The sequence below is a fragment of the Sarcophilus harrisii genome, chromosome 2 (genome assembly GCF_902635505.1).
Source record: "Sarcophilus harrisii chromosome 2, mSarHar1.11, whole genome shotgun sequence".
NCBI classification, from domain to species: domain Eukaryota; kingdom Metazoa; phylum Chordata; class Mammalia; order Dasyuromorphia; family Dasyuridae; genus Sarcophilus; species Sarcophilus harrisii.
Window position 1 is genome coordinate 417,548,099 of NC_045427.1, and position 142,422 is coordinate 417,690,520.

At 41.3% G+C, this 142,422-nt stretch overlaps 6 protein-coding genes across 9 annotated transcripts; 4 read left to right on the plus strand and 2 right to left on the minus strand.

The window, feature by feature from the left end:
• Positions 1-38,247: 38,247 nt before the first annotated feature.
• Positions 38,248-63,232, minus strand: RGS14 (regulator of G protein signaling 14). Its single transcript, XM_031953772.1, has 16 exons — positions 63,126-63,232; positions 62,826-63,038; positions 51,060-51,081; positions 50,563-50,741; positions 50,364-50,456; positions 50,087-50,230; positions 49,291-49,437; positions 48,809-48,920; positions 47,454-47,566; positions 47,032-47,241; positions 46,152-46,228; positions 45,628-45,754; positions 44,625-44,706; positions 39,760-39,806; positions 39,567-39,678; positions 38,248-39,340 (listed from the first exon to the last, which is right to left on the minus strand). Exons 2-16 carry the CDS (start codon positions 62,868-62,870, stop codon positions 39,108-39,110), a joined length of 1,743 nt encoding a protein of 580 aa, XP_031809632.1. The 5' UTR covers positions 62,871-63,038; positions 63,126-63,232; the 3' UTR covers positions 38,248-39,107.
• Positions 63,233-69,171: 5,939 nt separating this feature from the next.
• Positions 69,172-75,664, plus strand: LMAN2 (lectin, mannose binding 2). The gene is made up of 8 exons (XM_003756878.4): positions 69,172-69,636; positions 69,913-70,031; positions 72,740-72,857; positions 73,226-73,305; positions 73,731-73,892; positions 74,039-74,153; positions 74,559-74,678; positions 75,314-75,664. The coding sequence occupies exons 1-8, from the start codon at positions 69,417-69,419 to the stop codon at positions 75,472-75,474; spliced, it is 1,095 nt and encodes a 364-aa protein (XP_003756926.1). The 5' UTR covers positions 69,172-69,416; the 3' UTR covers positions 75,475-75,664.
• Positions 75,665-78,488: 2,824 nt separating this feature from the next.
• TMED9 (transmembrane p24 trafficking protein 9) lies at positions 78,489-81,692 on the plus strand. Its single transcript, XM_003756879.3, has 5 exons — positions 78,489-78,748; positions 78,941-79,041; positions 79,580-79,705; positions 80,230-80,376; positions 80,590-81,692. The coding sequence occupies exons 1-5, from the start codon at positions 78,544-78,546 to the stop codon at positions 80,737-80,739; spliced, it is 729 nt and encodes a 242-aa protein (XP_003756927.1). The 5' UTR covers positions 78,489-78,543; the 3' UTR covers positions 80,740-81,692.
• A 5,880-nt stretch (positions 81,693-87,572) lies between these two features.
• Positions 87,573-101,794, plus strand: B4GALT7 (beta-1,4-galactosyltransferase 7). Of its 2 annotated transcripts, none has more exons than XM_023506709.2 (6): positions 87,573-87,652; positions 97,204-97,542; positions 98,148-98,373; positions 98,615-98,698; positions 99,836-99,940; positions 100,444-101,794. In XM_023506709.2, the coding sequence occupies exons 1-6, from the start codon at positions 87,627-87,629 to the stop codon at positions 100,597-100,599; spliced, it is 936 nt and encodes a 311-aa protein (XP_023362477.1). In that variant the 5' UTR covers positions 87,573-87,626; the 3' UTR covers positions 100,600-101,794. The 2 variants fall into 2 exon arrangements, with proteins under 2 accessions (XP_023362477.1, XP_031809633.1); XM_031953773.1 differs by lacking the exon at positions 87,573-87,652 and adding an exon at positions 88,133-88,309.
• A 6,598-nt stretch (positions 101,795-108,392) lies between these two features.
• LOC100923211 (homeobox protein EMX1) lies at positions 108,393-114,716 on the plus strand. Its single transcript, XM_023506717.2, has 3 exons — positions 108,393-108,805; positions 110,832-111,016; positions 111,506-114,716. The coding sequence occupies exons 1-3, from the start codon at positions 108,547-108,549 to the stop codon at positions 111,668-111,670; spliced, it is 609 nt and encodes a 202-aa protein (XP_023362485.1). The 5' UTR covers positions 108,393-108,546; the 3' UTR covers positions 111,671-114,716.
• An 836-nt stretch (positions 114,717-115,552) lies between these two features.
• LOC100915642 (rab11 family-interacting protein 2-like) lies at positions 115,553-127,110 on the minus strand. Of its 3 annotated transcripts, none has more exons than XM_031953776.1 (5): positions 126,917-127,110; positions 125,565-125,903; positions 123,943-124,015; positions 123,528-123,618; positions 115,553-121,124 (listed from the first exon to the last, which is right to left on the minus strand). In XM_031953776.1, exons 1-5 carry the CDS (start codon positions 126,949-126,951, stop codon positions 120,646-120,648), a joined length of 1,017 nt encoding a protein of 338 aa, XP_031809636.1. In that variant the 5' UTR covers positions 126,952-127,110; the 3' UTR covers positions 115,553-120,645. The 3 variants fall into 3 exon arrangements, with proteins under 3 accessions (XP_031809636.1, XP_031809635.1, XP_031809637.1); XM_031953775.1 differs by lacking the exon at positions 123,943-124,015 and adding an exon at positions 124,062-124,266 and having other exon boundaries at positions 126,917-127,103; XM_031953777.1 differs by lacking the exons at positions 123,943-124,015; positions 126,917-127,110 and adding exons at positions 124,062-124,266; positions 126,008-126,880.
• Positions 127,111-142,422: the final 15,312 nt, after the last annotated feature.

Here is a 142,422-nt window from a genome sequence, read left to right on the forward strand (position 1 = left end):
ACAATTTATATAAACAACAGTATTGTAAAGGCAAACAGCTTTTCCTTTTTCTTTTTTTGGTGAGGCAATAGAGGTTAAGAGACTTGCCCAAGATAATACAACTAGGGAATGTTAAGTATTTGAAGTTAGATTTGAAACCCTTCATGGCTGGTGTACCATCTAGCCACCCTGACAATCCTTTAAAGATTTAAGAGCTCTGTTCAATACCATGACTAATCACCATGATGAAGCATGCTGGTCACCTCATGACAAAATGATGATGGCCTTAGAACATTTCCCCACTGTGACCTAATCTATAAAATGTAGAAAGGAATATTCATGTTCTGAATTCATGGGATTTAGAAGGAAACTTTTTTGTAAACTTAGAACTTAAAGAAAACTATGTAAATAAGAATTCTTTATTATCATTATTGGGTTTTTTCCCCCTGAGGCAACTGGTGTTAAGTGACTTGCCCAGGGTCCCACAGCCGGGAAGTATTAAGTGTCTGAGACTAAATTTGAACTCAGGTCCTCCTGACTTCAAGGCTGGGGCTCTATCCACCGTGCCACCTAGCTGCCCCTGTTTATTATTATTATTATTATGGAATGAGGAACTGAATAAGATAAAAATGGGAAAGGAAATCCAGAGTCAAACCGTGAGAAGGGTCTTGAGTCCTGAGAATGGACTTTATCCCAGAGATGATGAGGAATTGTGAAAAGTTTTTGAGGAGGAGAGTCACATGATCAGAGTTGAATTTTAAGAAGATTACTCATGGGTTCATTGAATCATAGGATTCAGAGCTAGAAAGAACCCTGGAGATTTTCTCTTGTAACCATCTCTCCTGTCCTCTTCTCTTCTCTTCCTGCCTTTCCCTCTCCTACTTCCTTTCCTTTTCCCTCTTCCTTTCCCTTACCCTCTCGCTCTCCCTCTCTCTCTCTCTCCTCTCCTCTCCTCTTCCTGCCTCTTTTCTCCCCTTTCTTTTCAGCTGTGTTTCTCTCTATCTGGATTTTGCCATAGACCCTCTCACCCAGGGACTTCCTCAGCTCCTGGAACCTTCTAACCCTGAAACCTGCCTCTGCCAGGCCAACCACCTTTTGCCACTGATAAGTTCCTTCTGGGGGCTCCATTTTGGGGAGAGTCCCAGGCCATCCATGCAGTATTCCTCTCTTTGTTGTGCTTCTCGCCCTCAAGCCTTTGCTACCATCCCACCCTGATAGGTGCCTTTCTGCCCTATCCCCTTTTTTCTCCCTTTTGTATGTTGTCTTCCCTTGTTAGAATGGAAGCCTCTTGTGGGCATAAAATGTCTTTCTCTTTGCTTGTATTTGCATCCCCTGTGCTTAGCAGTATCTGACACATAGTAAGCAAATAAACTTTTGTCTCTTTTTTTCCTTTTTCAGTTAAAAAGCATTTATTTTTTCTTCCTCTAACTTCTTCCTCCACTGGAAAAAAATTAAAACAAAATCATTGTAGCAAATATACACTTTAGTAAAACAAATTCCCACAATAGCCATGTTCAAAAATGAGTGTTTCAGTCTGCAAGTTCAGTTTATCACCTCTCTGGTGTTAACAAGGTACTGTTATCCTTTTACTGGGATTTAGTGGGATTATCCCCGGGTCAGAGAATTTCACACTCAAGAGGGAGCTCAGTAATTATCTTGCCCAACTCTTTCGCAATTCATGAATCTACCCTACCTACCCCAAACAAGGGCTTATGTCTCTGGGACCACCCTCAGACCCTTAAACAACAGCTTTTTCGTTCATTGGATGTCCCCAGGAATGGGATGGGGGCAAATCTAAATAAATTCCATGTTCTGGGAGGTGAAGGCCTGCTGACCTCTTGGTGATCATTGCTCTGGCTCCACGGAGGTTTGCCAGGCTTCAGTGGCTCTCCCAGCCTTGGCAGGAGGCCAGCAACTTGTGTTCTCCCAATGGAGGGCAGAGTTCACAAATCAACCCCCTGTTCACTATATTAGGCCTAAAATAGCCCCACCACCACTATTACCTTTTACCACCACAGGCAGCCAGGAGGCATCCCTTGCTTTTTTCCATATTGTGCTATGGTCCCAAGGAAAACTCTCACAGTAGCCTGTAAAGACCCGTTCTAGTCTTCAGTAATTGCCTGCCTAACCATCTCAGAATGACAAGATACTCCAGTTCATGAAATAGGGAACAAAAAATCCTGGATGAATGTTGTGTGTTTGGGGTACCTACAAAGGCCATATATTTGCATGGACAAGTCAGAATTAAGTCAGAGATTAAGGCTATGAAAAAATGTAATGATCCCTCTGTTTTGTTTTTTGTTTGTTTTTGTTTTTGCCAGATTTTTATTCCCTGAGACTCAAAACCTATTTTCTAATGAGCTATGGCATCTGTCTGGAAGAATGAACCTCTGAGCTATAAGAAAAAAATTTTTTTAAAGATATAGACAACACCATGAAGAAAGTCTCAATAAATACAATGCTAAAAGGCCCCAACGTGTAGATCTGGGAGTGGAAGGGACAGATAACAGTGTACCTCCTCACTATTTACTGCCCTAAAAACCATGGGAAATAATGACAACTACCAAAATGTCCCTGGCCGTAGGTAAAAAGCTAGGTGCTAGCTTTGGTGCCCCCATTCTTACTATTGTGGGTTGTTGCAATCTCTGTGAGCCATCTGTATTGCTTCCACGTTTCATAAACTAATGTGACATTAAAGATGGTTGCAGTGCAAGTAAAGTTCTACTCAGCAACATCCCAAAATGTTAGATCTCAATTTTCTTCATACCTCAATCTCCAGCCTTTCTGGGAACTCGCCTGGCTATGAGTAACAGCCTTCAATAAACTCTTGTTTTCTTCTCTTGTGTGGTCAATAAATTAATACCTTCATACTCACACATATGTGAGCAGGTGTGTACACATATAGAATCACATAGGGAGACTTCATTGCTAAATGATAATGAAAATAACCAGGAGAGATTCATCAGCTCCCTGTTCCGATTGCCCTCTTGAAACCTAGAATAGAATAAATTCAGGGCCTGGTGAGAATGACTGTTCCCCTCATATGGACTCTTGACCCTTTCCCCTTTTCTCTCTTCATATACGGTCCACACCTTGGAGGCACTTTTGATCCCAATTAGCTGCTAACTGTCCATACATATAGCCACAATGTCTCACACTTTTCTCTTCTTGTCCATGTATACTGGCACCCTCCCAATTCAGACCATCATGCCCTTTGCCCCTAGAAGTTAAGCTGTTTAACCTCTCAGTTGCTCAAAAAACTCTCCAAGACCCTAAATTGCAGAGCAGGCATCAACCAATACCAGTGGAAGGCATGTCCACACTGAGAATTCCCTGCCCCCTCAAATAAAAGGTCTGCCTCTGCCATTTCCAGTGGCACCAGCTGTTCCCTTCCTGGTCTGTAACAGCTGTCCTCAGCTATCCAGAACACTTGGGTTAGGGAAGCCTTCCCGGGCCCTCAAAGCCAAAAGCTACGGTAAGGCATTCTCTCACCAGCATCAACTTCGAGTCTTGCATCCCAGCCTCATACAAACAGACTGCTGGCTCAGCATCCCTGCGGAATCTTTAGTGGGTTTCCTCAGCAATTGTGTGTGTGTGTGTGTGTGTGTGTGTGTGTGTGTGTGTATGTGTGTGTGTGAGAGAGAGAGAGACAGAGAGACAGAGAGAGAGACAGACAGACAGACACAGACACAGAGAGACATAGAGACAGACAGAGAGAGGGGAGGGGGAGAGAGAGAGAGACAGAGACAGAGATAGAGAGACAGAGAGACACACATACAGAGACACACACACAGAGACAAAGAGACAGAGAGAGAGAGACAGACAGAGAGAAAGAGACAGAGACAGAGAGAGAGAGACAGGAGGAGGAGAGAGAGATAGAGATAGAAAGAGAAATAGAAAAACAGAGACAGACAAAGAGATACACAGACTGATAGACAGATAAGCAGAGACAGACAGAGAAAGAGACAAAGACAGGGAGAGAGACAGAAAGAGAAAATAAAAGGGGAAAAAAAAGCTTTTTAGCAAAACTAATCAATACATCAATCTAGTCTTAGCACTGGGTACAGTGTCAGGTAGGCACTTTACACTAAATATCTCCAAAACTGAACTCCTTATGTCCTCCATCCCCAAGGTCTCCCCTCTTCTGAACTTTCTTATTACTGTTGATGGCTCCTCCATCCTCCAAGTCACTCATGCTTGAAATCTTTTCATGTCATCCATCACTTTTTGCTCTGACACATCATGTGCTGGTAAACGTTTAACAACCTGTTCTTGGAAAAGTACATAGGACACACTTTTAAGTTTAATCTGCATAATTTGTATTTTCTCATCACTTTTCTAAGTCTAGACAATCAACAAAACAAATCAAGCCCTGGTTTGTACAGATTGCTGATTCCTGAGATGTAAGTGCTCATCCTAAAAATTAAATAACCGGCTCTGGCCACTTGGCTCTCACTCACCCACATACCCAATTTGCTCAATGCAGTGGTTTCTATCCTCAAGTTTCTCTTGCATCTGTCTCTTGATCTGCCTTCACAAGAACACCTCCCTTATACAGGCTCTCACTACCTCTTGCTCAGATTATTACAGTAGCTTTGTAGTAGGGCTCCCTAATCCAGCCCATCCTCTACTCATCTGCCAACTTGATGTTTCTCCTGGCTTTGGCCATGGAGATACATATGCTGAGGGCAAGGGGCCATAGTAAGAATTTAACTAGTGGTAGAAAGGAAAAAGACAAGGCTGTAAAATAGACATGCTTCAGTCACATAGATCTTGTTTTGACCTCACCTTCGGCAGGGTGCCTTCAGACCTGGACAGGGGAATTTCCCTGAGGGAAAACAGAGAAAAAGAAGGAGGGATCTGTCCACTGATAGCAACCCTAAGCAAGACCCTTGCATCACATAGCTTTGTCTTGCCTTGGATATTACATGTTAATAGACTGAGTAAAGCCTTTAAACTATCCTCTTTGCTTGTTTTGGATTAATCATTTTTATTATCTCAGTGCCTGAGGAGTTAGGATGGCTGCCTCAGTCTCCTATAATACTAGATCTGCCCTTGTCACTTGACCTCCAAGATCAAATTTGAACTCCTCTGTTTCTCATTCAAAGGTCTTCACAATTTGTCCCCTTCATATTTTTTTTCCAGTCTTCCCTAAAGTGTTTTGCCTTTCCTTGAATATATAGCACTTGGGTTGACTATCTACTTCTTCATTTTTGATATCTGTTATATGGATTTTTCTGATCTCCTAATTCCATGATTATGTCTTTTGTGCCATTTCTTGTGTGAAGGGAATAATTGGTAATGTGCTATACAGCCCTATTATGCCCATTGTGAGTCACCTACAATTAGGTCACCTATAATTTTGATTCTTTGGAGATTGTGGTATTCCATGATTCATAGGTGTAAAGCATCGGCACAGTAGTGTTAAACATATCATTGAAGGATCTATGTAGTGTCTCAAAACCAACTGAATTCACTCTTCAATTACAAGTCCTATTCATTACCTACCAATGGGCTGACTCAGTGACATTATCTATCCAACTATATGTCTGTCTTGCACCAGGAATTCTTTATCCAGTCAGCTTCTTTTGTGTGGATTTTTAGTCCAATCTCCTTTGATTGTCCTCATAGAAGAAACCCTGGGTCTTAATGTAATTAGCATGGTATCCTAACCATGTCACATCTACCAAATTGGCTAATATGACCAAAAAAAGGAAAATAATAAATGTTGTAAGGAAATGTGGGAAAACTGGCACATGAATGAATTGTTGGTGGAGCTGTGAACTGACTCATCCCATTCTAGAAAGCAATTTGGAACTATGTGCAAAGGACTATCAAACTATGTATATCCTTTGATCTAACAATATCATTGTTGGGTCTTTATCTCCAAGAGATTTAAAAAGGGGGCAGGGAGAGAAAGTATTCATACAAAAATATTTATAGCAGCTCTTTTTGTGGTGGCTAAAAATTAAAAATTGAAGGAATGTTCATCAGTTGGGGAATGACTGAACAATTGTGGTGTATGATTGCATTGAGATATTATAATAAGAAATAAAGAGAGGATGATTTCAGAAAAAATCTGGAAAGACTTAATGTGAACTGATGCAAAGTGAAATGAGCAGAACCAACAGAACATTCTATATAACAGCAATATTACATGAACAACTGTGAATAACTTAGCTATTCTTAATAATACTGTAATCTAAGACAATCCCAAAAGACTCATGATGAAAAATGCTGTCTCCAGAGAATTGTGATTGTCTGAATACAGATTGAAGAATACTATTTTTCACTTCCTTCACTTTGTTCCTCCCTCCCTCCTTACTTCCCTCTCTTCCTCCCTCTCTCTTTCTTTCTTTCTTTTTCTTCCTTCCTTCCTTCCTGTTTTTCTTTCTTTCTTTCTTTCTTTCTTTCTTTCTTTCTTTCTTTCTTTCTTTCTTTCTTTCTTTCTTTCTTTCTTTCTTTCTTCCTTCCTTCCTTCCTTCCTTCCTTCCCTCCCTTCTTCCCTCCCTTCAGTTTTTTCTTGTTTCTTGCAAAATTTTCTCTTTGATCTGGGAGTTTTAAAATTTGGCAGTAATATTCTTGTGTGTTTTCTACAAAGGATCTTTTTGAGGTGGTGATTGATGGATTTTTTCTATTTCTACTTTCCCCTCATATTCTATCATCCCAGGATAATTTTCTTGGATTATTTCCTGCATTATTGTGTCAAAGTTCTCTTTTTAGTCACAACTTTCTGGCAGTACAATTATTCTTATATTTTCTTCTATTGATCTGTTCTCCCGATCAGTCATTTTTTAAATAAGATATTTCACATTCTTTTCAATTTTCTCATTCTTTATAATCTGTTTTGTTATTTCTGGTTTCCTCTTGCCCAATTCTAATTTTCAAAGAGTTATTTTCATTTTTGAGACTCTATCTTCTTTTCTAATTGATTATTTTTTTCATAATCTTCTTGGGTTTTTATTTTGATGGTTATTATTATTATTAGTTTTTCCTCAATGTCTCTCATTTGAGTTTTTTTCGGTTGTTTTTGCTGAGGCAACTGGGTTAAATGACTTGCCCAGGGTCACACAGCTAGGAAGTGTTAAGTATCTGGAGTCAAATTTGAACTCAGGTCCTCCTGACTTCAGGGCTGGTGCTCTATCCACTGCACCACCTACCTGCCCCTCTCATTTGATTTTTAAATTCTTTTTTGAGTTCTTCCATAAATTCTCTCTGGGTGGAGAGCCATTTCATGTTATTCTTTGGGGTAGAAGCTTTTTTTTTTTTTTTTAAATAAAGTGTCCTCTGAAAAAATGCTACAAGTCATTATTAATCAGAGAAATGCAGATTAAGACAACTCTGAGATATCACTACACACCTGTCAGACTGGCTAGAATGACAGGGAAAAATAATGCGGAATGTTGGAGGGGACGTTGGAAAACAGGGACACTGATACATTGTTGGTGGAATTGTGAATACATCCAGCCATTCTGGAGAGTAATTTGGAACTATGCTCAAAAAGTTATCAAACTGTGCATACCCTTTGATCCAGCAGTGTTACTACTGGGCTTATATCCCAAAGAGATTATAAAGAAGGGAAAGGGACCTGTATGTGCACGAATGTTTGTGGCAGCCCTCTTTGTAGTGGCTAGAAACTGGAAACTGAGTGGATGCCCATCAATTGGAGAATGGTGGGTAAATTGTGGTATATGAATGTTATGGAATATTATTGTTCTGTAAGAAATGACCAGCAGGAGGATTTCAGAAAGGCCTGGAGAAACTTATATGAACTAATGCTGAGTGAAACGAGCAGGACCAAGAGATCATTATATACTTCAACAACAACACTATATGATGATCAATTCTGATGGACCTGGCCATCTTCAGCAATGAGATGAACTATATCAGTTCTAAAGGAGCAGTAATGAACTGAACTAGCGACACCCAGTGAAAGAACTCTGGGAGATGACTAAGAACCATTACATTGAATTCCCAATCCCTCTATTTTTGCCCGCCTGCATTTGTGATTTCCTTCACAGGCTAATTGTACACTACTTCAGAGTCCAATTCTTTTTGTACAGCAAAATAATGGTTTGGACATGTATACTTATTGTGTATCTAATTTATATTTTAATATATTTAACATCTACTGATCATCCTGCCATCTGGGGGAGGGGGTGGGGGGAAGGAGGGGAAAAATTGGAACAAAAAGTTTTGCAATTGTTAATGCTGCAAAATTATCCATGCATATAACTTGTAAATAAAAAGCTATTAAAATTTTTAAAAAATTAAAAAAATTAATAAAGTGTCTTCCTCTGAAGATAACACTTCTCTGGTCTTCCCTGTTCCCATAATATGTTTCAGTGGTGGGGCTCTTTCTTATTTACAGGTTCATTTTTTTTTTTTTTATGGTAAGCACCTCTAATCGGGAGGTGGTAGGATGGTTCCTCAATTTTCCCTTCAGCTCTTTACTCTGACCAGGAACCCCAAACCAAGAGTTTCACCCTCCTGCAATTCCCTGCAGCCAGCACCGACCCTGCTTCCTTGCTTCTTCACTCCCAGTGTGCTGGCTCTTTCTCACCCAGGGCTGCAGTTCTGCAGTACCGCTGGATGGCTTTCCCAATTAGCTGAAATTCAGTCTTCCAGCACTCAAACCTGTACCCGCTAGGAGGTGAAAGTCGCTGTGGTTCCTGCTGAGGCTCCAGCTAGCCCTAGCTAGCCCAAGGAGTACCTATTTGACATTTCTGTGGAGCTAGACCAGAGGTGTCTGCACTTCAAACAGGTTAATCTCCAGCCCAAGGTCTTTCTTCAAATCTTAAATCCAGTTATATTAGGTGAACCCCAGTTTTGCCTCAAGTCTTCTTGATTTTTCGCCAATCTATGTTAGCCCTGAGGCACAAATTTGTTCTATTTGTGAAGGAAATCAGGAGAGCTTGAAATTTATCGGCCTACTCCACCATCTTCCCAGAATTCTTCTGGGGGTAGGTATTCCTCCCCTCTCCCATGCATGTGGTCTTTATAGTCTTCAGTCCTGGGGTATACTGACCACTAAGTTAAATGGTAAGATTCTTTTTCTCACACTCTTCAACTTGATAAATTCCCACTCTGACAGAGAAAAAGTATTTAAGACAGATTTTGGCTTTTGCAATGTTCATCTCAAGTCAGATATGGGACAGATATTTCTTTTCTATGTACAAGAGAAATACTAACAGATACAAAAGACTCAACTGCACATGGACAGAAGAAGTCTGATATTCAAACCAAATAAGAAACAATGTGCAGGACAGCTGATCTTTACCTCAATTCTGCACTGGTCTAGCTCAAAGTTTGTCTTCTGGTAAACCCAACAGATTGTGAAGTAGTAGGTATATTTAGCTACTGTTTTAGAAGTTCTTTTGTCAATGGCCAGTTGAGTCTTTTGTATCTGTTAGTATTTCCCTTGTACACAGAAATTAAATATCTGTTCCATCTCTGATTTGAGAGGAACATTGCATAATCCAAAATCTAAGCCTTAAATACTTTTTCTCTAAGATGTCAGGGTGGGAATTTATCAAGTTGGGATCTTTTTAGTATTAATGGTTTTCTTAGAACTCTCCATTACTGTCAGGACCAATAAATAAATTCAAGCTTTCTGAGTCTTTTAAATTTGAAAGTTTACCTCTAAACCCAAACAAATACATCTCCATGATATTTGGTCACTGATTCAGGAAAGAAAACACCAAGTGGAAAAGACAGTCAGTGGCCTAGTCACAAACGCCTAGTTGATTTCATGGTCTATGTGGGAGTGATGGGGAGACTGGGAGAAAGAACACGACATATTTCCCTACCCTCTCACCGGGAATGTAGTGAAAGAACACATTACTTGCCACATGAGAGCCTTGAAGAAAAAAAAACTGAACGGAATGCTATTTCTTCTTTTAAAAGATTTAACTTAATAGCCATTGAGGGAATCTCTTTGTCACTGCAATGTGCCCATGTCCTTTGGTGTTGAGCCAGAAACATCTAGGGAATTAATTTCCAGTGTCCTTAAGTGCTAAATCACTATATGTGGTTGGCTTATAGCAAAAAGAATAATTATGAACATCCTTAATGGGATAGCTCTTCTGACATGATTTTAAGGTTTACAAGATGTTTTGTTGCAGAAGAGTCTCCAAGGCTGTGTTTTGATCTGCTGAGTCAAATTCTGAAAGAAAATGAACAAACAGTAGACACAGAATATATTCTCCTCACATCAAAACAATACCACTTCTGGAAAGGACATTTTTTTTTTTTTTGCTATGACTTTCCAGGCCAAAATCCTCCTTTCTCCCCATGACTCCCCTACATATATTGCTTTCTTGTATTAGAATATAAGCTCCTTGAGGATAGCGACTGTATTACTTTTAGTATTTTTATTCTTAGTACTTAATAAATTCTGTGACACATGATAAGCATTTAATAAATGCATTGTCATTCATTCATTTCAATGTTTGTATGGTCTACTTTAGAAAATTGTCTACAAAACTAAAATTATTTTTCATATTTTCATGAAGCATACTTTTGATGCATGCACAGGTCATTTTCATAAGTACTTTAGGAAGTTGAAAAAGAAAGTATACGAGTTGTTAATCCTTTCTTAGTCACACTTCACAAAATGTTATAGGGCATCGGCCAAGTTTTGGCTCAGCAGCCAAAAAGCTTTCCTCACCACATGATAAGTCAACAGGAAATAGTCACTAAGTACACATGTATGTTCCTAGGTAAAGAGCTGGACTCTCATTATGCATGCCTGGAAGCAGGCTCACCAAACATTCATGTGGGAGATTACATCAGGCAGACAACTCAATGAATGCTCTGAAAAACTGGATTATCATTAGCCTTTCCCTCATTTAATGAGCATTTTTTTTTATAATTTCCTTTCTTTAAGCAATTTCAAAACTTGAGTCCTGAGTACCTTCAAAATTGTGTTACTTCTGGATATATTTCTTCTCCATGTATTCAGTTAAGTATAGCTGTTCTCAATTTAAGTTTTTAAAATATTATTTCCATATTTTCATATAGTGCTTAGGTATTAGAATTCAAACATAATGTGCTTATAACTGATAGCAAAAATAAATTGCTATAAAAATTCTGGCAAATCTCTTTTATTTGATCTCTATCCTCCTTTCTGTTTCCTCCATAAAATTCTTGGTATAACCTGTTTTACTCGGGTCTCATACCAAGGTCTATGCAAGCATGTTTTCTCCTCCACTGCTTTTTTGCTATTTTGAGAGGTGATATTGTAATCTTGTGATTTGTAATCTGCTCTGTCATGTTTTGTAAATGAGTTTTTCTTCTAAAATCAGTGTTGCCCTTAGCCATGTCTCTCTTATTGGCAAGGAGATCACTTTTTGTTGTTGTTGTTGGAAGAGGCAGTTTCTGTCCTCTTTTGACCTCTTAATTATGGCAACTATTGTTTGTTAACTTCTCGTCATAGATTATGACAACCAATCAATACCATTACTTTTCATCCATTTCCCATTTTTATTACTTAACAGTTGGTCTATGTAGGATTGGTGGGAGCTGTTAATTGTACACAGTGTGTTCTCACCTTCATCCTTTTTTCTAATGCAGTGTTGATTTTGAACTTGCTTTAACTGGTCAGTAGTCCAACTATGCACAGACCTCTGATTCAGGAATGATTCCAATGTAAGTAACTAGTCACTTCTTGTCTATTAGGTTATGATTTTATTTTATTTTTTGTGCTAATCTTTGGTACTCACCATGTTTTATAGGTTCCATTTGCATTGAAATAAGAGACTTTGGAGTAGTCTGCAATCATTCCTTAATTCTGAATTATATTTTGTGACATAGTTTTCTATCCTTTTTTGTATCTACCTTCACACTGAAGTCACTGAATGTTAAGGACCATGCTGCAGCCCTCTACAACTGAGCATCAATGTATCTGCTGATTTGGCTCTGTGGCATTTAAAAAGTTTGAGAGATATAATTTCTGGTTAATTTAATCATTTATTAATAATTCCAGCATGTTTATTAATAAAGGATCATCATTTAGCCATCTCTCTTTTAGACCAAAGACAATCATGGTGGTTCATGGTATTTTGAGGGCAGAAATCAACTATGATTAATAATTAATGAGAGAATGAATATTACAAGGAAGGGCTGAACCTATTCAAATGAACTTTGATTATGTCATTTACTTCTAAGTTACCTTCAGCCTTGGTGATACAAGTTGATAGTTCAGCACTTCTGGGCTCAAAGCTTGTTGAATCCTGTCTTCCACACATTTGAAGAGAAAAAACTGCTTCAGCATTTGACACTTATTGGACACTCTTGACGTAGTTGTTGTCTTGGTTGAGCAGTAGAGATGTGAGGTTGGCCAGGCAGACTGCCCACCTCCCACCTATGGCACTGTTACTGTCCTTAGCAGTGGGCAACTCTTCCCCAGGGAAGGCAGTGGTGGGCAGGACTATCAGGTTGGAACCCATGATGCTGAAGTTGTGCCCCTGAAGTTAGCAGGCAGATCATGGGACAATTCCTGCAGGATGATGGGCTGCTCTGTATAGTCTCCCAGCTCCCAAAACAGTAGGAATGGAAGGGTCATGCAGTGGCTATGTGCTCAGAAGAGGGAGAAGCAGCAGGAACAAGAGCAGCAGGAACCATACAGGCCCTTTCACACTCAAGGAAGTTTGACCATTGTAGAGTGGGGAGAGAGGATAAAGGTTCCCCTCAGAAAGTGAGTTGGATCAAGAAGGGAGAAGCCTGGCTGGGCTGGCCTGGCTTGTTTCTCCACAGTTAGAAACCCCACTTGCCCCTTTGGGTAATTGGATGGAGAGGGATAATTAGGCTGCAGGCTGAAGTTGTACCCCTCTTATTTTTGCCCTTGGGAACCAATTAATAAAGAGGACTGAGGTACTACTGTATTTATCCCGACCAAACCTGAGTAGAGCACAATGGCTTCTCCACATGGTTGGGGTCTCAGCAAAACTTAAGAAAGTTAGTCCAATCTCATTATTAGTAATGTTCTTCAGGAGATTTTATTCATTGAAATCAGGACTTGAGAAAAAGGGGGAACTCTGGCTCTTTCCAAATTATTGCTTATTAATAATCATTTCTCTTAGCTCAGAGGATCTGGATGAGTTCTTTATATAAATTCTCTTCTGTAATATTGGTGCCTAGACTGCAATGATCTTTTGGGGATCTTTTTGTACCCATCCTAGCAGTACAAGTCAAGATGACTAATTATCGCATGAAATAACACTTTTATTCCTTTGGAATACCTGACAAAATCAACTCCAAAAAGTTTTTCATTTGTCTCTTTGACTAGAACCTGTGAGCTATACTTCCATTTACCTGCAACTTTTTAACCACCTCCAGGGTCTGGGAAAGGAAGAGAACAAATATTTTTTGTCAGATCCCTATGTAAAAGAATTTGATTAAAAATACATTACAAGATTGATAGATCTATTTGAGATAAACTTGTTTATTGATGAAGATTTAGAATAATTAGCATAGAACATTTACCTTTTCATAAGTATATTGTGATTTTAAACACTGAAATGTAGAGACAAAATTACTGTCTAAATGTTGATTATATTGTAGACCATGTAACACCCACATTACAATTCTACTCATTAGGAGTAAAGAATGAATCCCCCCCACTCATTCCACTAGCTATTCACAATGTGAAAGTTCACTGCAGTCCCTCAACAGGCCACAAATAGCCTCAGCTTCATATTCAGAAAGTATTTTCAATACCAATAGATAGCCAATAACCAGAAATTAGAATACATCCACTACTCTGATTTGATGTTCATTCATTTCACTAAGTCCAACTCCTTGTGACCCCATTTAGAATTTTCTTTGGCAAAGATACTGGAGTGGCTTGCCATTTCCTTTTCCAACTCATTTTACAGATGAGGAAACTAAGGTAATCAGGCTTAAATGACTTGTCACATGCCTAGTAAAAGAGAAACCAGGTTCTTCATGTCACTGATAAGCTAATTTTACAGCTTGGAGATAGAATTGAGGAGCAGTCTGGCTCTGACTTTGTACATAGGTGCAATATCCATAATTCTCTGGGCAGAGCTGGGGGTGGGGGAATCTTGCAGAAGTATGTTTTAAGTCTAAAATATCACTAAGTCAAGTGACAGACATCTACTTTTGTTCTGCGACTGTGTTAACTTTATTTCATTATTGTTGCTCATTAGTCTCAGAAAGCCCATTATCACTGACCAAAGGCTATTATCTGACAGCCAGCAATCTTTTGGACTCAGCATCCTGATGGTAAGGAGTAATCCAAGGCAAGATAGAAATCTATCATTCATAATTACATTATTTCCAAGATCAGGTAGTCTTGGGTTTATTCCTAAGGGCTGCACAATATCAGTAGTACATGCATTTAATTTATAAATAAGCATTTTTACTAATAAGGATTCACCCTAAGTTAGATCACCAAGAATTAAAGTGACTTGCCCACCATCATGCTATTAGAGTGGATTGCAGGGGACAATCTGGTCTAAGTTATGATGCTTTTCAGCAGTTCCTGACATTAAACTGAAACTTTCTCTTTACAAATTATATCCTCTACTTCTAAGTTCCCCACCTCCTCCCACTGGCCTTTCCTTCATCCCTAAAGCAACAGAGAGGGAAAAAACGTATTTGTAAATTAAAATTTACTATTTATAAGGTTTCAAAAACAGTAATTGTCTAATCTAAGTGCTTTAGTGGAGATAGCAGTGGAGTCAGGAAGGCTTGAGTTCAAAGCCTACTCATATGTTTATTGGCTGTGTGAAGTCTTAACGTGCCCAACTTAACCTTTTTATGCCACAGTTTCTTCAACTGTTCAACATAGATAAAAAAAAGCACCTAGTCTTGGGGCCATTATAACAGTCAAATGAGATAATATTTTTAAAGCACACAGTGCAATGTTTGTTGTTCCTTCATTTTTCGAAAGTGATGTCCTGATATGCACATGAATCGCACATAATAGGTGCTTAATTAATGCTTGTTTCTTTTCTCTCTTCTTTTAGTTAGCTTCATCCTAAAGGTGGGGGTGGGAGGGAAAGAAACATGATATTTGTAGGTCATTTCTGCATTTACCGACTTCATTCTGCAGTCGAAGAGAATATCCTCAGTATTTTTGGTTGTCATGTTTCCTCTTTCACACAGAAGATTTTGTGAATCCAAACTGGGAACTTTCCCAAATGGCAGTCTCCTACCACTAGCCTTCATGCTATCTTTCTATACCTTTGCACCATCTTCACACCATGTAACACAGGACAAAAAGTTGGCTTAATTTAGGTGTATTCAGGTGTTCCTATATCCCATGTCATACATGCCATATAAATAATGTAATATTTGTTTGCAAGCCATTCATAGTTAATATGTTTTATTCTATGTATTTCATTTATAGTTTAATAATAATGATAATCTTCTAAAACTCTCCAAAGTCTACAGATAATATTAAACAAATATTTATTAAGTGCCTACTAAATGCCAGGGATTATGCTAGACATAGAATAGAAAAAGAAGGATGAAATATTCCCTGACCTATGGCTGAGTTCTAGAGAATGGAAATTTTGGAGATGGAGAGCAATATAGAGAATGGAGCTTCAGCAGATGGTGTCTATGGAGACCAGCAGCAATGAATACAGCACAGGATAGCTTCAGTGGATGACAGTCATAGATGCTGAGGATGGTAGCAAAACACTGCATTTCTAAGTCTCAAATAGCATCTATATCATGCTTTAAAGCTTGCAAAGCACTTCACAAATATTGAGTGCCTTGTCCTCCATACTCATATCTCCAAATATCTTTAAACTGGATGGCCAGTGCTGATTTTAAATTTCACATGACCCAAACTGAACTCATTATCTTTTGTTATGTTGTTAATAATAGCTTTTTTATTTTCAAAATACATATAATTTTCAACATTTGCCTTTGTAAAACTTTGCGTTTTCATTTTTTCTCCTTCCATTCCCCCATCCCCTTCCCTAGACAATAAATTATCGAATATAGGTTAAACATGTGCAATTTTTCTAAATATATTTCCACATTTATCATACTGCATGAGAAAAAAACAGATCAAAAGAAAAAAACAAGCAAACAACAAAAACCGTGGAAGTACTATATTAGGATGCACATTGAGTCTTTATAGTCCTCTCTCTGGATGGCTTTCTCCAAAACAAGTCTGTTGGAATTGGTCTGAATCACCTCATTGTTGAAAAGAACCAAGTCCATCATGTAATCTTGTTGTTGCTGTGTACCACTGAACTCATCATCTTTACCTTTAAACCTTCCTCCTATCCAAATTTCTTTTTACAATGAAGGGGAGCACCATCCTCCCAGTGCCTCAGGTTCACTACCTAGGAGTCATCCTGGATTCCTCACTGTCTCACTTCCAGCCCTACCCCCATAATAATCTGCTGGTTTTACCTTTGCAACATTTCTTGAATCCACCCCCCCCCTTCTCTCCCCTGACACTGCCTCCATTTGATTACAGACCTTCATCACTTCAGTCTGGACTGTTGCAATAGCTTGCTGATGAATCTGTCTGTCTCAAGCCTTTCCCTACTCTAATCCATCCTCTACTCAGCTGCCAAAGTGATTTTCCTAAAGCACTAGTCTGATCAGGTTCCTACTCAGAAAACTCCAGAATCAAATGCAAAATGCTCTGTTTGGCGTTCAAAGCCCTTTATAACCCCGATCACCTCCTCCAACCTTTTTTAATTTAAACCTCACGGTCCCCCAGACACTCTTCAGCCTAATGACACTGATCTCCTGGCCACTCTGTCTCTTCCCCCATGTTAGAATGCCCTCTCTTCTCACCTCTTGTCACCTAGATTTCCTGGCTTCCTTCCAGCCCTATTTAAAACCCCATGTCCTGAGGAAGTCTTTCCCAGTTCCCCTTAATTCTAGAACATCCCCTCTAAATTATTTCTTGTTTTGTCCATAGATAGCTTGTTTCTGCCCTAATTGTTTGTCGTCTCATCTAGTATACTACAAGGACTCTCTTTTGCCTTTCTTTGTATTCCCAGCACTTAGCAAAGTGCCAGGTGCTTAACTGATTGAAGCAGAAAGAAGTGACTTGCTAAGCAAAGGTGATGCAGCTGGTATGGTCTGAGGCTGGATATGAGCTCAGATTTTACTCATCCCAGATCTTATGCTCCATCCATTGAACCACCCAACTTCCTTGGGATTCAGGACAAAGCACCAAGTGGTTCTTGAACCACGCTAAATAGCTTCAAGAGATGGAGGTTTCTGGGAGATGGAACCTTAAGGACTCAGGTAGGAGAAATCTTATAGCTAAGATGTGAGGTGGTTACCATGGAAACCGCAACACTCTCACACCTTGAATAATGAATTTTCTGGGAATATGCTTGTGGAGGTAGGCCCTAAACATTTTCTAACCAGCATGTTTGTCAGTGGGAGATTTGTACTCATTTGTATAAAGGAGGGGATGGAAATTATTCTACTGCTTTATTCATTTTAGTACTCCATCTCAATTAAATGTGTTGCTATTTGATTTATGGGTGCTGCCCAATCTATTAATAGTCACTGGATGGGGCTTTAGCCATTTATAAGTACCACACTGATTCCAGGAACATGTGAGAATTATGGAGTAAGTGGAACACATGTGTTCTATATTCATTATACCCCAACAGACAATGGAGAAATAATTTTACTGTGATATCTGTATATCAAGAAGAAGATAAGTAGCATTCAGGTTTTTGTGGGGGCCCCCTCTGTTGGAAGTCTTACATTGGCTTTAATGAGGTTTCTTTTTTCACCATATTTGTTTCTGCTCTGTACATAGTTTAGAAGCTCAATATGAGCCAGTTAACACATCAGTCAGTCACCAAGCAAACAGTAGCTAGAATATGACAGGCAACAAATCTCAGGCAACCCTAGACTGCATCAAGAAGGTCCAGAATAAGAACAATGAAAGTCCTGTTGCCAGTTACCATTCTTCTGATCAGACCTCAGAGTACAGAAATATCAAGTTCATTTTTGGCATTGCATTTTAACTACATTGGCAACTTGGAGAACATCCAAAGGAGGACAGTTAACTGATGAGAGGATTAGAGTGTGCTGAACAAGAGTTGGCTAATGAATCTGGGTATGTTTAGCATAGAGAAGGAAGACAGTGGGAATATAATGGCAGCCTTTAAGTATTTGAAAGTTTGTTACTGGGAAGAAAGATGAGGCTTGTTTTTTTTTTTTTTTTGGCCCCAGAGAATAGAGCCGGGGACAGTGGGTAGTATTTAGAGGAAAGAAAATTTCAGTTCAGTAAAAGAAAAATGTTTCTAATGAAGGTGATCAATGGTAGAATGTTCCAGGAAGTGCTAAATTCCTGATATGGAGGGAGGGAGAGTATAGCTGTCCTCTCCTTCCATTTCCATCGATGATGAGTGGCCCATGTACCAGTTAATAGTCAGCAGTCAGAGTGGAGGATCAGGGGAAAAGAGTAAAACCAGAAGGAATGTCATACTCTTCTCTACTGGACTTGTCAGCCAGAGGACGACCTGGTATGTGTCAAAGATCAGAATAGTTGCACTTCCCTTCCCAGTCAGTGTGTTCACGTGTAATAGTGGCCTGAAGATAAACTAGACCCTTCAAAGAAAGGCAGATTCAGGAAGCACAACATTTTGGGGGTGAAAAGAATTACAGTTATAAACTCTACAAAGACACCTCAGAAAGGACAGAAAACTATCCCTTTGTGGGATTTTACAGGGATTCTATTAAAAGAAAAAAGAACTTAGGATAATCAGGAATTTTGAGTTGCTACTTTGCCACATATGCTCCCTAAATCTGAGTATCATTTCCCCTTGAATTCTGTATATATTTGTGGGAGATTATGTCCCAGATTCTTTCGGAGAGGGTGGTTTTGTATTTGTTCTGATTATGATTGCTTAGTAAGTTTTCTAACTAAAAGGTAATTAAGACACCTGGCTAATCAATAACTTGGAAGAACACAACAGGCGGGGGCTCGTGACCAAAAGTACTAGGACTCTATCCTCCCTCCCACTACCACAAATCCCTCAAGGCTATTTCTGGAACTCTGAAGAGAGAGTCAGTTGCTTTCTGGAGATATAACCTGCCTGCATACGTAGAAATTGAGAATTTGCCCCAAAAGGGGCGATACAAAGTGACCAGAGAATATATGAGATAGGAAAAGCTACAAGCATGTCCAGAGCAAAGAATAGAGTAGGAATCAGCATCCAATCCAGGTAGAAGTGAGGAGAAAGATTCTGGCCAAGGTTTGCCAAGTACAATGTCTCTCATTTGACTAGCAATTGATCTTCTGGAAGGTAGGGTTGTGAGTTACCAAAAAAGCCCTGGGGGACATCCATGGAGGATATCAGATATCAATCTGAGGAAGAGGTCTTTTAAAAACTTTAAAAATTTTAAATAGTATATTATTTTTTCCAATTACAAGTAAAGATGGTTTTCAACATTCATTTTTGTAAGATTTTGAGTTCCATTTTTTTTTCTTTTTTTCCTCCTTTACTTCCTCTCTCCTCAAGACAGCATGCAAACTGCTGTAGGTTATACATGTATAATCAATTTTCAACATATTTCTATATAAGTTATGTTTGGAAAGAAAAATCAGAACAAAAGGGGAAAACCATGAGAAAATTACAAGAACAACAAGAACAAAAACAAAAACAATGAACCAACCCCCCCAAAGGTGAAAATAGTATGCTTTAATCCATATGGTTCTTTCTTTGGATGTAGTTGGCATTTTCCATCCAAAGTCTATTGGAATTGTCTTGGAGCACTGTAATTTTTTTTTAAAGCAAGGTATGTGATTATTTTTAGTTTTAAAATTTTAATAATATCTATATAAAGATAGTTTTCAACATTCATTTTTGTGAGATTTTATGTTCAAATTTTTGTCCCTTCTTTCCTCCTCTCCCCTTCCCAAGACAAGTAATCATATATAGGTTAAATATATGCAATTCTTTTAATTATATTTCCATATTTGTCATGTTGTGTAAGAAAAATCAGACCAAACAGGAAAAAACCAAAAGAAACAAACAAAAAACCCCAAAAGTGAAAATACTATGCTTTGTTCCATATTCACTCTCCATAGTTCTCTCTTTGGAGGTGGATGGCATTTTTATTGGATCACTGTATTGTTGAGAAGAGCTAAGTCTATCATAGTTGATCATCACCCAACCTTGCTATTACTGTGCACAATGTTTTCCTGGTTCTTCCCTCTTCATTCAGCATCATCAGTTCATGTAAGTCTTTTCAGGCTTCCCTGAAATCATCCTGCTCATCCTTTCTTATGGAATAATAGTGTTCCATTACACTCATATACCATAACTAATTCAGCCATTCCCCAATGGATGAATATCCCCTCAATTTCCAATTCCTTCTCACCACAAAAAGATCTGCTACAAACATTTTTGGGTGTGTGAGTGAGTCTTTTCCACTCTTTTATGATCTCTTTGAGATGTAGATCCACCAATGGCACCGCTGAATCAAAGGGTATACAAAATTTTATAGCCCTTAGGGCATAATTCCAAAGCACTCTCCAGAATGGCTGTATCAGTTCACAACTCCACCAACAATGCATCGGTGTCCCTGATTTCCCAGTCCTGAGGGAGAGGTCTTAATCTAAGTAGCCCAATGTCCTTGAGATCCTGGATTTGGGCCACGCCTATGCTTGTGTCTGGGAGAAACCGTGAGTAGGCCTCCTAAGTTAGTTAGAGAGCCAAGTTTTTATATATTTGGTTTTTATTATTTTTTGCTCCTTTATGAGAAATGAATTATCTATAGTTAAACCATATTGATGTGAATGATTCCATGGAAATACAGAAAGGATGGGAAGATGATGAAATTTCTTGTTGAATGGAGGTACCACAAGCCATACATGGTCTAATTAGATAAATCAGAAAAATCACATCTCTAGACTAACAAGATGAGCTGTGACATCCACAAAAAGAGTAAACCAAGGGGATAGAGTAGCCCGCTCCCTGAAACTTACAGAGTTTAACATGTTCCCAGACAGTCCTCCAGTTTGGGGGACATGCTGTCAGGATGAGCATGTGACTAACGGTGTTTGGTCTTACTATTGAAAAAATGCAGTAAACTGGCCCCCTCTGGTGGTTAAATATGGGTGCCTGTTAGAATACCATACTGAGAAAATAAATGAGTTCAAAATTTTGGAATTCTCATAAATCACTGGGCTCAATGTAGCAGATGTGTGGCTCAAGGCACTAGCCACTACTCTATTGAGAAATAAAGCAGAAACTGTACACTACTTCAGAGTCCGAGTCTTTTTGTACAGCAAAATAACTGTTTGGACATGTATATTATTTTGTGTTTAATTTATACTTTAACATATTTAACATGTATTGGTCAACCTGCCATCTGGGGGAGGGGATGGAGGGGAAAAATTGGAACAAAAGATTTGGCAATTGTCAATGCTGTAAAATTACTCATGCATATAACTTGTAAATAAAAAGCTAGAAAAAAAAAAAGAAATAAAGCAGAACTTATAAATAAAAAATCGTGAGGAATATAGTTATGCTTCATTTCAACATGCCCCATCCCCACTCCAAGTGTTAAGTCAGCTTTGTCCACAACATGGTGGATAATGTGTACTTTATAACCACTTTATAGCATAGGAGCTAGAAAGACACTTAAAATGCATCCAGCACGCAGATGCTTATAAGGGAGGAAGGAAGAATGGGTGAATTTCTCCATACCTGGTCCTGCCCTTGATCCCAATTTCACTCTTCCATAAATGGTAAGTAGGCAATGAGGAGTGACAAAGGTCCTGTTAAGGAGAACAGATGGACTAGCCATGCTGCTAATAATTAGAGAGAGTACCTGGGGAGAGTAATTAAAAAACCCACTAGAGATGCTTCATAACCCTAGTCCCCTGATTAGATGGTGACTTTCGGGGAACTTTAACCATTACTGAAATAGTTTGGGGGGAGGTGGAGAGGTTGCGATCTTGCTCTCTGTAAACCTTGATAAAAAGGATGCTGAAATCCAGGTATTTGAACCATATTCCTTAAAGTCCTGGGTTTTCTTGGGGCATCACTTACAGACAATAGAGAGGTTTGAATGTAAGTCTTGGTATGTATTCCTTTAAATTCATGGGTCCACTTTCTTGTAGACTAAAAAGTGCTGGTTTGGGGAGGAGTATGTGCCTATGTATGGGGATTTGGGAGTTAGTCTTGGGCAGAATGTATGGCAGTTGTTTTAACATATGTGATTTTTTATATTTCATATGTTTTTATCTTTATATATATATACATATATATATATACACACACACATATATACATACACATATATGGTGCAGCTAGGTGGTGTCATAGTAAACAGAGCACTGGGCCTGAAGTTGAGAAGGCCCATCTTCCTGAGTTCAAATCTAGCCTCAAGATGAGTGTGATCACTAGTGTGATCTTGGCTAAGTCACTCAACCCTTTTTGCCTTAGTTTCCTTACTGGTAAAATGAACTGGAAAAGGAAATGGCAAACTACTCTACTAGTATCTTTACCAAGAAAATCCCAAATGGGGTCACAAAGAGTCAGACATAATGGAAATGACCAAACTTTTATATTTGTATTTTAATATATTTGATTTTAATTCCTTAACTTCTGATTACGAGTAAAGAATTCTGCACATTCCAGCCATTCTTGCTTGAGTGCCTCCATTATATCACACTTTGTATTAGATTTCATGGAAATACAGAAGGGAAGGGAAGACAATGCAATTTTCTGGTGGATGGGGACATTATAAGCCACAAAAGTCTAATTGTATAATGGACACAAACACACACCCTACAATCCTACACTAAGATAGCCAGCATTACCACCAGCACAAGGGCTCCAGACCAGAGATACTGCTTGCTGATTGTCTGAAAGCTGTAAAGCTTTTGGCTTTATGCCCCACATCCTCTGGGGCTCAGTGTACTTCTTTAGCCATCAGGATGACCACAGGACTGTTCAGCATCTAACAAATAGTGGGGAGACACGAGTGGAGAAAGATTCATTTCCACAAATTTCAAGAATTCATTTCTGGCCTTTGCCAGAACAACAACTACATTTGGGATTATAAGTAACTAAATATCCATTTTGGGATTAATGGTCAGTCCATCAAGGATCTGTTTTGTTTTCTTCTTGTGAATAAATCTTTACACTATAACCCTATAAACAATTCTCCTGCCAGTGGGGATTGCACCTTAGTTGACCAAGGTGCAATAATAATAAGAGTGAGAAAAGCCTCCAAAAGGCACCTGGGCTCCCTCCAAGTCATGAAAGAATCTTTGACAATACCCCTGCTTTACAAAAAAGGTAAGTAGCCAATCCTAAGAACAGCCAAGTGGTTTGTTTCAAAGCCCTCCAGTTTTTAAGTGTCAAACCCCAGATGGAGGGTTTCAGTTTTAAGGCTCTCTCTATTTTCCAGTGCCTAAGAAAACCTAATCCATACCCAATCTGGCCTAGAGAGATGTCTAGGGAACTTGAGACTGGTGTCTCCACTCTTGCCAGGCACCTAGTGGGAAATGCCCAGGACTGGCTTCTGAGAGGATGCTCTTTGTTCCCTTAGCAGGTAGGTGGGAGAAGCTTTTTCGACTGGCTGCAGACCTAGAGCAGGCTCTATCTTTGAAGCTATCAGACTGGGACAGCCCTTTTCTCTTTCCAGCTGTGTCAGAGAGTGAAAGCCCCATTCATGCTCAGTGCAGGTGCCATGAACTTCACTGGGTAGGGGGAAGGGCTTCCCTCCTCCCCCCCTTTTTTTCTTTTAGCTCCCATGACCTCAGGAATCATGCCTGGGGTTTTGGTCTGTTTTCTTTGCCTTTCAATTTTAGGCACAGGCAGTTGAGTCCCCAGGTGACAGAGCTTGAGCCAGGGTTACTTGGGAAGCAGAATTCCAGGCTTTATGTGGCTGCCAGTTCAATAGGGAAGCTCTAGGAAACCAGACCACCAGAACACAAGCCAAAGGGGGTCTTTCTTTGGACTTGGAACTTGATGTGATTATGCTGTATAGGAACTGAGTTAAGCTATGAACTTAATCCCTTTCCCCTCCTTAGAGACTGAGGTGGTGTAAGTGGGGATTCTGTTCCCACATGTTGGAAAGGACATTTGTGAATTTGTTCTTCTATACCTTTAAAGGAACTATTCCTTTGTAAAAAAAAAAAAAAAATTACTTTTGGGCCATGGATAGAGCACTTAACCTGAACTCAGAAGTATCTGAATTCAAATCCAGCCTCAAATATACTTCCTAGCTATGTGAGTCTGGGCAAGCCATTTAACCCCAATTGCCTTGCAAAAAAGAAAAGAAAAAAAATGACTTGTTATATAGTTAAACTGGAACTGGAATGTAGGGTTTGAGCCTATGCCAGAGAAACTAGGACCCCCCCCCAAATCTGTGAAGAGTATTAGAGAATCCTGGGATAGCGGTGACTTGACCTTCAGGAAGTAGGGACCATAGTAGTCACTATGACATGTTAACAGAGAAAAAATGGATTTGGGATGGGAAATATACACACATATACATATATATATGTATAACAGAGCAGTGATTAATTTGGCATGGGGAATGAGAGATATACACACATACATACACATACACACATATATACATACATATATTTATATATACATACCTATACATAGATACATACATATATGCATGTATTAGTTATCTTGCTCTATGTCTTGTCACTGGGCCCAGGTGACTCTATAGGAGAGAGTGAGGTTGATGACTTTGCACAGTCCTCCTTTGCTTAAATCCAATTCACTTACAAATCATGACATCACCTTCCTGATGTCATTGGTTCTTTGAGAAAGGACAAACAGCAATGTGTGTGTGTGTGTGTGTGTGTGTGTGTGTATGTGTATTTGTGTGTATTTGTCTTGCTTGGCAATATGTATTTATTACAAGAAATTTGCTTATTTTCCTCCTTTTAATTAATTAATTCATGTCTGTGAGGTAGGAATAGGAAAGATAGGAAATAAATTTCCATTCTTTTTTTTTTTTCAAATAAAGAGATAGGAGTGGGACATGACAGTTATAAAAGACTTTTTTCAGACCAGATCACTATACTAGTTTTGTGACTATATCAACTAAATGATTTAATATATTTATTAACATATTAAATAAATTTTTAGTTTTATTTAACTGTTCTACTTTTTACAAGAGACCTCTCATAAAGTAGGCGTAATTTCTAACTATTTGTAACATTAAACTAAAATAGAAAAGACAAAATAGATTTTTGTTCATTGAAAAATAAGCTTGTTATAAAGACAGACATGGACGGAATGTAAATGGATTTCTCTACAAGAGATTCCCGGTCATCAGTGCTTGCTGTCCAAGAACAGCAGGTGGGGCCATATAATCAAAGGAAGCATCTTTCTGTAAGTGATAGTTATTCTTGTTTTCCTAAGCCCTGAGAACACTGATGATATTACATGTTGAACTACCAGGATATAGTAGAAGGAGTGCTGGGTTTGAAATCAGAACACTTAGATTCAAATCTCAGTTGCTTTGACTTACTAGTTATGTGACATTGGGCCAACCCTTTAACCAATATGAGCTTCAGTTTCCTGAGGACTGATCTCCAAGATCCTTCCAAGTGTATTATTGTTCAGTGTATCTGATTCTTCCTGCTTCCATTTGGGCAAAAAATGTTGGAATGGTTTACCATTTCTTTCTCCAGGTCCTTTTACAGAGGAGGAAACTGAGGCACACAGAAGTATCTGAGGCTATATTTGAACTGAGGTCTTTTTGACTTCAGGCCCTGAGGCCTATCCACTGCACCACCTAGCTGCTGCCCATGTATAAATTCTCTGATTCTAGGGCATTTTGCTTGAGCTTTTATCTCAATCTCTCAGTAGGAGCTGGAGCAGCATGGTGTAGTGAAAGTTGTTGTGTTTGGAGGCCAAGAACCTTGGTCCAAATTTCAGCGGTGCTTCTTATAGCTTCTAGGACTTTGGCCAAATTACTTCCCCTCCTTCAAGTTCAGTTCCTCTTCTGTAAAATAATGGGGGGAGGGTGGATTCAGTGATCTCTAAGGTTTCTTTCAGTTCTAAATCTATGATTGTAGGAGGAAGAAGCAGTTGGTTAATAATTACCTAGGAATGTGGGTGGATTGCCAGAAGTCTGCCAACAATCAGCAGACTTCCTAATTGGCTGATGGGGAGTTTGTCATTCTAAACTAGGAAAGAAGCTTGGCCCAGGTGAACAGAACCCAAGTTATCTTGGGATATTCCAGGGCCAAGGTTGACATTCTGTTTGAAAGACAATAAGAAAAATGAATATGAGACATGGATTCCAAGCTGATCGGGAAATCCTGCTGGATGGGCACTATTCGGCCAGGAGAATTTGAGGGAAATAGGGTGGAGCTATGGAAATAGCTTTAGATTTGGAGCCAGAAAGCTTGGACTAGAATCTCAGTTCTGTCACCTCCTGTGTGTGTGTGACATCAATTAGGTGCAATGGAAAGAGTGCTGAGTTTGAGGTCAAATCTTGATCCTTATTACATGACTGTGGACTTGTCATTTGATTTCTCTGGTCCTTGGTTTCTTGATCTGTAAAATGAAGGGGTTGGATCACTTGATCTTTAAGGTTACATCTAGTCCTCTGGGTCCTCAGTTTCCTCATTTGTAAAATGGAGGTATTAGACTAGGCAACCCTTAAGCTTCCTTCCAGATTTAAATTTAGGCTTGTCTATGAGAACCACCCACTTAGCCTGAGTAAAAAAAATATTTAAACCTGCTTTCAGATTCATGATTCATTGTTAGAGATGGAAGGACCCTTAGTGATCATTTAATCCTCATTTTTACAGGAGGGGAAAACTGGGGCATAAAGAAAGCAATTGATTCACCCATAATCACAGATAGAAAGTGGCAAAACTGTGATTCAAGGTCGTATCTTCTGACTTCTAGTCCGCAGTTCTTTCTACCGCAATATGAAGTATCTTTCCATCATGTTCTATTTCTGAATCAATATTGTTTTTATCATTATAAATAAATATCCTTCCTTTCACCTAAGATAGCTAAGATGTGGCAAGGAAAAGGAACAGAGGTCTGAGCCTGGCATCTGTTTATAGTGGCTGTAGCAGAAGAAGGGGGAGGTCATTCTGCATAGCAAAGGGGGGGCAGATCGAAGAATATCACAAGGTCAAAGAGTGCTTGGGAGGCCTTTTCCCTCCAAGAAGGAGCTGGCTATGAGATACTTTAAACACACAGAGTGTGGGAGGACCTTAATGGGTCATTTAAGGAACCAAGAAATCTTGGGTCTGATGTAGGCCAAAGGCTGGATCCCTCAAGTTGGAGGCTAAAGATTGGTGTAAAGTTTTTAAAAAATAGTAAAAGAAAAAGCCTTGAACAAAATTCCCTAGATTGGTTCTGAGAGGGAAATCCATGCCTTAATAACTGGACATGATGGGTGTAAATACAAAAAGTCACTTTTCCAACTTTAGGGGTATCACTTAGAGATGGGAGCTAAAGAGAACAATAAGAAGTCACTGGAAGAACAAGAAAGGACTGATAGAGGCACCCTCTCTACCTTAGTCCCAACCTCCTGGTTTAGAACAAGAAGCTGGTTCTTCTCCCATGAGCACAAAGAAATTAAATGCATAGGGAAGCAGGGAAAGATGGTCATCCTCACAGGAATCCTGATTCTTCCACTTATATTTGTGTGATCTTAGATAACTCATTTAACCTCCCCTTAGCCTCAGTTTTATTGACTGTAAAATAAGGTCACTGGACTAGATGGCCACTAGGATCATCTTTTCTCAAACTAAAGCTATTATTCTTTGATCAGCATGAGAACTGATCCACACATAACACAGTATACCAAGATAAGGTTGAAATGGGTTCATAATCTAGATATAAAGAATGATATTATAAGCAAATTAGAAAAAAACATAGAATAGTTTGCCTCTTAGATCTATGGAGGAGGAAGGAATTTGTGACCAAAAAAGAAATAATGATCATTATTGATCATATTAAAGTTAAAAAGTTTTTGCAAAAGAAAAACTAATGCATATAAGATTAGAAGGGAAACAACAAACTGGGAAAACATTTTTACATTCAAGAGTTCAGATAAAGGCCTAATTTCTAAAATTAAATCAAATTTATAAGAATTCAAGCCATTCTCCAATTGACAAATGGTCAAAGGATACGAACAGACAATTTTCAGATGAAGAAATTGAAACCATTTCTAGTCAATATGAAAAGGTGCTCTAAATCACTATTGATCAAAGAAATGCAAATTAAGAAAACTCTGAGATTGGCTAAGATGACAGAAAAAGATAATGACAAATGTTGGAGGGGATGTGGGAAAACTGGGACACTGATGCATTGTTGGTGGAATTGTGAATACATCCAGCCATTCTGGAGAGCAGTTTGGAACTATGTCCGAAGAATTATCAAACTGTGCATACCCTTTGGTCCAGAGTGTTTCTACTGGTGTTATATCCCAAAAAGATTTTAAAAGAGGGAAAGGGACCCACATGTGCAAAAATGTTTGTGGCAGCCCTTTTTGTAGTGGCAAGAAACTGGAAACTGAGTAGATGCCCATCAATTGGAGAAAGGATAAATAAATTGTGGCATATGAATATTATGGAACATTATTGTTCTGTAAGAAACAATCAGCAGGATGATTTTAGAGAGGTCTGGAGAGACTTGCATGAACTGATGCTGAGTGAAATGAGCAGAACCAGGAGATCATTATACATGGCAACAACAAGACTATATGATGATCAATTCTGATGGACATGGCTCTCTTCAACAATGAGATGATTGAGTCCAGTTCCAATGATCTTGTGATGAAGAGAGCCATCTACATCCAGAGAGAGCCCTTTGGGAAGTGAGGATGGTTCATAACATAGCATTTTCATTCTTTTTGTTGTTGTTTTCTTGCATTTCATTTTCTTTCTTATTTTTTCCTGTTTGATTTGAATTTTCTTGTGCAGCAAAGTAATTGTATAAATATCTATGCATATATTGAATTTAACATATATTGGATTATTTGCCATCTAGGGGAAGAGGTGGGGGAAAGGGGAAATTGGAACACTGGGTTTTGCAAGGTTGAATGTTGAAAAATTATCCATGTATATGTTTTGAAAATAAAAAGTTTTGATTTAAAAAAAAAAAGGAAATAGAACTAGAGCACGTTAGGCTGACAACTCCATTAAAGCAATGGGCAGGGAAGCAGTCATAAAAATGCTTAGAGTGTGACAGCAGTCCCAAATTGATGAAAGGAAATTGAGGAAAGGTTCTATACTTAGGCTAGGAGAAAACACATAATGGAGAGAGCAGGATTTCTTAAGGCTAAGGCCCAAGGGGAATAATAATTGTAATGCAGGATTCAATCCTGGCACATTTTGTATATTGATGGAGAGAAATACTTGTTGCTACAAGTCTTCAGTGAATAATGAGGGAAAGGAGGCAGTGGATAAAGCACTGGGTCTGGAATCAGGAATAGTTGAATTCTAATCCAGCCTCACACACTAAATAAGTAACTCTGGATAAATTGCTTAATTCTATTTGCCTCAGTTTCCTTATTTGTAAAATTTGTAAATTTTCTGGAGAAGAAAATGGCAAACTACTCCAGTGTCTTTGCCAAGAATACCCCAAATGGCGTCACAAAGACTTGGATGTGACTTAACAATTCTGAAAATAATCTTATTCCAGATGTGATCTCGAGGTTACATTCTAATAGTTGATATTTATTTACATATATTATATATACATAGCCTCATTTGCCCTTCAATAGCTCTATGTGCTATTATTTTTATAATTATTTTCTATTAGATTATAGTTGGAGAAACCAAGACTTAAGAGATGTCACTTGATTTGAATAAAAGAGATTTGTTTTGGTTTCAAATCTTAGCTCTTCCATTTGCATGACCTTGGGCACATACTTAATCTCTATGGGCCTGTTTATTGAACTGATTTATAAGATCTCTTCCAACTCTAAATACATGATTAAAAGTTGCCCATAGTCATACCCCTGGTATCAAGAAGTAAGACTCAAACTCACTGTTTCCTAATTCAAAATTTAATATTCTTTTCACTCAACTAACAATCCTACCTCTAACCTCAAGCAGTGGATAAAGGCAATGATTGACAAATGATTTGCAAACCTTGGCAAGCATTGCTTGGAAGCGTTGGCAAGGTTAAATCACGACTAACTGATTCTATGGTTGCTGTGGGAAGCTGGGGGATAGCTAGGTGGTATAGTGGTGGTATAGAATACTGGGCTTAGAATCAAGAAGATTCACCTTCCTGAGTTCTTCAGCTTCAAACACTTACTAGCCATATGACTCTAAATAAGTCATTTGACTTATTTTCTTTATAAAATGATCTAGAGAAGGAAAGGGCAAACTACTTCTGTATCTTTGCCAAGAAAATCCCAAAATGGGATCATAGAGAATTAGATAAGATTGAAAAATGACAACAAGAAAATGGGAGTTTAGAAAGGTAGCAGCAATTGTGAGAGCTATCCAACTAATGAAAATTGAAAGCAAGTTAGAAGGCAATACCTTGCAATTCTCAGCAATACTTAAATATTTGCATGCTCCACATAACTCAATGCTGATAGAGTTGTGGTGGAACAGATACGTTCATCTGTTAGAGATAAAAGTATGTAGATTCTTTTTGGAGAATAATCTAGAAGAGCAGTGTAAAGTTGGAAAAATAAGCATATGCTTTAGCCCAATAATCCCATTGTTGGAAATGTATCCTGGAAGTATTTTGGGAAAAAAAATAAAAGAGAGTTATTCAGTTTAAGCACTTTAAACTGTCTAAAGGTTTTTGTAACAATATGATATATAATTGAAAAAAGAAAAAAACCTGAAAACAACATAATGTCCAATATGGGACTGGTTAAATAAATTGTGATATATCAATATAGTAAAACACTGTATTTGTCTAGATGACTAATATAAACATATATATGGATATGTGTGTGTGTGTGTGTGTGTGTGTGTGTGTGTGTGTGTGTATAAAATATGTGTGTGTGTTTATACCTTTTCTGTGAAGATAAAATAACAGAACCAGGAAGACTGGAATAAACTATGACCATTTAAGATGAAAAGTAAATGAGAATGAATGTACAAAGACTGATAAGGACAGAAGAAATAACTGAAAATGTGTACTGATTTTATGCATTGAAATTAATTTATTACTATGTAAATGACAATAGGGTGCCAAATATGAACATAATTAGGAATGGAATCATTTTATATGATAAAGACTCCCTATTTTGAGATAAAAAAAAAACTTTGAAGAAAAATGGAAAGTAATCTGGTAAAATTAGATTGAGACCAGTATTTTACACTAAGTACCACAATAAACTGCCATAAAGAAACATAATCCAAATATATAAGAATCCATCATGAATGGAATGGAATAGAATTGTAGGTAGTACCTCTGACCACTATAGTTAGAAATAAATACCTTAACTAAACAAAGGACAAAGGTGGTTAGAAAAGATAAAATGGATAATTTTATTTACCCAAAACTAAAACTGAAAATATTCTGAATGTAACTGGAGACTGGCCAATGAGCCCAGCCCTTATGATCATGTAGAGGGTACCACTGATGCAATTCTTATAGTAGAGGTTGGATAGCTTTCCTCCCTCCCTCATTCCTTCCTTCCTTCCTTCCTTCCTTCCTTCCTTCCTTCCTTCCTTCCTTCCTTCCTTCCTTCCTTCCTTCCTTCCTTCCTTCTTTCCTTCCTTCCTTCCTTCTTCCCTCCTTTTCTTCCTTCCTCCCTTCTTTCCTCCTATCCTTCCTTCCAAAGAGCAACCATTGAAGCAACTCATCCCAGGGGTAGTAGCTGAGACTAGACTCATCTGCATTTGGAATGAACTTGGTGCAATCAATGCTATGTAGAAACTATGTTGCATCTGAGTCCACTTTTCATAGAGACCAAGGTGACATAGAGTAGAAGGTATTGGGGAATAGGAAGCAGTAAGAAAAATATCATTTTGTAAAACCTTATTATTTCAATTTGCTTAAATGGAACTGGTATCCTAGGCACTGCTGGCTAACGGTGGAGAGAAACCAGCTATGGAAGCTTGAGCCAATAGCATTAGAGTCAATGCCCGACAGAGGTACCCTAAGAACTCTGAGGGAGAGACATAGCCTGCTTTATTCTGTGGTGAAGGAACCACAGAGCATTTAATATGTACAAAAATAAAATCAATGAAGTCAGAATTAGAAGAGAAGCAGTTAATTAAGAAAAAAACCTTTGCAGCAAATATATTTTAAACTATAATTGACACATAAATGTATAATAACAAGATCTGTTCTCTAATAGGGTCAAAGGACAGGAACAGTAGTTTTCAAAAGAATAAATGCAAGGTAACAACAATGCTATGAAAAGATTATCCAAAATTACTAATAAGAGTAACAATTAAAGAGAAGAATAAAGAGAAATTAAATAATTTTGGAGTTTCACCTCATACTCAGAAAGTTGATAAAGTTGATAAAATATGAAAAATAATATTAGAGATCTATCGGAATCAGGAAAACTAATTCAAATATGATTTCAAACACAAGCTGTTTGGGTTTGTCAACATCTTTGTCTGCCTCAGTTCCATCATCTGTAAAACGGAGATAATGATAACATCTACTTCCTAGGGTGGTTCTAAGGACTAAGTTAGATAATATTTGTAAAGTATTTAACACATAGTATGCTCTTAATTCTTCCTTCCTCCCTCCTTCCTTTTCCTTTCCTTTCCTTTTCCTACCTTCCTTCCCTTTTTCCTTCCTTCCTTCCTTCCTTCTTCCCTCCTTCCCTCTCTTCTTTCCTTCCTTCCTTCCTTCTTTCCTTCCTTCCTTCCTTCCTTCCACTTTTTCTACAATCTTTCCTTCCAAGAAGTAACTATTGGGACTCATCCCAATGATGACTGAGACCAGGATTTATCTGGAGAACAGGAACAGTAATACCCTGCTGGTGGAACTTTTAATTGGTCCAACCATTCAGAAAAAACAATTTGTAATTATATTTTCAAAGTCACTAAATAGCACTAAAAATCACTAAATAGCTTCTGACTCAGAAATACTATTAGAATTTCTCAAAGAAATCAAAAAGGGAGAGAAAGGATTTTTATAGCAGCAGTTTTATTATGGCTAAGAATGAGAAACAAGTGGGTACTCATCAACTGGGAAATAGTACAATTGGTCATATATTAATATATTATACCATAAGAAAGGACAAATATAAAGAATTCAGTGAAACTTGGGAAAACATATCAACTGATTTGGAGCAAATAAACAGAACCAGAAATATAATTTATGTAATAATTACAATAATGTAAAGAAAAACTTTGAAAGTCTTCAGAATTCTGATCAAAGCAGTATGGTCACCAAAAGACTAATGGTAAAAAGTATGTTCCCTGTTTCTCAGCAGAAGAATAAGGAATAAGGCATACATTTTCAGACATAGCCAATGTACTGGTTTATTTTGTCTGACTATATTCATTACTTTTAAAGGAACAGTATAATGGTGTGAGTTAGAAAGAAGTGGCAGAGATTTAAACAGAAATCAAAACATTTAAAAGCAGAAAAATATTTTCAGCAGGAAGACAGAAATAAACAGAAGACTGTTGCTACTATTGTGTTAAATTTAATATGTACTTTTAAAAAACTGTATGTAGCAGAAATTCATGGGTTCGTATACAATCTTTTTTGCTGGTCTTTGTTGATGATAAGAGTTCATAATAAAACATTTTAAATTTTAAAAAAGATTTTAAATTCAATTTTTTTGGGGAAAAAAACATTTGCTTTCACCTGAATATTAGCTAGTGCAATAAATGGGAATCCTAAGTCAATGCCCTGCTGCTTTCCCCAGGACCCACTCTTTATTCTTGAGCCCTGGATTGTGACTCCTGCCATCCATCCAGGATTTGATTGTTTGGGGCTTTTATTGATTTGCTTCAGTCACCATAACTTTCTTTGTGCCACTTTAGTGCTGGAATCAGCGTCCCTGGCTACACACCTTGACCTGTCTCCTCATGACTATCTGGTTCCATCAGTTATGAGATCAGCATCACCAGCCACCAAACCTCTGCATGTTGCCATTATGTTCTTGCCAATATTCTCATCTCATAGCCTGAGCCAGAATATCTGGGGTGAAACTTTTTCCTTAGTCACCAATGTAGGAAGGCCCAAGAAATCTCTGAAACTGTAACCTAACTAGAGCAACTGTAACCGAATGAGGCATTAGCATGGAAATAAGATTATTTCCTTTCTCTTTCAGTGGCCAAGAACAAGGACAGCCCCTGATACGGAGTTGATTAGTGTGAATGTATTAAGGATCTGAAAAAGAAGGGGAAAATTAAGGGCTGGAGTAGAATAGAGCCTCTTTCAGGGGATCAATGAGGGATAAACAGGAATCAACTTTGCCTGGGACTAAAGAACATCTTACAATGGAAAGGCTCAAGAAGTATTTTTTTACTGCTATGTGATCTATCCTATTGAGTGTACCATGCACATTCATCATACTCCTGTTTGAAAATCCAGAAAACTGGAGTATAAAAGAAAAGGCAGAATTGTAAAGAATACTGGAGTGAGGATTAATGGAGAAAGAAATAGAAGCAATATTATAGTAGATCAATATTACAGACTAACTGGCCAGGAGGAGGTTATGAATAATGCATTCCAGAAGTAGATCACAAAGGTGGTACAGAAGCAGCCCCAATGGTGATAGAGAACTTCAACTATAAACGAATGTTATTATTGTTCAGTTGTTTTATTTGTGTCCATCTCGTCATGACCCTATTTAAAGTTTTCTTGGCAAAGATACTGGAGTAGTTTGCCATTATCTTCTCCAGTTCATTTTACAGATGAGAAAACTGGGGTTTCCTTAAATGGAGTTAAATGACTTCTCCAGGATCACACAGTCAGGAAGTGTCTGAGGCCAGATTTGAACTCATGAAAAAGAATCTTCCTCTTCCTCCTCCTCCTTTTTTCTTTCTTCTTCTTCTCCTTCTCCCTGATCTTGTATCCTCCTCCTTCCAAATTGTAGAAACTTGTTTTTCACGACTTTTCATATATTCATATGTATTGCTTACCTTTTCGATGAATGGGAAAGGGATGGGAGGGAGAAAATTTAGAATTCAAATTTAAAAAACACTTAAAATGGATTATGAATAAAAGAAATAGACTTGAAAGAAAAAATAGCTAAGACTTTTGGGACACCTTGTTCTCATCCTTATACCCTTTACATGGTTGTCTAAAGTGAAGCACCTTTCCTTGTATGAATTAAAACTTGCCAAATTAAAAAAATATATATATTGCTTGAAACATCATTGGCAAAATTTCTCCTTTTTAAAGTCCCCCCACGGTACCTACAACAGATTGGCACAGAGTTATAGAAAATATCATCGATAGGGTATTGAATCATTTAGGTTATCTACAACAGATTGGCACAGAATTATAGAAAATATTATTTGTAGGGTATTGAATCAAGATAAATGAGTGAATGCTTAGAGAGCTAATTGCTCTCAATAGGGTCAATTTTATTAGTCCCAGAAGCACCACATTCCAGGATAATGAAAACTTGTAGTTATGATGTTATATCTTTTCTTGGCCAAATTTTAGGACACATTATTAAGTATGATGAAACTAAATTTGTAAGATTTCTTGCTATCAAAGGATGGTTTTTTAGCTGTGACTTAGATGAAAGAATAAATGCCATGTTTATCAGATTCTCCAGTGATATCAGGCAGGAAAGAATAAGTAGTGAACACATTGGTTGATAAAATTGTGATTTAAAAATATATTGACAGGCTGGAATTATATGTCAATTCAATAAGATTAAATTTCATACACATTATATGAAGTCATATTAGCTCAAAAAAATCAATTATACAAATACAGGATCATGGACACAAATTATAAATAGACAATAGTTATGAAAAAATTTGTGGATTTGAGTAGATTATAAACCCATTGAGTCAAAAAAAGCAGCATTGATAAGAAAATAAAATGAAAGAAGGAAGAAAAGAAGGAAGGAAACAAATATTTATTAAGCACCCACTATGTGCCAGGAAGTGTGCTAAGTGCTATATAGGTATTAGATATAAAATAAATATGAATTGGATTGAATTGAATTGAAAAGAATCAAGGTATATAGATTGCTCAAGATCTTGATTTTCTGTCTTGACCAGATCACACCTGGAGTATTCAATTTTGAATATCACATTCTAGAAAATATATGAACAAAGTAAAGAATTAATTGGACAATATATTACAGAAGGATCAGTCGAAAGAAATGGGGATGCTTAGCCTGAAGGAAAAAAGATTTAACTTAGGGGGATATCATAGGTACTTTCTAATATTTGAAGGACTGACATGTAGATGAAGGATTAAATCTGTTCTGCTAAGGCCCCAGAGGGAAGAAATCAAGAACAGTGGGTGGAAATTGAAAAGATACAGATTTAGATTTAATGTAAGGAAAAAGTGTTAACTACTAGAGCTGTCCAAGATTAGAACGGGTTGTTTCAAAAGGTAATAAGTTCCCTGGCACAAAAGGTCTTCAAGCAAAACTAGGTGATTAGTCAGGGATGATGTAATCATTTTGCTCAGGTTGGACCAGGTGACTTCTGGGTCTCTTTCCAACTCTGAGATCCTCTGATTCTAAGGAAGGGTCCCCATTGTAAGCCACCTCTGTCTGGGCAGTAGAGAAAAACAAGACTCTTCCAAGCTGAATTCTAGAACAGAAAACATGCTTGTTTGGAGATTCTGTAATGAACAAAGCTTGGGATTCGAGTTAAGAAAGGAGGAGGATCTATTTAACCCTGTTTGGAGAGCTGTGTGTCCCTTTCCAGGACTGGAGCCTGACAAGTAATTACCTTTTCTTGCTGTGGAGTACGATATGTGTGGGTTGGGGAGGGGAGGAGAGGTATCTCTGGAAACCCAAGACCTGACTGTCAAATTGGCCAGCTTGGAGACATACCCTGCCAGTACTAGTAGGTCCACAGTTTGAGCCTCCTCGCCATCAACAAGCTGGGAGCCCCCACAAACAGAGCAGAATCTCTCCCACTCTCAGAGCTGAAGGAAAGAACTACAAGATACACGAGTTACAACTCTAAGAGTTACATGAGTAATCATAGGATTTAGGGCTGAAAGGCATTTTAGAGATCACCTAATCTATTTTCCTTATATTACATTTAAGAAAACTGAAACTCAGAGAGAGTCAAAGGCATGCCCCAAGTCATACAGTCAGAATTTGAACCCAGGTCCTGTGGTTCTAGATCCATTTCTCTTTCCAGGATATTACTCTGCCTCCCACTACGTGCTTATGTTTCTGCTGTTCCTTCCACCTGCAATAACCTCCTCCCATCTCCACCTGTCTAAATCCTCTCCATCCATTAAGTCACAGATCTGCTCCCACCTCCAGGAAGTCCTCCCTTGTGTCCCTTTGGTGGAAATGATCTCTTCTGCCAGCAAACTTCCCATGTTTCAGCTATGTGTGTTGATGTCATTTTCCTTTGATTATGTTTCCATAAGAACAGACACAACGTCCTATTCACCTCTGGTTTCCCTTAATACTAAACCTTACTTACAATAAGTTCTTAAGAAAAATTCGATTAATGAATTAAGGAACTAATTATACCCATAAAGGTCATGAAGACACACACACAGGATAGTTAAGTCAGTGTCACAATTGGAGTTATGACCGACATAGAGAAAGGGCCGCATTCTGAGCTATCAGAATCAGACATATTTTGCACAGAAACGTCAGTCACATCTCAGCACTCGGCAGTAATACTTCCTGGTTCAAATGCCAGTGATCTAAGTTCAGGAGTAGATGGGTTGGGGCCAGTCATGGCAGTTTGGAGGTGTGTTCGGCTGCTAAATCATGTTGCTGTGAAGAGGCCTGAGATGTTAGCCTGGAACTCTGTGTAGAAAAAGGGAGTAGGTGAAACACATGGGAACGTACCACGTTGCTCCCATCGCAGCAGTGCGGTGTGGGAAGGCCATGCTAGTGAAGGCGGTTAAGAAAGAAGACAAGTGGTCAGTTGCCAGCCGACAATCAGGCTGACCACAACCTTGTTGTCTTCAGGGGATCATTTTGCTTGTGAAGCAAAGATCAGATGCAGGTAAGCTTCAGCCGCATGGCATGAGCTTCATGGGAAGGCAGGCAGCTGGAACTCTGTGCTTCTTCCCTAGGCATCTTGTGCTCTATGATATTTTTGTAGAACTGTTTCAGTCATGTCCGACTCTTCATAATCCCATTTGAGTTTTCGTGGCAAAGACACTGGACTGGTTTGCCATTTCCTTCTCCAGCTCATTTTACAGATGAGGAAACCGAGCAATCAGAGTGAAGTGACTTGCCCACGGTCACATAGCTAGGAAGGGTCTGAGGCAGGATTGGAAGTCAGGAAGAGGAGTTGTCCTGCCGCCAGTCCCAACCCTCTATACTCTCTATGGCCACCATTATCCTGAAACATTTTTGAGAGCTCTCCCCTGCCCCCATCACATAGGGGTCTACTATCCAACAAGGATGGAGGTTCCCTTGTCATAAACACAACACCACACACCATGGCAGAAGAATAATAATTATTATAATAGCAATATTTTATATCTAGGTCCACACCTACCTGCCAGAAGCAATCACAAACTACATATTTACAGTATATATAAGTAGGGTGGTGGATTTCCACCCCAGCCCCTCAAAATCCCCTGGGTTGAGGGGCAAGTCTGTGCTGACAACCCACTCCTCCAGGCCAGCCTGCTGGGAAGGAGAGAGGTGGTGGGGGCAGAATGGAGGGTGCGCAACTTCCTGTACCTCTCCGACGACCCTTCCTCCCACCCAAATAACTAAATAGGTATTATTGTTCCAGGTATCAGCAAGTGCCTATCCTAAGTCAAAAGGATGACCTGGGAGGGAGGATAAGTGTGCAAATGGGTGAGGAAGTGGGAGACTTTGGTGGCTCCCTGGTTCTAGTTTGTCCTATCTTATCTCTTGGAGGCTGGTGAAGATGGAGCATCATACACATGGGATGCATGCGCACATAGATGCGGGAGCTCATGCTGTGCCCCAGACAGCGTGCCCATGATGGCATGCATGGCCAGCCAGGGGCACAGCCCTGGGCCTGGCCCCATGCAGTAGCAAAGATGGAAAGAAGCAGCCCAGGCCCTGCCTGGGGAAGGGGAGTGAAGGCTGGCTAGGGGTCAGAGGGCAGGGGAGGCTGAGGACTCTGCTGGGTCCCCCTGGGCAGGAGGAGGGGGCTCAGTCTGTGGTGGAGGGCTTTGTGGAGCCTCCCCATGGGGTTGCTCCTCAGGCAGGCTTGGCTGTTGGACTGGCAGCTGCAGGAAGTCTGGGAGCACCAGGTCCTCTTTGCGGAGAAGCCCCCGTTGGTCATCAGCTCTGCTGCTCTGGACCCTATTAAGCAGTTCCACTAAACCTGGTGGGGGCAAAGAAAGAGACTCAACTGAGTCAGCCCAATGCTGCACTCCCTTATCCCCCAGCCTCCTGCTGTTCTTAGCCTTTTCCTCCTGGTCCACAACCCTGGCTCATTCTCCACAGCCGAGCTCAGCTCCATCTGCACTGCTCTCCCGGTGTCCTCCCCTGTATCCCCCAGTCCCAGATCCCTCCCCCTTTATTCCCCAGAAAGAAAGATGGCCCGGCACCTTCGATGTCGCACGTGTGACGCTTCCCAGTGCTCCTGGGCCCCTGGCCCAGCGAGTTGGTGAGCAGGGAGGAAGGCTGGGACGTCTTTCCCTCAGTCTGGAGAGGGCCACCCTGCAAAACACTGTGTTAGTGCCTTCTGGGGAAGGTCAGCTTCCTAGAAAGGGAGAAGAAATGGGCCTGCCCCAGCTTTACCTGGCTTTGACTAGGAGAGGTGGACTCAGTTCTTGTGATCTTCACGCCTGTAAAAGACAAGTGGTTTTGTTTGGATCCACCATACTTTCCCCTGCCCAGTCCCACCTCCCCATGAATCCCAAGAAAAAAAGTCAGGGATGACACTAATATTCTCCCCTATTCTGGTGGCAGTACAAGGGAAAGAGGAAGGATCTATGGAGCTCGGATGTTCCCAGTCTCCGAAGACAGTTTTTTTTTTTTTTCACCTCACCGTTCTCTCCCCCAATTCCAACCCTTCTTGCCCCAACCATGGAGCAGATGACCTTGATTCATATTTTCCACCCCTATCCCCCTTTAAAATTTTTTGAACTGAAGTTATAATTTCATTGATGTAGGGAACTCCCAGTGGGGAAACCACCTACCAGTACAAATTGGTACCTGCTCTGCAATTTATTTTATAGAGAGAGTTTCCAGGGATACGAGTCCTGAAATGATTTATTCAGGAGCACACAGCCAGTATATGATATGGGAACTCAAATTTTCCTAATTCCAAGGTTGGCTCTCTAGCCAATACATTGCTTTTGACTTAACCTACATAGAAGACTTAGAGCTGGGAGAGACCTTCAAAACAACTAGTTCAATGCAAGTATTTTATAGATGGAGAAACTAAGGTTCAGAGAGGTTAGTGATAGAAAAAGTGAGAGAGAGAGAGAGACAGAGAATTACAGCTAGGAGTCAAAACCAGATCTTAAGTCCTGAGTGTCCTCTCTTAAAACTCATTAAATTAAATCCAGTGGGGTGGCACAGTGGATAAAGCAATGGACTTGAAGTCAGGGAGAAATTAATTAAAATCTAGCCTCAGATAACTTAAACTATATGACTTTGGGCAAGTCACTTGTAACTTCTATCTGCCTTACTTTTCTGAGGATGATAATAACACCTATGTCTCAGGATTGTTATGAAGATAAAATCAGATAATGTGCTTGTCAAACCTTATAGTGCTCTCTTAATGGTAGAGTTTATGACTATCTAGCTTCCAACATAGGACCTTGTACAGGGCAGGCACAGGATGAATAATGGGCATTTGGGAATCAAGTTTCATTTAAGGATCACCAAATAAAGGCCCCTGTGCCAGACTTTGTTGTGAGAGATTCAGAAATGAACAAAACTTAAACCTTAACCTCAAGGGGATTAAAGTCTACTAGAAAAGCTAGACTATTATAGATCATATTTTTGTTTGCAGTTGTTCACTCAATTAAAAAAAAAAACAAAACGAGAGTTAAGTAATGTATCATGTAAATTAAGAGTTAAATATCAATTTGAGTTAAATAACAATTCAAGACTTAACAGCTAATAATTTATGACAAAAGATTTAATGATAGTTCAAAATAGCCCTAGAGATGGGAGGCCACATTTGATTAAGAGCCGGATGAGTGGTCCTTTTTTTTCAGTCATGTCTGACTCTTCATGAGACTTTTTATTTGGGGGCATTGCTTTGTAGATACTGGAATAGTTTGGTATTTCCTTCTTCAGCTCATTTTACAGATGAGGAAATTGAAGCAAATAGAGTTAAATGACTTGCACAGGGTCACACAATTACTACGTTTCTGAGGTCAGGTCTTCCTGACTCCAGGCCTGACACTCTAAACACAGCACACCACCTAACTGCGCTAGCAAGTGCCATAGAAGGGCCAAAACAAGGGCTGCTTTGAGATACAGTTTGGCACCATAGAAAGAGGTTGGAGTCAGAAGGCCCCAATAAGAAGAAAGTCTTCATAGAGACCAAAATATTTATGGCAGGATGCATGGTGCTGTGAAGGAACTAAAAATGAAATAGATGCTCATGGATTAGGGCATGGCTGAACAAAGTATGGCACATGGATGTCATGGAATATGATTATGCTGTAAGACATGATGAGTGATAAATATAGAGAAGCTTGGACAGATTGACATGAACTGATGTGTGAAGAGTGAAGTGAGCAGAGCCCAGAAGATTATACACACAATAGCTACAAGAATATAAATGGAAAGAGAAACCACACACCAAAAAAGTAAAAAATGAATGTTGCAAAATTACAAAGATAAGGATGACTCCAAAGAAGAGGACGGGAAAGGAAAAAGGTACTGGGAGACATTTTGAAAAGGTTAAAAACAAAAAAATCAACAAGAATAATTTCATTTTTTAAATGCTTAGTCATGAAGAATAGGCTTGAATCCTGACTGACATTTACTAACTGTCTGACATGGAACAACTTGCTTAATCTCTTTGAGACAGCTTCCTTGGATATAAAATGAGAGTCCTAATAACTTGTACTCTCTAATAGAACTATTGTGAGAAATGTACCTTGTAAATCTTAAAGTTTTTGGGAAATGGGAGCCATTGTTATTTAGGATGTGGTATATTTGTGTGTATATGTGATTGCATGCACATGTTTGTGTGTGTATGCGTTCTCACACACATACATGTTCATTGCATGTGTGCATGTGGTGGTACGTGTTGTTTATGTGTACCTGTGTGTGTGTGTGTGTGTCTTGGGGGGAGCATTTCAGGTCTAACTCCCTCATCTCTGCTTCTTCACCTCCACATAATGCTCTTTATCCTTCTTTTTACCCTTTCCTACATTTTCCAAGAAAAATAGTATTTTGCTTCTTCCCCAAGGTTAATTTCTCTATATGTATACCGGACTTCATTCCTCTTGTCTTCTAAGGTCTCATGCCCCTACTCATCCATCCCTTTATTCTTCAATATCTTCCATCTCCCTGTTTACTAGCTGCTTTCCCTTGGTCTACAGAAAGTCCCTCTTTGGTCCTGCTAGATCATCTAGGTAGCATTCTATTCTTTTTCTTCCTTTCATGGTCAAATACCTCTAATGAGACATCTGCAACCAGTTTCCCCTTGCTCAGCACTATGCTTATTACAATGCCTAGCACATAGTAGGCACTTAATAAATACTTATTGATTGATTGTCTGATCTGCTTCCTCTTTAAGCATTTCTAAACTAGTTTCCATTCACAGCACTCCACTAAAACCACTCTTTGAGGTCTTGCCAACCCACTAATCTTTTCTCAATCTTCAATCTTGACTTCTCTGTGGCATGTGATACTGTGGAACAGTCTCTCCTGTTAGAAACTCAATGCCTTTGACTTCCAGGATACTGTGCTTCCTTGATCCCTCTTCTCCCCTTTTGATTGTGCTTTCCCTTTTTCCTTTGTGATATCTTTTTGTTCCTGCTGGCTCCTCTCTGTGAGTGTTCTCCAAAGCTCAATCCTGCTGGCCCAATGACTTTGTCTTTCTCTGCCTTCTATGGCATGAACTGACTTAGTATTGTGACTGTTACTACTACTTCTATCATGATGACTCTTTTTTTTTTTATCATGATGACTCTTATGTGAACATGAGACTTATAGATCCTGCTATATAGGGTTCAGATGAAAAGACAGAGGATACTGAGCATCTAGAATAGAAGCTTTCATGGGAATGGTCTGTTTAGTTGCATCCAACTCTCTATGACCCCATTCTGAGTTTTTTTTTTGACAGATACTGGAATGGTTTATCATTTTCTTCTCTAGATCATTTTACATATGAGTAAACTGAGGCAAATAGGATGAACTGACTTGCCCAGGGTCTCACAGCTAGCAAGTATCTGAAGTCAGATTTCAACTCAGGAAGAAAAATCAGTCTTCCTGACTCCAGGCTTGGGACCCTACTCACTGCACAACCTAACTGTCCTCAGACACACAGTCACTTCCTTTAAATACTTGAAGAGACATCATAGGGAAAGAGGGCTTGGAATTGCTTTAATTGGCTCCAGAATGTAGAAATAGAAATAATGGGAAGAAATTGTAGAGAAATAGATAGGAAAAAAAATTTCATTATGACTAGGGCTGCCTAAAAATAAAGTGCTTTTCCAGGAGAGAAGCCAGAAAGTTCCAAGAGATAGTGAGTTCATCATGACTGGAGGTCTTTAAGTCAAGGGTGGATAGATTTGCTTGGAATGTTCCTTTGTGATATCTTTTTGTTCCTGCTGGCTCCTCTCTGTGAGTGTTCTCCAAAGCTCAATCCTGCTGGCCCAATTACTTTGTCTTTCTCTGCCTTCTACAGCATGAACTGACTTAGCATTGTAACTGTTACTACTACTTCTATCATGAAGACTCTTACGTGAACATGAGACTTAGAGATCCTGCTATATAGGGTTCAGATGAAAAGACAGAGGATACTGAGCATCTAGAATAGAAGCTTACAGGATTCCTCATCAGATATAAGTTAAACTAGGTCTTCGGCTGGTTCTGAGATCCCCTGATGCCCATTTTCTGTAAAGGCTAATTTTGTAACCTGGCATTCAAGGCCTTCCACTATCTAAGTCCAACCCATTTTAGCAATCTTTCCACCCACCACCACTTAATATGCCCTTCTTCCCCTGACCTTCAAAGTCTGCCTCTTCTATGAGGCCTTCCTCAAGTATTTCAGTTCATATAGAACAGAGTTTTAGTGCTAGAAAGGATCTTAAAGTTATCTAGTCCAATTTACAGATGAGGAAACAGGCAGAGTAACCATTACACAGTGATTAAATGTCAAAGCCAAGACTTGAACCCAGATCCAATTTCATCATTCTTCCCATCACACCAAGCTGCCTTTAGCAATGAAACCCTTTTTTTCCTTCAGTACCCCACACTTGGCATTGACCTTATGTGACTGGTCCTGTAGCAATGCCTTGAATGAAAACAGGCCTTAACAATGTAATTTTGTGGTTGCTGAATTGAATAGATTTAAATGGAATTCTGTTAGCACCCCACTTATGTCTCCCATTTCTTCTGCCTTCCCTCTGGAACCAGCACGGGGCTTGGGCAGATTATCTTGGGGGCTCAGAGCCTGTGGGCCCCTGTACCTGGAAGAGTGTCCAAGACGAGTCTCTGGGCGGATACAGAGCTCACAAGCTTCTCCAGATCTAGAGTCCGCTTCTCACCTGACTGTAGGGGCATAGGGTCAGGGGTTGGGAGAAATCATAGCTCCCTTTGGGGCTCAGCTTAAGTGCTACCTCCTGGGAGGGAATGATTTTGGATGCCCACAGATATTAGTGCCCTCCCCAACCCAACCCTTGTTAGAAATAGCTTTTGTTTTTCGTTTTAATTTAGAAATGTGATTTGCCTGGGGGGGCGGGGAGAAGGGAGGGGAAGGATGTTATAAGAACCAAATGAGACAATATCTGTAAAGCACTTCGAATAGTGCCTGGCATATAGCAGGTGCTTAATAAGTACCTGTTCCCTTCTCCCTTCCTTAATTTCTAGAGGAAACTCCCTATGTCAACACAGGCCTAAGAATGTTTTGTAATTATAACTTAAAAGAAATTCCCTGAGAATTTAAATGATGTGTCCAGGGTCATGCAGCCAATATGTCGGGGATGGGTCTTGCAATTAGGCCATCCTGCCTCTGAAGCTGGTGTTCTGTTCAACACAGTTTACTGCCTCTCTGCTTGACCTTTACTTTGTGAAGCTTTCATAGTCACTTATCTCAGCACCAGGTGTGGGCCCCACTCCCTTTCTAATGTAGGTTTCTTAAGGGCAGGGACAGCTTTGAGGTTTTTATCTTTTTATTCCTAGTGCCAGGTACATAGGAGGCATGAAATAAGTATATCCCTATTGAAATTAATTGAATAGCCTCACTCTTCTGTCCAGATTTCTTCCCTCAGTGTCCCACTCACTTTGTCTTTCTCAGCTTCTCCCCACATCTTCCATCCCCATCTCCCTTGAAGCCCTTGTCTATCTTGGCCACAGAGTTCTTACTTTTCCCTCTTTGGTCCTGGGGCCAATGAAGGATAGGGTGTAATGCCCTACGTGAGGGCTGAGCCAGTGCAAGCACAGGTATGTGTGTAGGGCAGGGAGTAAACTCACCAGATATACTGATATCTGTTGCAGGCTCAGGCCATGTTTTCCCAAGATGGGGAACAGGGCTTCTTTCAGGCGCTTGGAAGATTTGCTTGTGATTCTGACCACTTTGCCCAGAGGTATGATCTCTAGCCTAGAACATAGAATGTCACAGCTAGAAGTGACCTTGGAGGATAAAGGATGAAACTAGGGCCCAGAAAGGGTCCTAGTCCCAGATCATAGCTAATCCGTCAATAGCCAGGCCTTGAATTCAGATGTTCTGCTCTTTGGGAAGATGGGAAAGGCTCTCGCTGTCTCTGTCCCTCTTGCTTCCTTCCCCACTCTTTCTGGATCCATTTCTCCAGATCTGGCCCAGTCTCTCCTCCCCCATCCCCATCCACACATATAATCCTTACCCTACCCTCCTCCTGACCCCTCCAATCCCAAGGATCTATGAGAGATCAATTGCCCCTAGACTTGTCTGGCAGCGCAAGGGGAAGAGATGGCAGCCCTTGGAGTCCACTTGCAGGGGAGAAGGGAAGGGCACTCACTCAAAGCTGATCCTGTTCTCCAGCTTCACTTCCTGGTCAGCCAACACCGTGCAGTCCTGATCTAGGACCAAGGCCTTCTGTGGACACAGCCCCAGGGGCTCAGTAACAACATTGGAGGTGACGACCCAGGCCCTGGACAACCCAAAAGAAGAGCCCTCCCCACCACACACCCCAAATTTCAGGAATAACTGCTAAAAGGCCTGAGGGCTTGAGAAAACAAAAATCCTGGTGTCAGGTTCTGATATTGTGAACCTTCTGATACCTTCCAGGACAGTCAGTCTAGAGGCCCTTGGACTTGAGATGTGGAAGGACAAAGTTAGTGTCTGGAACAAGGCAAAAAATAGCAGCAAAGTCAAGAATGGCCAGAGAGACAGGAACAAAGATTATTTCCATTAATCCTTCATCTCTTCCACGCCCAAGGTCACTCTTTTAGTCTTTCCATCACCTGATGACACCACTCATCTTCCCACTATCCACTGGGTATTCAGCCTGGCTGACCTTGTAGTCAGCTAATTATTTTGTCATTGCCCAGCCTGGGACCCATGACAGATTTTAAACTCCTGGAAGACAAGGCATGGTATTGTGGATCTGGAAGATCCCCGAAGACATTATCTTGTCTAGTCTTCCCATTCTATAGATGAACAAGCTGAGGCTGAGGGAGGGAAGGGAATGTGTCCAGGATCATACACACAGTAAGAAAGAGACAGCTCCAGACCTCAAGAATCCTGAGTTTCAGGCTGGGATTCTTTATCTCTGCCACAGACAAAATGGCAGGGGCATGAAGAGAGATCAGGTTAAGGTTAAAGTCAGGGTTAGGGTTGAGATTGTGCTGTGGGGGAGTGTCAGGTGTTGAGATTGATATATAAGGCTCAGTGCCTACCTGTTCGTTGCCCACCAGGTAAACCTTGATATCGGGCAGGGACAGGCCTCGTTTCTCACAGATGCTGGCCAGCATGGAGCGGATGGTTAAGCCAGGGCGGACCAGGGCCAGGGATGCTGTGCCATCTGGCAGATACACGCAGCAGTAACGTCCAACCCGACTCTCCCCTTCACCCTCAGGGCCCCCCAAGCTCTTCCGATGACTCTGAGTCTGGGCAGATGACAAACATACACATGTGCAGATATAGAGAGATACACTGTGAGGGACGGGGAAAGTGCATGGAAATATACCATAGAGATAAGAGGAGAGAAATCACTACAGAAAGATAAGGCTTATAACTGACCATGGAAGAGAACCAGGGCAGGGAATTTGAGGGAGAAAGCTGCAGACTTTGCGGGGAGTGGGAGCAGAGAGACCCTCACCTCAGATTTGCTACTGACAAATGCAAGGAAACCGAGATCAAGGCTGGCGGAACTGTTGAGAGAACCCTGGGACTCTCGACGAAGGGCTGGGTTCCCATTGGTGGTACCTAACTCTGAGGGAGAGAGAAATGATTTTTAAGTAAGGGACTTTCAGCTCATCTCCAACACTCCCTTTTCCCAGGCTGCCCTCTCACATGTAGCAACTTCCTATAGCTTCTTTTCCAGTTCTGTTCAGAGAAGGGAGGCCAAGATGCAGAGACAAGTCAGAATTACTCAAAAAAATACCTACATGTATACACAATTACACACATATAAACATATCTATGTACGTGTATGTCTATTTATGTGTATACATATATAGGTATATTATTAAAATACATATACATGAAAGCATATAATACACATTTGCGTATATACATATATCTACAAAACACATGCATACAGACACACAAATATTTTTCTGTCTTGGAACCAGACCTTGGAATTCCTCACAGGTGACTTTTTTTTTTTAAGGCAATTGGGGTTAAATGACTTTGTCCAAGGTCGAACAGCTGAGTTTTGAGACTGAATTTGAACCCAGGTCCTCCTGATTCCAGCTAGGTGCTCCAGTCATTGGGCCATCTGGCTGCCCCTCAAGAGCTACCCTGGGGTCCTGTAGCACTGAGTGGGAAAGGTACTGAGAAGCCATTCAACACCTGGACTCTCGCCATGTAGAGGCTTCCCTTGATTTCTCTAGAATATTGGGTGGTCCCTCCATGGAGAACTTGTGGGAGAACATGAACAAGAGTCCTGCAGGATGGGTTGCTATCTGTATCATGGGAAGGCATTGTCCCAATCTACAGATGTCCTGGGTGGTCTAGCTGACAACCCAGATTCTGGCAGGTCCAACTCTGCTCTGGAGCCTACAGTGGATGGGCCTATGTCTGTCCTCTGAGGATTGCTTTGTTTTGGATCATAGAGGGGTGATAGAAGTTCCCAGAACCACCCACTGGAGCTCAACAGGGCAGAGATCTCTGTTTGTGAAGGGATTAGAAGTTGCAGCAGTTAGCATTTCTCTAGGACCCTAGATGTTGTGATCCTCACAACAATCCTGGGAAGTAGGTGCTATTATTATTCTCTTTTACAGATGAGGAAACTGAGGCAACAGAGATTAAGTGACTGACCTAGAGTCACACAGATTGTAAGTGCTTGAGACTAGTTTTGAACACTTGGGTCTTGCTGACTCCAGGTCTAGCACAGATTTTCTGTTTATAGAAACTGAGGATGCTGGAGCTAGAAGAGACCCTTAAAACCATCACTCTCCCATCCCACCCTCACCCACCCCCCACCACTGTCCCACCTGCCCAGGTGCTCACCTCTTCGGAAGGACTTCCTGGGTCCCCGGCCCCCAAAAGCCTCAGTATTCGGCAGCTGGCCCAGATCCTCCACTCCCAAGGGCAATGACTTTCCAGGCTTTAGTTTTGGCTTCTACAGGAGAACCCGGTGTTCAGGACCCTGCCCCTACAACCCAGTCCCAACTTCCCAAATCCTGTTCAGAGGGTTGTAGGGACTAGGTGGGTCCAACATTGCCTTTTTTCTAGGCTGGCATTCTAACACTCCGAACTGGGAATGGAGGTTGGTACATTTCTGTGCCTCGGAAGGAAATAAGCTGCCTGAAAAGCAGTTTGAACTGGGCGTAGGCCTAAGCCTCTTCCATACATACATATTTAAATGTTTTCAGGTGTGTGTGTGTGTGTGTATGTGTGTGAGTCAAATCAGGGGCTCAGGCTCAGGGTATACTTGGATGGCAATGGGGATTCATTCTCACCACTCAGACCCTCTCTCCCCACATGGGTACCTTCCGGAATGTGGTATTAGGGCTGCCAGGGTCCGAGGTGCCGGGCTCACAAAGAGGCCTCCCTTCTGCTTCTGCCAAGAGACACTCCCGGTACATGGGGGACTTGACAAAGCGGGCATAGCTGTCAAACTTCATCAGGTTGAAGATCTGAGGGAAGGAGGGAAAGAACAAAGAGGTGCAGTATGAAGGGAGGAGAACAAGAAAGGGATGAGGGGGAGGACAGCAGCATAGGATCTAGCTTCAAGGCAACTTAGAGATCATTGAGTTCAGGGATTCTCAATCTGGAGATCCATAGATACCTAAGAGGTCAAGGGAGCCCAAAGACTCTTGGGGAAAGGCTGGTTTTGTTGACAGGAACCAGTTCTGGATCTCCAATTCAGTTGTTCTTAATCTGGGGTTTATGGACACCAACAAAGACTATGAATAGATTTCCAAGAGTGAGTGAAATTAGATGGGGAAAAAATTACATTTTTATTTTCCTAAGCTGTAAAAGAAATTTGATCTTTCCTTTAATGATTTAAAAATATTATCCTAAGATTTCCACAGCTTTTACCAGATTGCCACAACACACAAAAAAAGTGTAGACTTCCTGCTCTGGTCTAACACTCTTATGTTATAGAAGAAGGAAACAGAGGCTCCCCAAAAGGGAGCTTCTTTGCCCCAGATCACAAAGGTGATTAGGGAAAAGAAGGAAAGGGAAAAAATGGAGAGGAAAGATGAAGAGCTGAGGGAGAGAGGGAATGGGGAGAGAGCCATCAGCCTTCCCCCATACCCAGGCCTCTCCTTAGGCCCATACCTGTAGCTGTTGGACCCGGAACATGTCAGGGTTGGGGGTGGCCAGCACCTCCTCCCCAAGCCAGGCCTGCCGGTCAATATTCACAGGGTTCAGAGCCTGACTGGACAGGAACTCCTCATAGATGCACCGAGCTTCCTGCGCCAACTGGAGTGGGGAGAGAGGATATGGCAAGGCTTTACCTGGAGCAACCTATCAGCCTTGCCTTCCTCAAGTTTCTCCCCTTGCTCTTCTCTCTCCATGTTCACCACTCCTATTCTCCCAGACCCCAGCTTCCAACCTGTTGGGTGTCACTGGCTGGAATCTGCTGGAATTGCTCACAAGCTTTCCAGAAGGAGAGATTTTCTGCACTGAATTCCTTCTTCAAGAACTCCTAGAAACAGGGGCAGGATTTGAGACAAAGGAATGGGAGGCAGATAGGAAAGAGTGGCCACAATAGCCCCCTGCCCCTCTTCACTTGCCCCAGCTCCCGAGCTCACCGTGAAGTAGGCAAGACCCAACGGATCCTGAAGCAGCCTCTCAAAAGACAGTGCCCAGCTGGCCACAGGCTGTTCCTCAGAAGTGAAGGGACTGCTGGGGCCACTGGGCAGGCTGTGAACGCTGAGGGTACTTCCCCGGCCCTCCCCAGCTCCCTCTGGCCCCGCCACATTGCTCAACTCTGGGGGGATAGAGGAGGAGGGGAGAAAAATGCATCAACCGTAGGATCTGTTAAGTATCATTCAATAAACCTTTTTTATTCCCTACCTTCCCCAGTCAGACCTTTAATTTACCCCTCAGTCATGCCTCTAACTCTACACACACACACACACACACACACACACACACACACACTCCCTCTCACACAGATTCAGTGCTCTTAGAGGAAAGCCGGACACAAAATAGGCTATTCTCTCCTCCCTAAGCCAAACGTGGCATCTGAGCCCCTCTTCTTGATCCTTTAAGCAGGAACCAGGCTGGGTCCCTCGCTCCAACTCACCTCCATCAGAGACAGCCAGGACCTGCAAGAGAGAAGTGAGGAGAGGCTGGAGAAGGGCACAGACTAGGAGAGGGGGGTAGATCTCCTCCCTACTTCCAGAAGTTCAAGTTAGTCAGCATTTGTTGTTCAGGCGTCTCTAACTCTTTGTGCCCCCTTTGTGGGATTTTCTTGGCAGAGATACTGGTGCCGTTTGCCATTCCCTGCTCTAACTCAATTTGCAGATGAGGAGAATGAAGCAGAGTTAAATGCCTTGCCCAGGTCACAGCTATTAAGTGTCTGAGGCCATGTTTGAACTCTAGGCCCAGTGCTTTATCTGCTGTATCACCTGGCTGTCCATTTAGCTGGTGTACTCAGCACGCACAACCACTGACTGTCTGGTCACTGATGGAAGAAGAGGGCTGAGATGGGGAGAGGTGGAAATGGACATGGAGACAGACTAGGCTTGTCTTGTCCTTCTCTGACCTGTCTGTAACATCCAACACTGACTGCTCTCACGCATCATACTCTCATCTGGTTTCAGCCACATTCAACTTCCACAAATCCTAAACTCTCCAGTGGAAGCCAGCCTGAATAGCTGGGGGAGCTTCCCCACCCATGGAGACTTCTCTCAGCCACACCTACATCCTGCTGAAAAAACCCAAAGCTGGCTTCCCTAATCCCAGACCTAATTGTTGTGGTCTCCCTTTAACCTATTCCCTCCACCCTGCTCACAAGGCTCAAGACTTTTGTTCAATAGAAACAGCTCCTCACCACAAAGGAATGGGGAGGTAGACAGGGAAAGAGTGAACACCATAGCCCCCTACTACCTTCTTGGGAGCCCTCTCTTGGCTCTCCTTCTGTCTCTCTGACCATTCCTATATCTCTTTCACTGGCTTCCATTCTTTTTGATCTCTAAACATGAGTCTCCCCCTGATATTCTGTCCTCTTGTCTTTCCTCTGACCTTGAATGTCAACTGTTACTTTTATTTGCAGAGGACTCTTTAGATCTTTCCCACTATCTCCAGCCCCTCTCCTGAGCTCCAATCCCGGCATTCCATCTTCCTGTTGGATCTCTACAGCTGAAAGGACAGCACATCCTACCTACCACGTCTAAACTTAATGTGTAGACAAAAGAACGCTACATTGAATCAGAGAAGCAGTCTTTAAATCTGAGCTCTGACCCTTATTGTCCTTGTGAGCCTAAGCAAACCACATAAATCTCTGAGTTTCAGTTTTCTCTTTTGTTAAATGGTGATTAAAAATACTATGAAGTGATATTTAAGTGGATATAGTAGGCACCACCTATCTTCCAGAGAAATTGTGAGGAAAGTACATTTTAAATATTAAAGCACTTTGAATCGTGACTTTTTTTTTTGTTTGGTTTTTGTTTTTAAATCACAAGCTGTGATTACATTGCTATAGAGAACCTTGATGAGAAACTCTCTCTGCCAATGCAGGTAATCAATTGTCAAATTGAATTGGATAGAAATTGGGATAATGTGGAGATAAGGAAAGTGGAAGGTCACAATACAGGTTGGTAGGAAGGAGGAATAGGCCCAGAGATAGTAAAAGGGACATAATGAATTATAAAGCTCAATGTTTCACCGACTTTGAATTTCCCAAGTCATCGCTTTCCCAACAATATGTCTGTCCTTAGGTCTCCTAGACCTCAGGAGATGCCTTGATAGCTTCTTGTTGCAGGGGAAGTGAAGGCTGAGAAGACCTCATTCTACCCTGCCCAGTGGGAGGAGAAATGTGCATAGAGAGAAAGGGGAAGGAAGAGTCAGCCGAGGCATTGAGGTTGGAAGGTTTGTGGCTCCAGGACCCTTCCCCCACCCTCACCCCACCTCCATACACAGCTGGGCCTCAGTTTCCCCATTTTCAAGAGGAGAGAATGATACTTCTCTCCTATCTGAATCCTGGACCCCACAGAGAACAAGTTGGTAGTGACAATGAAATTATCTATGATGACCTGAAGAGGCTTCCCCATTGTCTCTTGATTGCAGTCTAAACTCAGTAATTGGCAATAATGGCCTTCCACACTCTGATCTTTACTATATCACACATATCCAGAAATTCCCTAGTGATGCTCAAAGACTCCCTGACCCAGAAAAATGCTATTGCCAACTCCATCTTGGTACCCTTTTATCTTATGAGGTTAAAGCAATGGAATTAGAGAATCTAGGTTCAAATCCTGATTCTTCTATTTACTATTTGTGGAATTAGGTGATTCATTTGAGTTCTCTGGACCTCATTTTCCTTCTTTATCAAATGAGTGAGTTGAACAAGATTGCTTCAATCTATGATCCTATAACCCTTTTTAGCATCCTTGGAATGTAAAATTTAGGAGCAGAGATTGGTAGAGGTAAATATCATTGATCCTCAGGATACACAGTTAAGTCCCAATGTGCTTAGAAAAAGAAGTGGTGATCCTGGACTCTGAAGGAATTGCAGCCTTCCCCCTAAAGTATGCCGTTGCTAGTTATGATAGGGCTTTAATTGTGGGGCCATTTCTGTGGACTTGGGACCAAGGATCTGTATGTTGGAAAGAGTGACAGTGACTGCATCTGTGGGCTGTGATTCTGGGACTGTCATCTTGAGACTGTGAGCCTGTCACTCTGGGTCTGTGACTGGGAGGCTATCTTTAGGAAACTGTTTCCTAAGTAACAAGTTTGGTTTTAGATACCACTGACATTCAGGGTAGCATAAGGACAGACTGAAAAGATGAAGTGTCCTCATTTTGGAAAGATGGAAGCTGAAAGGGTCAGAGAAGATCCATGAAATCATAAAGGAAATCACAGAATGTCAATGATAGAAACAATCTAAGAGATCATCAGGTCCAATACCCACATTTTAAGCAGTAATAAGCATTATTTAAACAGTCAGGCAATAATTTTTATTAAGCATCTATTATGTGCCAGGTACCATGCTAAAAACTGAGTAAACAAAGGTAAAATATAGTTCCTTGAGTCAAGAAGGTCATATTCTAATGACAGGAAAACAAACAAACACATCCCAACAAGCCATATACAGGATAAACTGAAAATAATCAACAGTGGGAAGGCATTAGAATTAAGAAGAATTGGGAAAGACTCCCTGTAGGAGCTGGGATTTTGGCTGAGACTAGAAGCCAAGAGGCAGAGATGAGGAGGGAGAGGGCCTATTATGTTCTAGGTGCTGGGGAAACAAAGATAAAAATTAAATGATCCTTGCCTCCTAAGAAGCTCTCATTCTATTATGGAAAACAACATGTACACATTTATATACAAGCACATTAAAAGATATACAAATTAAATACAATTTCCAAGTGGTACTAACAGTCTGGGGAGCAGGGAAAGTTTCATGTAGGAGATGGCTCTGGGACTTACATTTGAATGAAGCTATGAGATCTAAGATCTAAAAATCAAGAGAAATTTAAGAAATAGGGGACATCCAGTAGCAAGGCATACAAAAGGAAGGTGAAATCTGTTAGGTGAAAGACAAGGAGAGCCCAAAGAGTGTGTTGTGTAATAAGCCTGGAGAGAGAAATTGGAGCCAGATTGGAAAAGGCAATAATGAAGCAAAAGAAACTTTCATTTGATAGTTGAACCCCTGGAGCTAATTGAGAAAGGAGAGGGACACGGACAGACTGATGATGCTTGAGGAATATAATTTTGATTGCTATATGGAGGACAAATTGTAGAGGGGAGAGACAATTATGAAGCTATTTTAATAATGTGGACAAAAGACAATGAAAGCATGAAGTAGGGAAGTGCCCAGGTAAATGGAGAGGAAGAGAGAGCTATGAAAGATGTGGTTAGGTTAGAACCAACGAGACTTGGCAGCTGACTGGATACATAGCATGAGGGAAGGTGAAGAATGGAGCAAGATTCTAAGGTTACAAGCTTGACTGATCATGAAGACAGGGAAGTTTAAAAGATGGATAGGTTTATGAGGAAACCCAACAAATTCTGTTATAAACATGTTAAATGTGAGATGTCTACCACAGACATCCAGTTAGAGATATCCAATAGAATTACCCCCATTTTACAGCTGAGAAAATTGAGGTCAAGAGAGATAAGTGACATTGACAGAGTCACATAGATTCTAAGTATCTGAGATAAGATCTGCCCCCAGCTCTACCTGATGCCAGGCCCAGTGCTTTAGGCACTATGGCACCATGTAGCTGATGAGATTGTAAGGAGAGAAAAGGTCCCAGGACAAAACTTTGAGCTACAACTATACTTTCAGGACATTCATGATGAGCCTACTGAAAGCCTGAGACAGTAATCAGAATGATAGGAATGAACCAGGAGAGATTATTGTCATAAAAACCCAGAGAGGAGAGTATGTCCAGGAGATGGGGACCAACTGTGTTAAACACTACAAGGGCCATGAAATATGAGCATTTTTTTTGAGACAGAATGTTGATTTTATTGAGTGAACACATTAACATAACATTTAATGAAACTTTGAAATATGAGCAATGAGAAAAAGTCATTGGATTTGGCAATATAGAGATAAAAGACAACTTTGGAGGGAATGATTTCAGTTTAGTGACGAGATTGGAAGGCAGCTTGCAAAGGACGGAGTGACGTCAGTGATGGAAGGGAAACTGAAAACGGATTATCAGCAGCTTTTTCTTTTCTTTCTTTCTTTCTTTTTTTTTTTTTTTTTTTTTTTTTTGCTGAGATAATTGGGGTTAAGTGACTTGCCCAGGGTCACACAACTAGGAAGTATTAAGTGTTTGAGGTCACATTTGAACTCAGATTCTCCTGACTTCAGTGCTGGTGCTCCATCCATTGCACCACCTAGCTACCCCTTTTCTTTTAAAAAAAAATATTTTTTAAAAGTATTTCATTTTTCAAATATATGCAAAGATAGTTTTCAGCATTCACCTTTGTAAAACCTTGTGTTCCAAAATTTTCTCCCTCTCTTCCTCTCATTCCCCTCCCCTAGACAGCACACAAGCCAGTATAAGTTTAATATGTGCAGTTCTTCTAAATATATTTCCATATTCATCAAGCTGCACAGGAAAAGTTGGATCAAAAGAAAATAAACAATCAAGAGTAACAACAAAAAAGGTGAAAATACTATGCTTCATTCACATTCAGTCTCCATAGTTCTCTCTCTGGATGTGGATAGCACTATCCATCACAAGTCTGTTGGAATTTGGCTATGAAAGGAGGGGACATGGGATGAGGACTTGCAAGGATGGCAAGGTCAAGTGAGGGTCATTTTACCCATGAAGAAAAGGAGGCCCAGAGAGAGGAAGTAAGTTGCCCAATGTTAAACAGTAAATTTAAGTGACAGAGACAGAACACAAGCACAAATAGAACAGAGCACAAAGTCCTCTGACTTCAAATCTAGAGATTTTTTCACTGAACCACACTGACTCCTTATGTAAAAGGTGAAAGATGACAACCTGCTCATAGCAAATCCAAGTACCTTCCTGCCTGTACCCTCCGCACCCTTGCCTCCAGAACTTTGAGAGAGCCAAGTTCAAAATGAACTAGGTTGCATGTTAGTAAATTAATGTAACTTATTATTCCCAGACTAGTTGAAAGAAAAAAGAAGGGGCAGTGGGTGACACAGTGGGTAGAATGCTAAGTCTGGAGTCAGGAAGGCTTCTCTTCTTGAGTTCAAATCTGGCCTCAGATACTTTCTAGATTCTGGACAAATCACTTAACCCTGTTTATCTCAATTTCCCCACCCACAAAATGAGCTGGAGAAGGAAATGGCAAACCATTCCCATATCTCTTGGAAGAAAACCCCAGATGGGATTATGAAGAGTCAAACATGACTGAAATCACAAATGATAACAAGAACAAGAAAAAAAAAAAAATGGGTTCAAGAAAAATGTCATTACATCCAGAGAGAGAACTATGGAAACTGAATATGAATCAAAGCATCATATTCTCACCTTTGTTTATTGCTATTGTTTGTTTATTTGTTTGTTTTCTTTCTTGTTTTTTTTTTCCCCTTTTGATCAGTTTTCTTTTTTTTTTGGTGCAGCATGATGAATATGGAAATATATTCAGAATTGCCTAAGTTTAATCTATATCAGATTGCTTGTTATCTTGGTGGGGAGAGGAAGAAAAATTTGGAGCAAAAGGCTTTGCAAAGGTGAATGTCGAAAACTATCTTTGCATGTGTTTAAAAAATAAAATATTATTTAAAAAAAGAAAGTCAATAAATTCATGGATGGAGAGTGCAGAATGATCACTCAGAATGGGTGGAATGTTAGGAAGGTTTGCCAGAGCTCCCCCCAACCATTCCTGAACGACCCCATCAGAATCATAATCTTGGACATCAGGAACTATACAGCTGACTACAAAGGACATTATCACTATTATAATGAATGATCTTAAGTGTGGACCTTAGTTTTCTCACTTTGCAAGAGGGGAAGGTCATCCCTCCCTGCCCATTGCAGCCTTGCAGTATGCAGATGCAGGGCTAGGGGCAGGCAGTGTCCTTGGAGAACACAAAGTGAGAAGGATGGCAACAGGAAGACTCTTTTGAAAAGACACTTGGAAAACTATAAAACCCCCCCAGTGCTCTTGGGCATTTATTTTGAATAAGTGTTGGACTAGAGTTCACATTTCTGGATAGACAATAATAGATCTGCTTTTTAAAGAGGTGGCAAAACTGCCTTTAAGTTTTTTTGGGGGTGGAAGTTTGGAGATTGGGGTTAGAGGTGTGACATATACAAAGTAAATAAAACATAGCCTGCCTGTCCACAGCGGAGAATGGGGGAGTGTGCCTTGTGTAGGACATAACCAACTTTTGAGAGTGGAATGTTGTGCACAGATTGTCTAAGTTATGCAGTCACTGAATGTGAAGGTTGCGCGCGGGCAGAGTATAAGGTATATGTTGGTTGCAGAGAGTGTACGAGGTACTCCTTGTGGGGGGGGGTTAGGCTATGCATGCAGTTGTGTTTGTATTGGGCACGGGGGTGGGGGCGATGCTGTGGAGCACCCCCCCATGTGTGTGGGCCCCGGGGCTGTGTAGGGGGTCCAAGCAATGTATGGAGTGCACATGGCACGAGTACAGCCTGTGAGAACTGTGGGTGTGTGCAGGGCATGAAGGGCAGTGTAGGGAGTGCAGAAAAGGAAGCGGGACCTGGTTTGACAGGGCTGCTCTGGAGCAGAGAGGCAGGTTAGGATGTGGGAGCTTTTCTTGAGGCTGTGCCTACATGGTTGTTTTGAGGACCTGTGACTTAAAAGGGGGTTAATCTGAGCTTTCCAGAGGGATTCCAGCCTATGTGTGTGTAGGAAGAAGCAACTAATGTGGGGAGAGATCTTCCTTTCAAGAGAGCGCCTGCCATAGAGGAAGGCCCCATCCGCAGCACGAGGTCAGCCTGCCCCTCTCGGAGGGCCACTCCCAGACCTCCCAGGTCCCCAGCCCCTTCTCTAATCCTCTTCCCAAACTAAAGAACTTTGAGGAAGCTAAACACCCATTGCCTAGCTTTTCTTTAGTGAAATATTGTTTCCTTTCACTTGAGTTCATGGTTATTAAATGGCCTAATTACCTACTGCTAAAGATAAGAACCTAAGTGACTCCCTGCCGAGTCCTGGATGCCAGCATTTGCCTGCCCCGATTCTTGGTGGAGAAGGGCATCCTACTGACTCACCAGCCTTTCTCCTAAACATCTCAAGCTGCAAGGCCCAAGAAGAGGAAGACATTCAAAAGGGGCAGGGGCAGAGGCAGGGGCAGGGGCAGGGACATGGATGGAGCAAGGACAATGGCTTAGCCCAGGACAGAAAGATAGATGTAACAGCAGCAGAAAGAGCCAAGGACAGGGATCATGAGATAGGAGAATTAGAAAATCTTAGGATCATCAATTTTGAAGTAGAAGGTCCTTTGAGGTTATCTATTATAAATGAGGAAACTAAGGCATGGAGCAGATAAGTGACTCGCCAAGATCACACCGAAGCTACTGAGGAAAGGAGAGAGGGGGGCAGGGGTTCTGGTCCCTGCCCTCCCATACATAACACTAGAGAGGAGAGGCAGTGTTAGAGTCCCTCAGCATGGTCACTTAACTCTGTATGATTTTGGACAAGTCGCTTGCCCCCTTCCTCGTCAACTTCACCCATAAAATAAGGAGTGTGCTAGTAAGTGTTTAACGGCTGCTAGGGGCACTGAGTTTGAGAGCACATTTTTAAGTTTAATTTAATTAGGTTTAATTTAATTAAATTTAATTATTATCATTGTGTACATCACTTTCTTGAGTCTAGACAATTAACAAAACAATAAATCAAATTCTAATTTGGCCATTTGCCACTTTAGGAGCTGCAAATGATCCCACTGAAAATTTAACCCCTGACTCTCCCCAGCTTCAGGAGCTGGCTCCAGCATATTTTTGGCCACTGAGTTCTAAGGCACCTCCCTTTTAGCTCTGTGTTCTAAGGCCCCCTCCAGCTCTGCTATACTATGGCTCTAATGTTCACCTTGACCTGACATGACAAACTGGTTTACTTTGTTCTTAAACATTTCAAGGCAGACACAGCTTCCCCAGGTGGCCCATAGTCTCTACCAGGACAAGGACGATTTTACCCCTCCTCTCTTTTCCCCTAAAACCTCAAGCAAAGGGTGGGCTACTGGCGTTCCTGCTGACTTCCTTCACTTCATTCTGCTTGCTGGGATACACTAGGCACTGCCCCAGCTGCCAGCTCCCATCCCCTCCTGTTACACCAGGTGCTGACATTCTGCAGGAACAAATGTCTCTGAACTCAAAGTGTTCTCTCTTCTGAGTGTTGGATGGTTCTTGGGGTGGGGGGGGATGCTTGGCTTCATAAGTGAACTTTAAAAGTTTGGTTAGAAGTCTGGGGAGGGATAGAGGTGCGTTCAGTTAGCTTTGTTCCAGGACTCTGTCACATTCCATCCCCACCCCATAATCATTCAGGGAGCCATCCTACATCTAACTCAGAAGTTTCTCCACACACACAGAGGAAGGGTCATAAGGAGAGAGGAGAGAGGAGACTCGGTCAATAGGGATCAGAGATTCGGGCTACAGTTAAGATTACAGCTCCTCAGAAAGGATTCAGAACCCAGGGCAAGACAAAGCTGACTTTCGATGTTCTCTATCTCCCAGATTCTTAAACTGTGGTTCACAACTCCACATGGGGTCTTGTAACTAAATATAGGAAGACTGAAAAATTATGATTTATTATCAGTAGATATTTGATTTTATATCTATTTTATATAACTACATACCCAGAGTCACTTAAAAATTTCTTAGGAGGAGTTACAAGGAGAAAAATATTTAAATCCAGCTGGAGAGGCTGGGGAAGGTATGCCTTAATTCCATGTATGGTCTGTCCTCAAGAGCTGAGAAGCCTGTTGGTCAGGACTGAGTTAGGGGTCAAACAATGGGTCAAGCAGAAGGGATTGAGGGTGTAAAACACAATGGGCAGATCTGTTCCTAACTGAGTAATGCAAGATTTGAGGTATTCTCCCTCCCTAAGAGGGAACTAGGACTGGTAATGAGAAATTGGCCTAGGAAACTAGTTCGAGTCTCAAGTCAATTCCTTGAGTGATCTGTTGGAGCAGCCCTCCCACTTCTGTCTCTGTACTTGCTGATTCTTTAGAACCCCATTTGGCAGATGGAAAAGTTGAGGCCTGAAGTGAGATGAGGCCAGATTGAGGAGAGAGAATAGCTGAAGGTATGATGGAGCTATAGGCACCTGGCCACGATGAAGTATTCCTGCTAATAGGATATTGTGTCTATGAACCACCTCCTGGTGAAGCTAGAAATAGAAGGAGCTGTACCAAGTCCCCACCCCAGCAGCCTTTGGGTGGCCCCTTCTGCCTCCTCTCATGCCCTCCAGCTTAAGTGTCCCAGACTTACAGAGCCACCCCACTTCTCCCCCCTCCCAATGCCTTATAAACCCCATCCTTCGAAGCTGCCTGTCTTTAGGACACTGTCCTTGGAAGGACCAGGAGTTTATCTGCTCCAAACTGAGAGGCAGTTCGGTGGTTCAGGGCCTGGAGGCAGGAAGGCTCATCTTCCTGAGTTCAAATCTGGTATCAAGACGCTTAGTAGCTGTGTGACCCTGGGCAAGTCACTTAATCCTATCTGCCTCAGTTTCCTCATCTATAACATGAGTTGGAGAAGAAAAAGGCAAATTCCTCTAAAAAGGCAGTATCTCTGCCAAGGAAACTCCCAGTGGGGCATTGAAGAGTCACAGATGACTGAAAAGAACTGAACAAGATATTGAGACCTGAGGAAATCAGATGACATGACCTAAGTCAGTGTTAAACATCAGAGACAGTTGAACCTGGGCCCTTTGACTCCAGGACTGGTGTTCTCTTCACTCTTGGTAGCCCTGAATTTGTCAAACTGTGGCAAGCAGAGCTAGAAGAAGCTTAGAGATCACCTGAAAGAACTCAAATGAGCTAACTTATGTAAAGGCCTTTGCAAACCTCAATGTGCTACAGAAATGTTTGCAATTATTACTATTAATCCAACCCGACACTCCAATTTCTATATTTTCTAGCTGGGTAAACTGAAAGGAATGATTACAACAAGTAGCAGAAAAGGGACTTAACTCCTTCTGATGCCTAACTGTGTTTTGATCATTGAGTATAATTGTTCCATTCTACAAAGAAAAAAAAACAGGTCCAGAGAAATTTAGATGACCCAAAGTTAATAAATAGCAAGAGCAGATTTAAACCCATCTCTTGACTTCAACTCTATTGCTCATCAGTCAGTGTTCAATAAAAGGCAATCTCACAAGCATTTATGAAGCACTTCCTATAACTGAGATACTGCCTTTGGTGCTGGATATACAGACACAAAACTTCATACGACAGCATGGCTAAGCAATCTTAGCAGATTTGCTGAGTTCATCCCACCCGACCTCAACCCTGGAGGATCAGTGGAGCAGCACAGACAGAAGTCACTGAATGGAGTTCACTGGCCCATGGGAGGTGCGGGAGGAACTCCATTGTCCCAGTTGGTTAGTTAGTTCAGTTAGCAGTTAGTTCAGGGCAGTGACCTGCCGGGATTCTCAGACTTCTGTTCTCTCCCAGCCCTTCCTTGTGGGAACCCAGAGAGGAGAGAGGGAGGAGGTGCTTTCCCCCTGATGCTATGGTGAGGTGGGCGGGGGGCACCAGGGTTCCTGGTGCGCATGGCAGCCAGCTCCCGATAACAAAGGGGGAGGAGAGGAATGAACATCAGGTAGCAGAGCAACAAGATGGCATCTCAAGCATTTAGGCAGGGTGGCATTTGAGGTGAGGGTATAGCATGTTGTGAGGGTAACAAGGTAACACTTTAAGGGGTTTTCAGGGGACAGGGAAGCATCCTGGGTGGTACCCTGATCTATAATCATACTGAGGGAGCTCCCACTGAAGAGGTGGGAGGAAGGTATAGCCCTGTGCCATTCACCCAGGGGGTACCCACTGATGGGGAGGAGAAAGAGAAAGGGGGGGGAGAAAAGGGGGCAAGAGAGAGAGAGAGACAGACAGACAGAGACAGAGACAGAGAGACAGAGAGAGAGAAGGGCGGTGGCTCTCTCCCCCCAGATCTCCAGGCAGCCAGAGTTGATGGTTCCTGGGCTAAACAGTGATACTGGACTGTGCCAATACAAGGAGGAGTTGTTCCGGGCTGTCTGAGAAGGGATGCCAGCCACTGCCACCTATTAGTTCCTCAAACCCTGAACAGAAACCCGGCACTGCTTCTGCTGCTCCTGGACCCCCGGGCCAAGTGGCTCCGCTTGGTCCCCTTGTCCCAGGCGCTGTCCCTCCCTGGGTGTGTCAGCCTCCTCTCCCACAGGCGGCCGGCCCTAAGGCCATGTGGTCACTCACCATGCGCCCGTTGGGGACGCCCAGGTGCTTGGCTTTTCCTGGCATCCCTCCTGTCGCAGGGCCCGCCGATGAGGGCAGAGACCATGGGTCCCTGGAAGGGTATCTGGCACAGCCAAGAGGGGGAGCACGGCGGGCGCGGGGCGGCTCTGCTCCGAATCCCTCACATCCTGAAACGGCGCTCACTACCTCTTTTCTTTGCCACAGGAAGTGTATCTATGGAGACGAAAACCACAGAAAGAAGTAGGCTCTGAAGAGAATGCCTCTTCCTACACACACACACACACACTCACTCATACTTACTCAGATCAATCCCCCTTCTGTGTTCATGGGCACACTCTCAGGCAAGCCCCACTCCCCCTTCCCACACGCACACACATTTAGCAACTTCTATCCAACCCAGCCCCTCCTAGGGGAGAACTCCCTGCCCTTCCTGTGCTGAGGGAACCCCTCCCCCCAGGTCCTAATGCACCCATTAGTCTCTCTGCACCCCCACTGATATGCATGCACCACATCTCCCAGACAGGAACACACACATGGGGGTTTCCTAGATAATTAATGGGACTTGGAACTAATCTTGGACAGTATCCAGGCCAACTCTCTCGTTATTCTGGTAAAAGAGAGTTCAAGGGAGTTTTTTAAAGTCTCTTAGGAACTGACAGAATCCAGAGTTTGAACTCAGCTCCTGTAACACTCTCTCCACTGTAGCCCGTGCACAGGTGGGCATACAAGTGGGCACAGACATGTACAAACAAGGGCACATGGTGTCACACAGCCAAACCCACAGAGGAACTATGTGTGGACATTCTACCCCAGGGGCCTAAAGCCTTTCATCCCCAGGAAGCCTGCACTAGGTTCTCAGCCCTTGGCCTTTCTTCCCTTCTCCCTCCTTTTCCCCAGCAGTTTCCTGGCTTTTGACCTATAGCACAGCCAGGAAACAACATCCTGCTCAGTCCCCCAGGTCTCCGGCCTTTCCACCGTGGTCCAAAACCTGCCTTCGGTCTGTGTGAATCAGGCAGTCCTAGAGAGAGGATTCCAGTTCCCCTGACCAGGACAGAAACTTTCCCTTGCCCTTTCCTCTGGCCCCTTCTATGGCTTTGGCAAATACTTTACATAAAGTACCCCTCCCCTCTCCATTCCTGGAATATCCATTCCAGGAGCTGCTAAGCCATCAGTATTTTACCCTCCTGGATGGGGGTTGGGAACAGAGAGCTCAGGAAATAGGGATTTATCTTTAAATGTTATTGATATTAAGAATTCCCAGGTGGAGAAACTTCTTATTAATAATGCAAGGTAGTACCTTCGGCAAACTTTAGAGTTGCCAGAGCAGGGAGGGATTAAATGATTTAGCCAGGATCACACACCCAATGAGGGTCAAAGGTAGTCAAGCTAAACTCTCTATCCACACCATTATGGTTTTGGAATAGTTGCTCTGGAAAATGAGATAAGAAGCTGATTTTTTTTTTAAAAAGGGGGAGGGGTAATGTTGGTAAAACCTTCCAACATAAATTCCCTTAATTTCCTACTTTCAACCCTCAGGCCCTCTCCACATTATCACTCTTTTGCCCATCCTACCAGGCTGTTATAGACTTTCCTGACATACCACAAGAGAAAAAAACATTACTGCTTCCTGGGACTAATCCCAGTAAATGGAACCTTGGCCCTTCTTGGGACCTCACTAAAGAAATCAGCCCATTTCTCTTAGGCATCATTAAGCTGGCTCACCACAGACATTCTTATCTATCTTCAGATAAACATACTCAGGTTCCCTACATTCCAACAAAGCCTTCCTTGAACCTAACCCCCTCTAGTACTCTCCTCTCCTCTCTTTCTCCTCCCCTGTACTGATAAACTAGCTGACAAAACAAACAAAAAACCAAATACACACAAAGTCTCCACTTCCTTCAGACTCTCTTAATTCCTTTCCCAATACTACTAAAATAACTCTATTGACAGACACAAATGAGAATTACTTCCTAATGGCTAAAGCCAATTTTTAAATTTCTCTTTCTGCAGCTTCTGAAGCTGTGGACCATCTTGAACTATCAAACATTTCATCACACTTACCCATTTGTACAACAAGCCTTCACTTTCCTTACTTGGCTCCTTATTCTTTTCCTTATTCCTTAAAGTGGACAGTCCTCAAGGATCTGTCCTTGATCTTCTCCTCCCTATCCCTAGGGGTTAGCATAGTGATTATGTACTTTAAAAAGATTGAGTTGTTAGCTGACTCACTGACTACACTCCTTTCCTCAAAAATCTCCCTCACACTCTCAGCTTCAACCCACGACCTCTCTTTCAAGTGATTCCTAAACTTCTGTCTCCAGTCCTGTCTTCTCTAGACTCTGAACTAATCTCCACTGCCTTTGGGATCTCTGAACTTTGGGACCACCTGCACTTCAAATTCAATGTTCAAACACACCACCTTTTCTTTCCTTCCTAAAGCTCTTCTTTCTGGCTTTCCTTTTTGTCGGTGGTGCCATTATTCATCCAATCTTCCCTTTTCCTAAAGTTGGGATTATTTTTTGCTCTCTTGCTCCATTTTTCATGTGCATGCAATCGATTACCAAATTCTGTTGATTTTATTCAGCAATCTCTTTTAAACCTGTCCCCTTCCTGTCTGTTCCAGACACAAAGATAGTAATATGAACCCTTATTTTCACCCATCTAAAATAATTGCAAGAAATTTCTTATACATTTCCCCATCTTTATCCTCCCCCCTTTCCCACTCTGAATGTTGTCTTCATAATACTTAGAGAATAATCTTTCTTATATATAGATTTGGTTTTGTTACTCCTCTGCTTAAAAAAATCTTCACTGGCTTACTGAATTATTTCAAAATGCTTGTTAATATTTAAGGATCTCTATCCTACCTTTCCAACCCATTTTATTTTTGACAAGGCATTTGGAGTTAATTGACTTGCCCAGGGTCACAGAAGTAACAAATGTCAGAGGTCGGATTTGAATTCTGGTCTCCTTAACTTCATGGCCAGTGCTCTCTCCACTGCACCATCAACTTTCCCTAAACTATTTTATATCATTTCCTTCATGCATTCCATACTTCTGCCAAATTGGACAACGCAGCCCTCCAAACATATTCTAGTATTTCACATTTTTGTAACTTTGTTGAAATTGTTCACTATATCTGTTCTTGGTCTATTGAATTTTTGCCTACCTCTTAATGTCTAATTCACATATCTTCTCCTGATTCAAGGAGACTTCCTTGAGACCCCTCAGTCAATAATGATCTTCTCCTGCAGACTGCATCAGATATTTTGTTTGATAATTCTCTATTCCAATTAAGAGGTAGCCACATAATACAGTGGATAGAGACTGGATCTGAAGTCAAGAAGACAAGTTCAAATCCAGCCTTAGGCATTTATTAGCTTGTGTGACTCTGACTAAGTCACTTACTGTCTGTTCATAGAGCTGTTGAGAAGATCAAGTGAAATAACATTTATACAGTGCTTTGATAGCTATTATCATCATGCTATATTGCATATTATAAGCTCTGTGTTGCTATCTGCCATAACTACTATAAACTGTAAGCTATGAGCTTATTGTAAGTTTTCTGAGAGTAGAGGGCTTGTTTCTTTATCTAAGCTTTAAATCTTCACCAGTACCTAGTATGATGCTTTGCACATAGTAAGCCCCCTATTATCATATTATCATACTGTACCCTCTTTAAAAAATATTTTATTGATGCTCTTTTAAACATCACTATCCCTTCCCAATGACTTACCACCCCACCCTTCTATGATAAAGGAGTACTACTAAGCAAAACAAATCAACCTGTTGGCTATATCTGTCTCATTCTTCACCATCTGTCCTCTAAAGTCAGGATTTGTTGAATCATTTTGGTTGTATCTCACCCTCTGTGATCTGATTTGGCGATTTCTTGGCAAAGATATTGGAGTGGTTTATCATTTCCTTTTCCAATTCATTTTATAGATGAGGAAACAGAGGCATACAGGATTAAGTGACTTGCCCAGGCTCACAAATCTAGTATTTGAGGAGAGTTTTGAATTTAGGTCCCCCTGACTCTTGCAAGGGATGACATGGCTCTACCCATTTGCGTCACTTAGGTGTTGAAAGTCAGTATTTGTCGATTGCATTGATCAGGATTCTGAAATCTTTGAGTTGCTTTCCTTGACTCGATCATGATTATCATGCAAATTGTTTTATCGGTTCTGTTCACTAAACTTTCTATTAGTTCATACAAATCTTTTCAAGTTTCTCTGAATTCTTCATATTCATCATCTTGATCCCCACTCTTCTCCACTTCTCTGAAACCTTTGATACTGTTGCTTATCATCTCCTTTTGGTACTCTTTTTCTCCTTCGGTCTTTTGATACCTCCTCTTCCTACCTCTCTGACCATTCCTTGTGTCTCTTGCTAGATCCCCTTCCAGATTATTCCTCCTAATCCTAGGTGTCCCTCAGGAGAGCCCTTTTCTCTATACTACTTCAGTTGATGAATCTCAACAGCTCCCTTAGATTTAATCACCCCGTCTCAAATCTATGTTTCCTACCCTAATCTCTCCGCTGACCCCCAGTCTTCCATCTCCAACTGCTTTTCTGACACATTGAATTAGATATCCGGTAGGCCTATTAAAACACACACAAAACTGAACTCATTATCTTCCCCCCACTTAGTAATGACTAAAGGCCACACTATCCTCTCAGTCCCTCAGTCTCAAAACCTAGAACTTATTCCGGATTTTTCACTCTCTCTAGTTTCTTATATTCAAGTGGCTCTTTGCCAAGGCCTTTCCCCTTTCCCCTTTCCCCCATCTCGCAATACAGCCCCTTCTGTCCTGTGACACTGCCACCCATCTAAGGCAGGCCCTCATGATCTCACCTAAAAGCCTACTACTGAGTCCACTTGCCTCAATCTCTCCCCACCTAATCCATCCGATATTCGGCTCCCAAAGCACGGGTCCAACCGTGTCGCCCTCCCCCTCAGACCCTCCAGGATGAAATACAGAATCCTCTGCAGCCTTTTTATACTCGACTCCCCTGCTCCCCGCTCCTGGCTGTTCCATGAACACTTCCTCTCTCCAGGCAAACTGCTCCCTTGCTCCCCATCTAGCCTACCGAGACTTCCCTAAGTCTCAGCTAAAACCCCATCTTCTTATAGGAAGCCTTTTCCAACCCTTCTTAATGCTGGCACCGTAGCTTTTCTGTACGCGTATGCTTGCTGCGTCTCCTCCGTTAGACTGTGAACTACCCGAGGGCAGGCGGCGTGTTCCGCCTCTTTTTGTGCCGGGGTGATTAAATCTAAGGGAGCTGTTGAGATTCATCAACTGAAGTAGTATAGAGAAAAGGGCTCTCCTGAGGGACCCTAGGATTAGGAGGAGTAAGCTGGAAGGGGATCTAGCAAGAGACACAAGGAATGGTCAGAGAGGTAGGAAGAGGAGGTATCAAAAGACCGAAGGAGAAAGAGTACCAAAAGGAGATGGTTATTTGTACACAGCACATAATCGGTGCTTGATGTTACTGACTGGCCGCCTTGCATATCACGTTTATGTACCGCAGTCCGCCCAGCCACGTTCCGGCTTTGGGGGCCGCTCACTTTCCGCTGACTTTTGGCTTTTTGCCACTCGTTAGCCTAGCTTCTACATCCTCACAGTCCTGAGGGGCAGGCAAAAGAAGCTGTCCGAGCAAAGAGCGCTGGAAGGATGCTGAGCGCACCTAAGGGCTTAGTAGAGGTCGTTTAGGAGGAGGAGGGATGAGTTTGGGAACCCAGAGGGGGCGGCGGGAGAAGGCGTGAGGGGCGTGGGGGCGGGAGGAAGGCCGGCAGGCAGAAGAGCAACCGTGAGTCCGGGAAGAGGCGGGACCGAAATGGGGGGCGGGGATAGGAAGGAGTTGTCAATGTTTGCGGTGCGGCGGAGGTGGGCTGGGGGAGGGACAAAAGGAGTCGAAACACGGGGCGGAGCGGGGGGTGGCACGAAAACAGCGAAGTTGGGCGAGGGGCAGGGCTGGAGCCTCCAATTGGAACTAGGTACTGGAATGAGAGAACGGGGGGTTTCATTTGACAGGCTCCTCTCCCCGATGCTGGGCGGCTCAGAGAAGCAATCCTATTCAACACTCGAGATAGAGGGCATAGATTGAGGTTCGGTGGAGTTTTAAATTAATTGAAGAACGTATCCACTTCCTCCTTCTGCTCCACGGAAGAACGCCACTTACTCGGACTACAAGTCCCAAAATGCTCCGCATGGCGCGCTACCTGCTGGGAGCAAGAGTCCGGTATAGTCCGAGACCTAAGACTCTGAAGATACGCCTATTGTGTTTTTTATTGGCTTCGGCACCAAACGTGCTCCTCCGTGATTGGCTAAAGTTTTTGTCTTGTTGAGGTTCCTCCCCATCCTCTCAAGATGCCGGGGAGGACGGATTTCCCTTTCTTCTTTGGGAGAGGAAAGAAACTAGAACTATCAGAGAAGTTCAGCGGGTTAGGTTGTTAGCGTGTAGCTGCGGAGCCCGTTTATTCTGTTTTCCAGGAGCATCTCTTCTTTTGTTTCCTGCCGGAAGTTATTGAAGAATGCTCCCGGAAGGCGGAAGTAAAGCTAACGGAAGTTAGTAAGAGGCGAGGAGGATGGCGGCTGGGGCTGCAGCCAAGCTCGGGACAGTTTGGGGCTGGTTCTGGGAATGCTGTAGCTCGCGAATGGGGGAAAGCCAGAGCCCCTTTCCTCCAGTTCTCCTGTTGCTGCTGCTCTTGTTGGTCGCACTCGCTCCCCAGCCCGCGGCTTCCGACATCACCAACGGCAACAATGAGCACCTAAAGCGCGAGCACTCGCTGATTAAACCCTACCAGGGTGAGCGAGGGGGAAGGGACGGGGGCGTGGCCCGAGGCGGGGGAGGGGGAGGGCGGAGGAGATGGAATGGGCTCTCCTTTCTCCGAAAGTTACCGTGGACCGTGCCAAGCTTTGTCCGGCTTTGGACCAGTTTTGTCCTAACCGGCTTCTCTCTAGTTTTCACTCAGAAATTTTCCATTGAGAGAGACCTGGACCACCAGGGTCCTCCTCTCCACCCCCACCACGGGATCCCTCAGATTTAGCATCTCAAGCTACTACTGTCTTTCAACTCTGTAGGGGTTGGCTCGAGCTCCATGCCCCTCTGGGATTTCCAAGGCAGCACCATGCTCACCAGCCAGTACATCCGCCTGACCCCCGATGAGCCCAGCAAAGAAGGTTCTATCTGGAACCACCAGGTAAATTTCACCACCAGGCTGTGGTGGGAGAAGCAAGTGCATTTTACTTTTGACATTAGGCAATTTCCATGGATTAGGAAAAGTGCTCTTACATTGTCTCTTTCCTGGGCCTCCCCAGAAAGGTCACTCACAAAGGAGTTCTCTGACTGGCTTAGGAAGAAAGGCTAGGAAAATGAGTGAAGTCTTCCTGTTAGGGTGGCACTGCTTGAGGGGAGAGGGCCAAATATATGAATAAATGGGTTACTGATGATGGCTTTACGCGCATCTCTTTTGTAACATATTTACCATACCTTGGTTCCCTGCCATCATATTTCTGACGTTTCCTTATCAGGGTAAGTCCTCAAAATGAATATTTATAAGCACTGCTTTGAGGAAACAAGAAAGTGAAATGAGAAATGTGAAACGGGAGCATTGGGTTGTGGCCCTGAGAAGGGTTGACTCTTCCTAATCCTTTGATTCCCTCTACTGGAACTTTGGCTACCCGCCCAGTTTTTTCCTTCTGCTTCATCTTCTGTCTCCTTTCCACTGAGTTCAAACATATTCGTGGGTACCCTGCTGTCACCATCTCTCCATGCCTTCAGTTACAACTCTTTTCATTTATCCCTTTCTTATCCAGGTTTCCTTTGGAGAACATTTACAAGAGCATCCCCGCTTAAAGCTTTCATGCGGTCACAGAAAGTTAGAATGTAGAATGTCAAAACTATAAAGGAGTTTTACAAATCAGCCAGCTTAATCTCACAAAAAAGTAGAAGGCTAAGTGGCTAGTTTAAAGTCATCTTCCTTTGATCCACTGTTTCTCATACTTTCTACTACAGAGATAATATCACTTAGGGAGAGAACCTCTTTTTTCACTTTCTAGTTTCTCTAATGACAGATGTGTTAAATACCTACTATGTGCCAGATACAAGGAATATGGTAAAAATAAGTATAAAACAGACTTTTTCCTGTACTTTCTGTTCCTAATGCTTGAATGCTCTGCATATTAATTTTTCTTTCACAGCAGTGCCTTGGTATGTTGTTCAGTTTTGTCCAACTGTTTGTTACTACATCATGGGGTTTTCTTGGCAAAGATACTAAAGTATTTTGCCATTTCCTTTTCTAGTGGATAAAGGCAATTAAAGGTCAAGTGACTTGCCCAGGCTCACATGAGGCCAGATTTGAATTCAGGTCTAATGACTCCAAGTCCAAAGCTCTCTCCACTAAGCCATCTAGCTGCTTCTGCCTTTGTCTCTGTCTAAGCTCCTTTCAAAATTTGTAGTAGGTTATTGCCTTGCATATTAACCAAATAGCAATTAACACCAATACTAACACCTTAAAGCTTCAAATCACTTCCAAGGACTTCATATGCTCTCTCATATCACTCACCATCCCCAAAATATCTTTGTCCTTTAAGTCTTTACTCCTCCGAAGAAAATTTGTCTTTCTTCTTTTAGGCCTCAATGACCCTTCTCTCATCCCAGAGTTTACCTAATAATCTCTGTACTAGTTTTAATTCCTGCCCCCTGTACCTCTCCCCCACCAAAGGATAGTTTACTTAAAATAGAAGTTCAGAGTAAAACAATCAGGAACAAATAGGAAACAATACTTTTTCTAGCCATTGCTCAAATAATCTCTGGAGATTTCCAATTCTGAATCTTGGCTACCTCTGCTTCATGATGCTGTTATCTGCTTGGCTCTTAGTCTAGTAGTGGAGAAAATGCAGGAGAGTATTGAAGCTAGCTCTAACTGCAAAACTGATTGCTAAACATTTTCCCTTCCCTACCCTTTAATTTCACTTTTTTTTTTTTTTAACATCTTGAATCCTGAATTTTCTCCCATTTCACACATCCTCCCCCACCCATTGATAAGACAGACAGTAGGATATTAGTTAACATTTGAAGTCCTGCAAAATATATTTCCATATCAGCCATGTTACCACAGCAGAAATTTCTGTATGGGTATGATCTCTACCTTATTTAACAGTTGTATAAGCTAAGCAGTCCTCCCAGAGTATGGATTTTTTTTAAGCCTAAGACCTTGTAAAATACGAATTTTAGATAGTCCAAACTCCTGTCACTCATGAGCTCCCTGGCACACAAATGACATAGCTTGGACCTTGTGTTATCATACAAGTATTCACACCTAGAAACACAGATCTTAGAATAAAAAATCCTAGAGGTCAAAATCCCACTAACCCCTTTGTTTCATAGGTGAAAAAATCCTTAAGAATGTGTATATTGTGTCTGAAGTTGGAGAACCTAGGGATTTAGAGTTATCTAATATAACTCCCTGATTGTTTTACAGCTAGGAAAACAGACTTCAGAGATAGTGACTGGCCTAGAGATACATTACTAGTAACTTGCAGAGCTGGGAGCCATATTCAGGTTTTTTTATTCTAATTTCAGTGTTTTTTGCACAATATGTTCTAACCTTCTATATGACCATATCATATCATCTTTTGTGGGGATAGGAGCAGAGTTGCTATGAGGCCCACTTTTGGTTTGGTATTATAGTTCAGAAACATCAAGGTCTCCAAAAATGTCTTTGGGATCATGATTACTACATGCATTGAGCAATAAAGTTATTTCAGTAGTGGTAGGAGAGTTTAAAAAAAGCAGAAATCATTGACTCCTGCCCCTTAGGAACTTGCTTTATGGTTGTGAAGATAAGACAAAGCCCAATGCTCGGTAGCATCGGGGCCAACACTGACAGACTCTGTTCTCCACCAGCCCTGCTTCCTCAAGGATTGGGAGATGCACGTCCATTTCAAAGTCCATGGCCTTGGGAAGAAGAGCCTCCATGGAGATGGCTTTGCTCTGTGGTACACCAGGGACCGTCTTATGCCAGGTGGGGTTAAGATGACCAGTCCCTCCCCACTGGGTATTGCAGTAAGCATGTCATTCCTTTACCTTTGACCCCTGGGGATGGTAGTCACCCCAGGATAAGTTCAAAGCTCATAGCTAATCCACTCATTTTCTTCAGAAAAGGCCAATTCAGAATGCTGAGTCAGCATTATCTTTCTTGGAGGGAGGAAAGGGGAAGGGTTTGTTGGAGGAAAGTGGAAGGATTTGTTGGCAACTGAAGAATATATGCTGCTTGGGGAGCACAGAAAAGAAAGCAATCATCTATAAACTCTGCCAGTGACTTCTGTTCTTGGGGAATAAAGCATCTTTTTAAAATTATGGACCTGGAACCCTCTTTTCTACCTGCTTAAGGTCCTGTGTTTGGAAGCAAGGACAACTTCCATGGATTGGCCATCTTCCTGGACACATATCCCAATGATGAAGCTACTGAGGTACAACCCTGGATATACTTATGAGTAGAATAAGGATATGTTGTGGGAGAGCTGGGCCGCGAGTCAGTCCAGATCTTTTACCTAATCTCTGAATAGAGCTGGTAGTTCCTATTGGATCACAGCATTTTAAACTAGAAAGTACCTTAGAAATCTATCTAGTCCAATTTTTTAATAGACTTCTAGATAGAAAAGATAGAGAATCTTTATAGATGAGGAATCAGGCCCAGAAGGATAAAATGACTTGACCATAGTTATACTGAGTGTTAGAGTGGATATTTCAGGCCTTGTCCTTTGTGAATCCCAGTATTCTTTCCACTGTCCCATACTGTTGCCTTAACTTTGGGCTGAACTCTTTATTTCCTTTTTGGGTAGGGAACCAGTGGCTCAGGCATTGGAATGACAGGTATCTCTGTCTCTGCCTCCAGCGTGTATTTCCCTATATATCAGTGATGGTGAACAATGGCTCCCTGACGTACGATCATAGCAAGGATGGCAGATGGACAGAACTGGCAGGCTGCACAGCTGACTTCCGCAACCAAAATCATGATACCTTCCTGGCTGTGCGCTACTCTCGAGGTCGCCTGACGGTGAGTAGGATGTACTTCCATGGATTTCCTTTTAGGAGCTGGGCATTGGCAATTTGAGCCTCAGACTGGTATTTAGAAAAAGCTTAGGGAGAGCTATAATAGAATGATCACCAGTTTTCTCCTTATCTTTCATCCCTATACCCTAGGTGATGACAGATGTAGAAGATAAGAACGAGTGGAAGAACTGTATCGACATTTCTGGGGTGCAGTTACCCACTGGCTACTACTTTGGGGCCTCAGCTGGCACGGGTGACCTGTCTGGTAAGAACCTTGGAGACTGAGTGGACTGAGAGGTATTTGTGAGAATAACTTCCTATCAAGTCATTTTATCCTTCTGGGCCTGTTTGGTCATCTATAAAAAAAGATTCTCTATCAATATTCTATATCTAGAAGCCTATTAAAAAATTGGACTAGATGGATTTCTAAGGTACTTTCTAGTTTATTTCAACAGGTGAAGAAGGAAATAGGTAGCATTTCAGGTATGGGGAACCATTTGTAAAATCTTTGTGGTAGCATTGCAGTGTTGTTTGAGTAAAAGGCACAAAATAGGTCAGAGTTGAAGGCTCAGTAGGGCTTCCTCCTTGACTGCCAGTCCTTTTAAGTGGGTAGGTGGGTACATTTACAGGAAAGCTTCAGAGTAATTTATTATATGCTCTTGTCCTATAGACAATCATGATATCATCTCAATGAAATTATTCCAGTTGATGGTGGAGCACACTCCTGAAGAGGATAACATTGACTGGACCAAGATTGAGCCCAGTGTCAGCTTTCTCAAGTCTCCCAAAGGTACATCTCCAACCTGGAAGATCCCAGCATGGTCTTGTGGTCTTTAGCTAAGAACCTGTGGCTTTGGCTAGGACAATAAAAGTTATATTGTGATGACTGAGGAGGGGTACCTGGGGCTATAGTTGGATGGGATGGGGGTGATGCCATGAAATCTGACAGAAAGCTCATGAGATAGTAGGAAGAAAGAACTATACATTTAGAGTCAGAGGGTCTGGGTTCAATTCTTATCAATGCTGTTTACTTACTGCCTGTGAATTTGGGTGAACCACTTTGTGGTCCTCAGTTTCCTCATATGTAGAATAAGAATGTTGCTTTAGAGAGCCTCTGAATCTATGAATTCTTAAAGGATTTATGACCATATCTTTGGGCATGCTTCTTCACTGACAGAGAATCCAGTTCTCCCCCTCTCCTCTTCCCATTTGATCTAAGCCTTAGTATCCATGCCTTGGCCACTGAAAAGAAACTTTCGTGGAAATTACTCTTATTATTCTTGTGCTCCCTAAAGGATCCATTCCCAGCCTTCAGTGTATAATTTGGCTTGACTCAGTTTCCAGGGGATTCATTGAATGTGGGAGGGAGCTGGGGAATGGCTTCTTCCTGGTGACTTGCTCTCAATCTGTCCTCTGCTTCCTCAGACAATGTGGACGACCCCACAGGGAACTTCCGCAGTGGCCCTCTGACAGGTTGGAAGGTGTTTCTGCTGCTGCTCTGTGCCCTCTTGGGCATCATCGTATGCGCTGTGGTGGGAGCTGTGGTGTTTCAGAAGCGACAGGAGAGGAACAAGCGTTTCTACTGATTTGGTGTGGGGAAAGAGGATTGGGTGAGGGAGAAGGGAAGCCTGCCCCAAGGGTTCAGGCAGTAATGTGAACTTTTCTACTTGGGGATTGTACCAAAAAACCCCAACAACCTTATTTCTTAACCTCTTTGAAAGAAATAATTTTAAAGTATTTTCGTACATTTTGTTTCTAGCCCAACTTGGGGCAAATGACAAAAATTTGGGGACTATGGCCTGGAATCAATTCAGCCTGGAGAGTGGAGTAGAAAGAGGGAAGGAGAAAAGCCTGGCTTATCTGGTCTGTGACTGGGCCTTAGTTGCTGTCTCCTGCCCATGGATAAGGCCTCCCTGAACCAGCTCTGAGCACAGCAACAATGAAAGGAAGCTGTTTTGAGTGCTCATACCTGCTTTGTCCTCTGCTTGGGTTTGGTGTATTAGGGGTTTTTAGAGAAGAGACCCAAATGTTGATGATTCATCTCTGCTTGTAGAGTCTAGTAACAGAATAGAGTTATGAGCTAGCAGGGATTCCTGGTTCTGAGATGGCATTTCCAATTACCTCCTCAAGTAGGCCCAGGGCCAAGAAAAAGTGATCAGGGCTATACCTTGGGAAATGAAACAATTCACTGAGTGAGGATGTAGTTCTGGAAAGCAAAGGACTGTGAAGTTTTGCATAATAAAGTGTGAATAACCAAACTCACAAGCTTGGTGAAAAGGCCTTTCTTCCTTTGTGTAATTGTGGTATTACAGCACTATCTCATTTTATTTTTTATTTATTTATTTGTTTTGCAGTAACAATTGGGGTTAAGTGACTTGCCCAGGGTCACATAGCTAGGAAATACCAAATGACTGAGACCAGATTTGAACTCAGGTCCTCCTGACTTCAGGCCTGGTGCTTTATCCATTGTGTTACCTAGCTGCCCCACTATCTTATTTTATTAAGCAAATGCTTATTGTGTACCTATTGTGTGTAGAACATTGTCCTTGGACCCGAGGGAGATAGAATTTAGTTAGGCTTTTCCTTCTTAGAATTCATGGAGGAAAAATGCATACAAACACCTGGGATATACATTCAGTGATTTTTAAAATAGTGCCAAGGAGAAAGTTGTTCCATATAGGGGATAACAACAAGCCTCCTACAAAAAAAAGATATTTGAATTGAATTATTAAAGATAGATAGAAATTCCAGAAGTGAAAAGTGGAATGAGTTACATTTCAAGGATGTGGAACTATTAATAAAGGGATGGCAGTAACATTGAAAAATGCGTGCTGGTGAGTTGAGGGCACAAAATAGTCCAGTTTGACTGAAATGTGATAACCCTATAGAATACCAAACATTCGGGATGTGTTTGTACTTGACTCAATATGCAAGGGAGAGCCACTCAAGATTTTGCGAAAAGGAAAATTTGTTTAATGAGATCAATAGTTTGGAGAGAAGAAAATATGGAAAAGAAATACTTGTTTGGTCCAGAACTAAAAAATTCCCTCTAATGCAGGTCAGCAACTGCTTTTTGATAACCTGTTAGTCTAGGACAACTGTTCATAGCAGGAAATGAAGATGGGTCATTTGAAGTATTCAATCAAATATGTTTGAAATAAAGTTGCAAGCCCTTAGCATTTCAGAAAATTTCAAAATAGCTCATTTCTTTATAGTTCTTGAAATGCTAGTATATTATGCATTTTTAATTTTAAAGATTATGTTTATGTCTGTAAACTCATTACATTCTCATGGTGAGAGGCAGCAGAGCAAAGTGGATAGAAGACAATGGTTGAGTCAAAAAGGTCTCTGATGAGTCTTTCTTGATATAACTGTATAACCACTGATAAGTTCGGATGACTCAGGACTAAGTTATACAAAGCACTTTGGAGTTCCCAACAGTGTAAAATCAATACCAGACAAAAATAAATTATGCTGTGATCCCTTGACAGATGAAGAAACATGAGGGGTTGTATCTGTTCCCAGCATCACACTGCAGAGAATGGTGAAGATTCTTGACGTTTTCCTCTGCTCTTTTATTGAATTTCAGGATCCCCGAGATCTTTTTCTTTATATGCTTTTCCTTATATGTGATTTCACTAATCATAGTATTAATAGTCAAGTTTCCACATTTCTTTTCCCTCCCAAGTCATCCAATGCCTGAGAATTAGATTCTCAGTTGGAAAGAACCTCAAAGATTACTTAGTCTCAACCCCAAAACAAATTCTTGAAACCATAGGAAAGCGGCATTTCCCTCCACCCTAGTCTACAGCATCCGACCTGAGCTTGAAGACCACTAGAAGCAACTCATTCACTTTTGGACAGTTCCTGTTAGAAAAATTTTAATTGACTTGAAATCTGACTGATGGCTATTTCCCTATGAGGCCAAATGAAATAAAATCCTTCAAAATACCTGTAATGATTTATCCTAACCCTTTAGCTTCACTCTTGTATGTTCAGTATCCCCAATTACTTGATCTACTCCCCACTTGGCGTGAGTTCAGATCGCTGTGACTATCCTGGTGGTCCTTCACTAGAACCATTCTAAACTTGTTCATAAAATTGAACCCAAATAGTCCTGGTGTGTCTGTCCTGAAGGCAGTGAGATTTTTTTCCTCCATGGTGAAATTAAGGAGGGGAGCTGTATAGCTGTGTCTGGCGTGGGTGAGGGGTACGAAATGACACCCTATAATAAATGTTAGCTGGTTTTCATTTTTGTTACAAGCCTGAATCTCAAACAGATCCCTGGTGCAGTAGTGATGGATAATTATCTCCCATTTTACAATAATGCCGGGGCTGAGACATTAAGGCGATTGTTAGAATTGACCCCAACTTGCAGACATGTAATCCAATTTCTGCGCCCTACTCACCCCAACCTAGTCTCAACCGTAGCCTCCCGCCCCCACGGTCAACATTGTCTTCAGGGAGCAAAGATAGTAAACTCCACACACTTAGAGGAACCCCGGAAATGGAATTCTACAGGGGGCGTTGCACGGTGAATCCAAGCGCCAAGCCTCTTGGGAGTTGTAGTCCTGAGCCGTGAGACTCGACGTCCCACAAGGCTTCGCGGCGGCGCAAGAGCAGGACGTGGCAAAGCGGCCGGCTGGCGGGAGAAGATGGCGGCGGAGCGTAGCGCGCTCGGGGTTAGAGCCGGGGTCTGGGTCGGAGTAAGATGCGGAAGCCGGCGCGGGCCGAGCCTCCTGTTCCCGCTATTGCTCCTGCTCGGCTTGGCGGCCCGCGGCTCTGCTCTTTACTTCCACATCGGGGAGACGGAGAAGAAGTGCTTCATCGAGGAGATCCCGGACGAGACCATGGTCATAGGTACGGGGTGGGGGGTGGGGGGGAAGGGCCATAGGCAGGAGGGTTGGGGGGAAGGAGGGTAAAAAGGAGTTCCCGGGAGGGGGCATGGGCACATGACCTTAGAGGGATCGGGAAGGGGTGCAGAAACCAGGGCCGGAGTGGGAGGGGCGGGGACCCCACTTCCCCAATGGAGCCCCGTTTCCCTTCCCACAGGGAACTACCGGACCCAGCTGTATGACAAGCAGCGGGAGGAGTACCAGCTTGCTACCCCCGGCCTGGGCATGTTCGTGGAAGTTAAAGACCCGGATGACAAGGTGAGCTCCCGAGGGCTCCGAGTCTGGAGGAAGCCCCACCCAACATCCACGTCTGAAACCTGCTGAATGGGTCTGGATCTCAGAGTGCTCTAGGGGGTCCACTACTCTCCCCATCAGACCTGGAGCTGTGTCCCTAACCCCACCCCGCTTCTGACTGTAGTGCCTTTCTGTTTGCACTGAATCCTTCAGCTGGCCTGGATCACTCGGATGCCTGAGCGGGCGCAGGCCACTTCCCTAGACTGCACTTTGCTTCTCTGTAAAATGGGAAAGGTCTAATTCAAACATCTCACGGTTCTAACCTTTGGGAAAGTGGCCTATTGGATGCCGCCCAAGACTTCCCTGCTCACTTGTCCTACTGTGTTTCTAAAATCTCAAACTGCCTTTTCCAGATTTCCCTTTTCTCACCTGTGAAATGGGTTATAAGTAGCTGCCTCTTAGCAAGGTTACCAAGAGTAGAATGACTCTACAGCATATTAGGAAATTAGGTGCCAAGTTTCTGTCAGTTATTGTTATTACAAAGGCCCTTTCCCCCCAACAGGTTATTCTTTCCAGGCAATATGGCTCAGAGGGCAGATTCACTTTCACTTCACATACTCCTGGGGAGCACCAGATCTGCCTACACTCCAATTCTACCAAGTTTTCCCTCTTTGCTGGAGGCATGCTGGTAAGTGTTAGGAAAGGACTTTAGCCAATTTGGGGAAAGAGCCGGATACAATGTGGGCAAGCAAGGAAAGAGTACACAGGTCTGGGACTCAGGAGGCTTGAATTCTAAACCTGCTCTTGCATAAATTGCTTTCCAGGCCTCAGACACCATATTTGTAAAATAGCTCATCTTTTAAGTAAATTCACCTTCAGCTGTGACATTAGGTGATTCTGACGTCGGATAATTCAAAGTCATTTTCTCATTCTAATAGTCATTTTTCTCCTTTATAAAATGAAGATTTGGGACAAGATGATTTCTCTGATTCCCTCCAGCTCTGTACTCTTAGCACAAGTATTTGATGGTGTATATGGATGAAGATAACATGAAAGAAAAGATTGAGTAATTGGGAAATGAACAGTTTTTAGGCAGTTGAAGATTGCATGCCCTGGACCAAATTTGGATATTTTGTCTTGAGTGAATGGAGATATAAACCTTAACTTTTATGCTTGTTTTCTCCTCTCTCCCCTGACCCCTTCCATCCCCAGAGAGTTCACCTGGACATTCAGGTAGGCGAACATGCCAATGACTATGCAGAGATTGCTGCCAAAGACAAGCTGAGTGAGCTGCAGCTTCGAGTTCGGCAGCTAGTGGAGCAAGTAGAACAGATCCAGAAGGAGCAGAATTACCAGAGGGTGAGGGGATCAATAGGGGATGGGAGATGGGACTCCTGAATGAAAGTTACTAAGTACTGAGTGAAAAGAAGAACTCATCCTTATCATGGCTGGCTTATTTCTATCTCTTGGGTCTTGGGGCTAGATTAGTTCTAAGATCTTAGTCTTCTGGGATACAGATAGGTAGTACCTTGAATATGACTATTAGCTGAAGTCGTCTTCCCTTTCCCACAGTGGCGGGAAGAACGGTTTCGCCAGACCAGTGAAAGCACTAATCAACGAGTTCTGTGGTGGTCCATTGTCCAGACCCTCATCCTCGTGGCCATTGGTGTTTGGCAGATGAGACACCTCAAGAGTTTCTTTGAAGCCAAGAAGCTGGTGTGAAGGGCCCTGGAGAAAAGGGCAAGTGAGCATTTCTTCCCAGAAGAAAGCAGGACTCATGGGACTGTCTTTGGCTTATCCTGCCCCTGTATCTGGCCACAGCCGATGCCCCACTCTGCTGGCTTTGATGGGATGTGAAAAGCCTGGAACATTTTCCTGCTTCCCTGGGCAGCTCCCTTGCTCTCATACAAAGTGAAAGAGCTTGGAGAATGGTTTCTTTCTGTCAGTGTAGGGAAAGAGGATGGGTTTCCAATCAAAAGGAAACCCACTCTCCTCCCCTGGCTAATTTTGCCTCTGCTTTTGACTGACTCTGGAAAGAGTTTATTGGCAGCTTGTATCCTCACCCTGGAGGATGCTTGCAGATAGCTTTATTGTCTTGCTGATAAGGTGCCTGGACTGAGGCTAGCTCTTCCGTTTTGGGGGCTTGGTGCCCTTTATTTGGGCTCTTTGCAGTAATGCCCTTGGGGAATGGGCCTAAGAGAAATTGCTGCTGGTGAAAGGGACTCCCAGCCTTTCAGCACTTCTGAAACACCAGTGTTAACTTTTCAGGGATTGAGAATTGGCTTTTATTTTCCTTTTGTCTTTGTTTGTTGGTTTGAGTCTTTGAAATTGGGCAAGAATATTGACAGCTTGGGGTCTTTGTTATTCTCTGCCCTTGACAATTGAGTCTGGGTTCTCCCTATTGGGATACCCCTCTCAGGTAGAGTTACACCTCAGTGAAATGTATAGTGGGGGAAATGAAACTTTGGCATGGGTGAATTGATTTCACTGAGCCCCTTTCAGAGTTCAGTTTATTCTCTTTAGGTTCTGGATTAGAAGGAATGGAGTCTGGCCAAGTGACTTAAGCACTGGGTAGAGGGGAATGGGGTTGCAGGAATTTTAGTTACATGTTTCATTGTGAATACCTCCTGGTTTGTTACATGGATTTCCCAATAAAAAACATTTTTGGCCTGGTGTCCTGTCTTAATCCAGGTATTTACTAAGGTTTACAACACCTTGTGCTGGGCTCAGTTAAGCTGTGGAGTAATGAAGATAAATACAAACTACTATGCAGTTCCAATTAAGTGACCTACCCAGAGTCACACAACTAATAAAGTGTTAAGTGTCTGAGGCTAGATTTGAACTCAGATACTCCTGAGCCTGTAATCTATCCATTTGTACCACAAATTAATAAGCTTTTTAGGAACTTACATTTGGAGAGATTAGAAACTTTGTGAAAAGTTATTATGCCTATAGTACTGAATGAAGCAGGTTGTGGTCTTTTTAAGAAACTTTCCTTTTGATCTTGGATCCCTTTCAGAGTTTCAACCATTCCTGGGGAAGGTATATCCTCCCCAGGTCTTTCCAGGATGCCAGGGCCTTTGATTCAATTAGAAATCCTGGTCAAAAAGCACCCCTTTGAAGTGTTAATTCCAATAGGAGATCCGAGCTCTACCAGCCCCCACTGCGTCTGACCTGCTCAGGCTGTCCCAACCCCCCACTAAGACCCAATATAACAGCTTCCTTCAAGGAAGGTCTTTTGCAGATGGACCCAGAGAGCTCACTCAGCTATCAGGACCCTTCTGTCCATTGAGAACTGAATCCATTTTCCAATAGATCTGCCAGTATAGCAATCACTGTCTTGGTAAACTAATTTCTATCCAACAATAAACTTTCATTTTGCAACTAATAATTCAGGAATGAGTGGATTTACTCTTAAAAACTCTTAAACCTGCGGCCAATTTAAAGGGGATTCTTAGCAACTCTCTTATAGTCACTAACCTCTAGACCAGGAATGTAGACCAATCAAACAGCATCAGTACTATCTATCTAAAATGTCTGTTGAGGATTTTTGGAATTGCTGATTTTATCATTGGAAAGGAATTGACTTAGTTTTCTGGAAATTTATCCTATGTAATTCCTTAAAGCAAAAGTTCTTTTGTCTTTTTTTGAGCCATGCCTCAAGGCCATTCTTGGTTTAGGTCAAACTGATGAGGTTAGTGGAGAGAGTTGTTAAAATCCCCTTATGATGGGGCAAAGGTGATTTATGAAAGAATTCATGAAATCCCGAATTATTAATTGGCAAAAATGAAAGTTTATTGTTGGACAGGAAGCCAGTTTTGCTAAGAGACTTACTTCTATAGTGGCAAAGTCCTATTAGGAAAATGGAGGCTGGCACTGAAAAGAGAATGCCTTCTCAGTGGGCAGAGGGTACTCGCAGGCAGTTATGCCAAGGAAAGGTCCCTTGACCTGGCATACTGCTGCTTTGGCCCTCTGCAAGGAGTGAGTTTAGAAACTGCCCTTAAAAGGGGGTCTTCAGGCTTTCAGGAAGCCACGGTTCCCAGGCCTAGATGCTTATCAGTATCCAGCCCAGCTCTCCTATTGGAATTAACAGCACTTCAAAGGGTGCTTTTTGACCAGGATTTCTAATTGAATCAAAGGGTCTGGTATCCCTTATAACTTATCTGGGGGAATATGCTTTCCCCAGGAGGGGCTGAGGTTTCAAAGAGATCACAGATCAAAAGGAAACACAGTTTTAGAGTGATGATCTTACAGGGAACACAGCTTCAGTAAAAGGAACAGTTTCCCTCCCCCTTCAAAACTAGTTAAGAGACAATGCATTGTTTTCCTTGATGTATGCGATTTCATAATATCCCTTGACTGTAGGGAAAGATCTTGTTTTCAAAATGATGTTAGTGCTCAGTCCAAAAGAAGATTTTCTGTTCCAATTTAAATTTTTGCATTCTTGATACTTGATCCAATTTTCCAGTTCCATAACCTCAGCTTTCTCTTCAACTCATCCTACATATCAATTGGCAATTTTTGATGTTTTCCTCTACAATTCTTGAGATTACTCAAATAGCTTCCACATTCTTTGAGATCCTTATCATTTCTAGCTTAGATAGCACAACCTCCCAAAGGTCCCTAATTATCTAATAAGATTTTTTTGGACCATTCTGGTCCATCCTACAGGTTGCTGTTAAGTTACTTCCCTTAAATGCAATTCTGACCATGTGACTCTCCTATTCAATCAACTCCCAAGATTCCCTACAGCTAGTAGGATAAACTCCTGCTTAGTTTTCAAATCCCTTTACTAAGCCTCAGTACTTAGTAGTCCAACCAAACTGGCCTTCTCTGTTCTTACATGATATGTAACCTCCCATCTCTGACTTTGCACAGGTACAAGTAGTCTTTCATGTCTGGAGTATATGCTCTTACTCTCAGAATGCTCTAATCCTTCAAGCTGAAACTCCTCACCTCAAATACCACTTTATGAAGCCTTTCCTTATACCTTCAACTTTTTTTTTTAATTGAAGCTTTTTATTTTCAAAACATTCAAGGATAATTTTTTAACACTGACCCTTGCAAAACCTTGTGTTTCAATTTTTTTACCCTATTTCCTCCATCCCTTTTCTTAGATGGCAAATAATCCAATATGTGAAACATGATAAAAATATATGTAAATCAAATATAGGCATACATATTTATGCAATTATATTGCACAAGAAAAATCTGATCAAAAAGGAAGAAAAATGAGAAAGAAAATAAAATTCAATAAACAACAAAAAGTGAAAATGCTATTTTGTGATCCACATTCAGTTCTCACATCTCTCTGGGTATAGATGGCTCTCTTCATCATAAGCTCATTGGAACTGGCCTGAATCATCTCATCTTTGAGCAGAGCCACATCCATCATATAATATTGTTGTTGCTGTGTACAATGATCTGGTTCTGCTCGTTTCACTTAGCTTCAGTTCCTGTAAGTTTCTCCAGGTCTCTCTGAAATCACCCTGCTGATTTTTTCTTATAAAACAACATTATATAACATTTGTATACTATAACTTATTCAGCCATTCTCCAATTGGTGGGCATCCACTCAGTTCCCAGTTTCTAGCCACTACAAAAAGATGCCCTCAACTTTTAAGTGTCTTCCCTAAATAGCTTGTGTTTAACTGTTGTATTCCTGCATATTTACTTGTCTTCCTTATTATAATGCAGGCTCATTATTAGTAGAGATTGTTACAGTTAATTGTGTATTGGGTTCTTAATTGTTATTTATTTTAGGGAGACATGGGAAGGATGAGTTCTGATCAATGCTATCAATTATGTTCAGTCACTCACCTGGCAACTCCAGGAATTAAAAAAATTGAAATATTCCTAATGTATGTCAGGGATGGGACTTTTTTTTTTTTTCCGTACAGAGGTTGTGCACCTATGCTACCTCTATTCCCATCAGTCATGCTAACAACTAAGGCTAACTTCACCCCCTTTCCCACACTAACTGCTAAGATGCAGGCCTCTACTCTATTCAGATAGCAGGTAGAGTTTCAACTTGAGAAATACTTGTTTCTTATCCCATCTTTAGCCTGGCTGTGAAGATTATCCTTAAGAATTGTATTGTTCATTGCATTTGGTTCCCCAGTACTTAGCACGAGTTTGATATATCAGGCACTTGATACATGCTTGTTGATTGAGAAGTAAAAAAATTCATAACTTATATGTATATGACCTGTGTCTTCCCTGGTTTAACACAAAACCATTCAGAGGGAATTTGCTCTTAAAGATAGGAAGTAATATGAGTAGGAGAATCTGATCCAATCCCCCCATTTGATTTTCTGTGAACCTCCAAAGTAATCCTAATTTATTTGGTCTTCATTTTTTTTTTATTGTTTATTTTTCTGGTTATACATGTGCATTCATTTTTTAAAATACACATTTCTCTATGAATCATGTTGAGAGAAAAAAAATCAGAAAAAGGAAAAACCATGAGAGAAAAAAAACGAGGGGAAAAAAAGGTGAACATAGCATGAATGCTTTATATTCATTCTCCATAGTTCTCTCTCTGGATGCAGGTGGGGTTTTTATAGCCAAAGTGTTTATTGGGATTGCCTTGGATCACAACCACTGAGAAGAACCAAGTTTTTTATAGTTGATCATCACACAATCTTGCTGTTATTATGTACACTGTATTCCTGGTTCTACTTGTTTGGCTCAGCATCACTTCATGTAAATCTTTTCAGGCTTTTCTAAAATCAGCTTGTTCATCATTTTTTATAGAACAATAATATTCCATTACTTAAATACCATAACTTATTCAGCATTTCTCCAATTGATAGGCATTCATTCAGTTTCCAATTCTTTGCCATCACAAAAAGAACTGCTACAAACATTTTTGTATATGTGAGTCCTTTTGTCTCATGATTTCTTTGGGATATAGATCCAGTAGTGATACTGCTGAATCAGAAAGTATGCAAAATTTTATATCCCTTTGGGCATAGTTCTAAATTACTCTCCAGAATGGCTGGATCATTTCACACCACCAACACCACATTAATGTCCTAGTTTTCCCACATCTTCCCCAACATTTATCATTAGCTTTTCCTTTCATCTTAGCCAATCTGAGAGGTGTGAGGTGATACCTCAAAGTTTTAGCATTTCTCTAATCAATAGTGATTTACAGTGTCTTTTCATATGACTATAGATGGCTTTAATTTCATCGTCTGAAAATTGTTCCTATGCTTTGGCCATTTATCAATTGGGGGTCTTAATTTATTTGGGAAAATGAACAAGGCATTAATACACATACATAGTGCTCAGTGACTGAGGATAAAAATGTGTTCAGTGACTTGAGGATAAAAATCTGTTTCAGTTTTGGACAGAGATTCCAATTTCTTCTGTTGCTGAGAAGAAATGTCTGATCCTTTTCTGCTAATAGGACCATCGTTGTCCTAATGACCTAGTCAGTCTCTCAACTTCAGTGTCATTTCTTGAACTCTCATCAGCCATAATTGATCAATCATCAAAACTTGTCCCGCCAGTCTTTGCGATATTGCTAATAATATTTTTGATTAGCACCACTACCTGCTACCATGGCAGGGAACCACAGACTTTCCCTAAGTCTAATCTTACTTGATTCCCAGAGGGTCCTGGACATCTATTCTCAGGGGGTTGTTGAAATTCCCATTCCTACTTTGCAAGAGATCCCTGAGCTCCATTCCACTCTGACCCTAGCATCCACTATCCAATTGGTTGGGATCAGCTTTCTCTGCTGTTGTTCCTCAAGATCCCAGGGACTGGGCTCTTGGCCCTCCCACTTTGTCCACCAGAAACTTTTTATCATGGCCTTTTCATCTGCCATAAAGTAACTATATGTTTATGTGAGCTCTTTAAGGGCAGAGGGCAGGGACAAGACTTTGCTGGGGACATAGAACATGCTAAATAAATATTCTTCCAGATACATTGTCCACCCTACCATCTGAATTATTGTAAGAGTCTCATCACCAAAGTCCCTCTCTAACCTGTGCCACGTGGTACAGCAGAAAAGCACAGGACTTGAGTTAAAATCCCAGCTCTATCATTTTATCTTTGTGATCTTGGGGAAGCCACTTAACTTTCATGACGAAGTTTCTCATCAGTAAAATAAGGTTGAGGCGACTTATAAGGTCCCATCTAAACCTATGGTCTTACCATCTTCTGAAAACAGGTGTCTCATTCTGCTCAGAAATATCCAATGGTTCCCCTGTGCTTACAGGAAACGGACAAAATGCTTTAGTACGCATGGCATTCTAGGCCCTCCACAACGGGGTCCCAAACTGCCTACTTTCTCCCCATTGTTCCCCTCCTCACACGTCACTGCAGCAAAACTGCCCTCTGCCCCTCTTCTTTCCAGTTCCTGCCGGTGGAGCGCCTCTGCCCTGCTTCTGCCTTCTCAGACGAGTTCTGTAAGCATTTATGAAGCCTCGGCAGCGTGCAAAGCCCCTCGCCTAAGGCGCTCCCGGAGTACCAGGGCGGGGAGCACCTTCTGCGCTGACCAGGACTTCCGGAGAGTGCCAACCCCAGCCTCCCGTCCCGGACAGGGCTCAAAGCCCGACTAGTTTGTGGAGGCAGCGTTCCGTGGTCTGACCAGGCGGATGACTTCCTGCTCCTCGGACATTTTGTAAGGACGGTTTTTACGGGGGCTCTCCCGATCCGGTTACTGGCGTTCATTAGGGCCTAGACCCCCTCCCTAACTCTTTTCTGCGGGTTGGAAGTCCTACTCATGCTTTACTTAACCCCAAAGCTGCTTTCCTGACTCTGGCCACCCTCCCTTCTCTTTACGTGTCCTTAGGACAAATTCGTTTGAGTCTCCTTCCGAATTACAGGGGTTTAGGCCCCAGGCTTTCTCTACTAGGCCGCTAGCGGAGTTAGCGGAGTGGACGGAATAATGAATGAATGGCTTGGGGCTGCAGCTTTCCCCACCCGAAGCCGCGCCAGCGAGGAGCCGCCCTACCAGGGGGCCCTTCGCGTGCTTTGCCTCCGCCTCCGGCTGGGCGAAGCCCACGTGGCTTCCCTGGCCCACTTCCGGCCGGAACCTTTGTGCTGTTGCCCGGGGATAGACGGCGCGGGGGGACCGGCGGACCTGGGAGAAGGGGGCGGGGCAGCCGCGGCAGTAGCGGCTGCAAGGAGGGCGGGCGCTGGAGGGGCCGGGCCAGGCCGGGGCGGGAAGAGGAGACCCGGGGCCTCCCTCCCTCCCTCCCTCCCTCCCAGTGCCACGGCCGCCCAGGATGTTCCCATCCCGGAGGAAGGTGGCCCAGCTCCCTTGGGGGGACAGTAGGTGAGCGCGCGAGAACCCGCCCCGCCCTCGCTCGGGCTACGGTGCGGGACTGCTCGGCGGGCTCGGTCCCGCGGGCGCCTCTCGCTGCCGGTTCTCTGGCGGTTCTGTGTCTGCGCCCGTCAGATTCCGCCGCGGCTGCTCTGTCCCTCACAGACCCTCGCGCCCCCCTCGCGCCCTCCCCGCGCCCTCCCCGCGCCCTCCCCGCGCCCTCCCCGCGCCCCCCTCGCGCCCTCCCCGCGCCTGCCTTGTCTCCGAGCGCGGCGGACCGCGCGCGTCTGGGGATCGGTGCCTGCGCCTCCCTTCCGTTCCCCTCCGGGATCCCGGTCGGAGCCCGTCTCTGCCGATGCCTCCCTGCGCGGCGCCCCTGCGCGTCTGCCTTTGCCTCTTTGTACGCGATTCTCCCTCCTCTGCCTCCCGCCAAGCCCCCCCCTCTCCGTTCTGCCTCCGTGGCTTTTTTCTCTCCCCGGGCCCCCTTTCTCCTTGGTGGCTTTCCCGCGTGTCTGTGGATTGCGTCTGGCTACTCTTTGGGCGCGTCGTGCTTCCCACTCGCTTTTTAAGGGCAGACTCGGGCCTAACGAGCACCTGGGTCTTTTGACTTGGGCGCAGAAAAATCTATAGGGATCCGCCACCGCCTTTGGGTGTGACCCAGGCCATCCGCAACTTCAGCTTGATTGGGCTTTCCCAGAGTATATTTCTTACCGTTTGCCCTCTGTGTGGGCACTTAAAGCTGAGGGCGCCTTGCAGCAAACGCCAAGGGGCGCAGGGACTAGGGGACCCCAGGCTCTCCGGCCTCACTCTGGAGCCTGCCAGGCCTCTGCAGCCCTAAGGAAAGGAGGTCTGTAGGACCCCGAGTCTTCAGCACAGGGAGGGACACGGGAACGTTCTACTTTTGCCTTCCACTTCCCTGGACGTGCAGGGAAGCCTGCACATTTGGGCCTGTCAAAAGGCTGGAACAGTTGCTCTTGCTCATAGACTCAGGTGATGGAGGAACTTGTCCGTTTTTTCAGCTGCAAAATGACAGGGTTAGATTGGATGATTTATAGAGGCCTTGGTAGTTCTCACAGTCTCTGAACTCAAGCCCTCAGTGAGGGAAGTACTCCCAAAGTTTATGGTCCTAGAACTGGGGATATACAGTAGGAGGAGTGGCTCTGCAGTAAGTGTTTTAGATTTCCTGGGATACGAGAGCTGTGCTCTGTATAACAGCTGCTTGCTTGCTTCTTTCCGCCCAAAGGGGGGGAAGGCTTCTATGTTCCTCTCCTCTCTCCCCTCACTGCCCCCAGAAAGAGCTTCCAGTGCTGAGGAGATTGTCTAGAAGTTCCAACCTTCCTAGGCAACATTCAGGACCTGCACTTGCTCCTCCCTGTAGGAGGCCAGCTCAGCATGATGGTAGGGGGTAAGTCAGTGCCTCTTCCCCGGGGCCATTGCTTGGCCTTTCCCTAGATTGCATGTGGCCACCTCACTATTTGCTTCAGGGGCTGCAGGTTTCCACATAGTCAGCTGTATCTTTAGGGAGGATTTTCAGTTATTTTGGCTTATAAAAGAGGACACATCTAATTAAAAACAATTCTGCATTGCCATTTTTATCTTAAAGTTGACTGGCATTGTGTTTTAGATCCTTGGATTTGAAGTCAGAAAAGCCTGGGTTCAGATTCTGTCTCCAGTCCTTATTAGTTGTGTAAATCTGGGCAAGTCACATAATCTCTGACCTTCAGCTCCTCTTACTTAAACAGAGATGGTGATAGTGTGTACACGATAGGGTTGTTTTGAGAATAAATGAGATAATGCATGTAAAGTACATTACAACATGACTTTTAGAGCAGTGTTTTGTATAATTTCACCCAGTCTTTTCAATGGAAGTTGTGTGGGGGGAGGAAGGGGAAGAATCTGGAACTATAACATTTAAAAAACAAATGTAAGAAAATGTTTTACATGTAATTGAGAAAAATAAAAACTATTAAAATGTAAAGTATGTCACAACTTTAAAGCATTATATAAATGAGATTTTTAATTATGTATTGAAGTGGGAGTAGCAGGGAGTACCACCTTTGTCCCTGAAAAATCTGTCAATCACCAAATCTTAATGTTAAGTTCTAATTATATGTATATATTACTATTCTGGGTACCTAGTAGGGTAAGAATAGGGTAGAAATGGGATATGAGAAGAATAAGGCACTGTGGTATAGTGGAAAGAACATTCAATCTAGAGGGAAGAAGACCTTGGTTTGAAATCTAGCTCTTCTACTTGGTCTCTGTGTGACCTTGGACAAGTCTCTTTACCTGCTCTGGACCTCAGTTTTCTTATCTGTAAGATCCCTTCCAGCTCTAAATTTTATGATTCAATCTCTGACAAGCAATTTATAAGCTGTCTCTTGGAAGAGACACATCAAACAATAAGAGAATTATTATTATGCTCCTAATCCTACAAGGAAAATTTAATTAAATTTAGATTTGTCCCAGTATTTTAGTTTGTCTATTCTGTATTCTAATATTGTATGTTCTGACCCTTAGAATCCAAAAATTATTTTTTTTTAAAGAAAAGCAAAATAAGAGTTGAATAACAGTTTCCTCCCTATTGTTCATTATCATCCCATCCACTCCAAGCAGTGACCTCACACCTTCCTTGTCCATATTGTTCCCCCCTAGTCTTAATTTGTTTTGAACTTTAAAGCTCTGGATAATGTTCTTATAGAATCCTACTAACATTTTTATTTTCATACATCACCTTGTCTTAACTCTTTTTTTTGTTGTTGTTGTTTTGTTTTTTTTTGGTCTTAATACAAAAATTCCTCATGTATCTATAGTATAGATTTTAGGATTATGTAAATGTAGTATTCTTATCCTCTTGGGCTGAATTGCTCACCCCAATCTGCCCTCATGTTTGTAGTAATTCCGGAGTGCCCATAGATGGCCACCTTCTGGTCTTGTTGCTCTCCTGTTGGATACATCCACTCCTCTTTTCCTATACTGATGAAGTACTGACAAGGTATAATTCACAATAACCCTTAACAAGGGATTGGGAAAGGCATATTGTAGTGATGAACAATTCCCTTAAACTAGAGAACTGTCAGGCTTTTCAAATGTTCAAGTAGCAGGGAATTTTGCTTTGTTCAGGAACCTCCCAATCTTTTTTTTTAGTAAAGCAGTAGGCATCTAGTGGCTCAATCAATAGTACAATAGTTCTCAGGTCAGGAAGCCCCGAGTTCAAATTCTGACTCAGGCACTTATTAGTTTTGTGACTTTGAACAAGGCACTTAATTAATTTCTGTTTGCCTCAGTTTATTCCGCTGTAAAAAGGAAATTTCACTTACTTTGCAGGATTGTTGTGAGGCTCAAATGAGATACTATTTGTTAAAAAAAAAAATTTGTTTAGCATAGTGCCTGACACTTAGTAGGTACTATACAAATATTTATTTCCTTTCCTCCCCCAAAGCAAAGCTCACAGTAAAACTTATCAGGTTGGTTCTCTGGACAGTGCAGAAAATCCCAGCAAGTTCTTTATTCGACAGAATTCTTTGTAGTAGATTGTGCTTTCAGCTATTCAAACCTATTCTCATGGCAAATCATTCTCCTTTCTCTCCTCTTCCCTTTTACCATCTCAACTCAAGGTTGGAAATAGAGAGCAAACCCCTGCAGTTTCACCTTTTTCAAGCTATCAGTGATGCAGGCCAGCAGCCACAACCCAAAATGGAGCAGAGCCCAACTCAGCCAGCTCCCAGGGAGAGTTTACTTTAGCAAAGCCATAGAACAGTGCCTCCCTTCAACTTGAAGACTTTCAGCAAGGCAGCTGAAGCCTTCCTGTCAGCTAATTCACCTACCTGCTTCTTAGCTCAGTTCCTTACAGTACAGTTGGCTCCTTTCAATATTCGTACAGACTTCTTATCTGCCTCTGTTGCATCAAATCAACCTCCTGGTAGTCAGTGACTCCTTTTTCTCTTTGGACATACATGAAATTTGCCTTTCAGTCAATTCTGAATCCAGTAGTTCTTCTTTAATTATTCCATAGTCTCCAAACAGTAATTTGACTTACTATTTTTTGAGTTTGAATCTTCTAAACTTTAAAAACAGCCACCTCTACATGAACTCTGTGACCTCAGGCATTTCTCTGCCCTCAAGTAGATTGTCTCTTCACACAATTATCTGAGTCTTATCTGTTCCTCAGAACAATCTGCATTTCTTCATGTTTGTCTTAAAACTATATTTCTTCAAACTTGGATTTGTTCAGTTTTTCTTTTTATTTATTTATTTTATTTAATAGCCTTTTATTTACAGGTTATATGTATGGGTAACTTTACAGCATTGACAATTGCCAAACCTCTTGTTCCAATTTTTCACCTCTTACCCCCCACCCCCCTCCCCCAGATGGCAGGATGACCAGTAGATGTTAAATATATTAAAATATAAATTAGATACACAATAAGTATACATGACCAAACCGTTATTTTGCTGAACAAAAAGAATCAGACTCTGAAATATTGTACAATTAGCTTGTGAAGGAAATAAAAAATGCAGGTGGGCATAAATATAGGGATTGGGAATTCAATGTAATGATTTTTAGTCATCTCCCAGAGTTCTTTCTCTGGGCGTAGCTGGTTCAGTTCATTACTGCTCCATTGGAAATGATTTGGTTGATCTCATTGCTGAGGATGGCCAGGTCCATCAGAACTGGTCATCATATAGTATCGTTGTTGAAGTATATAATGATCTCCTGGTCCTGCTCATTTTACTCAGCATCAGTTCGTGTAAGTCTCTCCAGGCCTTTCTGAAATCATCCTGCTGTTCATTTCTTACAGAACAGTAATATTCCATAACATTCATATACCACAATTTATTCAGCCATTCTCCAACTGATGGACATCCACTCAGTTTCCAGTTTCTAGCCACTACAAAGAGGGCTGCCACAAACATTTGTGCACATACAGGTCCCTTTCCCTTCTTTATGATCTCTTTGGGATATAAGCCCAGTAGTAATTTGTTCAGTTTTTCATACACAAAACTATTTTTTTTTTTGCCTTTTTCTGACCGAAACTATTCATCTATAAAAGGAGAAGTACTGAAATAATGATGAGTGTTTTTGTCTACTTTCACCAAATTGTGTGTTTGTAGTGAGGGAAAAATAAAACATTGATTCATAATACATACAGAATTGGGTAGTTTAATTTAATGAACATATGACAAGGGTTCAATTCAGCAAACATTTATTAGGTACCCACTAAGCTTTGGAGACTGAAAAAAAGCAAAAAACAACAACAAGAAAACCCCCCAAAGCAGTCCTTAAGAGCTTGCAGCCCAATGGGGGATGGAACAATATGCATATTGTAATGGGCTGAGGTTTGAGCTGATGCACTGAGGTCCCAAGTACATGAGGCTAGATAGTAATTGGGCTATACTCTATTAATATACATGATTGGATAAAGAATGGTCCCTGCCCACTCTCCGTGCAAGTCCTGATGTGTTGTATAGGAAATGACGATTTTGGTGGGTGGAGGCAGAGAGAGAGCGAGGAAGACAAGTGGAGAGATTGGGCTGGGTTCGAGACTCCGAGCTGCTGGTTGTATGGCTGCTGGTCGAGCTAGCTTCTTGACTCAGCTGCACACATTGCTATCGCCGATTCTCTTCCACCTCCGATCCTTCTTCACTGAGAATAAAGACTGACGATTTTCCCCTAACCTGAATTCCTGTCTCGTGCTGATCTTAAAATACACGATCTTAACAGCATATCATTATATATAAAGCAAGTTATATACAGGATAAATAGGAAATAATTAATAAAGGGAAAACACTAGAATTAAGAGGGATTGATGAAGATTTCCTATAGAAGTGTGATTTCACTTGGGACTTACAAGATCATTCCAGGCACAAAGGACAGCCAGAAAAGATGCACAGAGCTAATAGAATAGCCAGTGTCACTGGTAAGGGGATAAGGTAGAAGAAGACTGGAAAGACAGAAGAGGTCTAGATTAGTTTATGAAGGACTTTAAAGGCCAAACAGAGCATTTTGTATTTGCTCCTTGAGACAAGTAGGAAGCTACTGAGCTTTCTTGAGCCCAGATCAGAACTGCAAATCACTTTAGTGGCTAAATGAAGGATAGGTTAGAGTCTGCAGAGACCTGAGACTGGCAGACCCCCAGCTATTACAGTAATCAAGGTGCCATCAGTGTGATGGCCCTCAGAAGAGGGAAACAAACATTTTTGGGAGATGATGCAAAGGTGAAATTGACAATTCTTGGCAACAGCTTGGATGTGGGGGCTGGAGATGGTAAGAGATAAAGAGGAATCCAAAATGAATCCTAGGTTGAAAGCTTGTGAGACTGGGAGGAGGATGTTTCTCTGCACAGAAACAGGGAAGGTAGGAGGGTTGGGAATTTAGGAGGAAAGAAAAGTTTTCTTTTGGATGTTTTAAGATGTGCACTGTACAGTCGGTTCAAGATGTCTGAAAGGCAATTGGAGATGTGAGATTGGAAGTCAGCCTAGAGATAGAGGAAGGAAAAGTAGATTTAGGAATCATCAGTATAAAGATGGTAATTAAATTAATGGAAGCTATAGCTTGTCAAGTGAGAAGCAGACAGAAAGAGAAGAGAGGAGGACCTAGAACAGTACCAGAGGGATCTGGTTGTGATCTGGAGCAAAAAACAGAGGAGTAGTCAAATGAGTGGGAGGAGAACCAGAAGACTTGGTATCTTGAAAACCTAGTGAAAAGACAATACCAATGAGGAGTGATCAAGTGTCAAAGGTCACATAAAGGTCAAGGAGAATGAGGATGAAGAAAAGTCCTTTGGATTTGGCAACTAGGAGTTCATTTAGTAAGTTTGAAGAGAGCTTCCTGTACAAAGCACTGTCCTGGACACAGGATTTGAGATAGATACAACAGAGACCCTGCTTTCAAGTTACTTGTAGTGGTATGAGGAAAGACACTCAAATAACAGTGATATAAGAGAGAGCCAAAAAAAGAGGTCAAAAGAATTTAAGGAGAGATTAGTCACTTTTAACTATAATCTGGTAAAGATTTTTGGAAAACTTTGAACAAAGGAACTTCAACAGATGGAGGGAGGTCTTGAGAAGCACAGAGATTGGAGAGTTTTAGATAAGAAGTAGTAAGAGTGAGAAATCGGTAATTTTCCTGGTTGGATAGAACTTAGAATTTAGCAAACTTAAAAATTATGTGTAGAAGAACAGAAGTGTGAAATAAGCCTGGAAGGTTGGAGCAACAATGTGGAAGGGTTTGAACCCCCTTTATTTTTTATTTGATAGACAATGAGAAACCACCTCAGGGTTTTAAATTGATTAGTGACATGATATTAGAAATACATCAAGTAGCTAGGATTGTAGAGAGAATACATGGGAAGCTGGGAAAACAATTTGGAAGTTATCATAGTAGTCTAATAGAGAACTAATGAGAGCTTGAACTAGGATGGTTGCTATGAGATAAGAAAGAAGGGGCCAGATAGAGTTGTTTTGGTAGCAGAATCAATAAGACTTGCCATCTGATTAAATGTAAGGGGTCGGGAAGAGTTAATCAAGACTAAACTTTAGAAGTTGGGAGATGGGTATTTTTAGGGAAACACCAAAGAGTTCAGTTTTGTGTTGAGTTTGTACTCAGTTCAGTATTGAATTTTGTAGAGGGCTGAAACTCGGTTGTCGATGTACTGAGGTCAGGACAGCTGAGCACTTGAGGCTAACTACCGATTGGACAATACTCTATGGGCATATGCTTGGAAAATGGCCCTTCCCACTATCCATGCTGGCTTGATGATTGGTGTATACAGAGGATTATTGGAGGGACTAGGGGGTGGAGTAAGACTAGCCAGAGTCACTTTGGCCATAGATGAGGAAGAAGGCGGTTGTGGATATCCTACTTCCATTCCCTTCACTTCTACCCCTAAAGACCAAGAATAAAGACCTAGGACTTTTGCTTATCCTGACTCCAGCTGATTCTAAGGTATCCTGGGTGCTAGCCCAGGCGTCACATTATTTGAATTGCCCAAAGGACCTCCAGGAAGTGATATTCAGCAGGCAGGTGTTAGAAGATGTGCCTATACTGTGGGGTTTCTAAGAACAAATGGCAAGATCATTTTTAGGTCAGAGAAGATCTCACTGAGGAAGGAGCACTTGAACTGGGCTTTGAAGGAGGGGGCATATTTTGATGAGTGGAAGAGCATTTTAGGCAGAAGTTATGAAAAACACTATGGAAGTGAGAGAGTGTGTGGCTAGCATAGTGTGAGGCAACAATGAAAAGGTAAATTGAGGCCACATCATGGAGAGATTTGAATCCTAATTTGAAGGGTTTGTTTCTTGGGCATTTGGGAATCCCTGAAGGTTTTTCACCAAGAGAATGATGACTCTGGCATTATGTATAGAATAGAGGGGAAGAAGAAAGATGAGAGGATGAGTAGGAGGCTATCATCATAATCTAAGCAAGACATAATAAAGGCCTGGACCATTTGAAGCCATGGAAAAAGATGAGCTAGATTTGAGAGACACTATTGAAGTAGAGTTCCTGATATAATAGGAATTCAGAGAAGAGAGAGCTCATTACGAACTGAAGTGTTTAGAAAAGATTGAATGGAAGAGGTTGTCTTAAAAGATAGATGGTATACTGGGCAAGAGCAAGAACATGAGCAAAGGTACTTGAAGCTGTTTTGCACTAACCTCCCAAAGCCTTCTGAGCAAGCGTGTGTTACCAAGGAGAGCTTGAGGCATTTTCCTGCAGGTGGTAATAGAGCAGGAAAACTGACAAGTAGTAGAGCTGATGTCCTGATGCATGAGGATGAAGAATCCTAGGCTGCTCCAGGCTTGGTAGGCTTCTATCCCTGATGTTCCATCCTCACCTCTTGAGCCCTGATTTCTTTTGCTTTGCCACTTCTTTCCTAACACTAGCCTTTACTCCTCCACCCCAGGTCTCTCCTGCCTCGGAAGTACAGTGTGTTCCAGCTATTCTTTGCATGCCTGTTCCTGGCCTTCCTCTCCTTGCTCTGGTTGCAGCTCAGTTGCTCAGGTGACATGAGTCAGGCAGGACAAGGGCAGGAGCTTGTCAGCCCTCCCAAGTCCTGCCCCTTTGAGCCTCCAGTCTCCGTGGAAGAGGAGCCCTCCTGGGGACCCCACCGCCTTGCAGTGTTGGTGCCATTCCGTGAACGCTTTGAGGAGCTCCTGGTCTTTGTGCCCCACATGCACCACTTCCTGAACAAGAAGAAGATCAGACACCATATCTTTGTGCTCAACCAAGTGGATCATTTCAGGTAGAGTGGAGAGGCTGGTATCTCTGCCCTGTGGTGGGGAAGGTGTGGGAGACAAAGGCAGAGGAAAGGACTTCCCAGGCTGACTTCACAGTTGCCTTCTGTTTCTAGCTACATGGCCTTCTTTTCCTCAGATTTTTCTCTGGGCTTCCGCTGTTCCCCAGGTCTGACATGGCTTAGGTCCTCACCAGGTACAGCTCTGCTCACCTTGGGCACCTTAACCTTGGGCAAGCTTCTTAGCCTGTCTGGGACTCAGTTTCTTCATTTGTAAAATAAATGGATTGGACTAGATTGTCTCATGGGCCTCTGCCTGGTATCAGTGTTCCCCTTATAGCTCTAAAGCCTATGTTACCACGAGCTTACTAGTTATATGACTTAACTGCCTTCAGCTGTTTTCTTCATCAATTTAAATAGAGATGATAAACCTTGGCCCACCTCTCTATTGGCAATATCAGAAGGATTAAATGAAACAATGAATGGAAAAGCATTCTGAAAACTATAAAATATTCTTATACAAATGATGCTTATAGTGTGCTCCCCAGTGCCCCTCCTTCCCCCAGTGAGTGCCCACTGGGTAACTGCTCACATGCCCTCCTGTCCCCTGGAAGGTTTAATCGAGCATCGCTGATCAATGTGGGCTTCCTGGAGAGTGGTAACAGCACTGACTACATAGCCATGCATGACGTGGACCTGCTGCCCCTCAATGAGGAGCTGGACTACAGCTTTCCTGAGGCGGGGCCCTTCCATGTGGCCTCCCCAGAGCTGCATCCTCTGTATCACTACAAGACCTATGTGGGTGGCATTCTGCTTCTCACCAAGCAGCACTACCAGTTGGTGAGGCCTGGGCCCTTCCCTGGGGAGGCAGGTGGGGAGATGAGAGGCATTCCCCTACGAGAAGCTGGCTGTGACACAGAGGGCCCTGGGAGGTGGGGGTCCCACTAGGCCAATTGGAGATTCCAGGTGTGTAGGGTTTTAAATACTCCTGCTAGTCTGGGAGTGGTGGGAAGGGAGACCAGGGTTTTGATCCGAAAAGTAAGGAAGATCAAGCTGAGTGATATCATCTTGTTTCTGTTAGTGCAACGGGATGTCCAATCGCTTCTGGGGCTGGGGCCGGGAAGATGATGAGTTTTATCGTCGCATTAAAGGAGCAGGTCTCCAGGTAATATTGGTCAAGTGCAGGCTCTTATTCCCAGGTCTGTATCTTCAGCAAAGTGCTGCTGGCTTGAGGCTTTGTATCTTCCCTCATCTAGCACATCCCTTCTTTCCTTAGAGATATCAGCATGGTTTAAAAAACAAACAAAAAAAGAAAAACAAAAACAAAAAAACAACTGGGGGACTAGGAATCACTTATATTGATGTGACTTTGGACAGATCACTTACATTTCTGAATCTCTGTTGGACTAGATCAAAGCTTCTTAAACTGTGGATCTGAATATGAGGGTCATGAAATTATTTTTTATTATTAGTAAATGTTTGATTTATACGCCTTTTTTCAAAAAAAGATTTTCTTGGCAAGGCAAATGGGGGTTAAGTGACGCCCAGGATCACAGTGTTAAGTGGTCAGATTTGAACTCCGGTCCTCCTGACTCTAGAGCTGGTGCTCTATCCACTGCACCACCTAGCTGCCCCTATGTACTTGGGGTCACATAAAAATGTCTCCGGTGGAAAGGGGTTATGAATGGAAAAGTTTAAGGAGCCCTGGACTAGATAATCTCTAAGGTCCTTCCTGGTTTCATTGTTCTCTTGGTCTTTGGTGGGTATCCCTGCTTTGCCCCTTCTCTGAACTTTTGTCCAACTGATTGAGTGAAATATAATTTAAGCAAAACGATTCAGTAATCAGAACAATAACTCCCATATCTCTGGATAATTTTCCTCACAATAATCCTATGGGGTAGCTAGTATTTTGATAATTCCATCTTAAAGATAAAGAAATCGGGCTCATGGAGGTTAGTTGAGTTGTCTGTATACCTCCCTTGCAAGTGGTAGACCTGTCCCTTGAAGCTAAGTCACAAGACCATAGAATTCAAAGCTAGGAAGGGCCTTTGCCAAGGACCTAATGAAGCATCCCAGTTGTAGAGATGAGACAACCAAGTTTCAGGCTGTGACCGCCCAAGGTCACTCAGTTCCTTTCATTGTCCACATTCAGTGCTCTTCATGACACTGCTGGATTCCAAGTCCATTGCTTTTCCTATTATGCTGGAGTCACGTCTATTGTCTAGGGCAGGGTTTCAAGAATGAGATTATGCAGAAGTGGGAGAAGGACCAAATTTGAAATTACTGTCTTGGTTTTCTCTAGCTATTTCGTCCCTCAGGAATCAAAACTGGGTATAAAACATTCCGCCACCTACATGATCCTGCCTGGCGAAAGAGAGACCAGAAACGCATTGCAGCTCAGAAGCAGGTATTCTGGGCTCCTGTAGAGGATTGATGATATTGGGTGGGGGAGGCAGCTGTCTGGAAGAGACCCCCAGCATGACCCAAGAGGGGACCAGATGATTTTCTGTGCCTTTTGTTTTACACTTAAAGCATAGAGACTCTTATAGCTGGAAGGGATCTTACAGAACATGTTGCCCAATCTCTTTCCTTCTCATTTTACAGATGAGAAACTGAGGCCCAGAAAGATCATTTGGCTTTTGAAGGTTTCAGAGATAGTAACTAGCAGAACCAGATTGTTAACCTAAGCCCACTGATTCCAAAGCTGGTATTTTCCCATTGTACCATTTGCAGACCCTCTTGGGCTCAAGAAGGAAATGGGTCTTTCCCCAGAGACTCACTGTCCTGGGAGAGTTGGGTGCCACCTTTGCACGGTTCCAGCATTTCAGACCCCTTGGGACACTTGGGGACTCCTGGTAGAGTTTCCTTTGATCCGGGTCAGGAATTTGAGCAACTCTTCTCTTTCCCCAGGAACAGTTCAAGCTGGACCGGGAAGGGGGGCTGAACAGTGTGCGCTACCATCTTGATTCTCGTACTCTGTTGTCAGTAGCTGGAGCACCCTGTACAATTCTTAACATTGCTCTGGACTGTGATGCAGCTGACACACCCTGGTGTGCATTCGACTGAGGGGCACATGACTGGCACCATCTCAGTCTGCGTGGGGGCATCTGACCCCAGGACAGCGTTGTTGCTGCTGGAGGGAGATCTTCAGTAGATGGGGCTGAAGCTACAGTATGCTTAGGACGCAGCACCCAGCTAGATGTGGCCCGGCTTCAAGGAGACGGAGATCAGAACCACCTTGGCCCAGCTATGTAGCTGTGCTTTTTCTGAAGACTGATAAGCCTGACATAAAGGTCAATGAGGACTCTTGGACCAGACACTTAGTTGTTATCCCTGCCCTATGGGCAGTAAGAAGAGATTGGACTTTGGAAAGAGGCTGGGATGCAGAATCTTGACTCTGGTTCCATGGGCTGGTTATACCTGGCCTTCTTTTCCCCAGCAGGAGGCTCTTTCTGCCTTTTGGCCTCTTTTGCCCTTGTGCCCAGTACAGGTACTTGCAATAGTAGGTGCTTAATAAACATTTGAGTTTGGGATTTTCAGCCTCATTTTCCTATTAACTCAGCGATCCTCCTGCTGGGGCTGTCCACAGGCTCCTTGGTTCTGGGAGACTTCTTGTGTCTTTGTTGGTGAAAAAACAGACTAAGGGAGTGAAAACATTGTGAGGAGAGAATTTAGGTTACCAGACTCAGGATATCCCCTCAAGTCAACGTGAACCTTCACTCTTTACCTTCGGTCCTGTTTATGTATGATGAGCTCTTCAGTCCTGAGCTTCTAAAGACATCCCGAAGACCAACACTGTCCTCTATCTGGGGGACGAAGGAGTCAGATGGAAAGTGCTACTGCTCTTCTGTCTCAGGTTGTCACCTTGTTAAGATGGGATGTCTAGCTAATTTCTTAAGAAAGGTAGTTGGTTGGCAATATAAGCAGATGCATCGTACACACTGCTCAGGCGCCCTTCTGGGCCAACTTGAACTGTTCCTGGAAAGAAAGAAGAATCATCAAACTCTTGAGCTGATTTCTTGGGTCAGAAGACCCTGTCCAGTAGCTTTCCAGGGTCCCAAGAATGAGAACCTGGCATCCTACAAGCCCCACCCTACCAGCCAGGATGATTAGATTCACTGGAGTGTGAATCCAAGCTCTGCTATTTAGTAGCTGTTTGAGCCTGGCCAAATCAGTTCACCTCTCTGAGACTCAGAGGTTTTCTCATCTTTGAAATGAGGGTGATAATACTTGCTCTGCCTACCTCACAAGATTTTTGTGGGAAAAAAAGCACTTTATTAAATTTTAGAGAATAGTTATTGTTATTATGTAGGTCCTGTCTGTTTTATACTCTATTTTATACTTTCTCAGCATTGATTACTGTATGAATGACAAAAGTATTTGAGGGAGTTTGTTTTACTCTGTTTTATCACAGTCGAGTACTATGGCTCAGGGCAGGGAAAATAGATTTCTTGGGATCTAGCATTTTGGTCATCGGGTAGCATTTATCAGTCAGTTTGTGGTGGATACAAAAAAATAGAGGATCCTCAGAGTTCTCCCATCTTTTCTGGGAAACCAGACTTAACACATGATGAACAATGAAGTCCCAGCCCAGTCCCAGATCCCAGACAGAATATTATATGATCATGTGCTGGGAAGGGGGAGAGAGGTATATCCAGTGAAGTGAAAGGGAAGAATGGATTAAAAATTAAAAGTTCACTTCCACACAACAGCTAGGTATTTTAAAGGCTTTGGGGGAAAATACAGAATTAGGTAAGATCTATGACTTACCCTTAAGAAGCGCCATAGTTTAGTGGGCAGGTAAGACATGGACACCAATAATAATAATATAACATTTATAGCACTTACTATATGCCAGTCACTGTAGCAAGCATTTTACAATTACTTAATCCTCACAACAATCTGGGGAGACAGGTGCTATTTTCTCCATTTTACAGATGAGGAAACCTAGGCAAGCAGAGATTTGCCTCAGATCACACATCTAGTAAGTGTCTGGTACAAATAATTGTAATTCAAAAGAAGGGGTCATTCTAGGCTAGAGGTGAGCAAAAGTGCAGGAACAGGAGTGAGCATGGTATTTTGAGGAAACAGCAAGGAGACTCCTTGTTAGAGCAGAGATTCATGCCAGATAGTTGGGCAATGAAGGGAGTTGACTAGAAGTCGGGAAATCTTTCAGTAGACTCTTGCAACAGTAGTAATAAATCCTAACTAGGGTGGAATCCCTGGGGATTGGAAGGAGGATACATGAAACATCACAAGTGAAAAATGGGCAGAATTCAAGGACAGATATGTATTTAGAAAATGAACGAAAAGAGACAAACTCAGGAAAAATTGAAGATATACTTGGGGAGAGGAGGGTGGACTACAGTTGGGCATGGGAAGAGAAGAAGGAGGCTCTGAAGGGAACAAGAAGACCCTTGGAAGTAGTTCATGAAGGAGGAGGAGGAGGGGGAAGTGATGTCATCATGGAGGTCAAGAAAGCAAAAGAGGGTCAGCAGTATTAATTGCTGTAGAAACATCAGAGAGGATGAAGACTTGGGAAAAGTCATTGATCTTATCTATTTAGGAGATCATGCATGAAAGCAGTTACAGGTGGGCAGTTGGAAGCAGGGATCAGATCAGAGATAAAACCACCAAGGGATTTTTTTTTAAAAAGGTGGAGCAGATAAATATTTTTAAGGGAAGTAGGAGTTTATAGAAAGCTGGAGAGTATGGGAAATGAATGATGGAAGGGATTTAAAAGCATTTACCAATACTATGTGTCAAGAACTATATTAGGTGCCTAGGATAAAAATACAAAAATCAAGACTGTTCCTGTCCTCAAGAAGCTTATTTCTTAATAGGGGAGGAAAGCTCATGTAGAAGAATGGTGTTCAGGAGAGGGGTCTTTTGGTTTAGGAAGTTATATGATAAGTAGAGTCATTAGAATAATTGATTGACAGGAATGGCATTATCAATTTGATTACTGTTCCCAAAGCAAGAAGTGGAAGCTGGTGAAGGGAAGGTATGATGAGGTGGTTTGGTGGGGAAATAGAGGTGTGATCTATTCACACAGGTAATTCTGGGAGTGAATGGAAATAATGGACTCCAGTGAGGAGTGAAGACCCCTTACATCCTTGGCAGGTGAAGGGGAAAAAGGTGGGTGCTAGCATAGTCTTTGAGGTCAAGGATGAAGCTCAGCAATGGCAGGGAGATGGTCCTGAGATCAAGGCCCCAAAGATAGGAAAGGACAGGATCTTAAGCAAAGTTGGAAGGATCTTAACTTTGGAGTAGAGAAAACCTTTCCTAATACCCATGGCTTTTTAATCTCAGCTCCTCCTTCAGAATATTTTGTTCCCATTCTCTGTGTAAATGTTGATTTTTTCCAGTGAAAGATAAATTTGGGGGGGGGGTATTGTTTTTTGTCTTTGTATCCCTAGCACCTCGCACAATATTTTGCACATAGTAAAGCTTTTGAATTCTATTTCTGACCCTGAAGGGAGGATGATGCTCTGCTGATAATACTTTACATGTCTATGTCACAGTAGCATCTATTACACTGTGACTTTCTTGTCACAGTGACTTTTCAGGTAGGTAGGGCAGGGATTTATGACAGAGGAGAAAACTAAGGCACAGTGAAGTTTGTGACTTGCCCAAGATTACATAGCTGGTATAAGTTACAGCTAAGATGCAGCTCCAGACCTTCCAACTCCATGTCCGGTCCTCTTTCTACTGTTTTACCTTAATTTACAATATGTTCCTGTTGTATGTATGTAGTACAATATGTAGTATTGAAGGTCTAACATATAGACCAAAAGCTTTAATCTCTGATTTTCTGAAATCTGAAAGTTGGAAGAAAAACTTAATGAACTCTGTTTTCCTATATCCCTTTATCCCAAATAATACTTGTGTGTCCATTAATGGCAGCTAGATGGTGCAGTGGAGAGTGTGCTGGACCAAAATTTCAATGTGGTTTCAGATACTTGCTAGTTCTGCAGCCCAAGGCAGTAATGTGGCACAGTGGTCTGGAGTCAGGAAGACTTAAATTCAACTTCAGCTTCAGACACTAGTTGGGTGACTGGGCAAGTAACATAACTGTTTGCTTCAGTTTCCTCATTTGTAAAATGAGCTGGTGAAGGAAATGATAAATCCTCTATATCTTTGCAAAAGAATGAAAGGAAGGAAAGAAAGAAAGAGAAAAAGAAAAAAAAACCCTAAATGGAATCATGAAGAGTTGAACAACTGAACTATCTGGACAAGTCACTTAATCTCTGCCTCAGGTTCCTAATTGCAAAAAGTATAATAGCACCAATTACCTACTAAGGTGGTTTGTGAGGATCAAATGAGAATATTTGTAAAGGGCTGAGTGCAGTGCCAGACACATACTAGATGTTTAATAAATGCTTATTTCCTTCTCTTTTTTCTCTGTCCAAACCTATCAAACTCCTTAGTGTTTTCTCTTTGCCCCTTTCAGCACATGTATTTCCCTCACCAGATCATCCTACCACTACCTGCTTTCTCTACATATATGTTTTTGTTTTTAATTTTTCTCTACATATATTCTTGAGCTGTTGAATGCCTTTTGAGGAAGTCATCTCACCCGGCCAAGTAGGTCCATTACAAATTCATGTTCTCTAATCTCAAATGAGCCCTCATTGTTGACAAAATTTTTATTCTTCCTTTATTGACCTTACATATAATTTCATTCAGTGGCTTTTCCAAATCTCTTCTCAAATCCTTATTATCTTCCCATGTTTTCCTCTGAGCACATGTCCTTATATGCTACTTTACTCAGAAAATAGAGGCCATCCCTCAAGAGTTCTCCCTTTTCCCCCGATCCATACGCCCATAGTCTTTATATTGCCACCTATCCTCTCCTTCATTCCCATCTCTCAGGAAGAGGGGCCCTTGCTCCTTCCCAAAACCAACTCTTCTGACTGTGCCTTTTATCCCGTTATTCTCCTGTTTCCTCCAGGGACTTTCCTTATCCATTATTCCCTTGAATTTCTCTCTGACATGTTGTTCTTATGTGGCTGTGTTATTCTTTGGTACTTCTATTTCTATTCACATTTAACATACTTTTTTCAGACAAAACATGTGACATAGGGAGTGCCAATGGTATCATCCCATCCCCATTTTATAGATGAAGCTAAAGCTCAGAGGAATGAAATGAATATGGAATAGTGCAAAGATTACTGGGTTTTCAGTCAGAGAATCCTACTTTACTACTTGCTACTTTACAAATCTTACTATTTTACTTACTGCCTTACTTCTTTACTAACTTTACTAATTTTGAGTAACTTCTCTGTAACCGTTTGCTCCCAAATGAAGACATTGGACTAAGTGATCTCTGAGGTTTCCAGCTCTAACTCATATGATCTAAGTGACTTGCCCAACTTCCATACATCCTGACTTAGCTTCCATGTTCTATCTTGAAATCTAAGTTGGTTAATGACTTCCTTTTGTACCTACACAGCTTTCATTAGACAACTTCCCCTTTAGAATTGTTTGTATTGCCAGATTTCATTCTTTAGACCATCACAGCTCTCTTGGGCTGACTTCCCCTTCCGTATTTTAAGCCATGGAAGCCCACTTATCTTTTCTCCAAACTCTGAAATCTGCTCACAACTCAAGGCTTCAGACCATGCCCAACTTTCTCCCCTATATTTACTACAAGCTCTAGGATAGAAGGTCACTTGCATTAAAAATACTAAAAGAAGCTCTAGATGCAAATGCTAGGCCTTTTGTCACAACTTTGGAAAAATCATAAGCGAATGGGAGAGGGGCCATTGGGCTGGAAACGGGCAGATTCTTTGATTTTCAAAAAAGAGGAAGAAAATAGTTTTTAAAAAATCAGCCAACTGGTGAACTTGATTTCAAATCTGGACAAAATTCTAGGATATGTTATTTAAAGAATGGTTTCTTATTATTTGAAAGAGTGATTACAAAGCATCATCACAGGTTCAGCAAGGTAGCTGGTTAGTTAATGCCAAATTAATCTCATTTCCCTTTTGATTTGAGAGTCACTATAGCAATGCTGCTGTTCGATTGTTACAGTTCCTCAAGACTCATTTGGGGTTTTCTTGGTAGTAGAATGATTTGCCATTTCCTTCTCCAGCTCATTTTATAGATAAACTGAAGCAAAATAGAAGTGAGTGAGTTGCTGAGGGTCACAGAGCTAACAAGTATGTGAAGCTGAATTTTAATTGAGATTTTCCTGATTCCAGGCCCAGCACTCAGTTAAGCTATGCATAATTATAGTAGATAGGGATAATGTCACATCTTGGGTTTTTAGAAAGGTGATAAGCAAGTTTCTTATGATGTCTTTCTGATTTAGAGACTGGATGATACTAATAAAATTATGAGAACTTGAATCTTGTAGAATAACTAGGCCACTACAAGTTTTAGCCAAGCAGTGATTAGAAGATCTTTTCTTGTCCATTCATGGGAAAAGAATTAAGTGCCAAGGCCCAAGCCCATGATGAAAAGGTTCTAAGTAATAGTGAAATATCACCTAGGTCAGCAACAGCTGCATTGGGAGAGCAAGGCAGCAGTAGCATTTGGTAGTACAGAAACTTAGAAGTCCTGCCTATTCAGGTAAATACAACGAATTAAAAGTTGAAGCTGAGCCCTGGGAATGTATTGAGGACTTCAGTCATCATGCCAGACATCCAAAAGACCATCAGTGAAACACAGATCCCAGAATATTCCAAAAGTCCATCTACCTCCACCAAGATCCTCTGGAGCTAATTAGTTGTATTGAACATTAAACTATGCCCATTCCCACCAGAAACTAATCTTTTTTCCTTTATTTGCTTTTAAAAATGATAATTTTGCTGCTGGGTCAAGAAAACAATACTGAGTTAGGTCTTTCTTTAGAGGACTGTAACAGTCCTTGGCCCTACTCTGTTCAACCTTTTAATCACTGAATGGAAGCATAGATGTTTATCAAATTTGCCAGAGACATGAAAGTGGGTAAGTACACTGAATAATATAATGAACATCCAGAAAGATTATGAAAGGCTGAATCTAGTGGGATTAAATTTAATAGCGTCTTACATTTGGGTTAAAACAATTGCCTGATTATAAGATTTTAGGGTAATGGATCAAAATTGCAAACTCATAAGTCAGTTGTGTAACATGATAGCAAGACAATCAAGACTTGCTCTTAAACTTGTGCTTCCAGAAAAACAAAAGTGAGGATCCTTCTGTCATTGGTCCCAATCAGGCCATACCTGAAATATGCTATTAGGAAAGTCAAACAGGAAGTGGAGTGGATATTGACCATCATCTGGAGGAGAGATTTGGAAAATACGAGGATCTTTGATAAAACCAGAGAAGATGAGATGAAATGAGGGAGATGGATGTGGTCACTGTCTTCAAGTTTAGAGGGCTGTTATGTTTAAGACCCAATTAAGAGATATTTTTCTTGCTTGCACAGGGCAGAATCGTCCAAAGATGAAAGTTTCAGACAGTTCTAGTAGGGTTAGAAAGGGAAAAAAATTTTTCCCTCACAATTAAAGCTGCCCTGAGGTATAATGGACCGTTTTAGGAGGCTCTGGTGGGAGGGCTTCAAAGAAGGATCTTGTAGAAAGTTATATACAGGTTGGACAAATCACCTCTGAAGTTTGTTTCCAGTCTGGAGAGGGATTCTGAATTCTGGAGCAGAGTTACAGAGGAAGGGAAACTGAATTATTGGAAGATCTTTTGTCCGGATGGAACTGTGACAGACAAGGTAGTTGCTTGTTGGAGGTGGTTGGAGGATCCGCTGGGATCTGAGGGGAGGGGCTCCTTGCAGAGAGGGGCTGTCAAAGCTGGGGCTGGGAAAAACCACTGGAGAGCCAGGTTGTGCGTGGGGGTGGGGTGGGGGGACCTTGGGGTAGATGGGCGGGAGGTAACCAGTCCCCTTCCCCTCCCTCGGGGCGGGTTGGCGCATGCCCCCAAACTCACGGTGCTGAGTGCGGATGCAGCGCAGTCGTGGCCCGATAGCCCGCAAGGAGGTGGCACGTCGGTCTGGCTGTCTCGGGCTCCAGCATGTTCACCTCCTCCCGAAGAGGCTTCTCCATCGAGGCGCTTGTGGGAACTTCCGCCGAGCCGTTGCTACCCCCCGCGCCAGCCAAGCCCTGTGCTTCACCAGCCTGGGGGGCTGCCCGCCTGCTGGTCCTGGAGCCTCAGGCTCTCCCTGAGCGCGGAGCCAATGGTCGCCTGGGTCCGCCCCCGCCCGGCTCCCGGGACCTATGCAGTTGCTGCCCCTGGCTTCTACGAAGCCGCTTGTGGACACCGAGCTTCCCGGGTGAGTACGGCTGAGCCTCGGGAAGCGCGCCGTCGGGGAGGTAGCTCTAGGGGAAAGTATCGGACTTGTATCGTCCCGTTTCGCATCCCCTCAGTGGGATGGCGAGCAAATCACGTCACCTCTTTGTGCCTTAGTTTCCCCATCTGTAAAATGCGAGCAGGAACAGAGGGAGTGTGTATAGAAGGGCTGATGGAAGGAGAGAAAGGGTTTGGACTAGATGTCCTCTAAGCGAGCGCTTCTAATACACTCTGTTTATGGTAGTCGGGAAATTGTTGACCGGATGGAAAAGGATTGCCTTTCGCGTGGGAAGGGAGACTTGGGTTAGGTAGGGACCACTCCTCTGGGAGTGAGGACGGAGAGTTGAGGCAGAATGACCTTGTTGCCCCTGTGTCCAGGAACTGGGCATTTTGTACGGGGTGGGGCAGCACAATTAACGCGTAGAATAGCATCTCCAGCTGCCGGATGGCAACTCAATTTCCTTTTCTAGCTCCGATCCTGCGGGGGAGGCAGTTCTAGGATTACTATTCCTATTCTGTAGATGAAATAACAGTTTCAGAGAAGGGAACATGCTTGTTCAAGGTCACAAAAAGCCGATCGCGACCCAGAGTCTCATTAAAAATATAGTTCTTATTCCATCTCCCTCCGATCCTGTCGGACAGCGCAGGAGAAGCGGTAGTGGGTCCGTGGTCACTTTGGGGATGGAAAGTTTCATTTAGAAGTTGGCTTTCCTCGTGGGGTGCAGAACGTAAGGAGTTGCAGGGGGAAGGGGGCTGGAGATCGAGGATCCTAGCTAGGGGGTGGTACCAAAGGAAATGCTTGCCTCTCTTTTCACTTGTAGAAAAGAGCAGTATGACATGGTATGGGAAGTTAGGGCGTAGAGGGGAGAAAAGAGGGGTGGGGAAGAAGGGAGAAGTTTCCAAGGCTTTCTCCTTCAAGTCACTGCTATAGCCTTCAGTCTCAGTGTCTGGACAGCATTGGTCATTCACTACATAGTTTCCTGTGATCATTCTGTAGGTAAGAATATCTTTCTAGGAACTGAGGGCACTGCTTAAAAATCACCTTACCAAAGCTCAGTACTAATGATTCCTATTACCAGTAATTTAAGGCTCCTAAAACATTTTCCTTAAAAAAAAAAAAAAAAAAAAAAAAAGCCTGGGAGGCAGCTGGAGTAAATATGATACCCATTTCCCAAATGAGGAAAATTTTAGCAATGTTAAATGACTTGTTCAGGGACACAAAGTATCAGAACCAGGATTCTTTCCCTGAGGTTACCCACACAAGATAAAGCAACTGACCAGATCTATGCATACACAGCCTGGTAGCCCAGGATCCAAGAGCAGCAGGAACCCTACCAGCCAGTTCTCTTCTGCAGCCATTCTAACAGAGGTTAGACAGCTTCCTTTCCTTGTTTTATCTCCAACTTCAACCAGTATCCAATGTACTCCACTGAAATCTACAGAGATAGAGCCTTTAGACCCAAATTTTCCCTCATTTGTTGATTAATCCCTTTTGACTTCGGAAGTGGAAATGGTGAAAGTGTCACAGAAATATTGGCAGAACCTAGGAACTTCCATTCTCATTCTGCTTAAGTGTGCCCTACATTTCCCTTTGTGGAAGCATTAACAATGAGAGCAAAGAAGTAGCTGGTAGAAGTAGTCTTAGGACTTAGAACTGAAAGGGTTCTTAAGACACCCTTTTTTTTTTTTTAAACACCTTTATTTTACAGCAAGGTCTTCAGGGTCATGCAGATCAATGATGAGATTGAAAATAGGATTTTAACAAAAGTCCTAAGGACTCTAAATCTAACACTTGATTTTATAGAAATGGGAGCTATTATTAACGATTATTGTTCCACCTAAACATCAATACCAGGATGGGCTTAGAGCAAGGTCTTGGGGAACTGGGGAGAAAGGATGAGGATGCTATTCTATACTGTCCTGACAACCAAATAGAAACATTTAGGGTTTCTTGGACACTAGCTGGGAAAAGTTAACCAGAGAATACTGGGGCTTTTCTTTTCAAACAGGAGAAGTCCATTCTCCTGAGAGCCTGCTGCTTTGTGGGCCCTTTACTCGAAAGCCCAAAAGGATCCGGACAGCTTTCTCCCCATCCCAGCTCCTGCGGCTGGAAAGAACCTTTGAGAAAAACCACTATGTAGTGGGAGCAGAGAGGAAGCAGCTTGCAAACAGCTTGTGTCTAACGGAAACTCAGGTATTGTTTTTTTGGTGAAGGGGAAGGGAAGAGGAGGGAAGTCATTTCTATATTATACACATCTCCCTCTGGTTCCCCTGTTATGTCCAGGAACAAGAACTTGAATGAAAAGGAGCATATTCTTCTCAAGGACAAGTCAAAAGAGCTCCTTGGTGTAATTAGCATACATAAACTCCAAGCCCTGTCTAATCACAGGCATGTAAATTCCTTATTTCTCAGGGGTCAGAAGCAGTATTTTATTAGGGAATAGGTAGATGAGAGAATAGTGGGAGGATCCAAAGCACACTATTCAGACATCAGTATTAATAAAAAGACAAATGTGGTGAGAGGAAATGTAGTGCAAAAATTTAAGTGCAGAATTCCCTGGAACTAGAGTGCCCTATACTCCCTAGACACAAAAGTACAAAGGGATAGAGGATATCTTGTCTGTATGAGGAGGGTTAGACTATCAGTTTGGGGAGGTGTAATCTCACTAGATTCCTCCTGCAGGTCAAAGTATGGTTCCAAAATCGTCGAACAAAACACAAAAGGCAGAAGATGGAGGAATGCCCAACAGCAGAAGAGAAGAGGAAGAATGGACCGCTCATGAGTCAGTGGCAAGTGGCTGCTAGGCAGGGCACTGATGAGGACATTGATGTGACATCTGAGGATTAAGCATACTCTTGGGGACTGGAAGGTGCCCTCTCATGAAAGAATGCTTGAGGCCTGGCTGTGGGACAAGTTTGATGGCAGAAGCAATACCTCTTTGATGAGGCAGACAAGAGTTTAGGAATTTTCCAATATCTTAACCACTTGGAATCTGATTTTGAGACTGACACCCACTCAAGATTGCTAGGTAAAAAATTGGAAAAGATGAAAGTCTTCTTCAGAGCTGAACACATGCCTGTAATTCCTTCTGAGATAGCTGAGGCTTCTGGATCTCAGGATCTCTGAGATACATGGTGTTAATCAAGTGTCCAAATCTGGCACAATATGGTGAACCTCCAGTAGCTAGACACCACCAGGTTGCTTAAGCAGCCAAGTGGCAGCTCTGGTTGGAAGCCAAGTAGGAATTGTTTCATTACTTGGCTTCCAAGTAGGTCAGTTCCCATGCTGATCCGTAGTGGAACTGGGCCTGTGAATGGCCACTATACTTTCATTCTGGCTATGATAAGGAGACTGTCTTCAAAAAAATTTAGTTTTCATAAGAAATTTGCATTGCTATGAGAGTATAAGCTAGAGCTCCAGATAACTACATTGACGATAAAAGATGGAGCTACCTCATTTAACAGTAATGAGAAGTACAAAGGTTGGAGTAGTCTAAAAGAGACTGTCAGAGGAAGCTGATTTCCAGGCCTGGCCCATTTCTGACCCATCACCACCTATCTGAACTAGGTTCTCTCAACCATGCTTACTTCCCTTCATTCCATCAGTCACTTCAGATTAAGGAGTCAGAATGAGAAAAGGAGACTTGGAATCTACTCAGAAAACCCAATCTTTTTTAACTGGTATACAAGGAGTATCCTGGTGTTTCATTACTTATGTACAAAGATACATTTGGGTATATTGGTTATCTGTATATCTATTGATTTGTTCAGTTCTGTCTTGTCTCTGTGATCCAGAGTGTGAGTGTGTGTATATATGAATGGATCTGTGATCCCATGCCTGAGGTCCTTCTGTTCATTGTTGCAGAGCCTATCCCAAAACATCTTTTCATCTTGTATGATACCTGTCTGTTCTCCCATACATCCTCCACAGAGTACTTCTCAATGTACTTTTGCTAGGTCTTTCAACATTTCATAGATACCAGTGAAACACTTGGGTTGGATACTCCGTTTTGCTATACAATGAGGTTCTGCTCCTTTTCCAAATATACATTTCCTGAATACTATCCCTCTTGCAACTTGAAAATGTGAAAATACAGCATGGCCTGTGTACACCAGCCATCTATTGAAACAATTTCCTTGTAACTCTGTTCCCAGCTCTTTGATTTTAACAGTATCACCAAGCGAATGTATGGAATTTTATGCCAGGGAGCTGCAAAACACATTTTCCCAATTATAATGCAGTCTTCTTCCTGTTATCGAGTTCTAGGCCTATCATATTTATATGTAATGTCCATCTCAGATGTGTACTGATGGAGTAAGAGAAAGTTTTAAGTTTAATTGGGAATACTATAAGCTTCCCTATTATGTCATTCCCTAAGATGAGATGGATACTATTCTAAGGCTTATCCATTTTCTTGACACATAGTTAGCACTTGAGTCCCTTCTCATTCTTTGGTAGCCGCCTATTGTGTGGGCCATAACTAAGAAAGCAAGTTTGGATTTCATGACAATATCAACATGTTTCTGACAAATCCCTCTCCTAGGGCTAGTAAGAGTGGTTGCCAATAATCCCTCTGTTATATACTTCCTTCAGGTTAACAAGGAAAATGGAATAAATCTGCCTTGCCTATATGAATTATCCCTCACCTATATACAAAGTTTGGCCTGTGAATTTTCAAAGTAATGCTTGAATCAGAAGGGAATATTTATTCCATTTAATGTAAAAAGTATCTTGGTGCATAAATTGACCATGTCATATCTTTTCTATGCTGGGATGAGGAGGGAAGTTTATTAAGGGGAAAAGGTGATTTATAACAAATAATCAAATATATCAAAAGATATATTGCTAAGAACCCCCTTACTAGTGGACATTACTTTCCAAGAGGTTTCAGATATATATTTTCTACTCTGTTTTTGCCTTAATTTTTTGAGTAAAATCTGAATACTTCGATTTAGAACTCTTTCTTCCAATTTGCTATGATTGATATGTGTCAGGTACAATTAATCACTTTTTTGTTAATCAGATGCTATTCCCTTCATTTCTGCTTGTCTGCTAACAGCTGGAGTGCTCTCTACATTAGTCATTTCTCCTTAATACTCAATTAAAACCATGCTGTTTGCAGAATATTTTCCCTTAAAAATAACCCAGCCATATTTCCTTAAAGAGATTAAAACCAAGTTATTGATTTCTCCTCTCTCATCTTGTTAACCATCTCTTCTAAGGATAAACAGTTCTGTTAAGGGTAAAATTCAGTTCTCAAGTCTTATATTGTAATTCTGTTAAGTTTGCTATTTTAATACATTTTATTGATAACCTTTGTCATATTACTATCATTCCTGGAAACTGCCCTCTACCACATACAACTTGCCTGCCCTGTTAAGAAAAAAACCTACCAAATAGTGACCAAATCTGACGACATATACAACTTTTGGCTTGTATTGTCTCCTATTTTCATGCCCCAAAGAGGTAGTTATGTTTCATTATCCTTTCTCCAGGACCATTATTCTTTTGGTTTTGCTTATTTTACTCTTTATCAGTTCATCAAAATCTTCCCATGTTTTTCTGAATCCTTTGTTAATAGTCATTCCTTGCTGTATAATTATATTAAACATTCACATAACAGGTTTTTCAACTATATTTCAAATCTATTTCCATTTCTAGTTCTTTGTTACAACATTGCTACTGTGAATATTTTAGAATATACTGGACTTTTCTGTCTTTGATCTTTTTGAATTAATTGATTCACTACTAGAATATATGAATAGGCTACCCTGGAATAACTCCCAATTAAGATGTAAGATAGTTGGAAGTCAACTCCAAAAATATTGTATTAGTGTGCTTTTCTTTTTTATATAACTTTTTATTTTTTAACATTCACCTTTGCAAAACCTTGTGTTCCATATTTTCCCCCTCTCTCTCCCCTACCCTCTCCCATAGACAGCAAGCAATCTAATATAGGTTAAACATGTGCAATTCTTCTAAATATATTTCCAAATTCATCATACTGCACAAGAAAAATCAGATCAAAGAAAAAAACATGAGAAAACAAAACAACAACAACAACCAAAGTGAAAATACTATTATTCTTTGATCCACATTCAGTCTCCATAATTCTTTTTCTGGATGTGGATCTCTCTTTCCATCACAAGTCTATTGGAATTTCCTTGAATCACATTGTTGAAAAGGGCCAAATCCATGACAATTTATCATTATTTAACCTTGTTGTTGCTATGTACAGTGTTCTCTTGATTCTACTCACTCAGCATCAGTTCATGCAAATCTTTCCAGGCTTTTCTGAAATAAGCCTGCTTGTCATTTCTTACAGAACAATAATATTCCACTACATTCATATATCATAACTTATTCAGCTATTCCCCAACTGATGGGCGCCCACTCAATTGTCAGTTCATTTAGTGTGCCTTTCTTCCATTGCCTCTGACCATTTTGTTGTTGACTATCTTTCCTAAATTATATAGTTTTGAATTACTTTTCTTCTATTATGTATTTTCAAATAGTCACTTATTTTTAGTACCTGTCAGAGCAGTTTCTTCAACTCCTTTGACTATTGGAGAATGGCTCTTGGTATTTTACATTTTTGACAATTTGCTATATATTCTTTGCTTTTATCATTGATATTTGATTTAATTTCCCCCTCTCCATTACAGTTTCTCTTATTCTATTTTATTTGATTTTGTTTGTACAAAAGTTTTAAATTTTTTCTATAGTCAAAATGGTGTGTTTTGTTTTTCATACTTTCTTCTATTCCTTGTTTAATAAAAACTCTTCTCCTGTATTCTTAACCAAAAATAGATGTGATTACAAAAGATAAAATATAATTTCTATTACATGGAATTGAAAGCTTTTCTATTAGCAAAAATAATGCAACTGTGATAAGAAAGCTGTTGATAAGGAAAAAAAATTAAATCAAATATTTCTGATAATTATCTGGTAACCATAACATATAAATAACTAATTATATAAGGTCAAAAACTATTCCCCAGCTAATGTGATAAAAAGGATATATGAACTGTTTTTAAAAGAATTACAAACAGTTAAAGACACTAGTGATTGTCCCAAATCACTAATAACACAAATGCAAATCAGAATGACTCTGAAATGTCATTTCATATCCAGGAAACTGACAAAAATGGTAATAGGTAATGGTGGAGTGACTGAAGAGAGGCATATTGTTATAATTTTCATGGAACCGTGAATTGGTTAAATTATTCTGGAAAGCAGTTTGGAATTTTGCCAAGAAAATTACTAACATGTCCATATCTTTTGACTCAAGGATCTTACTGCTAAAATTATAAGGTCAAAGACGAAAATAAAATTAATATTAATCAAAATATTAGCAAAGAACTGGAAATGATGTAGACGCCTGCCATTTGGGAGATGACTAAACAAATGGTGGTACTTGATTGCAATGGATTATTATGCCATAAAAATTATGTTCACCAAAATTAGGTAACTGCAAATAAAAACTCCTCTAAGGTTTTATCTCACCTATCTTATTGGCAAAATTGATGGGGGAAAAAAAACAAACGAGTTGGAGGGGCTTTGGGAAAATAAGCTCAGTAATTCATCATTGAATCCAGTTATACCATTACTAGGCCTGTTTTCCAAATAGATCAAGAGAAAAAGGAAACATACACATACCACATATATATGCATATATATGTATATATACATATATATATATATATACATACAAAAAATGATTATGGCAGTTCTTTTATGGTAGCAAAAATACTGGGAACTAAATGGATGTTGGTTTGTTGGGGAATGGATTAAAAAATGATCTATGAATGGAATGGAATATTATTGCATTCAGAGAAACCAGGGAAAATCTGTAATGTGATGGAAAGAGTGCAACAAAGAGAATATTTTAAAAAACCATTATAAAGAAGACTTGAGAATTCAGATTTATAAACAACTATGATACCAGAAGATTGATAAGTCATATGTCTTAGATTAACTTGTGGATTTGTTCTCTTAAACTATGCTTATTTATAACAAAACCTTTCCCTCCCCTACCAGTATCCCTCCAGGTAAATTGGAGGAAGGTAAGGGAAAATATGAATAGCCAAAAAAAAAAAAATGGATAGAGGGTTGAGAATTTTTTAAATGGAGAAAAGGTCTGAAACAGACAGACAAGCAGGAAAGCTTTGAAAACTACAACTTCAAACTTATATCCTTGAAAAGAAAGTTTCAATAACAGAGATCTGCAATTTCATGTTCAACCCTCTTTTTCTGTTCTACTATGTATACATAAATACGCATTTTATTTAGTGTTTGGTTAAGTTCAGAATAGAAAGAAATTTTTAAAAATATATTTTAAAATATTACAGATTCAAAGAAGCACGGGAAGACTTATGTGAAGTGAGGCCACGTAAGCAGAACTAAAAAATATGACAAATGATTTAAATGGAAAGAACAACAACAAAAAAACAACCATAAAGACAAAATTAGGCCCAGAAGAAAAGATGAAAAAAAATTCCCTCCCCTCATCTGCAGAGGTAGGAATTATAGATATGCTACATTGCATGCAACATAGGACATATTGTATTTAGTTTTAACTGCTTTTTTCCCCTTCTGTTTGTTGTTATAGAGAATAACTCTCCAAGTAAGGGAAAAGGATAGAAGACATATTTTTAAATGGAGGTGAAAAATAAGATAGCAATAAAATTAAAAAAAAAAACCTGAGTTTTTCCAATAGTCATAAAAAGTAAAAGATACTTCCTTCCATTCTCTTCTAATTTTTTTATGTTAAGTTTCTTTTATATTTAGGTTATATATCAATTTTGAGCCTATGTTGTAATGGTCTAAATCTAATTTCTGCCAAACTGCTTTCCAGTTCTTTCAGCTGTTCCCTTTGAAAAGGAGTCCTTCACTAAGCAATCTATATTCCCAAGTGCATCTACTATTGGAATACCATGTTCAATTACTCCTTTTTCTTGATTTTCTGATTTGTTCCTTTAATGGATTTTTCTGTTTTTTTCACCAGTACTAAATTGTTTTTAATAATTGTTTAGAGACCAAAAATGCAACTAATACTATGTTCCCTTATTACTTTTCTCTATTTCTTTTATATTCCAAATTAATTATTTTGTCTAAATCGATAGTTTCTCTTTGGTAATTTCATTAGTATACCACTAAATCAATAAATTGAATAAGGTGGTATCGTTTTTATTATGTTACCACAGTCCAACCACGAGCAGATTATCTCTTCAATTATTTATCTTCCCTTCTGTAAAGTGCTTTTAGCTATATTTGTGTCTTGGGTTAATAAATTAACTCCTATTTTATGCATTCTGTAATTTTGAATTTTTTGGGTTTTATTAGTACCATATAGAGTGGTACTGATGATTTTTGTGGATTTATTTTGTATTTTGCTACTTAACTCAAAGTTAATAGTCTTACTTTACCAATTCTGATTTTTCTCTTCTGTTACGTATCCTTTTTGCTATTACTTATACCTTCAATTCTGTTTCTCTTGCATTTCTGTTACAGCTAGCATTTCTAGAATCAAATCAAATCACTAGGGAGGGGGAACATCCTTATTTTGCACATTTGTACTGGGAAAGCTTTTAAGTGTTTCTCTGTTGTAAAAACTAGGTCTTACTTTCAAAGATATGCTTTTGATCATATTAAAGAAGTACTGCCTGGTAGCTCATTCTTGTGGAGTAGACAAAATGCAGAAGGAAATAGCTATTCTGAATGCAATGTGGCAGAGTATAAACAATTGATTTAGAGGAACTCGGTTTAAAGCTAGAATCTACTACTTATCACTCACATCACCTTGGATAAGTTTACTTCTATTTCTAAAACAAAAGGGTCTGCACTTTATGGATTGTAAATTCATTATTCCTAATTCTGCCCTTTGAGACCAAGAATAAATCTTAATCCCCTTTGCACTGCACTGATCTCTATCAATCTTTAAGCTTATCCCCAAAGAATCCCAGAACAGTGACCTTATTAGCTTCTGATAGGCACATCCCAAAAACTTTTTGTGTTTGTTTTCTGAAGATTGTAGGGTGATATATAAAATTTAAGGTAAGAGTTGAGGGGATAATTTGTTTACTTCTCGCCTCTCCTACCAGTAAGATCAGGAGACAGGATCTGGAAAGCAAAGTGAACCAACTTATTTCTAAGTTGGACTCTTCTAGTTTAGTTGCCACATTTGGGAGCTCACTCCAAAAATACATAAAAATTTCTGTTATCTCATCACACCTACCTCTCTTCCTGCTGCTGTCCAAGTATTAACACATACTTTCATATTCCCAAGTATTGATATATCTATTTTCATAGGAATATGTCAATTAATGATGGGAATTGGGGGAAAAGCTATTGGTTACATCCAGATATTTTTTGTTCCCTTGTCTTGAGAGGATCTAGGATACCGTTCTTCTTGCTAAAGTATAGGTCATTTCCCATGAAATTTTGTACCATTATAATGTTACGTACCACTGATTTCATCAATTTGGACATAAATGAGGATTGGTAGGACTCTCGATTCAACCTTGTAGACTTCATGTCATTGCACCATTTCTACAACCTGTTGTGAATAGAATGGGACAAAGGACCTGAATTCAGTGACTAATATTTGTTTATAACCTTGATATATTCTCTGTAGATTTGGCCTAGAAAAGTTGTCTAAGCACTCAAACAGAAAAGAGGCCACTAATCTGTACATTAAGATTCTTGCTGGTGCATAAGGACTTAAGTTTTAAAATGTAAATTATTGATGTTATATTGTATTTTTATTTTGTTAAATTTACCAGTTTATCTTTAGACTCTGGGGTGCTATACGCCACATGGAGCAGTGTGTTCAACACCTCTGGTCTAGGTTACAGGAGATGGATGTTTCTGGGCTAAATGTAAATCAGAACATTACACTGTGGCTCACAAATACTATGTAGTGTCTTTCCTATGCTGGCTACTGGAAGTGATCTGGCTCATTATGGAATTTTTAAGGCTACAGAGACTCTAAAATGATCCTTGGTCCAATAGGCCAAAAAAATTTGCTGTCAAAGTTTCAGAAGAGAAGTAAAAATAGCCTTGTTGTAAAGTGTCCACATGAAATGACACACTATGAAAATCCAGATTAAGTCACAAAATCACTGATTTAGGGCTGGAAGGAATACTAGATGTTATTTAAATCAATGCCCTTTTTAAAAGATGAGGACAAGTAATGTACCCAAGGTCACAAAGGTACTACAGTCACTCAGAGCAGGTCCTCCTTTTTATTAAACTACAAGTTGTGAACAGTACTATTGAGGACCACTGTCTGACAACATGCTCTATATCCATATGCATGCAGGCTATATATATATATGGACATATATATCCCTATCAAAGTCAGAGGAGCTATGTGTGCATAACTATTCCCTACTTATTTCCCCTGCTTGGTTTCAGAATACCAGATCAAACATTTGTCTTACCTTTCACTGACCAGCATTTTTGTTCTGCACCCTATAACTGTTTAGTAAATGAATTACAGAATTAAATGAGTTTTAGGGAAATCCCTTACAGAGGGGAGTCAAAGGAGTTCCCTGACTGAAGGTAAATACTCTTTTTAGTAGATTTCTAATATGGTTACAAGTCAGGACCCCAGAATCTGTATAGAACTAAGCCTGTACCAACTAGGAATAGCAATAGGAAGATGATGGAAGGAACAAAGATTTTTTTCTACATGAAATATGGTGCATTTTAAAAACATGTTTAGCATGTATATATGGGTCAAGGTTTTTCTTTTCTTTTTTTTTTTTTAAACATAAGCCGGTAAGTAAAAAGACTGTTACAGCAGGAATAGTCATGCATCAGGGGGATAAACCTAAACAGCTAAGACATGAACCATAGCAATGGAAACCCTTTGATGAATTCTGCTGCTTCTTTGAAACAGGCTCTTTAGGAACCTCCTGCTCTGGGGAGAAGGAAGGAGAAGATGAACAGTATGTCTTGCTAGTATGTAGACTATTCTGGGATGTACAGTCTAAGTTCTCTGAAAAGATCTCCCAAAAATCTTCACAGTCCCTTTCCTTCGGGAGGCTCGATTTCTTTTTGCTGAATGGAGTAAGTGCTTTGCTGGCCAGGTCCGGAGGCTCTTGGTGTGGCAGCCGGAGTAAGGAAGGTGACATGGTTGGATAGCTACTTGAATGCTTTGGTATCGAACTAATACCATCTGCACATTGATTTAAATCCTGGAATATCTCTTGGCAGGAATGAAGTCTGAACCCCAAGCCTTGAGTAGTGTCTTGTGTGTTGACATCTGTTTCCAGGGCCAGCATAACAGGTGATGCTAATGGATTTAACAAAAAGAAAGAGCGAAAGGAAGAAAGAAACACACACACACACAAAAAAAAAAAAAAAAACTAGAGGCAATAATTCACCCACTCCAAAGTTAACTGGTTTGGAGTAAAGACTTTCTGAAAACTCAGAAAGTGAATATAGGTTGTTGTAAAAACAACAAGCATTTATTACATGTCTACTATGGACAATGCAGTGTACTGGATGTGGGATATACAAAAACAAAATGAAAAATTAACCCTTGCCCTCAGGGAACTTACATTTTACTGGAGAAATACAACATATACCCAGATAATTAACGATAAGATAAGCTGAAGGGGGGGGGGGGAAGAAGAGAATTAAACATGGGGAATCAGAAATGCTTCTCTTAAAAGGTGGCACACTGCCCATCTTGGATTCCAAGAGGCAGATGTGAGAAAGGAATGCATTACCTAGTTTGGATAATAGTTTAACTAGGTTGTGACAGTTTTTGGATGGTTAATTAAAGAGTTTTAATTTTATCCTAGAGGCAACAGAGACCACTGAATATTATTGAACAAAGGAGTGTCATGGTGAGACCTGTGCTTTAGAAAGATGATTTTGGCATTTATGTGTAGACTGGATTGGGCAGGAAAAGAATTTCAAGTAAGGAGATTAGGAGGTAATGAACTGAACTAAGATAGTGAGAGGAAAAAAGGGGACCAATTTAGGAGATATATTATGGAGACAAAATTGACAAGATTTGTAAACTGACTGGCTATAATGTGTGAGAGAAAAGTGAAGAGTTAATGATTCCAAGATTACAAACCTGGGTGAAAGGTAGGGTATAAATGAACTCAACAGAAACAGGAAAGAAGTTTTGGAGGAAAGGCAAGTTCAGGCCCCTTCTCCAAAGATATAGGTTCAATTATGGAATGTGGAGTTTGAGGTGCCAAGGAATATTCAGGAAGAAATATCTACTAGGCAGTTGATGATGTGGAACTCAGTAGAGAAATTAGGGTTTTATATATATATATATATGAATATGAGTCATCTCTATAGCAATTATATCTATAAAATAATTATCTCTATAGATGTGGCAGCTGGTGAAATCGCCACCAAAAAATGTGGAGAGAGAAGGAACAAGATAATCATATCCTTTGTGGATATCCTTCTCACTCCACTCCCCAAGAGATGGATAATGATTCAGCAAAGGAGAACTAAGAAGTAGTAGCGGTAGGACAAACAGGAGAACCAGATAATAGTGTATCAAGAATGCCAAAGGAATAGTTTTCAGGAGGAAGAAAGTAGGTCAATAATATCAAAAGCTACAAATAGATAAAAAGATCATACTGAGAAAAGGCCATCAGATTTAGCAATAAAGTGATCATTGGCAACTTTAGAGAAATGTAGTTATGGGATAAGATTGCTAAGCAGGAAATAGGAAAGCAAGAAAGTAGATATAAATGTAGACACTGTTTCCTAGAAGATTTGCTATGAAATGAAGGCAAGATTATAGAATGATACTTGAAAGGATGGGAAGGATAAGTGATTGTTTTTTTAATGGGGAAAATGTGAGCATGTTTGCAGGCAACAAATGAGCAGTCAGTAGATAAGGACTGCCTTGCAGTGATGAGATGCATTGAGATTAAAGTAATATAAAAATTGTACTGGGGCTTAATTAGTATTCTACAGCACAAGGAAAAGAGAAGGAAGATATTAGGAATAAGCCATGATTGGGCATGGGTCAAGCAAGTATGAATCAAAAAAAGCAAGAGAGTAAGAAAGTCACAAAGTCCTCAAGACACAGAGGTAACTAACTATAGAGTCAAGCATGGGAACAAAGGGAATGAAAACAAAATGGGGGAATGGATTGGAACAGTAGGTAGGGATGAAGTAGATGAAGGCATAGAAAGGGATTAAGAGAAGGGAAACAGGAAGAGATGTATTGAAAAGAGTTTGCAATATTAGTGAGGAATTTGAGAGTTTTAGATTACAAAGCTGTCAACTAATGATGAAATCAAGGATATGATCATCTCTGTGTGGTAGCAATGGGGTAAAGGTTAAGTCATGTGAGTTGAGGGGGTTGTTGAACTAGAAGGCCAGGATTTTTGAGGGGACATCAGCATTAATATTCCTGACCCCAAGTAAGTAAGTAAGTAGGGATTAAAGTAGAGAGGAAGGCTTTTACTGAATTCCTTGAGAAAGAAGCAGGAATGACCTAGGAGTCAATAGAAGACTGCATGCAACAAGGATTTAGATAGGGTGATATATGGACTGATGGAATAAACTTCAAAGGAGAACAGGTTACTGATAGCGGCAGAGGGGAGGTATGAAAATGGTAGGGAAGAACAAGAAGTAAACCACTAACCTAAGGTTAAGCTTAGTTATTATCATTATCAAATTAGAGAAAAGAATCCTCTCAATAACAACTCACCTCTAGCTGAAAATGTATGTCCTGAAGAACTGGGAGCAATAATTGATGCCTTCTCTGATTCATTAACATAGCTATAGTCACCAATACTGGACTGAAACAGGGAACAAACAGAGAATAATGGATCTTGTAGATGTGACAACCCTGTAGTTTCATGTGAGGTAGAAAGTATATTTCATAGTCATCTGGCAGGTTGCTAAATTGAAATCTGGTAAATTAATTAGCTTCAAGGCTGAGAGCTCACAATCCTAGTGACTATTAGCTGGAAATTACCCAAGTTTTGGTCCTAAAAGAAATTCTGTCCCTGTGTGAGGGTCAATGTTGCAGTGATTTAAGAGTTGCTTAAGACTAACTGTGCCATCCCCATAATCCTTATACTGTGGCTTTAAAGGGTATGCCCTTCCATATTTCCATTTACCTTGATACTGGTCAGAATTGTATCATTCTTTAGAGACTTAGGTGTAACAGGTTCTTTAAAAATAAGGGGAAAGCTGAAAAGATAAGAAAGCAAAGATGTTAGGAGATACAGATTCTTACCATAGGAAAGGAATTTGCTTTATAAATCTTGCTTCTCTTATTCATTAATCTGCTGTGGAGTTTGCCAAAGGATGACCATGATCCACTGTTTTTTGGAAAAACTGGTTCCCTGTCCTGGCCTGAAATCTCCATGAACTGAATACTGAGTTGTAGACGCCCAAGGTACTTGTTGGTCTTCCTGTTTTTGGACTGCAAGATGAACCACCTATGTGAAGAAAATTCCCAAGAAGTTACTGGAAGCTAGCACAACCATGCTACCTTGAATTGGTTTCTGCCATTTTAGGAATTGCCCACATACTATGCCAATGATACCACAACCACTGAAATCTTATTCTACACATAAAATGGATCTCTCAGGCAGCTAAAAAAGAATTTCCTCCTAGCTTCATGAAACCCAGCTTCCTCTTTTAACCTTTATTTCCCCCCTCTATGTTTTGGGGTCTGTTACCAAATATATTCTCTCTCAATAAAAATGTCTCTGATTTAAAGGAAATGAGTAACATGCTCAACAAAAGATTCTCTCATACAGAGAGGTCCTACAGAAACTGAAATTAATCAGAGATTAAATAGGTGACATGATAAATTATCCCCTTTGTTCTCCCTTTACACAAGGACATTCTTAAACTTCTAGAAGTAACAGGCCTCCATTATTCCATTTCTTTCCTTTCCCTTGATCACCAGGAATCTATATTCCTCCTTCCATTAATTTCATTGTTTTACCCATTCAATAGCGTGATCTCTGCTCTCATTTTCTTCTAGCTAACAGATTCTTCTTTCACTAAAAATGCAATTTTTGGGTTGTTTTTTTTCCCCCTATTGCTGAAGTGTATTCCCAGTAATAGCCTACTCTTGCTTACCAGTGGTAATGGAAAACTGAAACTCACGAATCCATAGTCAAACATTTCATTAGAGCCGATAATTTCAGCCTCTTCCCTCATTTAACCTTTTACCAGTTCAGATAACAGACTAACTGAATTTCATCTGGTGGAGAAATTGTTAATGAGTAGGTAGCAGCAGGGAAATTAAGGGCCTAAATAATTCAGACTAAAAAAGTATTCCCTAAATATTAATATTAATATATTAAATTTCTTGGTTTTATTTAGATATTTTTCCATTCTAGGATTACATAGCTACTTTCTAAAACAATTACAACTTCCTTTGAACCTTCATGGAAGAGGAAAACATTCATGGGTACAAGAGATTGGTTTAATATTTTGTGGTTTTTACTAAAAGCAGCCTATGCATAGTAGGAGATCCTGATATAAAATGGACATTTTATTGATTTACTTTAGAGTGATAGCCCTGCTAATTTACAAGGTCTTTCATCCTAAACTGACACCCTTACAGTGGATATTGACCTTGACACGATGATACATCTTTTATTCATTCATCCGTTACCCCTACTCCCTCCTGCTGAAGCAAAGACCTGATTCAGCAGAATGAGCAAGAGTTCCCAAAATCTCAAATCTCCCCATTTAAGTGTGTGGGAAAAGCCAAGCTCACTCATTGTTCCTCTTGGTTTTGTCTTGGAAAAGCTGCTTCAGAGAAATGGCTATCTGGCCCAGGAACTGGTCTGCAAACCACTGTGAATGATGCTTGACTGTTAAGATGAGGTTAGGATCCTCCCCCAAATCCAGTTTACTAGGCAACTGAAGAATGCAATCCTCTTTCCACTCAGGGCTCAGGTTGTGACGCACCACTGAGGTCATATATTTCTGTTTCTGGAGCCGGATGATCACAAAGGCATTGCTGAACCCAGAGCGTCCTTTGGCCTGTAGATTCTGAGCCCGAAGGACTGTCAACTGCACATGAGTTGGGCACCATTCTTTTTCCTTAACTGCCCTGTGGAGGAAAGAAACCAGTGATCACTGCAGCCATTTACCGTGCTAATTAGATCCTTCATCAAGAAATGCCCCCTAGTAGAGACCAGATTCAGATATACTTACAGGTGAGGTAGTCACTAGTGGCTCCCCTTAGAACCACTGGAGAGAGAAGGACTTTCTCCCCCTTCAGAGAGGGACCCTCTGAAGTGCTGGGAGCAGCAGCTTTCAAAAGGAAAGCCAGTCTGGGGCAAGGAGGGGGAAAGGTACTTTTTGCTAAGGTCAGTTTGGATGGGTTCAGAGGAGTGGAAGGGAAGAGATTCCTTCTTGCCAGGAAGCTTCCTTTTCTGGAAGCAGAGGCTCTGGGAACATGGTTCCCCCTTGGTATGAGAGAGAAGAGACACTCAGCCCTTCCTTCTCTATGTGGCAAATAGACATGAGGAAGCAATCTGAAGGAGAGTCTCCCTGTGTAAAAGCAGAAGCCTCCTCAGGGAATCCCTTTGTGGGGAAGCAGACGCACTCGAGGGATTCCCCTTCTATGAAAGCAGAGACCGGGAGGGAGAGACTCATATTTCCCTTTTGGAAAAACAGACCCCCTTTTCCCAGGGGCCCCCCTTAGAAGCACAGCCTCTGTTCCCTCTGTGAGGAAAGGGAGAGTCCCACGGGCTCCCTCGGGGAAGCAGAGAGCCCTCTCCCCGTGCCCTCTTAGAGATACTCTCCTTTAGGAGCTGCCCTTGAGGGAAACGGAGATCCAACCCCAGGGGGAGTCTGCTTATCCTTTGGGGGGAAGCAGACCCCATCCCCCATTCCTCTTGTGGGGACGCGAGGCCCCTTTCAAAGCACTCGTCCTGTGGGCAAGCAGAGGACCCCACCCCGCCTCCGTTCCCGCTCTCCTGGTGGCAAGGTTCCCGGGGGGACACCCCTCGTGTGAAGGTAGAGATGCTGGGGTGTCCCCTCCCGAGGACAAGGGCCGGAGGCAGGGGGCTGGTCCTTCCCGGGGGGGGGGGGGGGCTCGAGCCGCGCCGCGTCCGTTACCCCTCGTGGGGCGCGCGCTCCTCGTCCTGTTCCATTCGCTCTCAGGCCGGCAGCGCGCGCTCCGCCGGCTGAGGCTCCAGCTGTTCCTCCCACCCATCGCCGCGCACGCGCACAAGGAGGCTCTCTCCGCGGCTCGGCGCGTGCCCGGGCTCGGAGTGGGGGAGGGTCCCGGCGGCCCCTGCCCTCCGCGAGGGACTCCCTCACTGCTGTAGAGCCGGGCGCGGGATGCTTCGCAGATTGCACCGCGGGGGATGCGCGGGCCGGCCCCCTCCTCGCAGAGACGGGGAAACTGAGGCCCGCAGGGAAGGGCCGCCGCGTCAGGGCTCGGCTCCGACGCTCCAGCCGGGACGCGTCCGGCCTAGCTCAGGCTGCCTGCGCGGGGCCCTCGGGAAAGAACATTCTCCTAGAAGCCCGAGAGCCCCCGGGGCTGAGGGAGCCCCTTAGCCCCGGCGCTTTGGTGCCGAGGCAGCCAGCGGGGGCGCACGGCCCCTCGTGGCGCGCAGCCCTCCTAGAACCGGAGTAAGCGGCAATCGGAAATGCTTAACAAAGTACAACACAGAAAGCGCTGCAATGGAAAACTAAATCATACGCGCTCGCCGGGGTTTCCACTCAATCAGTGGCTTTCCCCTTTCAGTTTTGGGTTCGACACCACTGACTTCCGTGGACAGACCCTGGGACTTGGAGTTAAAACCTAGTTCAGACACACTAGCTGCACCCTATATTTCTCTAGGTCTCAGTTTCCTCCTCCGTAAAACGGATTCAGTGACCTCTAAGGTCTCCTCCGGCTCTAAATCTATAATTTTATGATTCCTTTCTGGGACTAATACTCATTAAAAGTTCTTTCCGTTCAGTTTAAGGCCAGGATGACGTCAAGATGGTGGGGAAGCGATTGCGCTGATCAATCCTAATCCTAACAGAGAGGATTGTTTAGCCAGAGGCAGCAAAACAAGCTAGCCTGGGCCTGGTGTCCTTCCGCTTTCCCGTCGGCGTCTGTGCGCGTAGGAGCCGTCTCTCCTCAGCTCGGACCCCACAGCTAATGAAAGCTGTCCGAGGGCCCGGTCCTGGTCGCATCCAGACAAGGATCTGGACACCCGCTTCCGAATCGGGATGTTAAGTGGCGCCGCCAGTGGGCGGGGGGCAAGGAAGACAATAGGGCCTGCCAGGGATGGAGATGAGGAACGCTCGCTTCCTATGGTGTGCGGGGACGTTTCCTTGGTCTTCTATTCCATGAGGGAAAAGCAAATTGCAGGTCACCCATTAAACTTTCCCATCACTCTGCTGTCTGGGAGGAACAGGCTTCTCCCAGTCGGACCTTTTGTTAAAGAAATGTATTTCTGGTCCTCAGATTTAAGTAATTAACATGATGCATTTTAGAGCTGAGCAAAGACTTTAGAAATCATCCAATCTAGTCCTTTCCTCTTTTCTTTGATTATGTTCCTATTTCCTTTTTAATCTGGGGTTCAGGAAGGGAGGTGGGGTAAATGTGAACTTTACAGAGAAAAAGGACAAAGCGGTAGGAGTTCAAGGGTTTATCAGCCGGTGTGAATTCCTTCTCACCCAACAGATTTCAAAACTGTATTATAGCTCAAACTACCATTCTCGCTGCAGATTTAACACTGCTTGTGAAGATCACACATCCTCATTGCCATTAATGAGCGTATTAGCAAAATAAGCCTTGGTAATTAGATGGAGCGACAGTTCTGTAAGCAGAGGGTGTTCTGAAATAAGACCTTCTGTACAAAATTGACTCCTGGTCCTGAAAAGGTAGACCTGACTTTGAGCACAGGCAGCTAAAGAGGCTCCATCTGTTTCCTGTGCCTGGCCTTGAGGAACATTTTTCTGAGTTGAGACAAACTGAAAGATAAAGGGATTGGACTCAGGATTCTTTATTCTTTCACCTATCTCCTTTTCACCATACATTTCCACCACCCACTAGTCAATGTATATCAGTACTGCTGCAGCAGACATTTAGAGACTGTGGATCTTAATTGCTTTGAGTTTGTATACTTTCTACTTACTATAATTCCTATTTCTTACCCATTGTTCCACTGGGATGGATAGGCCCAGATTAATTTATTTTTCACAGGTCATATGATTGTATTTGAATTGTAGGTTTTAATCAAGGTACAATTTCTGCCTCAGCTCTGAATTAGTTGAACTTTTGTTCACTAGTATAGGGGAAAAGAATTTTGAATTTAAAGGTAGGAAATATGGCATAGAGTCTTTGGTCAAATATTTATTAATTCTATGACCATTGGCAAGTCATTTAATCTACTTGAACTTCAGTTTCCTCATCTGTAAAGTAGGGATAATAATATTTTCACTACTTATCTCAAAGGCAGGGATGATGTGCAGAAAAATGCTTTGCAAACATTAAAGTATTTTACAAATGGGTAATTATTGTCATGTTGTTAATTTCAACATGCACTTATTGATTCTTTGAGTCTGATTAAATTATGTATACAGAGCAGTGCTCAATTCTCTTGTATGATAAACTCTGTAATAGCAATAATGGGGCAGCTGTGGGTACAGTATGATTGAACAACAAGCCTGAAACCAGGAAGGCTCATCTTCCTCAGTTCAAATCTAGCTTGAGGTATTTATTGGCTGTGTGGCCCCTGGCAAGTCACTTTACCCTTTTTACCTCAGTTTCCTCATCTGTAAAATGAGCTGGAGAAGGAAACAGCAAACTGCTCCAGTATCTTTGCCAAGAAAACCTCAAATAGGGTCACAAAAAGTCACATACAACTGAAATGACTGAACAACAACTGTTGATAACATGGGTCTGTCTATACTGCATTGTCTCTCCTGTGATAACCTTCCTCCCTTCAGCACTTCCCTTTTCACAGCCTTTGACTTTTGCATCCTGTCTTCCCACCCAAAAGGGATACCTGATGGAACTGAGCATTTACTCTGAGAGGAAGTTACTCAGGAAGGATTTGTTTTTTCAGTCACAAATGGAAAAGACATCCCATTTATCTTGGTTAAAATTAAATCCTACCAGTGGAAGCCCAAGGTCTATATCCACCCTTTACTTCCTGAGGGGTTTTGGTTATTCCCTGCAGGACTGAATTTTTGTTCATTCGTTTAACAAATTTATGAAGTACTTTCTTATAAAATGTGAGTAATGCTTTATAAAGGACACAGTCCCTGACCTCATGGAGTTCATAGTTTAATATGAGCTAGGATCCAAATGAGTGAATCAAGAATGCTCCCTCTCCCCACTCTTATTTGATATAGTTCTATAAGAAAGACTAGCTTTAGTAATAAGAAAAAAAGAAAGAAATTAAAGGCATAAATTTAGACAAAGACAAGTCAAGATTATATCTATTTACTGAAGGCATGGTGGCTACATCCATAACCTCTTTCTCTCCCTTTCCCCTCTTGAATTCTGACATAACCTTTGGTGACGAAATGAAGGATGGATTGGAATGGGGAGACACCTGAGATAGAAAGAACAATAAAACTTAAAACCCCAAAAAACAATAAAACAGATGTCCTCATCTAAGGTAGTGACTGTGTGAGAGGAGATAAGGGAACATATGAGGGATGTTGTGAAGGTAAAAATTATTAGATTTGACAACAGATTGATTATGTGGAGAAAATTTGAATGAGTGATCTAACTTTTGAGCCTGGACGACTGAGTGGTTGGTGGTATCCTTCATATTAATAAAGACATTCTGAAGAGGGAAGGGTTTAGGGGGGTAAGATGAGGAAGATAATGCATTCTCAGCACTTACGGCCCATCAAATTTGAGATGTCCAAGATAACTGGAGCTCAAAAGAGGGAAGGATACATAGCTCTGAGAATCATTGACAAAGAAATGATATATAAACCTATGAGAGCTGATGTGATCATCAAGGGAGATAGTATAGAAGGAAAAGAGAAGAGCTAGCAGGACATAACCATGGAGGATACCCATAGTTAATGGCTATGATCTACGTGAAGATCTGTTAAAGGAGACAAAAAGGAACAGTCAAGAAGTTATCAGTGATCAACAATATCAAAAAGAAGTCATTGAAGGATAAGAAAAGTCCATTGGACTTGGTAAGTAAAAGATCATAGGTACCTTTGGAGAGAGAAGTTTCAGTTGAATAATGAAGTTAAAAGCCAAATCACAGGTTGGAATAGAGAGGATAGGAAGCAGAGGTACCTACTGTATATAACTTCCTCAATCTGTTTAGCTGAGAAAGGAAAGAAACATCTAGAATCATAGCTGCCTAGGTTTAAACTCTATGACATATAAACTCTGATATATTAGACATATCTTCGTGCATATATATTCCTCTTTAGAATTTAAACTTTTGAGGGCAAGAACTGTTTCATTTATCTCTTTGATTCCCTAATAACTGTGGAAGTGAAGTGCACATAATAGATACTTAATACATGTTTGTTGATTGATTGAACAAAACCCCAAATTTTTCTACACTTCCAAGCACTATTTTCAGAAGCAAACCAACTAGAAAAATCCATCTTTGTTATCTTAGATTCCCTGGTTGCCAGTCTGGCTCTTATTCACGAAATGGCTTGTAGAGAGAATAGGGTGACTGAAAATTTAGGCAAAAACTACCTTCCAAAGCTCCTCCCACTCCTTACCCCTCACCAACAAGCAATGTGATTCTCTCCACTGGCTCTCAGTTTACTCCCCTTTGCCCACTCTGGTGACTCAGCTAACTTGACTCAGTCCCCAGAGGTCAGAGGCGGCTTGTTTGGGACCCTAACACTTCCTATTCACAGTCACAAAGTCAGATGGGAACTGAAGAAGCAAAATCTGGAGAAGAGGAAGAGGTGGCAGAATTCTCACCCCAGCGGCTACCCAGATTTGTACAAGAGAGGTGTGGGTGCCATGCGATAATTAATGAGCCTCTAGCAGGTGGCTAGTCCTTCTCAGAGGCACCCTTCACCCTTCGTCCTTCCTGCTGACATGTGAGGAAGCAAAATTGACTTCTCTGCAGGCCCCACTTTAACTTCTCACAGAGGACAAGGCCTCAGAGAGTTTTAAAAAGAGGTGAGAGGAGGATTTGTTTTGACTGTCACATCCTGGCTAATTACAATTCTAGTCCCCTGGAGATCCAGGCAGGCTAAGACATACAAAGAAGGAAGCTGTTTTGATTGTAAGCACAGAATTATACCATTTATTTTATTTTATTTTTTACATTTCTTTTTTTTATTTCATTTTCTCTCAGTTACATGTAAACAAAAACTTTTAAACATTCATTTAAAAAAATTGTGTTCCGTATTCTCTATCTTCTTCTTTCCTCTCCCTCCCCTTTGAGAAGGTAAGCAATTTGACATAAATTGTACAAAAAATCATAGCTTTTAAAACAGTAAAGAACCTTAGATGTTATTGAGTCTCTCTTTTTTATATACAAACTGAAACCTGCAGGCATTTGGGTGGTTTGCCCACCATTATAGAAGTAAGAGATGGCAGTGCTGAAATTTGAACCTGAAACCCCATTTAGACTGCTCCTTTTACTACCCAAGAGTCCCACACTTTCCTCCCAATAACACTGCAAAATAATTAGTATATTTGCTTGTCCAGAGTCCCCTGGCTTTATGCTCATAATGATCTGAGCTTCCCCAGAGATCACTATCTCTTTGGTTCATTCACCCTTCTTAGAATTACCCTGGGAAAATCTTCAAATATAGTTTATAATTAGGCTTCCACAAAATTGGGTAATAAATTCTTTAGAAATATTTTTATTAATTTAATTAAATATTTCCCAATTACATGTAAAACTTTTTCAACATTTATTTAATTTGAGTTCCAAACTCATTCCCTCCCTCCCTTCTTTCTCCCCTCTCTAATCTTTACAAAAGGCAAACAATATCGTATTGATTATACATCAATAAGCACTTACTAAGCCCTTATTATGCACTAAGTACTGTGCTAGGTCTATAGGAATATAAATAGAGGAAGAAGAAAAAAGACAGATCCTACTTTCAAGGATTTTCTACTTTAATGGGGAGAAAATACACAAAAAATAAAGCTGAAAAAGGGATGGTGAAGATTCCCGGAGTGGTAATGGTAGAAAAAGTAGTGTGGAGATAAGCAATCAGAGCAGCCTAAAGAGAAAGGAAGGCATGATTGGCGCGGGTCTTTTCTTTAAAACAGGTTCCAGGAGGAGCTGACCAATCAGAGGAAGAGATAAGGAGTTCTAAGGTAAAGTAGAGAGGGCTAGGGAATTGTAAGAAATCATAAACAAACAAAAATGCACAACAGGACTCAGCAGGCCGTAAACATTACAGTTTTCCTCTTCCTTGGATCACACTTTTTCCTTTAGTCTTAGCATCAGAGGTCAAGACTTTTTTTGGACAGTTCTCTTTCAAGACAGTTCTCTTTCAAGAGAACTGAACTTGAAGGTTATCAGTATTTTAATGTTACAGTACAGTTCTCTTTCCAGAGGGTCCCTCACAGTCCCTACTGCGTTTCACAGTGGCATAAACAAAATTCTACTTTGTGGATCCTTAGTAGAAGGAGCAAAGCTCATTCTAAATTCCTGCAGGACTCTGTAAGAGAAGCTCAAGAACTGATGCAATTTGCAGGGTTCCTTTTTGCTGTCTTTAAGTACATGGCTTCTGGTTGGAAGTTCCCTTCAAAGCTATCGAAACTATAAACTTGGAGCTCTCCTGTGCATAGTCTAGTTCTGTAGTTGTCCATGGTCTGATAATAAGGAGGCAGTTCCAATTAGGGCTGCACTAGGAAAACCTTCACTAACTAGGAAGCAAAGGCTCAGAAATGACAGTTCATGAACTCCCTTCTCAGATGCATGTTAACTCTTTTTTTCTTACCATCCCCTTGTCCTGAAACCAAGCCTCCACGGTCCCCCTTTACGCTCAAGAACTTTCATTCTTTGTGATCAAAGATGAACTAGAGACCATTATTGATCACAAAATAGATAATTTTGATTATGTTAAGTTAAGAAGTTTTTGTACAAACAAAACTAAGGCAGACAAGCTTAGAAGGGAAGCAATAAATTGGGGAAACATTTTATATTCAAGGATTCTGATAAAGGCCTCATTTCTAAAATATAGAGAGAATTGACTCAAATTTATAAGAATTCAATCCATTCTCCAATTGATAAATGGTCAAAGAATATGAACAATTTTCAGATGAAAAAATTGAAACCATTTCTACTAATATGAAAAGTGCTCTAAATCACTATTGATCAGAGAAATGCAAATTAAGAAAACTCTGAGATACCACTATACCACTACCACTACATATCATTATAAACGGCAATATCAATATTATACGATAATCAATTCTGATGAATGTGACTCTTTCCAACAATGACATGATTGATGTCATTTCCAATGATCTTGTTTTTTTTTTAAATTATAACTTTTTATTGACAGAACATATGCATGGATAATCCCTACAACGTTGTCCCTTGCAAACATTTTTGATCCAACTTTTCCCCTCCCTCCCTCCACCCCCACCCCTAGATGGCAAGCAGTCTTATACATGTTAAATATGTTATAGTATATCCTAGATAGAAAATATGTATGCAGAACCGAACAGTTCTCTTGTTGCACAGGGAGAAATGGATTCCCAGGTAAAAATAACCTGGAAGAAAAACAAAAATGCAAACAGTTCATACTCATTTCCCAGTGTTCCTTCTCTGGGTGTAGCTGCTTCTGTCCATCACTGATCAATTGGAACTGAGTTAGATCTAATCTTTGTCGAAGATATCCACTTCCATCAGTATACATCCTCATACAGTGTCGTTGTTGAAGTATATAATGATCATCTGGTTCTGCTCATTTCACTTAGCATCAGTTCATGTGAGTCTCTCCAAGCCTCTCTATATTCATCCTGCTGGTCATTTCTTACAGAACAATAATATTCCATAACATTCATATACTACAATTTACCCAACCATTCTCCAATTAATGGGCATTATTTTTCCAGTTTCTGGCCACTATAAACAGGGCTGCCACAAACATTCTTTCACATTGAGTCCCTTTCCGTATCTTTTTGCAATATAAGCCCACCACTGCTGGATCAAAGGTTATACACAGTTTGATAACTTTTTGGGCATAATTCCAGATTGCTCTCCAGAATAGTTGGATCCATTCACAGTTCCACCAACAACATATCAGTGTCCCAGTTTTCCCACATCCCCTCCAACATTCGTCACTATCTTTCATATGAATAAAAATAGTTTCAATTCCATCATCTGAAAATTGTCTGTTCATATCTTTTGACCATTTATCAACTGGAGAATGGCTTTATTTCTTATAAATTAGAGTCAATTTTTTATATATTTTGGAAATGAGGCCTTTAACTGTAAACCTTTAACTATAAAAATGTTTTCCCAATTTATTGCTTCCCTTCTAATCTTGTTTGCATTAGTTTTGTTTGTACAAAAGTTTTTTAATTTGATATAATCAAAATTTTCTATTTTGTGATCAAAAATGATCTCTAGTTCTTCTTTGGTCACAAATTCCTTCCTCTTCACAAGTCTGAGAGGTAAACTATACTATGTTCCTCTAGTTTATTTATCTTTATACCTAAATCATAGACCTATTTTGATCTTATCTTGGTGTACGGTGTTAAGTGTGGGTCCATGTCTAGTTTCTGCCATACTAATTTCTAGTTTTCCCACCAGTTTTTGTCAAATAGTGAATTCTTATCCAAAAGTTGGGGGTTTTTGATTGTTGTTCTTTTTTTCTGAGGCAACTGGGTTAAGTGACTTGCTCAGGGTCACACAGCTAGGAAGCGTTAAATGTCTGAGGTCAAATTTGAACTCAGGTCCTTCTGACTTCAGGACTGGTGCTCTATCCATTGCACCACTTAGCTGCCCCACTTCCAATGTTCTTGTGATGAAGAGAGCCATTCACACCTAGAGAGAGGACTGTGGGAAATGAGTATTTTTGTGATTTGCTTGCATTTTATTTTCTTTCTCATTTTTTCCTGTTTGATTTGATTTTTCTTGTGCAGCAAGATAATTGTATAAGTATGTATGCATATATTGGATTTAACATATTTCTATCACATTTAACATATATTGTATTAATTGCCATCTAGGAGAGGGGGTGGGGGAAGGGAGGGAGAATTGGAACACAAGGTTTTGCACGGGTTAATATTGAAAAATTATCCATTTATACGTTTTGAAAATAGGAAGCTTTAGTTTAATATTAAAGAAAATGAAAAAAGAAATAACTTTCATTTTAAGGTCTTATTGGCATCAATCACCCACTATTTCTAGGTCTGACTCCCATCATGCTTTGCTTCATTTCATCAGTCTCCATTCTGCCATGTGTGTGCTCCCCTTCCCTCATCCTGTCAACCCCTATTCCTTACCAGTTCTGAATCATAATTGGACCAGCTCTGCCAATGGAAAATATGATTCAATCTGTTAGTATCCCTATGGCTCCACCATGTACCCTGTAATTTTCTATACCAAAATATCCCTCCCTGGGTATTACTTCCTATCTACTCTTTCTCCCCTATTAAACTGAAAGCTTCTTGATAGCAGAGACAATCTTTGCTTTTATACTTATATTCCTAGGCTTAGTACAATGCCTAGAACAACCTTTGATAAAAGCTTTTTCATTTATTTTGTACCAATCTGGAACACTCCATAACTCTTCTAGGAACTTCCATCTCTTAGAGCAGAAAAGTCCACTTTTAGATATCTGACTGGTGTTCAGAATGGGAAAAGTAAATGCAAAGGATGGCCAAGATTTCTCATCTTCAGTTATATTGCCAAGAACATGCAGCTCCCATGGGCTTCTGCTCCAAGTCAGTCATTAACAGCTTAGCATCTGCTAAGCTCTCTATAGAAGAAAGGAAGAAGGGGCAATAATACCCATGATGTAGCAAAAAATAGCATTAAATTAGGAGTCAGAGGATCTATGTTCAAATCCTGACCTCTTATTATCTGTGTAATTTTAGGAAAGTCACTTAAACTCTTTGGTTATCAGTTAGCTCACCTATAGAACAATAGCTCTAAAACCTATGATCCTATGACTTTCTTTGTAATGCTGGAGAAATTGAGGTAAGATAGAGATTAGGGAGTTTTTAATATTTTATTAGAGGGAGAGTTTGAACTGGAGGCAAAACAGGATCCATGTTGACCCCAGCTGGCTGGATTGGACTCTTGTATCAAAGTATCCAGCAAGGAGAAAGGGATTCCAGAGACTCTTATAAGGCTCCAGCAATCAGGGAAACAAAGGCAAGGTGGGGGTAGAGCACTGGTAAGTGGGAACTTCCAGGAAAGGACAATAAATTTAGTTCTGACAGGTTTGGGGTGAAGAAGGATCATAAATTCTTTTCTTCTTCCTTCCTTCCTTCCTTCCTTCCTTCCTCCCTTCCTTCCTTCCTTCCTTTCTTTCTTTCTTTCTTTCTTTCTTTCTTTCTTTCTTTCTTTCTTTCTTTCTTTCTTTCAACTGGGGTTAAATGACTTGCCCAGGATCACACAGCTAGGAAGTGTTAAGTGTTTGAGGCCAGACTTGAACTCAGGTCCTTCTGACTTCAGGGCTGGTGCTCTATCCACTGCATCACCTAGCTGCCCCAGGATCATAAATTCAGATAAGTTGGGAGGGTAGGAGCCAGGATGTTCAAAGATATGCCCAAATTTTGAGATAAACCATTTGCAGGCTTATGACTCTTTAGAATGCTAGTGGTTAGGGCTCCCAGCCCTAATTATTCCAGTGCTAATGGCCAGGAAGGGGGTTTGCCACCAGGGAGACTGAGGCAGAGCAAGTCAGGGAAACTAATGCAGGGAAACTGAGGCATAACATCTTCACTTCTTGATCTCCTATCCCTCAGTGGGTTGTGGCTATATTCACAGGAAGAAGATCCTGAGGGTGGGAAATGTGGAGGATAGAGTGGCTAACATGAGGAAATGATGCATAATACAAGTAGGTAAGGGTTTTTCAGGGTCAAAGAAAGATATAAAGATAGTCTTTAGCACAGACACAAGCCAGACTTTTTCCCTATTGCTGCTTTCCGTGATAAGACTTCGATGATAAGTAAAGCTATAGAATATAAATAGTTAATGTGAATGGTAGCAAGAAATCTGAGAGGAAATCAGCATCAAATCCAGATTACAAGTATATGCCCCTCAAAGGCTTTTAATTTCAATGTTCCTTTGAATCTTATTACAGAACCCAATTAAAGTGGGCTAAATTCCAAAAGAATTTAGCAAAGAATTAGGAGCAACTTTTTGTGGTAACAAAAAATTGTAAAATGAGTAGATGCCCATCAATTGGGGAATGGCTGAATAACCTATGGTATAGGAAGAAAATGGAATATTATTGTTCTATAAAAAATGATGAACAAGCTAATACTGAGCAAAATAAGAGAATCAGGAATACATTGTGCACAATAACAGCATGAATGTGTGATGATCAACTATAAAAGACTTGGTTCTTCTCAATGGTTCAGTGATCCAAAGCAATCCCAATAGACCTTGGACAGAAAATGCCAACTGCATCCAGAAAAAGAATTATGGAAATTGAATGTAAATCAAAACATGCTATCTATGCTCACTTCTTTTTTCTGTTTTTTCCCCCTCTCCCATGATTTTTACCTTTTGTTCTGATTTTTCTTTCCCGACAAGATTCATGAAGCAATGTGTCTCAAAAATAAATTAATTAATTTTAAAAAAGAACAAGGAGCAAGAAGATACATTTTTAGGAAAAAGATGCTTTATCTCACTGATACACTAATTTTATGGATTAGAGCTAGAATTGAAGAGTGGTGTTTAGAGGTGGAGTAAAAGAATATTGAATTTATGGCTTAAAGATGGAGTTGCACCCCATTATTGAATTATATGGTTTAGATTGTCTCAAAAACTTTGTTATTACTGCCCAAAAGATTATTATCTGACAGCCAGCATTGTTTGTGAAACTATAGCACTCCCAATGGCTTTAAGGTTAAAGCCAGGTAGCCTTAGGGTTATTGTTACAAACTCCCTAGGAGCTATACTACATCATTCCCCTCTCAAGCAATTGAGACTCAAATTCATTTGGGGCAAAAAGAAGAAGGTCTTATCTTCTGGAGCTGCTTCAGGCTGATAAGGGGGTAGAGCTGGCCCTGCCTAGATGAGTTCAGACTGAGGAGGGGAGGTGAGACTTGAAAATGGTTCTAGCAGCATCCAGGGTTCTGAGTCTCAGGATTAGGTAGTAGCCCATAGTATTCAGGTTGGGAAGTTCATGGCCTGAAGTCTGGAGATACAAAGTTCACAAGTAGTGGGGGAGAAAACAATTAACTTGGAGAAAATGGAGGATAACAGCAAGAACCAAAAAGAAAAAAAACTAGGATGAGGAAAAGGAGACATAGAGAAGTTCACTCTTCTCTGTCTAGTACACTTCTAGTGTTTGCAGGAGTGCTGCAGAACAGTAGTTTCAGGTTCTCTATGGGTTCCCAGGCATATCTAGGAAACTCTGAGGGAGAAGTAACAGGAGTAATACTTTTAATTCTAGAAACATGAGTCCAGCTGGGAAGATCTTTTGAGTTTAACTAAAGTTGGAGTAGTCAGACTGACCCTAGCATTCCTTTTCATTTTATACCCAGAGGATCAATGTCTTGGATCTTCCAAGATTTCAAGTATACCATGCCTCCTGGATTTACTGGGGTGACAGTCTGGACATGAGCATCTGTGGGTTTAGGGAGATGCTTATTTGCAAATTCAGAAAAAGCCTTCTAGACTGTACCAAATTGTGTAGCAAACTGAGTGACCAGATGCTGCTTTGAATCTACAAGACTATCATAGGTTTAAGAAAGGCCTCTCATACAAAAATTCAAAGCAGATAAGCTTAATATTCTCCCAAAGTGCAATGCTCCTAATGGGAGATTCTTCACCTGATTGAGTCTCCAGGTACAGTTTAATAAGGACTCAAGGGTGTGATTAATTTTATCCACTGTTTCAGAAGATTAAGAACACCAGGGAGAGTGGAGATGATAAATAATCTTAAATGCTTTAGCCACAGCTTGGGTTATTTGAGAAATGAAGGCTGGGCCATTGTCACTCTGTAAAGAACTGGGCAGGCCAAAACAAGGTATTGATTGGGTTTCAATGGTCTCAATTCCTGGTGGTCAAGAGGTTAGTGGCAATAAGAGTTGTTAAATATCCCCTTTCAATTGGCCGCAGGTTTAGAAATTTACTCATTCTGGAATTATTAGTTGCAAAATGAAAGTTTATTATTGGATAGAAATCAGTTTACCAAGAGACTGACTTCTGTAGTGTCAGGTCTATGGAAAATGGAGTTTTGGCGCTGAGAGAATGCTTTCTCAGTGGGCAGAATGGTCCTGGCAAAGTGCATGGCCATCTGCAAAGACCTTAGTTGAGGGAAACTGTTATATTGGGTATCTTGATGGGGGATGGGACAGCCCGAGCTGATCAAACCAGGTGGGAGCTTCAGGAGCTGAGGTTCCCAGGCATCTGCTTATCAGTATCCAGCCCAGCTCTCCTATTGGAATTAACAACACTTCAAAGGGGTACTTTTTGACCAGGATTTCTAATTGAATCAAAGGCCCTGGCATCCTGGAAAGATAACTTATCTGAGGGGAATATACCTTCCCCAGGAGGGGCTGAGACTCTGAAAGGGATCACAGCTCAAAAGGAAATACAGTTTTCTTAAAGGGACCACAACTTATAGTAAAAGAAACGGTCTCCCCACCCCCAGTTTCAGTATGATTTAGCAAACACTTTGATACCTCCTGGATTTTTTTTAGTTCTGCAAGGGAAGGCTTCTACCCAATTTGTAAAAGGTGTCAACAAAAAACAAAAGTAGTCTGAAGCCCCTGCAAGAGGGCATCTGTGTAAAATCTGTCTGACTGAAAAAACAGTCATCCCCTGGCTATGTACCCTTCCTCTAGAAAGGCTTCAGAAAAGGGGGGGGTTTAATAGCCCCTTCAGGATTTATTTGGGCACAAACTGGGCAGGCCTGGCAAATCAGTCTATTTGTTTCTCCCAGCTTGGGACTAATGAAAATAGGTCTCACAAGGGATTGGAGGGCATTCTTTCTCTTTGGGTAAACCAAAGAGAAGTTTCCACTGGATTGCCTCTGGACCGACCTAAGGGAATTTGAAACCACCCAGAAGGAGAAGAGCGTATCCCCTTTCCTTAGTAAGGACCTGTTTGGGGGGCTATATAAGGGAGTATTAGAGTCAAGGAGTTGAGGAATCAAAAATACCATGATCAGGGGCAAATGGGCAACAGCGTGAGCAGTTGAATCTGCAAGTCTGCTTCCCTTGGCCTGAAGTGAATTCCTCTTCTGGTGTCCTGTACAAATCTATGCCTTAGAGGTGAAGTTGCACCCCATTATTGAATTCTATGGCTTAGATTGTCTTAGAAACTTTATTACTGACCAACAAATTCCTATCTAACAACCAGCAATGTTTATGGAGCTACAGCACTCTTAAGGCCAGGTGGCCTTAGGGTTAAAGCCAAGTAGATTTAGGATTATTGATACATCCTTCTTAGGAGCTACATCACTGGCAATAAAGAAATTATTTTTTATTAATTCAGGGATATCGAGGACACAAGCCCCAAAGGAGGAGAGTATCTTCGCTGTTTCTATAGGCAGAGTCTCAGATAAATGTGTACAGCTTATCCACAAGGCCAATTAGAATTTCTGGAAAAGATGTAACAAGGAAGAATATTATAAATGGAATGAGTACTTTATAAGAGAGATCTGGAAAAAGAATAAATAGCTTTTTACTAGTCATACAAAATGGATTTCTTGAAAATTAGAAATGACCAAAAGAGCATATTGACTTTATAAGGCAATAAGAAAGAAGAAAACAGCTGCAAAAGTTGAAAAACAAAAAGGGATTTCTTATCACAAACACTTTTAAATTAAGTAAATTAATAGTGATTCAGATAGATTTTCTTTTCTTTCCTTAGTGGTGTATTCGAGTTTACCAAGGAAGATAAGAGCTTATCTTTTGACTTTTAGAATATCATGTTTTCAAGCCCTCTTGTCCTTTACTTTGGTAGCTACTATATCTTGTGTGATCCTGATTATTTTCCCTTAAAATTTGAACTCCCCCTTAAAATTTGAACTCCTTTCTGGCTGCTCACAGATATATATTTTTTAAAATTTCACCAGAAATTGCCTATATTTAACCTATGTCAGATTGCTTGTGGTCTTGGGGAGGGAGAAAAATTTGGAAGACAAAGGCTTTGATTTGAACTCAAGTTATTTTAACTCCAGGCCCCAAGCTCTATCTACTGCACCCCTTAGCTGCTCCTATGCTATTGAGAAATAGAGAGAAAATCTAGAATAAAAATGGTCTTAGTTCCCATATACTCTACTCCACCATGTATTTCAGTATTATCTCCACATTTTGAGCAAAATATTGACAAACTGGGGAGTATCCAGAGGAGGGAAATAAGAAAAGTGAAGAACTTGGAATTTGGATTATGTGACCATTGGTTTAAGGCACTATAGCTTTTTAACCTGAAGAAGACAAGAGTTAGAAAGGGAAAGACTGCTGTCTTCAAAAAGCTGAAGGACTATCACTTGGGAAAGGAAGGTTTGGCCCT

What these genes read in the sequence shown, in the direction of transcription:
- RGS14 (XM_031953772.1), bottom strand. Translation starts at nt 62,870, where the DNA reads ATGCCAGGAAAAGCCAAGCACCTGGGCGTCCCCAACGGGCGCATG. An exon ending in TGGGTCTTGCCTACTTCACG is followed by an intron (nt 50,457 to 50,562) that starts GTGAGCTCGGGA and finishes CCCTGTTTCTAG; the next exon opens with GAGTTCTTGAAGAAGGAATT. An exon ending in TTGTCAGTAGCAAATCTGAG is followed by an intron (nt 47,242 to 47,453) that starts GTGAGGGTCTCT and finishes TCATCTGCCCAG; the next exon opens with ACTCAGAGTCATCGGAAGAG.
- LMAN2 (XM_003756878.4), top strand. Translation starts at nt 69,417, where the DNA reads ATGGCGGCTGGGGCTGCAGCCAAGCTCGGGACAGTTTGGGGCTGGTTC. An exon ending in CAGGGACCGTCTTATGCCAG is followed by an intron (nt 72,858 to 73,225) that starts GTGGGGTTAAGA and finishes TACCTGCTTAAG; the next exon opens with GTCCTGTGTTTGGAAGCAAG. An exon ending in CTTTCTCAAGTCTCCCAAAG is followed by an intron (nt 74,679 to 75,313) that starts GTACATCTCCAA and finishes CTGCTTCCTCAG; the next exon opens with ACAATGTGGACGACCCCACA.
- TMED9 (XM_003756879.3), top strand. Translation starts at nt 78,544, where the DNA reads ATGGCGGCGGAGCGTAGCGCGCTCGGGGTTAGAGCCGGGGTCTGGGTC. An exon ending in GGACGAGACCATGGTCATAG is followed by an intron (nt 78,749 to 78,940) that starts GTACGGGGTGGG and finishes CCCTTCCCACAG; the next exon opens with GGAACTACCGGACCCAGCTG. An exon ending in AGGAGCAGAATTACCAGAGG is followed by an intron (nt 80,377 to 80,589) that starts GTGAGGGGATCA and finishes CCTTTCCCACAG; the next exon opens with TGGCGGGAAGAACGGTTTCG.
- B4GALT7 (XM_031953773.1), top strand. Translation starts at nt 88,260, where the DNA reads ATGTTCCCATCCCGGAGGAAGGTGGCCCAGCTCCCTTGGGGGGACAGT. An exon ending in TTAAAGGAGCAGGTCTCCAG is followed by an intron (nt 98,699 to 99,835) that starts GTAATATTGGTC and finishes GGTTTTCTCTAG; the next exon opens with CTATTTCGTCCCTCAGGAAT. An exon ending in GCATTGCAGCTCAGAAGCAG is followed by an intron (nt 99,941 to 100,443) that starts GTATTCTGGGCT and finishes CTCTTTCCCCAG; the next exon opens with GAACAGTTCAAGCTGGACCG.
- LOC100923211 (XM_023506717.2), top strand. Translation starts at nt 108,547, where the DNA reads ATGTTCACCTCCTCCCGAAGAGGCTTCTCCATCGAGGCGCTTGTGGGA. An exon ending in GTGGACACCGAGCTTCCCGG is followed by an intron (nt 108,806 to 110,831) that starts GTGAGTACGGCT and finishes CTTTTCAAACAG; the next exon opens with GAGAAGTCCATTCTCCTGAG. An exon ending in TGTGTCTAACGGAAACTCAG is followed by an intron (nt 111,017 to 111,505) that starts GTATTGTTTTTT and finishes TTCCTCCTGCAG; the next exon opens with GTCAAAGTATGGTTCCAAAA.
- LOC100915642 (XM_031953775.1), bottom strand. Translation starts at nt 126,951, where the DNA reads ATGGAACAGGACGAGGAGCGCGCGCCCCACGAGGG. An exon ending in GAGCGCGCGCCCCACGAGGG is followed by an intron (nt 125,904 to 126,916) that starts GTAACGGACGCG and finishes TTTCCTCCACAG; the next exon opens with GGCAGTTAAGGAAAAAGAAT. An exon ending in ACATACATTTTCAGCTAGAG is followed by an intron (nt 121,125 to 123,527) that starts GTGAGTTGTTAT and finishes TAAATCCATTAG; the next exon opens with CATCACCTGTTATGCTGGCC.